Source organism: Dipodomys merriami, unplaced genomic scaffold (assembly GCF_024711535.1).
Source record: "Dipodomys merriami isolate MVZ:Mamm:240054 unplaced genomic scaffold, mDipMer1.0.p SCAF_63, whole genome shotgun sequence".
In the NCBI taxonomy this organism is placed as follows: Eukaryota; Metazoa; Chordata; class Mammalia; order Rodentia; family Heteromyidae; genus Dipodomys; species Dipodomys merriami.
In genome coordinates, this window is record NW_027206213.1 from 7,837,074 (window position 1) to 7,981,252 (window position 144,179).

General features: G+C 39.0%; 1 protein-coding gene and 2 pseudogenes across 6 annotated transcripts; 1 reads left to right on the plus strand and 2 right to left on the minus strand.

Annotated features, from left to right (window-relative positions):
* Positions 1–1,114: 1,114 nt before the first annotated feature.
* Positions 1,115–54,066, minus strand: LOC138815274 (poly(A) polymerase gamma). Of its 6 annotated transcripts, none has more exons than XR_011368241.1 (23): positions 53,845–54,066; positions 48,438–48,599; positions 46,125–46,191; positions 43,809–43,890; positions 43,370–43,479; positions 41,909–41,962; positions 38,696–38,807; positions 36,674–36,763; positions 33,410–33,548; positions 31,057–31,129; positions 30,204–30,324; positions 29,162–29,246; positions 27,165–27,218; positions 25,399–25,518; positions 24,882–24,991; positions 22,833–22,954; positions 22,410–22,582; positions 21,994–22,082; positions 21,695–21,915; positions 20,912–20,977; positions 20,446–20,502; positions 16,812–18,409; positions 1,115–1,741 (listed from the first exon to the last, which is right to left on the minus strand). XR_011368241.1 is itself a non-coding variant. In XM_070004582.1 (22 exons), exons 1-22 carry the CDS (start codon positions 53,859–53,861, stop codon positions 18,311–18,313), a joined length of 2,223 nt encoding a protein of 740 aa, XP_069860683.1. In that variant the 5' UTR covers positions 53,862–54,066; the 3' UTR covers positions 13,124–18,310. The 6 variants fall into 6 exon arrangements, 2 of the variants coding, with proteins under 2 accessions (XP_069860683.1, XP_069860684.1); XR_011368244.1 differs by lacking the exon at positions 1,115–1,741 and adding an exon at positions 7,040–8,556; XR_011368245.1 differs by lacking the exon at positions 1,115–1,741 and having other exon boundaries at positions 13,124–16,917; positions 18,216–18,409.
* Positions 27,631–29,013, minus strand: LOC138815203 (large ribosomal subunit protein uL4 pseudogene; annotated as a pseudogene).
* LOC138815201 (SKA complex subunit 2-like) lies at positions 39,460–39,921 on the plus strand (annotated as a pseudogene).
* Positions 54,067–144,179: the final 90,113 nt, after the last annotated feature.

Below are 144,179 nucleotides of genomic sequence, written 5' to 3' on the forward strand. Positions count from 1 at the left end.
CTGACCTTAGGAGTTCATAGTCTATAGGTAGACATAGATGCGATGATGTAATCAGCATGAAATAATCAGATGGTAATGAGGGCCAGCCAGGAGCGGTAAGTGAGGCTTGACCGACAGTGGATCAAGCTTTTCCGAACTTTAAGAAAATGCTGTGTTGGGAATATGGCTCAGCTCAGTGGTAGAGTTATTTGCCTAGCATGCATAAAGCCCTGGGTTCGATTCCTCAGTACTACCTAAACAGAAAAAGCTGGAAGTAGAGATATGGTTCAAGTGGTAGTGTGCTAGCCTTGAGCAAAAGAAGTTGGGGGGGGGGCTGGGAAGGTGGCTCAGTGGTTGAGCGCTTGCTTTGCATGCCTGAGGCCCTGGGTTCGATTCCTCAGCACCACACAAGCAAAAAGAAAAAAGCCGGAAGTGGCGCTGTAGCTCAAGTGCTAGCCTTGAGCTAAAGAGCTGAGGGACAGCACCCAGGCCCAGAGTTCAGGCCCCACGACTGGACCCAAAAAAAAAAAAAAAAAAAAAAGAAGCTCAGGGACTGTGCCCAGGCCCTGAATTCAAGCCCCAGGACTGGTGAAAAAAAAAGAAAGAAAAGAAAATGCTCTGGGCTGGGATGTTCATGCCTGTTCAGGATGCTAAGATCTGAGGTTCATGTTTCAAAACCAGCCTGGACAGGAAAGTCTATGAGACTCTTATCTTCAATTAACAACAACAACAACAACAAAAACCCACAGAGTACCAGCACACACACACACACATACACACACACACACACACATACACACACACACACACACACACACACACAAATACAAACACTGCTATTCATCTATATGATATATTTGTGGACCATTTTGACAAGTTACCTCTTGAGTCCAAGTAGAGCATAGTTCAGTGGTGTGTTAGAGCAGTATCCTTTTACTTGCAAGAGCTGAGTGTACACATCTCTCTATCTCTACCCCCTGTGATATCACATTTGTCAAGTAAGAGTGTATAGGTCACAGAAATCAGGAAACATTACAAATCAAGACTTTTCCCTTGGAGAGCTGACATTAAATATTTTCTAGCATGTTCCTGAGCACAGACCACTTCTCTAGTCCCAGAGAAAAGCATTGTGGGAGCATCACAAGTTTTCTTAAGAAGGTTGCTTTTACAAAATGATAGGATGGCCTTTGGGTCATACCTGGGACAGTAAAAAATGAGATACCACTGACCTACCTGCAATCCAGAATGGTTTCCTGTCACAGGATGCTTTTCAGAAGCAGAGCTCTGTAAACTGAAAGAGTTTGAGGTGATTGGACAGGGTAAATCAGGGATGTCCATCGTTTTATCCATGGTCAGATACTATTGTCTGGTCCTGGAGCAAAGAATAAAGGTATCCAAAATCTAATTCCCCTGTCCCCCCACAAAAACTAGCAGTTACTTAGCAATAGAAGACAGGTACAAATGAAAGGTATGGCAAAGCTTTGAAATAATGAGTGAATTAATCAGTGTACAAAGACCTTTCTCTAGTCAACACATGGACCACTTGGCCACGCGAGATAAAGTGTCTCTTAGACCTTTTGTTGAGGGAGGAAGTGATGTTGTGTCTCCACTGGCCTGGTCCTGTTGGGTGTCACTGAAGATCAAATCTTACTTGGAGGAAGTTAGGAACCACAATATAGCCGCCACACTCATGGCTTAGTCGCGCCTCCGACCATTGTTCTCCTTTAGCTCATGTGCATTGTTTCCGCCTCAGCAGATGTTCCTTGTGACAAATGGAAAGTAAAAAAATCTGGAAAGAATGAATACACTCAAGAGAGAGCAGGTAGCATGAAAGGAGATGGTGGGAGGCACGTACAACTCTGGATACTAGGCACAAAGGAGGCTTTGAGAGAAATCCCTGTGGTTCTCTGTAACCCAGGGCACCAGAGAGTGGTTGGCCAGCTCCCTTGTGAAGGCATGCAGCCCCATACAGCCTCAGGCACTACCTTCAGCTCTGAATCACTCATTTGGGCAGTGGAGTGCCTTGACCAAACCTACTTACCCTAGCCGGGCTCAAGCAAGCCTCATAAACCCTTTTTTTCTTTTTTTAGGTTTGATACCAGAATTTGAACTCAGAATCTGATGCTTTTGCTTATTGGCTAGCGCTCTACCACAAAGCATGAACCATGCTTCTAATCCCCCTCATGTACCTTCTTAAATGTTCTGCGTCTTGGACTCGCATCTGCAGAATAGGGGTGATATAATTGTACTTAACTCACAGTGTTATCAGGATTAATAGTATACATCAAGTGCTAAGACCTGAACATGGCCAATAGTACGCCTACGGGAGCCCTGCCTTTTATTACTACAAGTGACAAATGACACTTGGCCTCCAGCAGTTCCTGTTCTGAAGAGGGTACCACAGTCTCATTTCTTAGTCAACTGAAAGGCTGGCAATTATGCTTTTAATCATTTTGCTTGTTCCTCTTCAGATTTCAGGCAGGGATATTGCTGCCCCCTTGGGGTTGTTATTTCTGGTTTGCTCATTTCCTGTGCTCTAGAAGAGGGAGGTGGAGATATGCCTGTCTTGGGGGGAGGGTGGGGTGTGTAGCTGAGAGGAAAGTTTGATTGAACTCCTGATGACTCACGTATCGCTGGCTGGATGCTTGACTTGGCAGGCTGAAGTCACAGCACAGACAGCACACCAAGCTCAGGTTTCTTGGCCAAGAAATAGAGCTATGTCTACATGAGTGATGCTTCACAGCCTTAGAGGTAATTGGACTCTACACAGTACATTCCTCTGAACAAAAGAGGAATCTGATGATCCTACATGCAAACATGGGCAGAATTGCTTCATTTGGCTTCTGGGTATGGAGGCCCATCTTATTTGTTCCGTATTCAATTTCTCAAAGATCATATGGCTCCCTGAAAAGCCACAGAGTGAATTATTTTGAACAATCCAGGCTTAGTCCTCTAAGAGGCAGGCTCTGTGACAGAGATCTATGCAGAGGACGTTTGTTGGGGACTGTGGCTCAGGGCTGGCACCAGCATGGGAAGGGAAAGACACATGAGGGATAGAAGGAGAAGCCATATTCAAAGGCCATCAGAGCAAAGGCTAGTGGATCTCTGAAGGTAAGAAGTCTCTACCTATGGGAAAACCCACAGGCCCACTCCGTATCCCTGAATGGATGGTCAGATGTAGGTGTCCAGGAATTGAGAGAGGAAGCCAGTATAAGCCAGCTGACATCCCAGGCAGAGCTGGAGCAGGGAAGTTCTGGGCCAGGTCCCTCTGCAGAGCCTGTGGATGGCTCTTAGGTTTCCCTCCTGTTTCCTTGTGTCCTCTTCTTTTAGATCTGAGAGTATATGATTGAGGGTATGGCTTTGAAGTCTGACAGCTTGTGCTCCAATTCCACTTCCGTCATGTATTCAACATAATTTACATTTCAAATACTATTCAAGACACAGAGAGCACTGCAGTGGATAAAAGATGTCACCTCCTGCTCGGAGGCTTACACTCTGAGTGGCAGGGGACATAGACCATTAACAAAGAATGAGTCATTTTGTGCTTTGTAATAATGTGTTTATGATTATACCTGGAAAGAATAAGAGGGTTTGTGGAAGAGGGAGGGTGACAGTGGAGTGGTGCATTGTATGGAGGTCAGGGAGGAGGTGACATTTGGGTAGAAATGAAGAGGAGATGGCAACACAGATGTGGGAACAGCGGGTTTCTGGTGGAGGAAAGCAAGCAGGCTAGGAGCACTCAAGGCCCACAGGAGAAGGGAGGTATTTCAGGAACAGAGATACAATCAGAGAGGGTTATGGGAAATATTAACAACAGGAAAATCTGCAGAGCGAAGCAGGTGGCAACATGGGAGATTGCCCAGGGCTGGATTTGGGATGTGGGATTCTTTCCAAAATGATGAAAATGTAGAATTCACTGAGATGATGACTACATAGCTATACGAATGCAAAAACCTACACAACTGCATACTTTGAGTGAATTGTAGACATGTGAAGGATTTTTTTTTTTTTAATGCTGGTCCTGGGGCTTGAGCTCAGGATCTGGGTGCTATCCCTGACTTTTTTTTTTAAATTGTTATTACAAAGGTGATGTACATAGGGATTACAGTTATATAAATCAGGTAATGAGTACATTTTTCTTTTTGGATAACATCATCCCTACCCTCTCTTTAACATCACCACTACCCTCTCCCTCTCTCTCTCAGTTTTTCCCTCCCATCTTCACCTACAAGTTACAGAGTTAATTTTCAACATAGTGTCTAGTGAGTAACACTGCTGCATTTGTTTCACCTTTTGTCTCTAGACTTCTGTGCCTAACCCTGAGCTTTTATGCTCAAGGCTAACACTACAACTTGAGCCACACTTCTACTTCCAGCATTTTTGGTAATTAATTGGAAATAAGAGTCTCATGGACTTTTTTGCTTGGGCTAGCTTTGAACCATAATTCTCAGAACTCAGCCTCTTGAATAGCTAGGATCACAGGCATGAGCCACTAGTGCCTGGCTAAGAAGGATATCTTAATATAGCTCTTAAAATTCAGAGCAGTGATTGGTGGGGGATTGTATAGTCATTGTGAGAATTTATACTTTTATGCACTAGGTTTGCTTTCAGACAGAACAGTGAATGGCTGGATCTATATTGTGAAGGACTCTGGGGCTAGGGGGTGTGGTTCAAGTTGTTGAGTACTACCCTAGTACCACTATAAATACCCTAAACTTCATTTTTATTTATACACTTTATAATTAAGCCAGCATACAAGAGAGATATCTATACACATGCTTATTATAGCACTATTCACAATGACCAAGTCAAGAATCGGCCTAGATGCTTCACAACCAGAGGATTATTCAGCATATACACATAATGGAATTTTATTCAGCAATAAGAGGAGCAAAATCACATTATTTGCAGGAAAATAGATGAAACGGCAAATGATCATATTGAATAAATCAAGTTTAGAAAGACAAATATTGCATGTTCTCATTCAAAAGCAGAATCTAGTTGTAAAAATTTCAGCCAGGTGCCCATGACTCATGCCTATAATCCTAGCTACTCAGGAGGCTGAGATCTGAAGATCAAGATTCAAAGCAAGCCCAAGCAGGAAAGTCTGTATGACTCTTATCTTCAATTAACCACCGGAAAACCAGAAGTGATGCTGTGGCTCAAGAGATAGAGCTCTAGCCTTGAGCTGAAGAACTCAGGGACAGTGCCCAGGCCCACAACTGACAAAAAAATAAAAATAAAAATATAAAAATAAAAATTCACATGGTGGTTTTATATACACACCTGTATATCTATATCTATATCTATATCTAGTACATGGTGACAGATAAGGGTCCAATCTTCAGTATTTCCCAACACTATTTGTTGAAGAGACTATCTTCAACAAATATACTTCCAACATATACTTTTTATTCCCAGGTAAAGGGTGACATAGTCCAAAAGGAAATATACTCTTTGCCTGATTACTTATGTAACTATAACCTGTTTTGGTTTTTTTCCCCCGCATTTTCAAATAAAAATGTAAAAACAGCAGATGGCTGTAGGTATGAATTCATTTCCATATTTTCTAGTCTGTTCCGTTGGTCTTCAGATCTGTTTTGGCTAGTACCAAGCTGTGTTTATCTATGACTGTAATAGATTTTTGAGGTTTAGAGTTGTGATAACTCTAGCATTGCTCTTCCCCACCCTAGGATTGGCTTGGTTTGGCTATTTGAGGCCTTTTTTGATTCCATATGAATTTTTTGATAGTCCTTGGATTTGAACTCGACCTAGGCACTATCTCTGAGCTTCTTTTTGCTCAAGGCCAGCACTGTTACCACTTGAGCCACAGCTCCACTCCTGGCCTTTTCTGTTTATGTGGTACTGAGGAATTGAATCCAGGGCTTTATGTATTTTAGGTAAGCATTTTATCACTAAGCCACATTTCCAGCCAGCTTCCATATGAACTTTCAGATTGTTTTCTCTATTTCTATAAAGAATGACATTGATATTTTGAATGATAGTATATTGAATTTATAGATCACCTTTGGTAGTATTGTCATTTTCACATGATTAATTCTACTGATGGACATTTGTCACAGAGTTCCTCAAGTCATGTTATGGAAGCCCTACCTCTCATAGCTGAGTACTGGAAGGTGAATAATGGACAAAAAACTCAGTGGGTAGCTCTCTCCTCATGAATTTTTGTCTCCGGTTCTTCAGATAACAGTGAGTTGCCTGTTCAGTTCAATGTGGATCTTATGCTCTAGTATTATAATTTCTCTCCTTCATCTGGTCATGAGCACTGACAATAAGTCAAATAAACATCTTGATCCATACTTTCTACCCTCCAAGGATGCACTACCCAAGGAACAAACCAAGTTTTTGATAATATGTGGCAAACTCTTTAAGAATTAAACAGGAACAATCTCTGGCTAGGATTGAGTAGACATTAATTCAGATTTGGAGACATTTGTGAGGACCCAGCAAGGAACCAGAACATGGGCTTACCACCAAAAAGTGTGTTGGGTAGAGATGAAGGACAGAGCAGACAGGGGCAAGCAGGAGGGAAGGCAACTGGGCCTTTGTGACAGGAAAGACCTCTAGGAATCCTTTGTGGTTAAAGGGAGGGATGGTGTTTGTAGGAATGGGAAGAGGGATCTTAGACTGTATGAGTCTGTAGATGTAAGTGCATTGCTTAGTTTGGACCTGGTAATATGCCTCACAGGTCTCTGTGTTAAATGGCATCATTGAGAGATGGTAGAACCTTTGAGGGGTAGGCCTGAGTCCTTTGGTCAATTGGGGAGTGTTCTCCAAGCAGATTGTAGGACCCTGGTCCACTTTGCTACCTTGCTTTCTGGCCATGAAATGGTTTTGCTCTGCCATGTTCTCCCACCCTGATGTACAAGCAAGTGGGCCAACTGATCATGGGCTGTAATCTCCAAAACTGTGAGCCAAAGAAACCTCTTCTCCTTATTGGCCAATTATCTCAAGTATTTCCTTATAGTAACAGGAAGCTGACTAACACTGGCATTCCATTTTAACATCCTGTACAAATGGACACATCTTCAACTTGTCTGGTTACCCAGAGTTGCTCTCCTAGGGTGCAAGCAGCCTGGGGTCTTTTGGTTCCTCTTACCCGAGGTCTATCATATTAACTCACCAGCATCACTGAGCTAGCCATTTCCTGCCTATCCACTCATGGCCTCGTCTCCTTTTGGGCCTCTCCTGTGGTCTCATCCTCAATTGGTTTGCCTCTTTGGCTTTTTATCTTATTATTTTATAAAACCCTAATTCAGGATTAGTTCAATAGCTTCTCTCTCCCTATTTCAAGGTGTTGATGTAGCTGGACAATAATCCCTTAATTGTACGTTGTAGCAGTTTCAGCTGGGTTGTCACTAGTGTCACTTTGTGTCCATTCTCTTATACATCATTAACCACCTTAACTTCCCATTCATAACACAGGAAATGGCTTTGGAGTTCATGCATCCTCAATTGTATGTTTTCCCTGTATGTAAACTTGTCTATATACACTAGTTATCCATTCCTACATAACAAATTACCCCTACATTAGTAGCTGAAACCAACAAGCATTATCTTGTTATTATAGTCCTGCTCATCCACTTCATGAGGTTTTAGTTGGCTTTGAGCATTTTTTTTTGGTAAAATTGCAATCAAATGGCTGATATGCAATCATCTCCTCTTCATATCACTTGACATAGCTACCTTGAATGATCCAAGGGAAAAAGACAGTGTTTGAGATTGAAGCCACAGTCTTTTAATAACCTAAGATCAGAAGTGACATACTCTCATGTGTACAGTGTTCTTGTTCAGTGTTTTACTCATTAGAACTGAGTGAATAAGTTTGGCCCCCACTCAAGGGGAATACCCAATGGCAAGAATACCTGGAGGCACAGATCCTTGGGCTCATCTTGGAAACTGTGTGCCACAACTTCTTCCCTCCTTTCTATCTTCCTACTCCTCTTTAGGGCTGGTTCCTTACTATTTGCAAATGTTCTGTCTTTTGCCTCTAGTTCTTATAAAGTAACATCATTCCACTGGCTTCTTCCTTAACCTTAAAGCACGTTTGTGAATCTCCCAAGTTAAAGATAAACCTCTTCATCTTGATCTCTGATCTCTGATAGTCCCTTCCCTCCTCCCCTAGTCTTCTTGAGAATGTGACCTTTATTCCCTGCCTTCATGTCCACCTCCATGGCACAGCTCTGCCATAGTCATCAGTGACCTCATAAATGTCAGATCACATGGTTGCCTCTCAATCTTTATCTAAGTTGACTTCTGCAGCTCTTCTCCTCCCCTGCCTTTTGCTGTACTGAGTGAGGATTGAACCTGGAGCCTCACCCCTGCTAAGCAGGCACTAAACCAACAAGATACACCCTTAGCCCTTTCTGCGCTAGTGCTAACTCTTCTCTTCAGTTTCTCCTGTCTGGATAACTTCAGCCTCTTTTTTCTTCACTTACCCTTAAATCTGAGATTTGCCAAGGCTCTGCCAACTCTTCTTGGCTTCACTTCCTCTGAATCCTCATCCTCCACTAGTCTTTGCTCCTCAGTGTTTTGTTATAGAATCGTAGTTTCCACCTTTGATGTGAAGGAAATAACATACATCTTGGCCTTGTTTAAATCATCTTCAATCGGAAATTACTCTCCATAGTTATTGAATGACTGACTCCCTTCTGCTCAGGGATGTGCCAAGGCCAGCTCTTCCTGGGAGGAAGAGTTTTGTTGCTTACCGCAAAGACATTTCTGGCAAAGCGAATATTCCTAACCCTGGGAACCATCTTCCTGACTATACCAATCAATTGTTCTTTTTTTTTTTTTTTTTCTTGGTCACCAACTTGTAGAGCTTAGAGCAACACAAACTAATTTTCTGGAGAGCTTGGCAGTGAGTTTTTCTGTCTCATGAGTCTGTAAGAGGCTCACAGAGATTTTAAAAAAATTACTTAATGATACAGCTGATTGGGAACTGTGGCTTTGGATCTGCTCCAAGGGAATTTGCTCTGTAGAACAGCTCACCAGGCAAGACCTGGCAGGCTACTGAGCACAAGACCACAAGAGACTTTAAAGGAGAGCCTGAAGGGCAAGGCTGCACATCAGGTAAGCTGTAGGCAGTCTGCTGTAGGCAGGAGAGTACAGTTGATTGGAGAGTTCCTCCAGCCTGACAGCCCCTCTCATGGGGCTATAAAGCCAGATTCCTAACAGTGATTTGTAAAGTTGACTGGACTGCTGTGAAATTTCAGTTTACAGCTGGAGCTTCATCAGGGCATTTCTCTTGGCCTCTGTGCATCTCCACGTGGTAGACTTGAGGAAAAGCTCTGAATCTGAAGTCAGGACCATCTCCTGTCAGCCTCCTCTGGTGTTCTGAGTTGAATAGTGACAATACGATCTGCCTTTCAACCAAGAAAGGTATGCATGATCCTCCACTCTCTGCGCGCGCCCCTCCCTCCCCCGCCAAATTCTACTTGGTCCTGTCTACCTCTAAAACCTCTTGAAACATTGTTTCTTCATGTTGCTTTCGTTTCTTTCTTTCTCATCTCTTAGCTGGACCACGGCTGGGCCTTCTCATCATCTCTCTGCCTCTATGTCTTCCTCTGCTATCCATGAGAAATGAAACTGCTTAGATTGCCACCCAAATACACATAATACCTCCACACAGACTTATTGTAACATCCAATTTCCAGATCCTCCATTCTTTGCAGTAGTAATTTTCTCTATACTACTATCTACTCTTCCACCCTTCTCCATCTTTTATCTGGAAAACTCAGTGATCTTCCAACTTTCAATCTTATTATTATTCTTTTTCTAGCACCCTTTGTGCTCTGCTGACAACAGCAGAGCCTAATCTAGATGGCTTGTTAGCCAATATTCTACTAGAGAAAGGGTATTTCAGAGTAGGGACAAGGTTCTCATTTGTGGTTTGGGTGCCTAGCTCAATGCTCAGTGACCTCAGGGGCGTGATCAACATACATGGAATGAATAGCCTCATGGCTACTGCATCCCAATGGCCCTCAACAACATAACCTTGTCAAACTGGTCTCATCCCTCCATCACCTGGTGACATTGGTTGAAGATGTCACAGGGAATTTAATGGTGCTTTCCCTCTGGGGTGCTCAGCGGGAGGCAGGCAAAACAGGCATCTCTGAAAGCAATGAGTGGGCCTTGCTAGGGAGTGACTTCTTTGTGCAACCTCAGGCCCTCCTTCAAATCAGACTTGATCGCCTTCACTTCCTGTGTTCAAGGAGATTAGATACTGCCTAACCAAGGGTGATTTTTTTCTCTTAATATTTGAAACTACCAAGTACCAGTTGCTATCCAAGTGGGTGGCTTTCAGAAATCCCCTCTTTTCTGGTGTTTGACTTCTTGTGTTTCAAGAATCTATTTGGAAAGAACCTGTACTTACAAGCCTTTGAACTGCTGTTAATTCCTAACAAGAAGTGACTTAGGACCATGCTAATCCCTAGGAGAGATGGGAGGAGTGAGGTACAGGTGCATCTAGTATGGGTGACTATAAATCATTCCTGTAGCTCTTTACTCTGGTGGGTGCTTTACAGATCTTGCTGGATCTGTAATCAGGATGTCTGTTTACATTGTCTACTACAATCCAGTGGGATGGCACTAAATTCAAGTCTTGGGATGGCACAGAAAGGCTTGCTACTGAGCTTTCTCATCTCAGCCTCACTTGTTTTAATCTTTAAGTAGATGAAGAACAGTTAAGTGAAATTTCATAAGAACTCAATGAATCCTACACATTTCTCCATATAAACTGTTCTGAAGTGTACTTGAGAAGGACTTGGTGGTAATGCAAAGGCCATATATCTTTATATCATTGAGCAGGGAGGTGGAGATCTATAAGTCTGGCTATGAGACACACTGATGTCCTTACTCTAATGATATATTTCTAAGAAAGGAGATGTGCACATGAGTCAAGTACCACACATAGCACATGGCATATGCAAGTTCATAACATGCCACCCAGATTGATTGAATTCTACTATGTCAGGAATTTTTGGGTTACCTCTTTTTTTGCTTGTTTCTATTTTATTTTGCAATGCTAGGGGCCAAAGACCCAAAACCTTATACGTGCTAAGCAAAGACAACCAGTGAACGATCCTGAACGACACTGAGCCACTCCCTAAAGTTATTTGTAAACATTTAACAAGAATAAGAAATTGACCCATAAAGAGCTAACATTACTCAAATATAAGTATAAACAAAATGTTTAATAATGTTTATATAATGTTAGGAAAACAACGAATACATCAAAGAAGCATGGTTTTAGATTGCGGGGCCAATCACAATCATTTACAGAATGCTTCTTCCATGAACCTAGCTCTTAGCACATGAATGTTACCTTTGGTAGTATTTGTTAGTGTATTTTGAGTGATTATATTTTATTATGGATATCTCTTGTATACATTAGACATCTGATGGTGGTAGGACACTGAGATCTGAGGTTCATGTTTCAAAACCAGCCTGGACAGGAAAGTCTTTGAGCCTCTTATCTCCAATTAACCACAGAACAATAACATTTGTGGACCATTTTGACAAGTTAATTTTCAGGTCTGAGTAGAGCATGGTTCATGCATCAAGCAGAAATTATTTTTGTTCAAACCATCAGTTTTAGGACAGAAGCTAGTCAGAAGCAGCTTTCTTGGGGAGCTATGTGGATATACTGCTAATTAGTATCTGTTTTGACTTGCAACTAATTTTGCTCATTTCAATTTACTGTCCAGGATACTTTGGTTGCCATACAATAACTAGGTAAAACAGTGAGTTGTATTAGGAAGAATCACAGCATGGTTGTTTTGATTTTAGGACTAAAGAAATATCCCATTGCCATTTATATCACCTGACAAGTGGCCATAGACACAAAATGGTACTCAGAAGTGCAAAAGGCTATTTTCAATGTCTGTAAGAAACTGGCACCACTGGGTTACTTCCTTTAATCCAAGTGACTTTTAGAGATAGGTTCTGTTATTGAAGCACAGGGAGATTAAGTAACTTCTATGGCTCCTCAGTCAACAAGTAAGTTGCAGGGATGGAACTTGAGCCTAGGCAGCATGACTGCAGAGACTCAAACTCCGTTATGCTGCCTCTCCTACTAAACAGGTATAGCTAGTGCCATCATATAGATATGTTACAAAGAACCCAAGGAGAGCAAGCAACTTGCCCAGGATCTCACAAGTGGTGAAATATAGCCAAGGTATCTTCCTAGTATAACAATACCTATTTTTTGGAAGTCATCTTTCACTTCCTTCTTCCACAATCTTGATTTCTGCTCCCTAGAGGTAAACATTCTAAACATTTAAAAAACTTTTCCCCTATTATTCACTTATATAACTTTTTTTCTTTTTTCCCTTCCTTCCCTCCCTCCTTTTCTTGCAGTCTCTTAATATGTAGCCCAGGATGGCCTTTAACTCGTGATCCTCTTTCCTCTTCCTCCTCTTATATGCTGGGATTACAGGTGTGCCCATCATGTCCAATATCACTTTTACAATCTAAATATGCTTATCAGAATCTGTTTCACTAGGCACTGGTGGCTCACTCCTGTAATCCTAGCTACTCAAGAGGCTGAGATCTGTATTGCAGTTCAAAGCCAGCTGGGGCAGGAAAGAGTATGAGACTCTTATCTCCAATTAACTACCAGAAAACTGGAAGTGGTGCTGTGGCTCAAAGTGGTAGAGCACTAGCTTTGAGCAAAAGAGCTCAAGGACAGCACTCAGGCCCCGAGTTCAACTCCATGATTGACACCCCCCCACCTCCCCCCCAAAAAATGATTTTAGATTTCTCAGTTTTATGCAGTTTCTGCTTTTTACCTCTGAAGACAAGATTTCATTCTTTTACTCTGTCTTCCCTCACTCTGGAATCCTTCTGAACAGCTATAATTTTTTGTTAGCTCAATATTCTCTTACTTACATTAAGATTATGTGAGGAGCTGGGAACGTGGTTTAGTGGTAGAGTGCTTCCCTAGCATGCATTAAGCCCTAGGTTTGGTTCCTCAGTACCACATAAACAGAAAAAACCAGAAGTGGTGCTGTTGCTCAAGTGTTAAGAGTGCTAACCTTGAGCAAAAAGCAGCAGGCCCTGAGTTCAAGCCCCAGGACTGGCAAAAGAAAAAAAAAAAGACTATGTGAACATACATGGTTGAGTCACATGGTATACTGCAGTTACATATTTTTACTGGCTTAGAAGAACAATGCTGGCAATATCATAATACTTAATTTTTAAATATGCTACCAAACGACAGAACTGTACTACACGAGCATATACTACAGTAATAAAATCAACATGGTACCAGCATAAAACCAAGACTTGCAGACCAAAGAAACAGAAGACAGAAATAAGCCCAAGCAGGTATTGCCACTTGATTCTTAACAAAGGGAACAAAAGCATACAAGTGGTAGGAAAAATGTGTATCCATGTGTAGAAAATTTAAATTAGGTCTCTATCTCCCATCATATACAAAAATCAACTCAAAATTGGTGTAAGTCCATAATTTAAGACCTGAAACGTTTGAAACTAGAGAAAAACTTAAGGGAAACACTTGATCAATGCTAGGCAAGAATTTGAACAGGATTCTTCAATTGTTCAGGAAGAGCAAGAATTGAAAAATGCGACTGTATTCTGCTTCTGCAGAACAAAAGCAAACAGTCAACAGAGTGGACACAGCTGATAGAATGGGAGAAAATACTTGCTAGATCTCTGACAGATTAATATCTTGAATTTACAAAGAACTGAAAGATTAAACTGTAAAAATGCAAACACTTTAATATTGTTCTTAATTTCATTGCACACTTTTATTTTGTGAGGTAGGGTATTGCTTCCTGCCCTGGGCAGTAGCTGGACCATAATCCTATTTTTTGCTTATCATAGCTAGGATGACAACATGTGCTACCAAGAGGCATAATAATGTAACAGGTTCTGTGCTTCTAGGAATATTACCCTAGGCTTGATTGCTAAATGCACTTGTGTCCAGCCATTAAGTTTCTTGTAACTGGTTTTTTTTTTTTTTTTGGGTCGGTCGTGGGGGTTGAACTCTGGACCTGGGCGCTGTCCCTCAGCTCTTCAGCTCAAGGCGAGCGCTCTACCACTTGAGCTACAGCACCACTTCCCCATTAAGTTTCTTATTGGCTTAGGCTGGCAACAAAGTTGACAGAATTTTTCCTGTAATATTTGACACAGATGCCTCAAGTGACCTATTCATGAAAAGTGTGGTCAGATAATCTAAAAGGACATTGAGACTTCTTTAAACTTAAGAGCCAGGTATATAAACTGCTGTTACTACTTGCTATTAAATGTTTAATGAGAAATTCTGGGTAAGGCAAATAGTCTGACCTTTGCCATATTAGAAAGTTAGGAAATAACATTACCTAGCTAATTGGTTGTTGGAAAAATTTAATTGGTTGTTGGAAAAATTATGAAGACTTCTAGTACTTCTGAGTTACTCTCAATTATCACTCAACCATCACCTATTTATCAAAGCAAGTTTATTTGATTACTTATTCCAGATAAATAAGGCTTATGTGTACAACTAAGAAATAAGACAATTCAAATAAATGGCAGGAAAAATTACTGTGGACTATATAAACAGCTGTCTAGAAAGCAACAGCAGCTGCATTCATTTTACAGAATACTGTGGGATGATGTTGTATCATTTATAAAGATATCCTAAGTAGTTTATAAAATAATTGCATGGGTCTTTGCTACAATGTAGCAGTAGCTTAAAAATTACCATAAACTGAATAACTTTATATTCAACTAGTTTCAAAAGATTATGTAAAAATTATTCCAGAAAAAATATAGGGAATTTGAGAGGGAACCTTGTACAATTCTTTCAGAAAACCCTAAGGAAATAATTATCACTATTGAGACTGGCTTCCTTCCATCATCTATTTACATTATTTGTTCTGTTCACAACTGATTTAAATGATACATTTTGGACAATTTATTAGGTAGTTGTCTAGTTAAATACAATTTTATTTATATAAAAATAGATATTTAGAGCTAAAGAATTTGCATGTATTCATCTGTTCAGTCTGTTCTAGAATGAATAAACTTGGGGAGGACCAAGTGAGAACTTTAAAGCTATTAAGCTCAAAGGATTAGGATCTTCTATTTCCTACCACTTCTAATAATTACTCTAACGCATTCACTTGGCCCACCTTTCAGTTAAATTTATGACACTTGCTTTTGACCTTGTTAATGAACCTAAGTTAACATGAGAACACTTCTAAATCTAATGATAAACATTTTTCAATACACAGGCCACATTGCCTTTTCATCTGAAGTCTATAAAGAACCTTAGAAACACAATGTTTATGAAACTGTACCAGCCCCTTTTATTAGTTAGGAGCTACAGTACATTTTTAGAAATATACTGCAGTGAAATTAAATGGTGAAAACTGTTAATATTCTAGGACTGTTCAATTCTGGTGATTCCTACTCCTCCCCTTTTGGAGGTCATGAATCACTGATGAAAGTTATAACTTCCCTCTAGAATTGCATATAAATAAAAACATATATAATGATACAAAGGAATTCCTAAAGATTCATGATCCTCAAGTTAGGATTTCCTATTTCAAAACTGTAGAACGTAATGAAAAGTAACTTTAGCCCTTTTGACACTGCCATTTTCACTGTTACCATAGTAAGCATTTAAATAATATAATAAATGGCTGCCTTAAGGGAAAAAAGTCTTTTTTTAGCACCAATATAAACTTTGAAAGTTTGTTTTCCTGCCCCCGTTTTACAAGATGTTATCATAGTACCTTTGGTCTCAAATTGTTTTTGAAGTTTAAAGCAACATATAACTATTTTTTCCCTTTGATATATGCCATTTTCTAGAACCAGTCTTTTAAAAGTGAGCAGATTAATACTTTATGAAAACAACATGTGTCTATGTTGAAGAATGGGCTGAGTTCATAGAATATATTTCTTGTTATAGTTTCACACTTGAAACAAGTATGAAACACATGTAGTTAATACCTCTGAATGTAACATTTAATTCTACGCCCTATCTTCTCCTTTTACTTGGAACAAATCAAACAGGCCTCCCACTATGATAATGAAATGTAATGAAAGTCCTTTCTACTGGTCATTATAGGAAAACACTTCCTTTCAGAACAAACCTACCATCTCTAAAGCAGCTGATTAACTCAGAAGCTGCCAAGTAGGTTGAATAATAAATGTCTTTAATGATTCTGATATTCAATTATTGACGATGTCTGAATAGCATGGTGAATGAAACTTTAATCCAAGAGAAATGACTCTATGATAGTATAGGACTACACTTGTTTTATTCCTGAAGAAAAAACTCATCACTCCAAAACAGTATCCTTACGGATACATAAAGAATTCTTAAGAGACTGTAAAGGCTGATTTAAAAGCAGAGGATACGAAATATACAAATGTATATGTATCAAAAATATAAAATTTAATCAAATCCATTACCAAATAAATTTTCAGAATTCAAAGTTATATGACAATTATTAGGTCCTAGGTTTACTTTTGTTCAAATACAGTACTTATAGAACAAATTCAAAATATCTGAATTTAAGAAAGAGGTTGGCTAAACAGAAGCTGTATCTTTGTGATGAGATTTCATTCTTGTCTTTTGCTGCTGTGTAAAAAATGAATAGTAGAACAATCTCATTGCTTTTCTTTACTTCGTTTCTTTATGTTTCCTTTGTAAAAGTCAAAACGTAAGAATTTTCACATCAGAGACTTTGGGGTCAAGAAAAAGGAGTGGAAAAGAGATAATACTACACTCTGACAACCTGAATTCAAGAACTTAAACTCAAAGGTAAAGGGTTTGCAAGTAAAACAGATTTCTGTACCTGCATGAACTAGATGGCATCCCATGAGTCCAATAAAGAAAACATCCAGGTATTTCCCCCTCACAAAATGTACCACTTGTGTTTTTCTTGCTGGACCTACTAACTGCTGGATAAGAGATGAAGAAGTTAATATATTCTGGCACTCCTGACTGTGATTCTATAAATTTTCATTTTAAATATAATTCAAGTATAATGCACATTAAAAAATTAGACTAAAGATAGACAGTAAAGATTTTAAACGTTTCTCTTTGAAAAGATGTATCTTACAGTACATACAAAAATACTCTGAAAATACATACGACTTCATTTACAAAACACTGAATCAACATATTACAAGAATTACATGGTTATGGATTTTAATAAACAGCATGCATTCATGAAACTTAAAAAATATTAAGAAATGCACTGAAAAAAGCAGTGTAAAAAAGGACAACTCATAGTTAAATAAAAATTACAAAGGACCTGAGCCAATTGATGGTTGGTAACAGTGTCATCCAAAAATGCCTTTAGGTTTCAATAAATTCCATTGCTTATTTCTGCATGCCTAGTCTTTGAAGAAACTGTTGGTGGAGTTGTGGGGTAAGTTATGGTCAGTATTATCATGCTGAGTGAATTTTACACCTCAAAAAATACAAGTTGGCCATACTTAAGATATCTTACCATTGATGGTAAAATGAGTTGTTCCTCAATATAAAATACCAATTAACAAGAATGGCATGAAATAGGATATGGAATAATTTCACCATTCATATACTGACTTTCAGTATCCTGGTTACATTTTGATTTTTAATAAAGATGCATTTTTAGGGCCTCCATGGGAGGCAAAAAATAGAGAATTTATGGTGTCCAACTCTTTTGTAATCACTGGACTAATCTCCCTGGTAATGATGCAAATATTTGGACAGAAAAGTACAAAAAAATAAATATTCCATATGCCAATCTGGAAAATAATAATTTAAAACAACAGGACAATACATCTACACAAATGAAAAAAGCAAAAAAAAATTATCTCACATTCATTAATCTCAGGTTTCACAAATTGGCATCAATGTTAAAGTAAACACATTAATACTTAGAAAATTACAAGAGAATTTTTTGTTTTCTGCTTTTTCAGCATTATACAATGATTACAACATAAGACTTAAAAAAAAGATAAAAAGAAAAAATGGTTCAGGACTTTTTATAACACTGTCCAAGAGGCCAAGAACTGGCTCCCATAACAGAGAAACAAACAAAAAGTTAAGGCAGTAAAACCTCCAAATGCATGTTGTAGATGACAATCTGGTAGCAGGTGATCCTCAGAGGAGTGTGTGTAGCAATCAGTGAGGGAATGCTACAGCATCTGCAGGTCAAAGTGAGTTCAAAAACCACTTCAAGGTTGTTAGACTGAAGACTGTAACTCACCTATTTTATGGACGGCAGCCATTTCTACTTTGAAGAGTAGCTGCACCTATGCTACTATCTGACTGCATGTTCACATAAGTGAGGAGATACTGCTTTTACCGATTAAGGGTCAATCGAATGGAATTTTTGATAACACGTATGTTATTTGCTGGAACTGGAGATGATGAATCTGGTAGTTCTTTACTGGGTAGTCTCTATTAAAAAGAAACAGAAAAAAAAGGTTAACGAGTATTTATCTATCTACAAACACAAAATTAATCTAATAAATCAGCCACAGAATTATTCTTAAGGTGTTCTTCTTTTTTCTTTTGTATCTCTTAAGCTCCTAAATATTAAAGTGTGTTTTAAGTACTTCCTTCTGATGTTCACATTTCTTGCTTTTGAAACTTTTAAAATAGTTAAAAAGTTGAAAAGCAGGAACAGGGACAAGGGAAGCAGCATGGGTACGAATATAAACAGGAAAAAGCACTTTGTTAACTCAATCACCATTCCTGGATTTAAAAATGCATAAATAAACCTCCAGCGTTGCCACCTTTATGCTAGAGGATGGCATTGAGAAATAGGAAGCTCATGATGATAGAACAGGAAACTCATAGGCATGAAATGAAAAATTAGTGTTACAAGGGAAGGCTTAATAGCCAAGTTAATAGCCCTCAACTAGTGTCTATAATACATTCATGGAGAACACTAACCCAATTTTGAGATAACTTTCCTGAAGTCTGGCTAGGTGACTTTACTGTGTGAGAAATTCTGAGAACACTAAAATAATTATATAAGAAATCTAAGAAACTAATCTAAGAAACTGAGAAACAAAGACTCCTAAAAAATTAATTTTGTGCCAGGTGCCAATGGCTCATGCCTGTAATCCTAGCTGATACTCAGGAGGCTGAGATCTGAAGATAGCAGTTCAAAACCAGGCCAGGCAGGAAAATCTGTGAGACTCTTATCTCCAATTAACCAGAAAACTGGAAGTGGTGCTGTGGCTCAAGTGGCAAAGTGCCTGCCTTGAGCTGAAGAGCTCAGGGACAGCGCCCAGGCCCAGAGTTCAAGTCCCATGACTTGTGATAGATACTTACTCTTTATATTTGAAATACTTTAAAGCCCAAACATGATATTTCATCTTTATATTTTAATATGTACCTCAGTTTTTTCTTACATATAATTAGTATAGTTATATACCAACATTTTTTTTTGTCACTCAATCTTGTGTTTACAAATTCTGTAACTGATAGACGATGAGACTATTATTCTACTTTATAAGGGCCAATAATACATCCTGGGGAACCTGATAGGGTAACAGTTTCGCTCAAGGCTATTCCTCTACCATTTGGGCCACAGTTCTACTTCTGGCTTTTTAGTGGTTAAGAGTCTCATGCACTTTCTTGCCCAGGCTGGCTTTGAACTATGATCCTCTTATCTCCAGAACAGCTGGGCCTATGAATATGTGCTACCTGTCCAGCTTATGCTTTAAAATTTTTGCTTATTTACATTTTTTGTAGGTTGTGGGGCTTGAACCAGCCACCAGCTCCACAAGTTATCAGTGCCTGGCTTTTTGACATGCACCACTACATGTGGTTCCTCCAAACACTAATGTGTATGATTTCTAATATTCAAATGAAATAATGCTTCATTTGACAATAGTGTACAGAACAAAAGCTAAATTTTCATTTCTGTAAGAAACTCCTGTTCTTAGTTACCAAGTATTCCTCTACAGATAAATAAAAACAAGGTATGGGCTGGCACCAGTGGCTCATGTCTGTAATCCTGGCTATTCAGGAAGCTGAGATCCAAGGATCACCATTTGAAGCCAGCCTGGGCAAGAAAGTCCATAGACTCTTATCTCCAATTAAGCACCAAAAAAATTGGAAGTAGAGCTCAAGTGGTATAGTGCTAGTTTTGAGCAAAAAAGCTAAGGCATAGTCTAGGATCTCAGTTAAAGCAGGACCTGCACAAAAACAACAACAACAAAAAACCCCCCAAAAATTAGAAACAAAAAACAGGAATGAATATAAAGAAATCATTATGCCTTTTTAAGCAACTCTCCCTTTGATGTATGAATGTTCAAGACTATACAATTTGTTTGCTACCTCCAACCTTAAGGGTAAATATACTACTAGGACTTGAGAACAGGGACAAAGGTTTTTTGTTGTTATTGTTTTTTGTTTTCCCATGTTAGGCTCTTAATATGCCTTTTTTAATTCATTTTAACCTATGTAATAAGACTTATTACCTTTTTACGTGATGTATCAATAGTTGGAATAGGCATAGATTCTCCTCCAATAGTATCCTAAGAAAAGAATAATTATATACAAGTTTAAACTTTACTATATGCAACACACTGATACTTAAAACATAATGAAAACTTGACAGACCTGATCTGACTTGCTTTCTAAATAAAGTATTTTATTGTGTTAGTATTAGGGCTTGAACTCAGGGTATAGGTGTTGTCCCTTAGCTTTTTCACTAGAAGCTGACATTCTGCCCCTTGAGCCACAGTTCCACTTCTGGCCATTTGGTGGTTAACTAAAGATAAGAGGATCCCTGAGTGGGCTGGGTTCAAACTGTGATTCTCAGATCTCAGCCTTCCTGAGTAGCTAGGATTACTATTTAGTAAATCAGCCACTGGTGAAGAGTTAAAAGTGCTTTTCTAATCTTTAAAAGTAAATATTCTAAAAACATATTATTAATGTATTTACCACTGATTTTCCTGTTCTCTCTTCAGCAACACGGGGGTCCTTAAATGCTGATTCAAGTCGAATAAACTAAGATGATAAACATTAAAAGAAAGTTGCTATTATGTATCTGCAAAAATCATAGAAATATATGTAAACTGGGAAATTATAATCAAAAACTACTAAAATTTAATTTATTACAATTTAAATTAGAATGAATTTAACCACTGTTCTTAATTTTTACGTTTTAATTTAAAATTTTACATTTTAATTTTAAAATCAATTCAGTCTAAGGAAAAAAAAAAAGTTTTGCTACCCCCTACTGGAAATACCAAATATTCAAGAAATAACATAATTGGTTTACCAATAGTGACTTTTGTGTGAATTGAGGAGAAACTTAGATCAATCATTAAAATATTCAGCCAGTGCCAATGGCTCACAGTTGTAATCCTAGCTACCCAAGAGGCTGAGATCTGAGGACTGTGGGTGGAAGCCAATCAGGTTTAAAGTTTGTAAGACTCTTATCTCCAATTAACTACCAAAAAAGGAAAGTGGAATTGCGGCTCAAGTGGTAGAGCACTAGCCTTGAGCATAAAATCTCAGGAATAACACCTAAGCCTCTAAGTTCTCAGCATCCAGGATGGGCACCATAAACAAAATAAATAAAAATTCAGACCCATCAGTAATTTGAATTAAAGATAACAATAAATATTGTCCTCTAAAGTCAACTTCTTATGGAAAACTAAAATATGTACAGCAAATTTGAGTTTTTCTACTATTACTTTAACATAAAAAGTTTTAATTTACCTTTTCTATATCTTTCAACCTCTTAGAAGTTCCATCTATGGACGGAGAATGGGATCTTTTGGGTATAAGATTCTTAGCTATATTTGACATTCCATTTAGATGTGGTTGTCCCTGGGTAGGGTTGTGGGATGTTGTGATTCTAGGAATGACATTTCGTCCTACTACAGTAGGAATGGTACACACAGCTGGGGTTGATACAGCTTTTACCGTAGCGTCAACCTCTGAAAAGGAGAAAAACAATTTTAATAATTAAATATTTGTGAAATTAAATAATTAATAATGGAAGCTTAGATACCTACTTGCACCAATGACTGGAATAGATAGTCCTTGAGCTGGTGGGACATGCAGTGGCTTCTCCACAATTATACTAGCAGGCTCAGCACTAGTCCTAATGAAAGTGTCAAATGATAATCATTAAATGATTTAAATGTTCCTTATTTTTAAAAGCTTTAAACATAGAATTACTTCTTTCTAGTACTGTTATTTTATTCAATGAAGGAAAGGGAGAGAAAGGTAGAGGTCTCAATGAGGATTAGCAGAAAAAGCTAAGCACAAAATCTCTTTCTTCATACTTGATTCCTACATGCTCTGAACCTCATGTTCTCTCCCACAGCTCTACAACAGGTTGTCAAGTACTTAGCCAAGTTATGGAAAAGTCCCTATTATTCATAAATAACTGAACAGGAGACTGAAAGTAGTATTTTGATATACACACCTTTCTGTTTCTCCAGGAGGGCTATCTGGTTTGGAAGGTTTGTTTGTAGACAACGGAGAATTAAAAGGTGTTCCATTGTCAGTATCTCTGGAGCTATCCAGACAACTGCTATCCAGAGATAATCTTTTGGATTGACATCCACCTGAACTTCGACTGACATCAGAGAGACTTTGCTGAAAGAAAGAACAGTTATTAGAATTTCAAAAGGCATCTAAGAATAAAAAGTCTAGCTTTAATTCTAAAGTGCATTTAGGCAAATTATCTCTTGTGATTACTGAAGCTAAAGATTTTAGTCCTAAGACTGAATTGTCTACATCTTTTCTCTTTTTCTCAATAGATTTGGAAAATATATAACTTAAAATGTGGTCCCAGGATCATTTGCATGAGTGGAACTATGAGAGTGAGTTAAGATTATAAACTCACCTTTTTCTTCTTTTGAAGAATCTCTGCTGGAAGGTAGTGATGAAGTTGTTTTTTCTTTACATGAGTTGCTTCAATTTTCATTCCATCCTTCAGCATATTTATATTGTTTGCCTGTCTGTACACTGTAACAATGTAAATATATTAAATGGGAAACTTCTGAATCAAGAAGTTCTCTTTTTCTGGAGTGCATATACCTTTAGTATTTCCCCCAACACATATACAAATACAGATACATGTCTTACAAGTATTTCGAAAACACTTTCATCATGCCACAATCCTATTCAAGAATTGACTAGTTCTACCTGGTTCATCTTATTAAGACTTTCCCATAATCAAAGCTTGTTAACAAAATAAACAGAAGACAGTACTTTTCCCCCAAAAGCTTTCTCCAAATCTTGACTTATTAATTTTCCCCAAAGGGAAACTCTTCTAATTATTTGCCCAAGGCAAAGCTAATTCTCAGGAGAAGAGGGGGAAAATGCAGAAAAATCCAATATATATCCTACAAAATTAAGAGTAAGGGAAGAGATGGGTAGGGGAGTGATAGATAAGAATGTTGACAGTTGTGACTTTGACCAAGATACATTGTATTCATTTTGTTGCTTTGTTAAATGGCAAGCTCCTCTGTACAACTACTTAAAAGATACTTTAAAAAGGTATAAATTAAAAAACTAATTCTTATACCAAATATCCAAGACGCAAATAACAGCTCTCCCTCTTCCATGTTGTTTCTTTTACTTTTGTAGCTCACATCAATCACAGAATCTAAGATTCCAAAAACTTTATAGGTATATTTTTAGTATAGGTGGAAAAAGGTAATCAACAGGCCTGAACACCTTGCCTGGATCATAATACAATAGCTCTGAATTCTCATTCTATAGTGCTTCTTATAACTTGCTATGGGCCAGTTATATTAATTCTTACACAAATTAATATATTTTAACTGTGAATACTCAGAAAATAAGTGCTCTGAAAGCAGGGACGCTGAGGCTTGTTTTGCATAACAATTACTTGTAAAAATGGTCAATTATTTAATCCTTTACACCACAATTTTCCACATCTGCAACACAATGTTTTAGAATTCTATTGTAAATAGAGTATCTCAACCACCTTTTTGAAAAAACTGAGTTGTAATTAAAGTGGAAAAATGTATATCTATGTTTTTATTGTAGATTGCTTATAATGATCAGCAGTGTTTGTTCAAACTGCAGATACTCTGAGTTCTTCTTCCAAAGTATAATTTAGCAGTTTTAAGCTGAAGCTTAGGGAAATATATTATCATGATAAATATGAAGGCTAGTTCCAAAAAGGTTAGAAACTCAGATGGACGAATAATAACTGTCGGGGAGTATACTATTCCAGATTAATACAAGCCTAAATTTATAAATGATTAAAATGTTCTAGGGAGCTGTGATTGGGAGCTAGGTGAAAGATATTCTTATCATTGAAATGTATTCAAGTAAGACTATCTACTGATTTTTTTTCATATAAAAAAAACAAAAAATCAAGTCATCTTTATGACTGTGATTACAATCCCTGGCTGTGCACACATACAGAATCACCTGTGGAATTTGTTTTCTTTCTGCTTAAAACAGGTAATACAGTTAAATGGTACAAAACTCAAAAGAGTTTGAGTATTTACAGAAGTCTCCTCATCCCATTCCTTGGACACATTGGCTGGTTCCCTTACCTAGAAGCAACTGCCTTTGCCATGCTTTTTATTTTATTTTTTTAAATTAACTATCCTTTCTGAGGTGTTCTACACATTTTAAGTAAACATGTGTGTGTGTGTGTGTGTGTGTGTTTTTCCTTTAAATATATGGAAGCACACTAGACATATAGTTCTATAATTCCCTTAATATGTCTTAGCAATTGCATAATCATGCTTTTCATTATTTTAACAGCAGCACAGATCTCCACAATATGGATACACTGTTTCATTTAACCAATTGTGGGACTTGAAAATATATAGCCAGCTAGATCCTAGACAGATGATGCTGAGTTACAGCCAAAGTTGAGAATCACAGTTCTATGATGACAAAATCTTACCTGTATCAGTAAATGACTGTATATCATATGTCAAGTCTATGTTAACACTTTCTGCATTTTCTACTCTCCGAAAAATTATCCCGAGGAACCACATTGATACGTAATTGTTGCTATAAAGTAAAATTTAAGAATTTCCATTAATTGTTTTTATAATTTTACAGATGCTATTTGGTAATTAAAACTTAAGTTACTAATGTCTCTATCTCATTAATAGAGATTTCAGTGATTTGGCCATATTCTTCAAGATTACCATCCAGATCACTGATACTCTATATTGGTCTAACGAGGATTAAGTGGCCCTGAAAATGACTCTCTGAATATATTCTTATAGATGCTCTAAATATTGTAATGGAGGTGCTGGAGTCTATTGGCTATTTTCACCAGTGGTCACTTACACAAACATGTACTACATCCTCCCCTGTCAAGGCCTTTTTTAATGACAATCTCACAACTAATCTGAAATAATGCATATGCTTAATAACATTGTTTAAGAAACACCGTATTAAAATCAACTTACTCTTTATGGTGTTCCTTATTTCCTGGAAATGACTGGGGATTCACATGGGCAAGAGTAATAAATTCATTCCGTTCCAAGTTTCCAACAAGTACACGGATTTTAGACTCTACTAATCCAACCCTAAAACAAACAGGCAAGATTTTTCTTATGACCACATCAAAATTGGAAACCACATTGAAGTAAATCAAACAGCATATCAACTATGAAAATTTACATTTATTAAAAAAAACTAGCCCAATTATAGTAGGTACGCTTCAAAATACCAACCAAGTGATAAATTTAATAAGTTTTTGTGTGTTTTTAGAAAAATTGATCTACACAAAGCATGCGTCAATCTAAAATACCCTGTCTGTCTTGGTAAGACTATAAATCTTGATTGGGCATGAACAAAAATTTTGGTTAATTTGATCTTCAATCTTTTTTTCTATTTTGAAATTTTATGTTGCTAACAACTGGAACATAAATTTATGAAATCAGTATGTTTTGCACAAAATTCAAATCAGACATTGGAAAAAAATTTCATCAGATTGCTTCAATGTCATTTTCTACCTCACTTAAGTGTGACTGTCAAATTTACTAGTGATTTTATGAAGTAAAATAAGGTCAAGAACACTAAAATTTTCTCAACATTGTATGCTTCAACATGTATATAGTGACATATATACATATATTTATATACACATATATAAGCATATATATGTATATAAAAGCATATGTATATATCTGAGTTATTGTAGTGTTAGCTAAATGAAAATTGGCAATGTTTTTCTGTGAAGGGCCAAATACTGAGTATTTTAAGCTTGTCTCTGTTTTAACTATTCAACTTTGTTGTGAAGCATGGAAATAGTCAGACAACATATTATTGAACAAACATTCTTGGGTTCCACTAAAACTTGAGCCAACCTAGAAATATTAAATACTGTTTCAGTAAAAGAATTATTATCAATGAAACAGGATTAAATCTTTGGAGTAACAGTAAGACAGTATTATGCTTTTTTTTCCCTAAAGTCAGACCCAAGAAAAGTATAACTATCTCTGGTGGCTTAATAGCTGGTCCAGGTATGTGACTATATTAGAAGGAACAAGTTTAGATTTCACTAGAATGGATATGCTGCTTCTTGGTCCTAAACATGTCTTATCTGTTTTCTAATTCAACTGTCTCTTAAATTAAAAGGATTTATACAAGCCAGGTGCAGGTGGCTCATGGCTGTAATCTTACCTACTCAAGATGCTGAGATCTGGGAATCATGGTCTGAAGCCAAGCAAGGCAGGAAAGTCTACGGCAATCTTATCTCCAATTAACCACCATAAAGCTAGAAGTAGAGCTGTGGCTCAAGTGGTAGAATGCTTACCTTGAGCACAAAAGCTCAGGGACAGTGCCCAGGCCCTGAATTCAAGCCCAAAGAATGGCACAAAGAAAAAGAAAAAAAAAGGATATACAAAATGTCTTGAGTTTTGGACAAAACAATGATAAAATGAAGAAACTGGGTGTCAGGATCATTCAGACTACTTCAAAATTTTGCTTTCTCATTCTGAAAGCAATAAGCATGATCTGTACATATATAAAGATACCTCAGGTCCCACATGATTCTGAAATACAAATGTGATAACATTTTGTAGTCCCTGAATGCTCCACGGACATGTACATATCACCAATAAGATAAATAATATGAAAACCAACAAAAAACTGCTTTAAGTGATAAAGCACCATATAAATAAATTATTAATAACTAGGCACAGGCAGAGAATTTGAAATGTAAGCTTACCATTCTAGATGGTGTTCTTCTGTTGATGCACTGGCAGTCAATACTATATAATGTCTGTGAAGAATGTGCAGTAACAATCAGAAAAACAAAATAAACAACAGAAACAAACTATTAAGACTATTTTTCCATCATTCATATTTCCTTCTTTCCAATGAGAAGAGTATTACAAGCATGCAGTTTAAGAAAATGCAAGTATGTTCTAATTTTCACAAAATTTTGCACCTTATAATTAAGTAAAATCCTTAATACTGGAATCTACTTGTAGAATAAAGAAACTCTATTACCACTTAGGATTTCTATTATTCTCTACTTGCTTACAAAATGTAAGTAATAGCTGTCACCTATCATTTATTAACTCTAAATGTAGCCAAAAGTAGCCTTCTTCAAGGCTTGTGTACCATTTCAGGAAATAACTAGATTTTTTAAAAAAATGTTTCTCACTGCATCTTTGATCCGGTCTTTATTCAACTAAGCTGTTCCATACTATTTGGCCTTTATGTCATTAAATAGATTTTAACAGTTGATGTAGCAGGCTTCTTTTCTTCTGTGGTAAGTTTCTTTTCAGCTGTTGGTTTCTTGGTAGCAGCTGCCTTTTCCCCTAAGGCTGCTTCTGGTTTTTAACATCAGCAGCCTTCGTTCCTTTCTTACTCACCATAGGCTTCTTCTCTCAAGCTCCCTTTTCTGCAGCTGCCTTTTCATCTAATTTGGCTGTGAGTGCTGCTGCTTTCTTCAGTTAGATTTTGGGATTTCTTGTCTGGCAAAGAATGGTGTTCTGGAGGTCTTTGCATATGGGTTCAATTTCAACATGATTCTCAGGTTTTTCAGTAGATTCTTCTGCAATGAATCTTCTTGCATGATTCTGTAAGGGCTCTTCGGATCTCTGGACTTTGCAAGGTTCTGCTGAAATCTTTATTGATCATCTTGCACAGAGGGAGGTCACAGTTACTCTTGAAACAGCTTTATATCAAGTGCCATACAATTCATTCAAATTTCCAGAAAGCACTTTCAGTCCAAATGCAGAAACACCCCACATGGCCACTAGGAGCAAGTCTTAAAATGTTCTGTTTGCTTACATTAAGCAAAGTAATTCCAGGAATGTTCCTGAAGGCCTTGCGCTGGTTCTATTGACAGTTTCTCATTTGCCCTTGCCCACACTCATTTGCTGAGAGGTATAGACCTTTTTGATGTCATTCTAGGCTTTCAGTTTCTTAAGAAACAAAACAGTCTCTATGGTTTTCTTGTAACCTTCAACTTCATCTTTGACTACCAAAGGAAGTTCAGGAACTTCCTCAGTTTGATGACCTTTAGACATGACCAAAGCTGGTAACGCTGAGACAGCCAGGGCAGAACAGATGGCATACTGCTTCTGGGTTGCTAACAACACCAGGTTTTGGTTGGTGGAAATATGACCTCCTTGACACATATTTCCAAAGGCACCCCTGGCCCAAACAGTGGTTCCCACCACCTCACAATCTGGGAATATGAGCCATAGTTCTACCTGTATTCCTAGACTCAGCACTGGTCTGATGACCTGCTAACCCACTGACAGCATAGGGGTGCCTGCTGTTTTTATGCAAGTTCGTATGAACATAGTTTACAATATCTGGTCAAATGAGAGCCTTAAACATGGCAGGTAAAGTGACATTTTTGCCAGATGACTCCTCTTTTCCGAAGTACACTGGTAATGGGATGAGTACATGCCATGGAAAGGAGAGTAGAGAGTGATGTTCCTCTCATCCCTGTGGCTCCAACAGGAAAAGCTAGCTCTGGTATTTTTTTTATAAAAGCTTTGCATATTAAATAACAGTGTACTTCAGAAGAACTGAAAACCAGTAACTCTGGAATCCATTAGTTATAGTGCTTTTCAATAGGTAAAGTAAGGATTTTTTTGTTACTTGTAATTAAGAGTTCCTTAATTTGTGAGAAACATCTCTAAAAAGTATGTTTTGGCTTAAAATGCTCATACATGCATACACACAAGACAAAATTTCAAATACCTATATTTTTGAAAGAAATTTGGTGGCTCAAGTAGTTTGGACCAATCTGATTTCCCTTGAAGAATTTCATCTGTAACTGCAAGACCTAAACAAAAACATTAAGAGAAACATGTCCGATTTTTGAAAACTGAGCAACATGTGTATTACTCTATCCTAACCTCAACAGAAAATCACATACCTCCTACCACACTCCAGCAAAACTGGGGTTTGAATTCAGGGCTTCATATTAGCAGGAAATTACTCAACCAGTTGAGCCACATGCCCAGTCTTTTTTCTCTGGTTCTCTTTGAAATAGAATTTCAATTTTATGACTGTGCCAGCCTAGACTTGATCCTACTTACACTTCCACCTCTAGCTGGGATGATAGGGACTTAGAATATTTTTTCTAGCCGGGTGCCGGTGGCTCACGCCTATAATCCTAGCTACTCAGGAGGCTAAGATCTGAGGATCGCGGTTCAAAGCCAGCCTGGGCAGGAAAGACCATGAGACTCCTATCTCCAATAAACCACTAGAAAACCGGAAGTGGCGCTGTAGCTCAAGTGGTAGAGCGCTCACCTTGAGCTGAAGAGCTGAGGGACAGTGCCCAAGCCCAGAGTTCAAGCCCCATGACCGACAAAAAAAAAAAAAAAAGAATATTTTTTCTGTTGGGATGGGATGTCCCATGAATGTCTTTTCCCAAGTGGCCTGGAACCACAGTCCTCCTAATCTTAGTTTTCTGCACAGCTAGGATGATGAGTGTGTGTCATCATGCCTCATTACTAGTTAAGATGGGCTCTTTGAAATTTTTTGCCTGGACTGGCCTCCAACCTCAATCTTCCTGATGATCTCTGTCTCCCAAGTAGCTACATTATGAGCAGAAGCCAACAAGTTCTTGACTTACAAAATATAAATATGATACTTCTTAGGACACATAAATTAAGTTCAACCACACCAAACTGGCTTAAGTTAGAAATTCCAACTACCAATTTATAGTTGCAAAAGAAACTTGTTAACCAAAATCTTGTGGGAATATGTTAAAGGGTAATAAGGCCAATATGTTTACCTTGTTTAAATTCTTCTACCATTACTGTTCGAGTTGATGTGGATACATTATATGTAGAATTCTGTTGTGGGTAGGCAGGGGTGATTATGGGCATGAGATGGTATCTATCTGATGGATTTACCTGTGAAATTAGAAGAGGAATGATTAATATCTTATTTCAGATGTCCGTATTTCATTTCCCTAAAGGTTTGAAGAATGAAATATAAATCTAATAGTTTATGAACTCAATCTAAGAAGTATATTTTTCTTCACCCAACTACATTTCTTTCTTGTCAGATGGTCATAGTCAAAAGGATTGCACTTTGTTTTTCCTTGGAAAAGTTGTTAAAACTGATGGTGCATTATAAACAATGGTCTTTTAGAATCAAGAAAATATACTATCACTAACTACTAAAAGGATTATCTAGTTTTAGGGCACTCAATCTTTTCTCTGCACTACTTCAGTGATGGCTTTCCCTTGTCTATGAAGAGGAATGACCATTCACTCTACAACCAAATTAAATTCACTACATATATTAAGAATTATGCTATTTTGGAACTATGAATCTGCTTTAACCTTCATTGAAAAATAAAATTTTTATATATCTTAGTGTAAGTAATTATTAGGCAGTTTTTCTACAATGGATTATGATACTGTTGATGGTTTATCCCACTCATCTAGTCTTATATGATTTTTTTAGTGACGTAACATTTCATCAGCATTAGAGATCCAAGTCATCTGAACCCCAAAATATGGCAAATAAAGTATAATCGCCATACAGAACAAAGAGAAGGAATAAGAATCTTTAGATGGTGATGGGAGAAATGCCTTCTTCCTAAAAGATTTAATACAATTCCATAGTAAGTCACATACCCGAGGATCCCAGACAGGCAAATTCAAATTGCTTTCTTCTGGCTGTTTCAAGAGCACAGGATTTGGCCATTCCCTAACACAAATAAGACAAATTAGCTCATATACAGTCACATTTGACATGCTACCCAAAATACTAAAATCATTAGATAGTTCTAATCTTCATACATCAAAAAGAAAAAATGGGCACCAGAAAAAAGGACAAGGCTATTTTGAAGTAGTAATCTCTGAAAAGGCAAATATAGTACTTTGCTTATGTAATTCATATGCACCGGAATCTCTTCCTTCTCATTTACTTTCATGGATTTAATTCTGATAATTTAGTAGCAGCAAAACTAACATTTGTTGAAAAAACCAGCAAATCAATGTCATAGTTATGATTATCATTTCCACTCAAACAACTTCTACAAAGTTGATAAATGTGCGCAGTCAAATCTATAATAATTACTCAAACTAAAGCTCCACTATATTTTTAAAAATATTTTTTCCTTCTTTTTTAAAAATTAATTTTATTCATGTTTTGTCTGTATGGTACTGAAGAATTGAACCTAGGGCTTCATGCATGCTAGGCAAGCACTCTACCACTAAGCTACATTCCCAGCCCGAAAGTCCGTTGTATTTATAAGCCCTGGAAGTATCACACAACTTAGCTATTAAAAAAATGGGATGAAGCTGGGCTTGGTGACTCAGGCCTATTTAATTCAACTATTTTGGGACGTGGAGATAGGGGTATGGTGGTTCAAGGCAAACCTGGGCATAAAAATTCATGAGAGGCTAGGTGCCAGTGGTTCATGCTTGTAATCCTAGCTGTATTCAGGAAGCTGAGATCATGGTTCAAAGACAGACCAAGCAGGGAAGTCCATGAGACTCTTTAACTAGCTACCAAAAAACTAGAAGTGGAGCTGTGGTTCAAGTGTTATGAATGTTAGCCTTGAGAAAAAAAACAAAAAAAAAATAGGGAGAGTACCTAGGTCCGAAGTTCAAGCCCTAGGACTGGCACGTACAAGTGCACATGCTTACATATACCCACACCCAATTCATGAGTCAATCTTGACTAGGTACAGTGGTGTGTACCTATTTTCTTAGCTATGAAAACAGCACAATGGCTGGGTAAGCCTGTTATCCCCAGTGACACAGGGAAGTATAAATAGGCAGATCACAGACAAGCTGATCTGAGCAAAGGGAGACCTCCCTTGAAAATAATCAATGCAAAAAGGAGCTAGAGGTATTAGCTCAAGTGACAGAAGGCCTGCCTAGCAAGTGTAAGAACCTGAATGTGCTGGGCGCCAGTGGCTCATGCCTGTAATTTTAGCTACTCAGGAGGCTGAGATCTGAGGATTGAGGTTCAAAGCCAGCCTGGTCAAGAAAGTCCGTGAAACTCTTATCTCCAATAAACCACCAGAAGTGGCGCCATAGCTCAAGTGGTAGAGCACTAGCCTTGAGCAGAAGAGTTGAAAGACAGAGCTCAGGCCCAGAGTTCAAGCCCCATGACCAAAAGAAAAAAAAAAAAAAAGACCCTGAATGTAATTAATTCCTAGTATTCCTGTACCCCAAAAAGGAGAGGGGAGGAGACTAGAGCTTGTCTTTTGGGTCAATATGGATGAAACTAGAGGTCATTATATAAACTGGAATAGGGCAGACATAGAAGACAGAAACTACATGATCATATATTGTACTGATCTTATAGAAGGACAGAATATAATAGTAGTTGCCAAGGATGGGGTGGCAGACTATAGGTAATGTTGAATATACTGTCTACTTAATTTTAAAAAGCTGGATGCCAGTGGCTTACAGCTATAGTCCTAACTACTCAGAAGGTTCAGATATGAAGATCACGGTGCCAAGCCAAGTTGAATAGGAAAGTCTTTGAGACTTATTGCCAATTAACAACAAAAAGCTAAAAGTGAAATTGCAGTTCAAGTGGTAGAGCACTAGTTGTGAGCAAAAAAACCTCAGGGAGAGCACTCAGGAACCAAGTTCAAGCTCTAGGACCAGGAAAAAAAATTTTGTTTTTTTAAGATTTTGAACATTTTTACCATAAAAAAATATGTTTGAGGAGATTCATATGCCTACCCTGATTTGAATAACATCCAATGTCCATATGTATCAAAACATCATGGTACCTTACAAATGTACAATTTTTGTGTCAATTTTACAAAGAAAGAAAAAAAAAGAACATGCCATGTAGGTGTTCCATAATTGCCTCAAATTTAGTAAAATTTTAAACTTTTAACTTAAGGAATGTAAAAAACAGAAAGTTTATGTATAGCCTTTAAATTTCCAGATGAATTTACATATAGGCAGAAGTTAGTCAACAGTCAAAGTACATATATAGTACATATGTACATATACTTACCATTTGGAAAAAACTAAAAAAAACTTATGAACTAAAGTTGATGCTGCTGCATTTGGATACAATTGGCAAGTTCTGGCAACTAGCATGGCCCAGGAGACTCCACCAAGGAAACCCAGCATGTTGGAATAAATACCACGACCTACAAAATTAACATCTAATTACTGTTAGAATCTACTATTCTTGGCATTCTATAATAACTGCTTTCTTTTTTAAAAATTATTGTTACCATAAAGGTGATGCACAGAAGGTTACAGTTACATAAGTCAGGTAAAGAGTACATTTCTTTTAATAACTGCATTCTTAAGATTGTATTTAAGACTTTTTCCTCTCTGAAAACATTGAAACCAAAGGGCAAAAATTTCATTCTAGACTTATAATTGATTAGTAAACCAGTTTACTTGTAAACCACTTCTACTTTGCCCTCAGATACAGATATTTCAGTGACCTGCTTCGGAACAATAGATTTCCGAAATTACACTGAAATTCTCCTTTTAATGAGGGAAAAATAAAAGGAAGGCGGAACCATCAGGAGATCCTATGAGAAAAATAAACATTTGCTAGTAATCACAATCATGGTAGCAAGACCAAGTATAAAGGTGGTAACTAACTTCAGTGATTTACAGAATTTGGATACCTCTCATTGCAGTAGAATCTAGCACTGATATTAGAATCATTTTTCATAATTGTGGCTACTATAATCTATTAAAATTATTACAATATGTCACTAAATTTAAAATGCTCTCATTTATATAAAGTGACATTATTTTATGCCTCTGAAAAGACCACTGTAATTTCTTGACATGTTAAATGTGAAAAATATACATTTAAAAACTGACAAAACAGTATTTAACCTGTAAGAAAAGATGAATTGTTCAGGTTATCCTTTCACTGCAAGTCTCACGGACTTCCATGCTTGGGCTCATCTCTGAACTGCGATCTTCAGATCTCAACCTTCTGAGTAGTTATGACTACAAGTGTGAGCCACAGCAAACAGCTTTAATGAGATTCTTAAAAAGTTTGAAAAAAGAGACCTCTAGCAGTAAAAGGTGGTAGCTTAACCTCTTCCATCTTAGGAGCCACTCCACTATCTTAGGCCTTGATGTAAAAGCATGGCCTTTCTTAAAATCTGTGACACAGGCCCTTCCCTGAAATTAGCTGACTCAGGCCTTATCTTATCAGGGGACACAGGCAGCTACAACCATAAACCTTAGCCTAGCCACAACAAAATCCCCTGCTCTCATGCACCTCACAAATTCCATGTCTCACACAAACCAGACTGCAGAGTACCCTCCTGCCCCTGGTAAAATTCTCCACTCCAAGCCCCCTAGCCATATAACCCCTTGCTCAAGAACAAGTGCTGTCCCTGTATGGGAGGGTCAGCCTGTCAGCTTGTTGACAATAAACTTTGCTGTATGTGCCTTGGTGTCTGTGTGGTCATTGGTGCCTTAACTCAGATCTAGGCTCCCCTGGTAAGTTTTGCTCTTCCCCTTTGGGAATCTGAGCTGACCTGGGGACCTTGGGACCTGACAACCACCAAGGTGAATTCCTCCAGACCAAGTGCCTTTCCTGCATTCGACACCGATAATTCACCCCTCTTTCGTGGTGAGTGACAGTTCAGGGCTCAAAGCACAAGGGTAAAAGCTCAGCACTGAGTTCCAAGTCTAGCCCAGGAGGCCTAGGCTGCTCACTGGCTAGGATAGGCCAGGGATTGAACAACGGCAGGTGACGAATCCTCTTGCTGCTTGCTCCCTCAATCAGTTGACCAGAGTTCCTCTGGGGAGGCCCATGGAAGCTCTAGCATCAACTCCCCACACTCATCTAAATGGAGAGGAGCTCCATCTAAAAATTCTTCAGAATTCTCCTCTAGGCTGCATAATTTGGAGACTTTAAAGATCCTGCCTGACCTTAAGCCTCATAAGCTTATATGCTTATACAATCAAATTTGGCTCCAATATTCACTGGACAATTAGTCCATGTAGCCCCTTTTTGGGACACTGGACCCCAATATTTTACAGGACTTAACATAATTTCTATGAGTACTTGGGCAAATGGAGGGAAATCATCTATGTACAGGCTTTTCCTTTCTCTCTCTCTTTCTCCCTGCCCCCCTCTGCCTTTCTGCTTGTGTCTTTGAGGGTTGAGACACAGGCTGGGTCCCAAGGATCCTCCTCTAAGTTTCCTCTCAAGGCTAGATACCCTGACTTAAATTCCCGTAGCTAAAACCATCTCTCTATTTCTCCTTGAGTATACCCACATTGTTAACAGTGTTACCTTGCCTTTTTGTCTTTCTGCTTGCTTACCTAATAAAGTTTCACCAAGTCCTTCTCTGACCTCCACTACAGAGGCCCTCCACCATGTTCTCTTGCCGTGCTTAACAAGTCCTTCTCTGTCATAAGCCTCCCAGCCATCTCCTCAAGAAAGGTAACTTTCCTTGTCTTGTAGCAAGCTCCATCTCTCCCTCCCCCTTCTTTCTGTCTATTTCTTTCTCTGATAACCTCCAAACTGGAGATTATTTGCCATTAAATTGCCTCCATTCCAGCCAAAGTTTCTCCGATTAAATGGCCAGTGGTGGCCCTAAGCCTTTTTTCCATCCTTGTTAAAAAGCAAAACAACCTCTTTCCCTCATGTAAGTTTACCAAACTGACAGCTTTGCAGTTTATCACAAACTTTGCTGAAGTTCATTGACAACCTTGAGGTTTATCATCAGCAGTACTGAGCTGCTGTATTAGCCAGAAATCCTTGCTAACAAAGTTGTTAACGAGATAAGGAAGAAAACAAAGGGTGGGATGTAATGAGTTTTACAAGACAGAGCTTATAAAACAATATAAGGAAAGGCTTTGGAAAGAGAATTGAGGAAATAGAAAAATGGTTTCCTTTAGAAGGATTTTAGAAAGTAAGAATTGTCTTAAAATGTTTGCTCAGAAGGGAGAAATTAAGACAAACCACAGAATGTTCAAGTTAGGAGAAGATGGTGTGAGTATGTGTTGAGTTTTAGGACAGCTTATCTTTGTAGAACACCTAGTGGCATCTACAATGCTGTTAATCTTATTTAGTAAATGACTAAATTGTTAAATAAGTTGTTTCAAACTTCCAACATAACTACTCTCAAGTCTTTTGTCATTGCAGACTTAATCCTCTGTAGCATTCAAGTCAGACTCAGACAAAAGTGCCTGGCCAAATGCATAACAGCAATCTCTCAGCCTGCAACTCTTTCACTGGATAACATTAGAATTTTATGTCATATAAAAGACTTGTGATACTTGCGTTTTGCCCATAATTTGACTGCTCTGAGGGTGAGTCTAAATGTTTCTTTATTTGGCACTAAATGTAAAATCTCATCAGTAACTCTGCATCCTGAAAAAGATAAAACATTCATTTTTCACTATAAAATGAACTAGTTAATTCAAATGTCCCCCTCCCCCCTTAGCTCACACTAAAAAAATGAAAGAGTAATATGGCAGAATTTATTTTGTCTGAGTATTTGAAATTTAGTACTTCTGTATTAGAAAGTATTTTGTTCTTGAGAAGTTAAAAAATGGTCAATTAAATTCATATTAAATAGAGATTAATTGGAATACCATTTTGGTTTTCTTCCACATCTGACGTTGTTAATCAAATGTCTCAAAGTTAAAAGACTATTAACTGTTCAAAACAAACTTCATCCATAAATAGTATGATTTACTGTTATATTCTGGAAGTACAGGAAGGTCTATGATCAACCAAAAGATATTCCAAAGCAGTGGTTCCTCAAACCCTGAGGATCTGTGAGGTTGCACCTATTTTATGTAAAAAAAACTAATACAGCCTTGTCTTTTTCACTATGTTAACATCTGCATTGATGGTGCAAAAGCAATGGTGGATATAAGTGCTATTACTTTAACTGTGAATTAAGACATTGGTAACAAACTATACAATATACAAGACAGCTTCCAGTAGACAAGAATATGTGTTATTATTTGGGTTGTTAGCTAGACCTTTTTTTTTTAATGGAACATCAATTTTACTTAAAAGTATGATTGAAAAAGATGGAAATTCAGTTAAGCACTCATCAGATATTCTATAATATATGAACTAAGTGAGCAACTCCAAGAAAAGTAAATGATATCATTTATTGTAAATAGTAAATTTAAGCTTTCAAGTTCCATAGAATTTTGGATGAAAACTCTTATCTGCCATTGTGAACTTGAAAACTTTCTAATAAATACTTTCCTGAAAAAACTGGTGGTGACATTAATGAATGCAACAATTATAATACTAATAATAATAATAACAATTTGTTGTTGTTGTTGTTGGTCATGGGGCCTGAACTCTGGGCCTTGACACTGTCCCTCAGCTCTTCAGCTCAAGGCTGGCATTCTACCACTTGAACCACAGCACCACTTCCAGCTTTTTCTGCTTATTTGGTGCTGAGGAATCGAACCCAGGGCTTCATGAATGCAAGGCAGGCACTCTACCACTGAGCCACCTTCACAGCCCTAAACAATTATTTTATAATGAAATGTGCGTTAAAATTTGGAAGATCTAAATAGCTTTGTGAACCAATATTTTCCAAATAGCTATGCACTGGTAAAAGTTCTATTTAAAAGACCAGACAGCCTATTTAATGTGATTGAATAGAAAATTTCCATACATGGTTTTTAGAATCCATATTCTAAAAAGAGAAAAAGGCTTGGTGGTAGAGTACCTGTCTAGCAAACATAAGGCCCAGAGTCCAAAATATAATTACTAATATGCATGAAGCTCACAAACATTACATTAAGTGGAAGATGAAAGGCAAAAGTGGGCTGGGAAGGTGGCTCAGTGGTAGAGCGCCTGCCTTGCATGCATGAGGCCCTGGGTTCGATTCCTCAGCACCACATAAGCAAAAAGAAAAAAGCCAGAAGTGGCGCTGTGGCTCAAGTGGTAGAGCGCTAGCCTTGAACTGAAGAGCTGAGGGACAGCACCCAGGCCCAGAGTTCAGGCCCCACAACCAGACCCCCCAAAAAAAGAAAAAAGAAAGGCAAAAGTGACCACATATTTATATGGAATGTCTAGAAAATGCAAATTTATATAAAGGCAGAGACTGAGGACTGTAAAGAAAAGAAAAACGTACCAAGAAAAATGTATCTTTTTATTTCTGAGAATTAAACACAAGCTCTCTCTTATTCCACCACTGAACTACGTATGCAGCCAACATCATTTTTTGAGTTAATTCCCCCCAAAAGTCCATTAATAGTTTTGCAAAAAGAGTCCTACTTGTCTAATTCTTTTCAAGGAGATACCTAATATTTCATTTTAGAAGCTTACCATTTAAGCTGCGAATACACCTTATATCAAGGCTTCTGAGGCGAGAGTCATCTCTTAGATCTAAATTATCTGATATAGTTTGTATTGCCAGTCTTGCAAAGACGAGATCAATCTTTGGAGTAGGTTAAAAAAAAGAAAAAAAAAGAAAAGAATTACATTTTCTCCTTCTAGTCAATCTTCCCCAATTCTATCTCAAAAATATGAAAAGTTCTAATTGATTTGAGAAGAACTAAAAACTGCAAAAGGACTGTCTGAAGGCAATTACATGTGGGAAAGCCAGTAAAATGTTTTAAGGTAATTTTCAAATTAAGGAAAACATTTTGATTTTAGTATATATGCCCCTCCAAACTAAACAAAAAGCAAAACCATCAAAGCCTTATTTTTTTAATGTTAAATTTTCAGAATGTTTATTTGAAATGTGCCTAATCTGAAACCATAATTGTCATATAACTGTTCTCCAAGGTATCAAAACCTTATATTTCTAGAATATGAAAAATTCAACATACATTAACATTCACTCTCTTGAAACCCAACTAAAATACCAGGAATATTTTGGAATTTTTTTGGTTCTGCTTTACTTTGCCTTGAAGGTAAAGTGATATAATGAGACAACAGCTAAAGTTATCAAAGCTTCAAAGTAGATAGGACAAGAGATTACAACAGACCCAGCAGACCTAAGAGGTTTAAAAAAATATCTTATTCAGGAAGGACAGCAGCTATGAATAAATAAGAAGAATCATTTAAAAAAGAATTCATCACTGAGGAATGTGAACTATTCAACATGGAGGCGGAGGTCGATAAGCTGGAACTCATGTTCCAGAAAGCTGATTCTGACCTGGATTACATTCAGTACAGGCTGGAATATGAAATCAAGGCTAATCACCCTGATTCAGCAGGCAAGAAAAATCCAGTTACACTTTAAAGGAATTGACAGCCTTAAAGTCTCGATATCAAACCTTGTATGCACGTTTTAAGCCAGTCATTGTTGAGCAGAAAGAGACTAAGAGCCACATTTGTACTACTTTGAATAAGACCATGACCATGATACAAGAACTACAAAAGCATACAGACCTGGAGTTGTCACCATTGACTGAAGAACAGAAAACTGTGACAGAGCAATTAAAACCTCACATGCCAGATTTATGATGAACTGAAATTTTAAAAGAGAACTCTAATGAAGAAGATAAAATTCCACAGCAAAATGACAACTGGAGGTGGGGTATTAGTAAAGGAATGGAAGTTTGGCTTGAGTGACAGGAAGGTTTCATAATAAGAGGGGAAGATAAAAAAGGCAAAATAATATATTAATGTATTTCAGCCAAAAGTATTGAATGGGGAAAAATATAAATGTAAACACACACACACACAAAAAAAAGAATTCGTCAGAAATTAAAAATGATAACATAAACGAAAAAACCAAACTATGTAAGACCAAAGTGCATCACAAAACTATAAAGATAATGCTTAATAAGTAGGATGAAATTTAAAACAAGCAAAGCAAAAAGACTATTTTCTGGAGACCCAACACACAAATGTTGTATTTCTAGGGGAAAAAAAGAGAGAAAGAAAACAAAGGCAGGAAATCAAATAGAACTCAATCATAAGTTCCAACAACTGAGGGACAAACTAGCACACTCACTGACTGGACTGATATATATCCAATATATTATTATCATGAATTTTATAACTATGAAGACAAAAATATTGAGTAAGCCCTCAGAGACAAAATTTTTCATAAAGAATGAGAAATCAAAATGGCATCATGCTTTCTCAGTGCAACACAGAAACGAAATGCCAATGAAAGGCCTTTAAGTTCTGAGAAAAATCATTTCTACCTAGAATGTCATTCTCAGCCAAATTACAAATTTTGTGTAAGACCAAAATAAGACTCTTGTAAACATGCCAGATTTTAAAAAGGAAAGGAAAGAAAAGAAAAAAAGAGAGAAAAGAGCCAGTTTTCAGGGACTCAGTGCATGAGCTCACAAAAATTTAAAAATTTTAAGCAAGTAAATTAAGAAGAAAATTCTAGAGAGAAGGAAAAAAAAATTCCAAGATGATAGTCAATGAAGATGTTAAAATGACAGGTATATACACCATGATCAGCTTGGACTGAAACAGAGATTCAGTAATGTTTTTTTTCCAAGATGATAATGATATAATTTAGCTATGAATCTAAACATATAAAAACCAAACAAATATGCTAGACACCAATGGCTTCTAGCTGCTTGGGAGACTAAATTTTGAGAATTGGGTTCAAAGCGACCACATAGGAAGCTCTGAGAGACTCATCTCCAGTTAACAGTTAAAAAAAAAAAATCAGAGTTGGGGCTGGGAAGGTGGTGGCTCAGTGGTAGAGTGCTTGCCTTGCATGTTTGAGGCCCTGGGTTCGATTCCTCAGCACCACATAAACAGGGGAAAAAAACCCGGAAGTGGCATTGTGGTTCAAGTGGTAGAGCGCTAGCCTTGAGCTGATGAGCTGAGGGACAGCTCCCAGGCCCAGAGTTCAGGCCCCAGGACTGGGCCCCCCAAATAAAAATCAGAGTGGAACTGTGGCTCAAGTGGCAGAGCACCAACCTTGAACAAAAATACTAAGGGACAGTGCCTAGGATCTGAGTTCAAGGCTCCAGTACTGGCATATACACACACACACACACACACACAAAAACAAAATTGCAGAAAACAAAATATTAATTTCCAAGGAAACAATGTCACATAGCAAAAAATGATTATTATACTTAGTGCTCAGCTTTTAATACTACTTAATATGGTCCATTACTCCAATAAAAATACTATTTATAAGACCATAATACTGTAAATATAAAATATTACTCCAATAAAAAGTACTTTTAGGAGATCATGGAAATGAGAAAGGTACAGATAAAAATCATGAAGGGAAGGATGAGATGGTTCATTTTTCATGGTAAAACATTCACAGAAATAAGAAAAGAGAAGATGAAAGACTATTTACAGATTACTATTTAATTCTTTAAATTATGTGCCTAGCACTGGGCAAGGTGTTACAAGCCTATTCCAGCACTCAGGAGGCTGAGGCAAGAGAATTGAGTTCAAGAAAACATAATGAGACCACATATGAAGAATATTACAACACCAGCACCAACCAAAAGAAAATCCTATGTTAAAGCTAGTTTAAATTGAAAATAACTTACAGATCTATTATTTTAACTGTAAAGTCAGAAAAATATTAGCACTTACTTCAATACCATCAAATTCAAATTTTATAACAGGTACAAAAGCATCTTCAACAGCCTGTGAAAGAGGGAAACAATTATTACAATTATTGCCTAACTACAAACAATGTGAATATACTTGTTCCAGTATATATTTTAACTCAATAAAAAGTGAAAATGTCAACATTTTTAGGATAAGGCGCTTAATTTTGTAATCTTAATTAGTCAAAAAATACAAAGTAACTACGACAGTAGTTATCTTGACATCCTAAAATATTTTGTTGGAAACTGGAAGGCAGAATTGCTATCATCTAGGTACATAAAACTGATATCACAATTAACATGGGTATAAAAATTAAAGACAATAGTACTCATGACTAATCTATCAAAAAATATTTGAAAAACTAAGTTCACTACTCAACAAATTATTGATACTGAAATTTTATCTAATGAATGGAGGGATACATACATATATGTATATATATGTGTATGTGTATAGATATGTATGTGTGCATATATGTATACACACAAACTATATATATATATATATATATGTATATATAGTATTCACAAGTTGATACATATTAGCAATTCAGATTAAAAAAATTTTTTTTTTTTTTGTTGGTTGTGGGACTTGAACTCTGGGCCTGAACGCTGTCCCTCAGCTCTTCAGCTCAAGGCTAGAGCTCTACCACTTAAGCCACAGCACCACTTCCGCCTTTTTCTGTTTATGTGGTGCTGAGGAATTGAACCCAGGGCCTCATGCATGCAAGGCAAGCACTTTACCACTGAGCCACCTTCCCAGCCCCCAGATTAAAATTTTTTTAAAACCTTAAAGAAATTATCACCACACTTCTAGTTATAGATAAGGAAACTGAGTCTGAGAGAGACAGGTAAAAAGGATTAAGACTAAAAGTATAGATTTTTAGCTCATGTAACTGTAACCCCTCCTCTGTACAGTATTCTCACAATAAAAAACTTATTTAAAAAAAAAAGTATAGATTTTAAGGCTTGACTCAGAGCCTGGGCACTATCCCTTCGCTTTTTAACTCAAGGCTAATGCTCTACCATGTGATCCAGTTTCCATATCGTTTTTTGTGTTGGTTATTTTTGAGATAGAATCTTGTTTTATGCCCAGGCTAGATGATGAGGCTCCTATATATGCTTCCTTTTGTTGCTAGGATCACAGATGAGTGCCATTGTGACCAGCCACTGTGCTTCTCCGTGGCTTGGCACATATGACAGGCACATATTATCCATACTCAATCACTGGTTGGGAAGAAGTCTTAAAAACTTTCATACTTAGTTGACTGAATCTTGATGCTTTCTCTGATCTCTGCCTCCCTAATAGCTAGGTGACAGACATGCTTAAGCTAATGCATCTGGATGATATAGCTTCTTAAGAGGTATTTCAATAATCTCAAGCCCTAGCTTCTAGAGTTATTTGTTACAAAGTTCAAAATATTAAATGCTTAAGGATACTTACTCTTAGGTTTCTAATCCCATCTTGATGCTTCAGTTTTTCAAAAAAAGACTGAAAAAAATCAGATCTTTCCACATGTCTTGGAGCTACACACAGTGCATCAATGTCAGCTCCTACAAATCAAACTATATCTCATTAAAAGAGTATTATGTATCATATTTCATCAAAGTTTACTTTAAACACAAATAGAACAAAATATGAAAGGTAAGTATAAGAAAATGTTAACAATGATTAGCTCTTAATAGAAAGATAATGATTATGAAAGATTATAGAATGATTATGATAATTATTATGAATAATTATAGAAAGATAATTATTACAGATAATGATTAGCTTTTAACAGAAAGATAATGGGGTTTTCTCCCCTATATTTTCTAACTGTGAACAACATTATGAGTTTATTGGAAATTCTAATTACTAAACATAATAGAATAGCAGTTACCTTTGGTGTGTACTCCCAGTCTGTAGGATCCAAATGTGAAAATTTTACCACCCACAGTGGCTACAACAGAAGGTGGAAGATTCTAAAAAAAAAGTTAGGCAAAAGTTAATTATTCAAGTTATCTTGTGTGAAAAGCACCTAATGCTAACTGAATTTTGTTACATAATTTGTGGCACACTTGTTAATCTTGATGAGATTTATAAAAGTACTTTAAGGCTCTTTCAGTTGCGACTTGAAATAAAGAGGCTGTTTCTAGAGGGAAGATAAAACAAACTCATGCCCATGATACATGCCCACCTCTCTATCTTCAAGCATTTTTTTAAAAATCACTTGGTCCAACTTTTAGTCTATCTTTTGTTTTATTGCCTTGAAGTGTAACTGAGGAACTCTAACTACAAAACCAGTGAGCTTTCAACTTAGTTTCTAAAACAAAACTCTCATTACTGAATTATTCTATTATACAGCTACTCTTTTCAAAACTTGACAGTTCATCCTCAACCCCACATGACAAAAGAACATACTTTATTAAAATCAAACCCATAAAAGTAAGGATTATACTTACCAGGGTTCATTAAAAAACAAACTATATGGATAGTATGAATTTGGGGGCTTACTATTGAAAAAAATCTGAAGCTCAAACCACCAATTTTTCATAATCCAATTTCCTTTCCATTGCATTTTCTGTGTGTCTGCTTCAAACATTTGTTCATTCTCATTGTAATATTATCCATTTTCCAAAATTCACTTTAAGTTCAGGCTCTTCCATCAAACCACCTCTGATTATTCTTACTTTGTAGCTCTTTTTCCTGTCCTCTTCTACCATTATAATCTTTAAATTCTTTTTCCTGTCCTCTTCTACCATTATAATCTTTAAATTCTTTTACGCTACATGTATACCTACATTTTAAACTATGTTGCAGTTCTTCAACCTATTTAAATTGCTCAAAGGTAAGAAATTTATCTCCTATTACTCTCTATTTCCCTATAATACCCAAAAAAAAGTTCTGCAGAATAACTGATGATTAATGGGAATAAACCATGCTACTTTTGTCTAATGAATATTAATGTTTCAGGAGTAACAAATTTTATAGGCAGAAAAGAGAAAATTTACTGATGATTAACATAAACAAAAAGCAGGAGCTAGGGCCTTAAAAAAAACAACTCTTGGCTTTCATTCTATTTTGAAAGATATGATCCTTGCAAGATGTATTTTAAAGTAATATGCTGAATCACAGGATATAATAATATAATAATAACAGGTTCTACGTGATAGTTAACAAAAATGATTTTTACCATGTCAGAGAGAATTGAGAGTGGTGGGGGCTATATGAGGCACAGGAGGGCATTCAAACTTCTTTCTGCTGTGTACAAAAGCAAACCTAATGTTGCCAGATCAGATACTTCATAAGAAGTGTGAAATCTGGCTTTGCAACTAAAATATCTTAGTATTTAACATTTTAACTTTACTACATATAGGACAAAGAAGACTTTTATATGGATTTGCAGCTATAATTGGCTATGCCTGGAGTAAATCTTTATCTATTTAGATATTAAATTGTTTGAAACAGTTCATTCCTAAATATATCAGAGAACTGAGGAGTTGTTTGTATTGGTTCAATGTTCTTTATTATAAAATTTTTTATTTATTATAAAACTAACAGACAGCCATGAAATTATAGCTCAAAATAAGTAACTTAAAGGAACTACAGATCCTGACAATAGGTATCAAAATCAAAATCAAAATCAAAATCAAGCTAGGTGCTAGTGGCTCACATTTGTAATCCTAGCTACTCAGGAATCTGAGATCTGAGGATCACGGTATCAAGCCAGCCCGTTATCAAGCCAGCCCCGGCAGGAAAGTCCATGAGACTCTTATCTTCAATAAACTACTCAGAAAAAGCCAAAGTGGCACTGTTGCTGAAGTGCTAACCTTGAGAAAAAGTTGTTCAGGCACAGAGCTCAGGCCCAGAATTCAAGCCCCAGTACCAGCACCGAAAAAAATAAATAAGTAAAATAAAAAATAAATCTAAGGATTGAACCTATATATTTCATTTGGTAACCAAGCTGTACACCCTATTATTCTGCAAAAAAGGTAAGTGCATCAAGAAAATGAATAACACCCTTTTGTAAACATGAATAAAAGCATTCCACCAAAGAAGTAAATATGAATACAGATATATATATGCATGAAGTGTTAACTTGATAAACACATATCCAGAGTTGAGTTTTAAGGTATTTCAGATAATCGTCCATTCTTATAACTTGTTGCTTAGATGAATACAAGAAAACACAAAATTTCATGTAGTTCAGTCTTACCTTACTCTCACTGACATCAGAAATCCATTCTTTTACTAAGTTATTCAATTTACCAAGAACAACAAGCCTATAATTAAAAAAAAGTAAAACTTTAGATTTAAACTTAAATATGCAGACAGTACCTTTATATTGGTGCTGGGATAAAAGCATATTATATATGTGCTAATGATATCTGTTGATACACAGCAACATCTTTGACATCCTTTGGCACCTTAAGAGTGTAGAGGATGGTAAACAAGATGATACTACTATGATCTTAAAGCTATTTTCACAACTTAAGAAATTTAATACAAGTTACAATACATGAAGTTACTTTCAATGGGACTGTAAATGCCAAGTGAATTGTCAACTTTTTTACTACACAATTTTTTCAATTCAATGTGGTGTTAAGGCTAGCATTTTCTTATTGATAGTCATAGGTTTTTGGATAATTAAAATGGGTAAATTATTGGTTAATTTTTATTAAATATTACTTAACTAGTTCAGAATTCTGTATTATTACAACATATTGCAATTCACTGTATAAAGAATCACATTAAAAACAAACAACAACAATGATGATGATGATGATGAAAGTGACGATGATGAAACCCAGCTGGGTGCTGGTGGCTCATGCCTGTAATGTCAGTAAACTGAGATCAGAGGATCACAGTACAAAACCAACTGGGGCAGGAAAGTCCACTCAGACTCCAATCTCCAATTTACCACTAAAAAGCCCAAAGTAGAACTTAGGCAAAAATGGTAGTATGCCAGCTTTGCGCAAGAAAAAGCTCAGCCTCAGTGCCCAGGTTCTGAGTTCAAGCCTCGTACTCACACAGACAAGAAAAAAAAAAAAAATATGGTTTAGGTAGCTCAAAAACAGCATGCACAATTGAACTTCTTTCTAAACTTAGTTCTCTTCCATCTTTCCCAGAAAATGGAATTCCATCTTTCAAAAGTGATGTGATTAAATGCTTAGTATCACCTTCCCCAATTTTTTTTTCTTACATTTCTAGTAAGAAACACACTACCTCTAAAACATACCTAGATCATACCTTCTGAACAACCCTACCATTAAAACATATCTGGAATTTACTACCACTTATCACCTTCATTGCCTTTCTCCAGGTTCCAGACACCATCATTTCCTCCTTGGGTCATTATAGTAGTTTTTCTTACAGACTATTCCCAATACAGGAGCCACAGTTACTATGTTGAAACATAAGTCAGATCTTGTCAATCTTTTATTCAAACCCCTAATAACAACTTTTTTTCCAAAACTTCTATGATGTCTTACAAAGTCCTAAGTGCCCTTGTGCCAAGCTCCTTCTGACCTCACTAAGCCCAAATTGCCCTCACTTGCTCTGCTTCAGACAACCAAGATATCTTCCTATATACTCAATCATACCAATTACACTCTCCCTCAGGCTTACGGAACAGAAAATTCTTTAAATATCCACACAATTTCATCACTCACCTTAAATGTCTCTTTTGGGTGTATGCGTGTGTGTGCGCAATTTTATCACTCACCTTAAATGTCTCTTTTGGGTGTGTGTGTGTGTTTCAGTACAAGGGTTTGAATTCAGAGCCTCATGTTTGCTAGGCAGGTCCACTACTGCTAAGCCATGCCTCCTACCATTTTTGTACAGCTAAGGATCTGGACTGAGATATTTCTATTTTAGAATTCCATTGTCCTCAGGATGACAGGCATACAACAACATGCCTTCCATTGAAACGAAGTCTTGCAGACTTTTCTGCCTGGGCTGGCCTGGAATCTCCCACTCCCTCTAGCTTAGCATGACAGACATATACCATCATTGCCCAACTATAGATTGAAGTCTTGTGAACTCTTATGTTCAGGCCATTCTCAAACTGATTCTCCTATTCTCAGTCTCCCAAATTGCAAGGATTATAATCCTAACTAGTATGAGCCACTGGTGCCCAGCAAATGTCATTTTCTTTTCTTTTTCCTTTTTGATTCAGGGCCTGGGTGTTGTTCCTGAGCTTTTAAACTCAAGGCCAGCACTCTACTACTTGAGTCACAGCTCCACTTCCAGCTTTTTGCTGGTTAACTGGAGGCAAGAATCTCACTTTTCTGCCTAGACTGGCTTCGAACTGCCATCCTTGATCTCAGCCTTCTGAGTAGCTAGGATTATAGGTGTAAACCCCTGGTACCCAAATAAACGTTATTTTTATATGAGACCTTTTTTGAAGAACTCTTTTTGTCACTGCTGCATTCTAGACAGGGACACAGTGGGCTCGCAATACACACACACACAAGCGCGTGTGTGTATTGAATTAATGTTCAACAGTTGACAGTTTTCAATGACTTACCTGTGGTTCAATTCTTCCTCATCTTCAAACACTCCAAATGGTTTCATGGCATCAATTAATTTCTGTGTGTAAATATGGTCAATTTCTTTAGGACATGCCAAACTTATTGGAGAAGTTATTCCATAATGCTTTTGTTGACGCTGGCTGTCCAGCATGGTATTTCTGTCCAAGAAAAAGAGAACAGCAGAAAAAGAAGTATTATATCATACTAATGTATTGCTCTCTCATTCTATTCATTTTATCTGAACTACTTTGTTGTACTAACAGGCAAGACAGGCACTTCAAAAAAAAAAAAAAGAAAACTAAGTATTCTGTATCTATGTTTATGAAGAGGTATTCATCTTATCTCTAGTTTTCATGTTTAGGATGTCTTTTCAAGCCCAAAGCAGCATATGTTGGCATCAAGCTAACTGTACCAATACTACTCAATACTACTCATTCAAAAGCACTAACACTACTCAGTTCAAATGTTCAGAGCCTGAATGGGATTTGTGACAGGGTAACCCCAGTATACCCTGCAGACTTAAGATGTTAAAATCTTTGGAAAGCAGTTAAAAACCTGAACAAAACTTATGTAAAAACAATGCTTTCTTTTCTCCCAATAAAGGAACAAACATCCATCAAAAAGCCCTTGTTATATAATTTGGCTTTTAAAAAGTAAACACAAACTAGATTATGTCTTTGGGAAACCTATATTAACACCTTTTGTTTGAGAAGAATGTCTAGTCCTATTTCTTTTTGCTGGTCTGTGACTTAAGACTCTGTCTCCAAGCTTTTTTGTGCTCAAGACTAGTGCTCTACCATTTAAGCTCCACTTCCTACTTTTGTGTGTGTGGTTAGCTGGAGATACCAGTCTCCTGGACCTTTCTGCCCAGGCTAGATTCAAATTATGATCCTCCTGAGTAGCTAGAATTACAGGTGTGAGCCACTGGCATCCCGTTAGTCCTAATATATATATATATATATATATATATATATATATATATATATATATATATATATTTTTTTTTTTTTTTTTTGGGTCCGGTCGTGGGGCCTGAACTCTAGGCCTGGGCGCTGTCCCTCAGCTCTTCAGCTCAAGGCTAGCACTCTACCACTTGAGCCACAGTGCCACTTCCGGCTTTTTTCTTATGTGGTGCTGAGGAATCGAACCCAGGACCTTGAGCATGCAAGGCAAGTGCTCTACCACTGAGCCACCTTCCCAGCCTCTAGTCCTAATATTTTGTGGTTCTACTTAATTGTTCTCTTCATTTTAGACCTATACTCATACATAATTTTCAAAATGAATAATTACATTTTTTAAACTCTAAATGGCAACCTTTTACAGGATACAAGTGACCTACCTGCTACAGTCCCTAGACAGCAGTCTTGAATAATGTGCAACAAAATTTCTGAGCCTTGGGGTTTATATAGATAATCATTTCAAAGTAAATTTTGGGAACAAGATCTGGTAAAATTTTATTTTGCTATGCAAGTACAGTTAAAACAAGCATATACACTAACCTACAAACTCTACTATATATCTTAGTAATATTTTTATGAAGGGCCTTTAACACCAGCAGTATTAAGATATTGAAATGCAGTCTTTTAACTTGAATAAATTAGCCTTATTTTTTAAAAGTGCAGAGAGATGGAGACAGGAAGGTTAAAAGGCCAGGCATGGCAGTCATGCCCATAATCCCAGCCACTTAGGAGGTTGATGTTAAGAGAATCCAGAGGGTCAAGGGTAGCCTTGGTTACACAGTGAGATCCTATCTCATTTGAAAACAAACAAGTTAATTGGTGAAGGGGTGAGATTGGAGGACTAACTTATATTTTATTCTATAGCAGTCTAATTGTAATTGTCAAAAACTGTGTACTTCAAAATAGTGAAGATGCTGAGTGTTCCCAACAAATGTCTGAGGTTTTGTTTTTGGTTTTTTTTTGGAGGGGGGGGCAGTCATGGGGCTTGAATTCTGGGCCTGGACATTGTCCCTCAGCTCTTTAGCTCAAGGCTAGCACTCTACCACTTCAGCCACAGCACCACTTCACTTCTGGTTTTCTGAGTGGTTTATTGGAGATAAGAGTCTCAATGTCTTTCCTGCCAGGACTAGCTTTGAACCTTGATCCTCAGATCTCAGCCTCCTGAATAGCTAGGATTACACGATTACAGGCCTGAGCCGCCTGCCTGGCTGAGTTTTTTTTTTTGTCAGTCATGGGGCTTGAACTCTGGGCCTGAACACTGTCTTTCAGCTCAAAGCTAGCACTCTACCACTTGAGCCATTGCATAAAGAGTTTCATGGACTTTCCTGCCCAGGCTGGCTTTGAATGGTGATCCTCAGATCTCAGCCTCCTGAGTAGCTAGGATTACAGGTATGAGCCACCAGTGCCAGACTGAGATTTTTAACTTGTCAAAAGCACTGGGAGCTGAGGATATCGTTCAGTGGCATATGGTTTGCCTAGCATGTTTCTCTTTTTTGTTGTTTTTTTTTGTTTTTGTTGTTGTTGTAGTTGGTCATGGGAGCTGAACTCTGGGCCTGAGTGCTGTCCCTCAGCTCTTCAGCTCAAGGCTAGCACCCTACCACTTGAGCCACAGTGCCACTTCTGGCCTTTTTCTGCTTATGTGTTAACTGAGGAATGGAACCCAGGTCTTCGTGCATGTGAGGCAAGCACTCTACCACTAAGCCAACTTCCCGGCCCCACATTTTTGATTCTTAGTACCAAAAAACCTTAAATCTCACACTAGCTTTTGCATTACTAAGTTCACAAACTAAGACATTTTAGTTAATCATTAGGTAAGGACAGAGACTCAAAGAGAAGATAAAATAACCTTATGTCTTCTAAAACGATTCAAAGAAACAAAAGGAGAAAGAGTATCAGGAATAGTTATTTTCTCTCCAATATTTATTTTGCTGTGGAACAAACAAAACTTCAATTAGTCATTTTAAGTTGTATTTTTCTTAAAGATGTGGCTTTACGCTGTACGGTATTTTCACACACACACACACACACACACACAAAGGTAAACAGAAAAAAAGAAAAAGATGTGGCTTTATATTCCTGAGTATTGTTTGTCCATGTGCATGTCCATACATGATATAAAATCATTCAATTGATTACATAAAAATCTCAAAAAAAAAAAAAGCCCAATGAGAGATAAATTCTCAACTGCTAGTTATGCTACAGGTAAGAACCTGAGAAAAAGCCCAATTTGGAACTCTAAAACCTCTTCCCACTAGTCCAACTATTTCAGTTCTGACAAGCCTTGTCTCAATTTCTTCTCTCAGAAAGTTGGCTATCTGTAAGTCCTTGCTGGTCCTCAAATCTAGGGTTCTGAACATTATCATCTACTTGGGGCGGAGGGGGAGCAAACAACATATCCCCCTTTCCCTTCAACCCACCAATTTCACTAATAGAGAAAATCTATCGAGTAGTGCTATAAAAGAATGTTCACTGTCAAGTGCTAAAACTAAACATTTTGAAGTAAATAAATAAATAAGATAGTCATGTAACAACCACCCGGGCCCTGTAGACCCGGCTACTAGAGGGGGTGAGGCACCAAGCCCCACACGGTGAGCTGTCAAGAAGTGATTGGACAGTGGACAGCTTGGGGGAGGGGCATGAATGGCGGTTGAAAACCGTTAGGCAGTTGACCCGTTAGAGTGGGGGAAGGGCACAGCTTATATATAAGGGAGTGTGTAGAGAGGGGGTGGTGGTGGGGAGAGAGAGAGAGACAGCAGGAGGGGAAAGTCAGGAGTGACTGGAGCAGAGCAGGGCAGGTCTATGGTGAGGTCTCTAGAGAAGCCTGTGGAGAGGCACCTACTGGAGCACAGCAGGGAAGGCCTGTGGAGAGGCCGGAAGAGGAAGGAAAGAAAAGGAAAACCCTTCCTCTTTGGAGGTTTGGAGCTTTGGAGGTCTGAGGTTTGGAGGTTTGCAGACTAATAAAGGTCGGGGCTGTCCATTAGAGGCTTGGAGGTTTGGTAGTTGAGGCTGCTTTTGGTTCTGGGTATCTAGCCCAGGACAAGGTAGTCACAGGCCCCCTTTCTGGTGTAGGGTGAATAAATTTGTTATCTTTAACCGTGCCTCGATGGATTGTCTCATTCTTTGGAGGTCATAATTGTCACTAATAGTTAAGCTACTAAATTGGAGTGTATATCTACAATGGGATACAACCTATTAGTTAATATGAATTATATTTGAAAACATCTCCATGGACATAGCTCAGAGATGTATGTTGTCTCTGCTTGCTTGCATGTAATACTAGATATGCAAGAGTCTGAGATCTGAGGATCATGGTTTCCTGCCCCAGCAGGAAAGTCCATTAAGACTCATCCAATTTACCACCAAAAGTTGGTAGTGTAACTGTGGCTCAAGTGGTATAGCACCAGCCTTGAATGAAAAAGCGTAGGGACGCGCCGAGGCCCTGAATTCAACTCCCAGTACTGGGGGGTGTGTATGCGCGCGCGCGCGCACCCGCACATACAATTTAGGAATAAGTGATTACGACTTAGAGAAAGTTTAAAAACAAGCACACAGATGACAGTTGTGGACAGAGGCACATATGATAGCCTAAAACACCCACAGCAACAATACAAATCAAATTCAGGGCTGTGGGGACCTCTGGATGGGGCCAATGAACGAGACCACAGGAGAGAGATGTATTTGGAACACGGACACCACGTTATCCTTGGGCAGAAATGGGTGGTGGCTACACAAACGGCAATATCTGTCATTCTCCGCATTTTTCTGTAGGTTTAAATGATTTCTTAATAATACACCGGAACGCTGGGCTCGAACAAATTCTCAGCGAGCACGGAAACTGTTCCGGACTTATCCAAGTGTGAGCGGGGGGGGGGGGGGGGGGTGTTAGGGAGAACGGTAGCGATTGGGGGGGGGTAGACGGGCGGGAGGGGGGGGGAGGCTGAGATGCGCGAGGAAGACCTTGGGCTTGATCACCGAGCAGCCATCCAGCCGTGGGCTGGGCAGGGTCCTTTCCCTCCCGGGAGACGCGACCCCAGCGGGGTCGGGCGGGCATGGAGGAGAGGAGGCCCGGGGGGGGGGTAAGAGGGGGGATGGTGTTTGCGCCAATGCAGGCAAACGGGAGCCGGGAGTGACCGACAGTTGCTCCCTGCGCCCCCTCTCCCTCCCCGTCCGGGTCGGAGGTCGGCCCGGGACTCCCGCATCCCCCGGGCGGGTCCGGACCCGCGGCCAGGTGAGGCGCCGGCTGCAGGGAGGGCGCCCGGGCGGAGCGGTCCGAGCCGGGACGGAGAGCCGGGACGGAGAGCGCCGGGGCGCGGAGCGGCGGGCGGGCGGGCGGGGCTCGAGGGGCAGGGCCCAGCACGCGCCGCTGCCCCCGCCCCGCCGGCCCGGCCGCCCCCCCAGCCCACCTCTCCCTCCGCACCGCCAACCGCCGCCCCCCGCCACTTACGCAGACATTTCTTTCATCGCTTCCTGCGTCTCCCTGTCTTTGGCGGTGGAGTCCGAGTCCCTGTTCTTCCTTTCTCCCTCTGTCGGCTTTCCTCCCGTCGCTCCGAGCTCGCTCCGCGCTCTCACTTCCGCGCTCACTACTGCTGAGGCACCCAACCGAGCAGTGAAAACACCACAAAACCGGCTCTATTTATGACAATACAGCGCGGCCGACGCCAATATGGCGGCCCTCTCCCAGCCTGCCTCTCGTCTCCCGTGGCCCCGCCTCCGCCGGCCTGAGCCCGCCCTCGGCCGCGCCTTTTCAGCCTGGGGCGGGGGCGGGGCGGGCTCAGGTGGCCCCGCCCACCGCGGCGGAGCGCTTGCCTCTGGCACGCTGGCCGAGACGCTCGCTGCGCGCGCCTCTCGCACACGCTGCTCCGGAACCGCGCTGGGTGCGCGCCTCTGACGGGTCGCCTGTCAGTCAAGGTAAAACGCTCGGAAAGTAGTTTGCAAACACGTTTTTTTTTTTTTTTTTTTTTTTTTACTGAAAGCATGTATATATACATATATATGTATATATATGTATATATATATGTAAAAGACCATAGCCTTTCCCGATTTTACCACTAATTTGAAACTCTCCCACTCTCCCACAGTCAGCGCTAATCAGCCCCGTTCTTGTCACCAGAGGGTCAGACTGCAGGAGGGCGAGACTTGGGCACACGTTATTCTAAGGAGTCTTCACTGTCACTGCGATCGTTAAGTGCCACTTCCCTCCCCCGTTCACAACCTTCTGGCACTTAGCTTGAGGGGGATTGAAAGGAATGCTACCAGTTTACCATAAGAGAAATCAGAGACGGAATCAAACTCTCACACTTTGGAATGGTGGAAATCATAGTCCATGCGGGGAAGGAAACCGTGGGCAAACGACCAGCTTAACGATGTTAGAGGTTAGGAGTACTGTCAAATACGAAATCCTTCCCAGGGAACGGGTGCCAAAAGCTGCTTATTCTTGGAATGTGAGTCAGAGGCACAGTAAATGCAGATTGCTTACTGAATTATTCATTTGTTCATTCACAAGTTATGTATCGGAAACCTGGTCTGTGCCAGGGACTGTGTTAGGCTTCAGGGATTTACTGGTGCGTAAAACCAGATGCACTTTTTGACCTTATCAAGTTCATAGCTTAGTGGAGCAAGCAATCAGATATCAGTGGTATTCTGTTGTAGAGCTTTGTGCTGGGTACCGCAGAAACTTAATTCTTGCCCTCAAGAGTCCACTGTCTGTTAGAAGAGATGTTATACACAAATCATAAAGTATGATGGGTGATATGGATGAGATCAGTAATGACAAGGGAGGCACAGAGGGCCACCTAATCTGGGGGTGTGGGATAATGGTGGTTTCCTAGAAGAGAGGGTGCTGCTGAAATTAAAGATTTGGGAATAGAGATCAGATGAGAAGGCAAAGCCTATTCCAGGAGGCATAACATGGGCTTCAGTACAAAGGCAGACAAATTTGAATTCTAGTTTTCCTGTTTACTAGTGTGATCTCAAGAACCTAAAAATAAGCTTTTTTTTTTTTTTTTGGAGCAAACTGGGGTTTTATCACAAGTCTTCACCTCTGCCAGATAGGCAATCTACCATTCGATTTGTTTTTATATTTGTTTTTAGATTTGTTTTTATATTAACCTTAAGAAAACTTTTTCCTTGGATGTTATTTCCCTGCTGAAATGGAAAGACACAGATGGCTTTGCCTTTTATCCATTCAGCATCTTATCCTTGCCTGAGAATCAGACCTGATACTTGGAGTACAGCAGCCAACTTGTAATCGTGAGGACAAAGCCAGTGGTAAGGGTGGTGAACCCAGGGGATCCAGATGAAGCTGAGGTCTTTGAGGACATCATAGAATCACTGCATACCAGCTTTGGACTACTTGCCCCTACTTAGTTAAATCCCGCTTTTACCTGCAACCAAACACAACCCTAATGAACACTCATGTTTATCATCTTATTGATTTATTGCCATAAATGTTACAATTTCAACATTTGTTAGAATATTAACCAATTTTGCAACAGCAAAGAAAATACTCATCTGCCAAACAAAGAGAATTATAAGAGAAGTAAAGAAAGTATGGATAGCCCACAGGAATCTGAATTCAAGAATTCAGACATGTAAGAAGTAGTGCTTTATTTTCAGAACTTTAATTTTTATTTTAATCTCCACATTGCAATAGAAGACAGATAATCTTAATTTTCTACCCACTCTTCCCTCATTCTTGGGATGGTGCTTAAGGACTTTCAGAGATAGGACAGATGGTACATTTCTGATTCATGGTCACCTTCCTGTCTTCTTTGCATCTAAGTCTGGAGGGTCTCAGCTGCATTTGAGTCAGCCTGGGACTTAGTGAAAGGGCATGTGATTAGCTTAGAGAACCACAGAACTACAGTTTTTGTTTTGTTTTAATATTTTGCAGTGCTAGGGCCAGCCTGGGCTTTATAGAGTTTATCTTAAAAAATTATTGCAAGTGACTGAGGAAAAACCTCTTCACAAATTATTCATTTATCATATTAAGATCTATTAGGCTGTTTACTTGTTTGTAGGACAGGGGCTGTATCAGTCTTGTGTTCTAGTTCATTTTCAGAACTTAGCATAAGTACTCAATAAATATTTGTTGAATGGATTTATTTTTAACTCATTTCTTTTCTAAATATTTTTCTTTATCTCTTCATCTACTTTTTGCCCCTTTTTACTAACTTAATATTTGGTGAGTCTGAATGTTATACAGTTATTTCATTGAAGCCTTTTCATCTCTAGACAACATTTCATTAGCTAGAAAATTCCTTTTTTTTTTTTGCAGATGTATCATGGTGTTGTTTTTTATAGCATGATGTTGTTCATACCCATTTTCAGTAGGTCATTATGGTGGTCATGACTACAATGCATGTGTGTGTGTATTGTTACTAGGGCTTGAAATCAGGGCCTGAGCGATGTCCCTGAGCTTTTTCACTCAAGATTCACTCTATACCACTTGAGCCACAGCTTCAGTTCTGGCTTTTTGTTGTCTGGTTTAGAACTGAAATCTTCAGATGTCAGGTTCCTGAGTAGTTAGGATTATAGGCATGAGCCACTAGCACCTGTTAACACTTTTTAAAGAATGAATAGGGCTCAGTGGTAGAGCACTTGCCTAATAAGTGAGGCTATGGCTTCTATCCCTAGCACTGTAAAAATACAACAAGCAAAAAAAAAAAAAAAAAAAAAAAGAATACTAAAGAATGAATGGAAAAAATGTAATACCTTAGGTAGGATCAAAAACTGAAACTAAATCCAAAACATGGAAACCTAATGCTGGGGTTGCCTACAGATTGTGCCTGCTGGGACTAAGGTTTTTCCTTCTATCAGCAGGAAGGATAGTTCTCAAACTTAGCTTCCTACATGATGGCTTTTTTGTTTGTTTGTTTTTATCCCTAGCAAAAAGGGGCTACAAATGCCTAAATATCCTCAGGTTCTGGGAAACTAGCTTTTCTAGACAAGTCCTATAAAAGCTGGAACCTAAGCTCAGTCACCTTGACTCTAAATAGTTTCTTTGTCCACACACTGATAAATATTTTCTAAAATTTTACTTTAAGAATTTATCTTATAGGGAGTGGAAGCATGTCTCTTCACTTTAACAACTATGAAAGATTCCTTCCTAACTTTGAATAACAACAAATAAGAAAAATATATGATTGAATTCAGTCTCAATGGACACATATCTAGTTTTGCTCAATTGATTTTGAGCAAACAAGAGCTTGGTTGGATGTTGACAAAAATGGATTTGGACCCCTCCCCTCAAAAAACCATATTGTTTTTTGTGGTACTGGGGCTTGAACTCAGGACCTTGCACTTACTAGGTGGGTGCTTTACCACTGAGCCATGCCTCCTCCAACCATATATTTGATAGAAGGATCCAGAAGTAAGGAAGGGGGAAAAAAAGCTGGCAGTAATGACATACCAGCAATGAAGTTAAAATTATGGAGGAGAATGAGAATGTAATGAAGGAGTTGGAGTCATAGTTGAAGCTCTAATGTGAATAGATTTTGGGGCAAAGGACCCTACTCTTTCAGGTTTTATTCGGTCGTGGTGCCTGAACTCTGGGCCTGGGCGATGTCCCTCAGTTCTTCAGCTCAAGGCTAGCACTCTACCACTTGACCCACAGCACCACTTCCGGCTTTTCTGCTTATGTGGTGCTGAGGAATGGAACCCAGGGCCTCATGCATGCAAGGTAAGCACTCTACCACTGAGCCACCTTCCCAGCCCCTTAGGTTTTATTCTTGAATGGCTAATTTGTGCTTTATTGAAACCTCAGCTCAGTATTCAGGATGTATGTCAGAAGAGGGAGGGAAACCCAAGCCTTGCAATTTCCTAAAAAGCCTCACAATACCTTCTTTTCTTTTTGATAATATTGGGGTTTGAATTCAGGCCTCCTATTCACTTAGCATTTTTTAACTATACATTCATCCCTACCTTTTTGTAGTGGTTTTGGGGTGTGGTTTTTTTTTGGGGGGGGGAGGTGTGAGATAGAGTCTCACAGACTTTTCAGCCTAAGCTGGCTTCAGTTTACAATCCTCTAGATCTCAGCTGTATTATAAGGCATATATTCACTAGTATTATAAAGCAGAGGCACGAGCACCCAGCTCAACCCACTTTCTTTTAACCCACTGTCATATTAGCATCCACCACTTTGCATTATGAATCTCTAGCACCTTCTAGCTTTGCACCCGTAACTTGTCTTCTCTCAGAAGTTTGCCTTCCATGGTTTATTTTTATTTTGCTAAGTTCCTTCAGCATTGAATTTTAATACAAATGTTTCAGTGTTTCTAATGTGAAATTTTTGTTGCTGATGTAGTTATAGTCAATCCTCCATGTCCATAGATTTTACATCTGTGGATTCAACCAACCTGAGATTGAAAATATTCAGTTTGCACTGAACATGTATGGACTCTTTCCTTTGTTGCTATTCCTTACTATTCACATAGCATTGACATGGTACTAGAAGTTATAAATGATCCTCACATTTTTTAATTATATGGGAGGATGTACATAGATGATGTGGGAATTCTATGCCATTTTATAAAAAGGACTGCAACATCTTTTTTTATAATTTTGTCAGCTGTGGAGGAGGGGTTTCTGATACCAATCTCTCAATAATGGGGGGGGACTATTTTATCTGTATGATTTAAAAGGTACAAAGAAGGGGCAAGCTAGGTGCCTGTTCATTTTCCTATATGTAGAACACTGTGTAAAGCTCTGGACATACTCTGAGTCCATTGTTTAGGAGATTTTTTTTTTCTTAACAAGGTTTTCTTTTTTTTTTTTTTTTTTTGGTCGGTCGTGGGGCCAGGCCTGAACTCTGGGCCTGGGCGCTGTTCCTCAGCTCTTCAGTTGAAGGCTAACGCTCTACCACTTGAGCCATAGCACCACTTCCGGCTTTATTTTTCTGCTTATGTGGTGCTGAGGAATCGAACCCAGGGCCTCGTGCATACAAGGCAAGCACTCTACCACTGAGCCACCTTCCCAGCCCAACAAGGTTTTCATTTTTAAGTGTCTGTTTTCATGGTTTATGCTTGTGGATTGAAGCTCCTGGGTTCCTCAGAGTATTTTCTTGAATTACAAAATCTGCTAGCTTCTTGGAAAGAGCCTTTAAATCAAGCACTATAGCAATCAACAGCTTTCCTGTGAGGCACCTTAACTGCTTGAAGTGAGAGGACTCAGAATTCCCTCCCAACTGCTTGTTCTCCACACATTTGAAAGGGCAGAAAAAGTCTTTATGCCAATTTGAAAACTTTCCCCCAGAACTCAGGGGGTTCACATATAAACTCAGTACACAAGGAGGTAGGTTTCTTGCTTTCCTCCAAAATGAGACCAAGAGTAATTATGGGATTCACCTGTTCCTGAAACTGGCTGGGTAATGGATCCTAGCTGTGCACTCTCAGAAACAGCACTGATCCCACAGTTCTTAACAGATTCACTTGCTTTGATCAAACCATTTCTCCCTCAGCAGGCAAAACCGTAGCCAATGGACACAGTGCTTAGTTTACAATCATGTTAATTTTGCTTTTTGTTTCTCTTTGGCAGCTGGAGATTAATGGCTAAAGAGGGTATTTAAATTTTCAACCAGTTCTCTTCTAATCACTTCGTGGTCTTGTCACTGGCAGTTTTATTCCTTTGATTTCCTTAATCAGATATAGTTTCTTTGTCCAACATATTGGGTTATGGTGCAGGAAGATAGTCCTAAATATATTAGCACCTTTGTAGCACTTTTCTTTTTTCTTTTTCTTTTTGTTGGTCATGGGGCCTGAACTCTGGGCCTGGGCACTGTCCCTCAGCTCTTCAGCGCAAGGTGAGTGCTCTACCACTTGAGCCACAGCTCCACTTCCAGCTTTTTCTGTTTAAGTGGTGCTAAGGAATCGAACTCAGGGCCTCATGCATGCAAGGCAAGCACTCTACCACTGAGCCACCTTCCCAGCCCCTTTGTAGCATTTTTCATGCCATTTTGTTTCTGAATGTGTGCATCGCTGGCATTTAAAACAAATTCAGACATTTCTGAAGCATTTACAAAAGCTGTACGCTTATGTCCATTTTCATAGCCGGGAATCAATATGCATACCTATTGGAATGGTGAAATTTAATTGAAAGTATGAAGTAAATTCCTTAAAAGCATGAACTTTTCTAGGCTACAGTGGCTTGTTCCTGTAATCCTAACTACTTGGAGGATTGAAATTCGAGGCTAGTCCTGAAAAACAGGATTTCCCATCTCAACTTAAAATGCTGGCGTGATGGTTCATACCTGTCATCCCAGCTACAGTAGGTAATCAGGAGGATTGCAATCCAGGTCTCTTTGAGGAAAACAGTGAAAAATAATCAGAACATTTCAGGAGAGGAGGAAATGGCATTTGGTAAAATTATGTCCATGACTAAAAGCAAAAGGTCAAGTGTCAAGGGTTAGAAAATATTCCTTTCTGGTTTGATAAATGGTCCTATAAAATAGCTATATAGCAAATATCTTAACTAATAAAATATAAAAATCTTTTCCCCCTTAAGGTTGGAAATAAGACAAGGATGTCTACTACCATATCAATTTACTATGCTAGCAAGTATGAAAATAAAACTACAAAGTAAGATGTGTAACTCTTGAAAAAGAAGGTAAAAACTATCATTACATAGAATTAGCTACTCATATACTTAAAATTTTTAAATAACCTAAAGGTAGAAAACAAAGAATTTAAAAATAATTGAGCTGAGAGTTGGTGGCTCATGTCTGTAATCCTAGCTTCTCAGGAGATTGAGACCTGAGAATTATCATTTGAAGCCAGCCAATGCAATAAAGTCCATGCATCTCTTATCTCCAATTAACCACCAAAAAATTGAAAGTGGAGCTGTGGCTCAAATGGTAAAGCCCTTAGCTTGAGCAAAAAAAGCTTAGGGATAGTACTTAGGCCCTATGAGTGTAAGCCCCTGAAGTGGCACACACAAAAATTGAAAAAAAAAAAAAAAAGTAAAAATTTGAAGGACCAAACTTTATAGAGAAATTAGAATCTACTAAGATTGTAGACACCAGGTTAATATACTATATCAATTAAGTTTTCATGTATCATTAATAATTAGACAACAAGATTTAAAATACACTATGAGGTTGAACTGAAACCTCTTTGTACAACTATTTAAAGATAATAAAAAAAAATACTATTAAACATAGCATCATCCCTACCCCAGAACACAAATCAGGTAAATAGATAAAATTATAGCTGAGATGGATGGACTTTAACCAAGTTATCAAGATTATGAAGCTTAGTGGTGCATATCTTTAATCCCAGCACTCAGAAGGCTGAAATAGGAGGATCTCAAGTTCTAGGCCAACCTAGATTACATAGGAAGACCCAATCTAAATTTTTTTTTAAAGTTAACATTGTTATTATATGGACAATTGACATTATCTATCTCCTTATATTTTGTACCAAGAAAGATACAATGTCACTTCTGTGTTATTTTTTCCTGCTCAAAACACATAACCTTAGATTTACTCATGAGCAAATATCAGATAAACCCAAATCAAGGTTATAAATAAATTGCTTGTATTTTTATAAAAATGCCAAGACAAAGAAAGGCTGAGGAACTATTCTAAAGAACACTAAAAAGTCATAATGTGGTAAAACATGGAAGATTTTTTTTTAACTTTTTTTTTCTTTCTATAGAGGTCCTGAAGCCTTTGAATTTTCTTCAGTGATTGATGTCTCTTTTGTTATTAAGTGACCTCTTTCAGATCCCATAGGATTTTATGCTCTATGACTAGAAGCTGGTCCCCTAGATAGACTCAGCGCTAGTATCTGGGGGAAAAAAAAGTTGAACCACTAGATAGACTCTGTGCTAGTAACTGGAAAAAAATAAATGATTAGGAAATGAAAGGTTTGACATTTCATCTTCATCCAACAACTTCCTGGAAGGGGCTGGGTTGAAGATCAAGCTTTATAAAAACTGTCAAGATTTGATGAGCTCTGGCTTGTTCAGAGTGTGGAGGTTCAGGAAGATAGAGGGCCCACAGAGGACATGAAAGCTCTGCCTGTGCTGGGCACTGGTGGCTCACCACTGTAATTCTAGCTACTTAGGAGGCTGAGATCTGAGGATCACAGTTCAAAGCCAGCCAGGGCAGGAAAGTCCGTGAGACTCTTATCTCCAATTAACCAGCAGAAAATTGGAAGTGGAGCTGTGGCTCAGAGTGGGAGAGTGCTCACCTTGAGCAAAAGAGCTCAGGGATAGCATTGAGGCTCTGATTTCAAGCCCCACAAACTGACAAAAAAAAAAAAAACTCTGCCTGTGCTGCTCTTTCATATTTTTTATCTGACCATTCATCTGTATCCTTTAAGATGTCCTTATAATAAAGTGACAGATGTAGCTAACTTTCCCTGAGTGCTGTGAGGTATACTATACCCAGTGAGGAAGCTGCAGAAATCAGGTTGTATCAGTCAGCCAAAAGTACCAGTCAGGGGCTGGGAAGGTGGCTCAGTGGTAGAGCGCTTGCCTTGCATGCCTGAGGCCCTGGGTTCGACTCCCAGCACCACATAAGCAAAAAGAAAAAAGCCGGAAGTGGCACTGTGGCTCAAGTGGTAGAACACTAGCCTTGAGCTGAAGAGCTGAGGGACAGTGCCCAGGCCCAGAGTTCAGGCCCCATGACCGGACCCAAAAAAAAAAAAAAAGTACCAGTCACCAGAAGTCTGGTTGTCCAGGCTTATGATTGGCATCTGAAGTGAGGCAATTGTGTCTGGTCTCAACCTGTGAGATCAGATATCATTTCTAAATAGACTGCATAAGAGTTAAACTGAAACTGTAGGACACTACTGGGGAATTCACTGAAGGATTGCTTGGTAGGAGAAATCACATATTTTGGTGACTAGGACTCTCAGAAATATTGATGTTGATTGTGAAATTAGAGAGAAAAATAGGTGGCTCGTGTGCCTGATAGTGTCTCGCATTATTCTAGAGAAATGCAAAGTGATATATATATATATATGTATATATATATATATATATATATACTAAAACCTGTACACGAGTGTTAGTACATGAGTGTTACAGCAGCTTTATTCATAAGTGCCTTCTTACCAAACATGAGGCCCTGATTTCAAACTCCCCCTCCCCAAAGTGTTAAACTACACTAGATCATTGCTTTCCCATGCAAATTTTATATTAAGATTGCCTATGTATTAAACAATTCTAGAATTATTAGAGAAATTTCATAAAACCTATATGGGGAAAATTGATATCTGTGTTATATTAAGTATTCCAGTCTGTAAACATTATATACCTCTCCATTTATTTAGATTTTTAATTTCTTTTATTAGCGGTTTGTATTTTTCAGCATAGAGATCGCCCATGTGTGCTTTACAATTTATCTCTGAGTATTTAATTTTCTTTGTGATGATCTTATATATTATTGTGCTTTAACTTTTTTTTTTTTTTTTTTGCCAGTCGTGGGGCTTGAACTCTGGGCTTGGGCGCTGTCCCTCAGCTCTTTAGTTTGAAGCTAGCGCTTTACCACTTGAGCCATAGCACCACTTCTGGCTTTTTCTGCTTATGTGGTGCTGAGGAATCGAACACAGGGCCTCATGCATGCAAGGCAAGCACTCTACCACTGAGCCAACTTCCCAGTCCTGTGCTTTAACTTTTTATTTTCACATGTTCATTGTTACCATAGAAATGCAATTGATCTTGATGTGTTAAACTTGTATCTGTGACCTCTCTGAACTTAGTATTCCTAGAAGTTTTTTGGTAGCTTCCTTGGAATTATGTACATAGATACCCCTGTTATACTTACAAATTAGAATTTTTATTGTTTTTGCTTCCTGATCCATATTTTTTTTCTTTTCTTTCTTTTTTATGGCACAAAGTAGAAATTTTAAGACTATGTGAAATGAAAATGATAAGAGAACATTCTTAGAGAAAAAAAGTTTGATGTGAGACATAGACTTTCAGTATGTGCTATCTCTCAAGTTGGGGAAATTCTTTCTATCTTTAGTTTGCTAAGAGTTTCTTTTGAACAAGTATTATATTTTGCTGAATGTATTTTTAGCAGTTGATATCACTATATTTTTCCCCCTTTGGCTTGTGGATATATGGATTCCTTTTTATTTTTATTTTTTTCAAAAATGTCAATAGATGTGGAATAGATCCCATTTGGTTACAATTATACACCAAAATCCATTTAGTATGTAATTCTTTGGCTATACTGTTGGATTAGGTGTGTTAACATTTTTGTTGAAGATTTTTGTAGTCTGAGTGATATATTGGCTTGTACTTTCTTTTTTCATTTTGCCTTTTGCTTTAGACTCATAAAATGAATTGAGTAACATTTCCTTATTTATTTATTTATTTTTTGTCGGTTGTGGAGCCTGAACTCTGGGCCTGGGTGCTGTCCCTCAGCTCTTCGGCTGTAGACCAGCGCTCTACCACTTGAGCCTTACCCCCACTTCCGGCTTTTTCTGCTTATGTGGTGCTGAGGAATCGAACCGAGGGCCTCATGCGTGCAAGGCAAGCACTCTACCACTGAGCCACCTTCCCAGCCCCTCCTTTTTGATTTTTTTTGGAGAAGATTGAGTAAAATTGGTATTAATTTAATTTAGGTTGAATTCATCAATGGACTGCTTTGTAATTGATCCCTACCCCCAAATTTTTAAAAAGGGGGGGGGGGCGTAAGATTACTACAGTTGTCTCTTTCTTCTTGGTTGAGTTGTGGTGATTATTTTCTGAGATGTCAAATTTACAATGTTAACTGGTATTATTCTAATATTTTAATTTTAGTTGTAGACTATGCAGTGGTATTCCTTGTTTCATGCCTGATATATCACACATACACAATTGGGGACTTTCTTCCCCAAGACTTCTTTTTTTTCTCTCCCAATGTAGCATTTAATATTTGAATTTTCTTATTTAACTACAGTTAGATAAATTCTACATACTGTGATACGTTTTCTCTCTTTTTACTATTTAGTATTTTGTTTGTTTGTTTAGTACTGGGGATTGAATTCAAGGCCTCCAACTTGCTAGGTAAGCACTCTACTATTTCAGCCAGGCCTCTTGTCCTTTTGTTTTCTTCACACTTTTGCTTAGGTAAGCCCTGGACCCTGGTTTTCCTACCTTTAACTCTTCATTAGCTGGGATTGCAAACATATACCACAACATCCAGCCCTCCATTTTCCTTAAGAGTTTCTATTTTATCCATGCATTGTTTAGAAGTGTATTGTTTATTTCTCAGTGTTTGAAGATTGTCCTGTTATCTTTTGGTATTCATTTCTAGTTTGACTTCATTATACCATAGTGCATATCTAGGATATGTTCTGTATGCTTTCAGCAACTTTGTTGAAGTTTATTTGGTGGCTTAATTCTAAGTGTTTAACAGAAATGTACATTGTGCTGTCGGGTATTTTATATATTAGATCCTGTTGTTTTGATTTTGTTGTTGAGTTCTTTGCAGGTTTTTAAAATTGAGTTTTCATTTATGTAGATTCTGTTAGTTGTTGAGAATGGAGTGTTGAATTCTTCACTTGTAATTTATTTCTGTTGTCAGTGTTTGCTTCATGGATTTTTTGGTTCATGTGTTTCATATGCTTAAGATGTTTTTAAAATCTATCCTGTCAATCTCTTTTAGTTGGCTTATTTAGTCCACTTACATTTAAGGTTATTATCGTTATTTATTTATGATTATTATTTTGTGTTGGTTCTGGGGCTTGAACGCAGGTGGTGTCCCTGAGTTTTTGTGCTCAAGGCTACTGCTCTACCACTTGAGCCACAGCTCCATTTCTGGCTTTGTTTGGGTTGTTCGTTGAGATAAGAGTCTCACAGACTTTCCTATCCCAGCTGACCCATTGACCTTCATATCTCAGCCCCTTGAGCAGCTAGGATTACAGGCATGAGTCACTCATACCTTGCAGTTCACTAATTATTAATATGTTTTGCCTTTTATGAATTATTTTCTGCTTACTTTCTCTCTTATTTGAACATTTAAAAATTCTTGATTGTTTTATAGTGTTTTGGAGTACATTTTCTTAGTAGTTGCTTTAGGTATTCTAGCATACATGAATAATTAAGGTTAAAGATTTGAGTGCTTTTCATCCATTTTATGGAATCAGTCCCTCAATCTGAAGCTCTGTGCAAATCTTAAAAGGATGGCTTTTGGACATTTTTCATAGATACCAGATTTTTGTTTTTCCTTATATTTCTTACCTGTAATATTGTAGCATTTTGTTTCTGTTTTGCACAATTGCTTGAAAAAAATGGAACAAAGGAGGAGTATAGTTGGCTTCTTACAGTAAGCAAATGTTATATAATTTTTATCTATGCCTCAGCTATAATTGTGTGTGTACCAACATCAGCTTATTTCTGAAGCAGAAAGGAGACTGTCTGCAACAGGTATTATGTAGGAAAGGCAAGACTTGAATTTATAAATCATGTCAGTTAGTTATTTCTTCATCAGGTTCCAGGCAATTAAGTACTTTCTGTGTAGGTATCTTTTGACCTATTACCTAGCCTTGCTTCATTGGGATGGTTTTCTGTGACATAAATTAATAAGACTTTTCTTTTGTTCAGGTGACTTTAAAGCATATAATAGCTGCTGTTCCATTATATTTGAGCATCTTTCATAGTAAGTAAAAGATAAGAAAGCTCTTGGATCTTTTATCTGCTCCATAATTTGCTTTTAGCTGAAGAATGATGGGAGAGACTCACCATTATTTAACCCATAGCCAGTAATCCTGTTACATTAGTCTGCATTCTAATAACTTCATTGAACACAAAGCTAAAGGAAGTGGACATCAAAGGCTTGCAATTCCTAAGTTATTGTTACCCTTGATCATGCTTGTTCCATGCAATGACAATTGCATGATACTTAACTGATTTTTCATTCTATTACTATTTTATCAATAGGATTCACTGTGCTGTTGACTTCAGAAAGATCAAAAAATATCTCAGTCACCAAGGCAAGCACATTTAGACATTATCCACAGAGCTGATTTTCTTGACATGGTTCTGTGTACATAAACCATTTGAAACAACACATTCAACAAAGACACTACATTTGGTGCATGGCAAATGAAATTCTGAAAGGTTTTTCAGGATGCTCTTGAAAGAGCTTTGTACCTAGGATTCATAACTGGGGAAATCTCAAAAGATGTTTTTTTACTTTACTTATGGTAAATGGTAGAAGTGCAGTGAAATAAAAATGTGTTCAGGGTAGTTTTTCTCTCTCTAAAACTTCTCTCCTTTAAAATGTTATATATAAGCATATATATATATATATATATATATATATATATACGTAGATACTATATATAGTATTACAGTGTATATACATATACTATATACTATCTATCTGTCTATCTATCTATATGGTAGCACTGGAGTTTGAACTCAGAGCCTTGATTTGCAGATGCCCCACCACTTGAGCCAATGCACCTACTACTTTTGTGCTTTTTTTTCCCCCACAAACCAGAGGGTGTTTATTGTGGCCAAATTCATGCTACTTTTGTGCTTTATGTTTTAGATAGGATCTCATGCTTTTGCCTGGGGCCAGCCTTGAACTAAGATCCTCTTACTAGAATCAGAGCTGGGATGACAAGTTCCAGCCACCTTGCCCACTTTATTGAACCAACAAGGAGTAATACTTTTTATCTAACCTCTGTTCTTGAAATGTGATTCCCCCCAATTTCTGCCTCCTAAATAGCTGGGATTACAGGGATGTGCTACTGTACCTAGTTTAAATTCTTAAAATTATTTTTGTTGTTATTATAAAGGTGGTATGCAATAACAGGGGTTACTGTTTATAAGACAGGTAATTAGTACATTATTTTTTAGACAATGTTGCGCCTTCCTTTGTTCTTTCCTAGTTTTTCCCTCCCATTCCCACCCACAAGTTGTATTGTCCGTTTTCAACATGGTTTCTGCTGAGTACCACTGCTGCATTTATTTACTCTGTCCCTCCATTTTTGTGTTCTCCTTGTCCCCCCCGCCCCGAGACACAAAAATGAACAGATAAGACAAAAAGGAAAAGAAAAAGAGGTTGGGAATATGGCTTAGTGGTAGAGTGCTTGCCTAGCATGCATGAAGCCCTGTGTTCAATTCCTCAGACCACATAAACAGAAAAAGCCAGAAGTGGCGCTGTGGCTCAATTGGAAGAGTGCTCACCTTCAGCTGAAGAGTGTAGGGATAGCACCCAAGCCCAGAGTTTAAGCCCTATGACCGAGAAAAAAAAAAAGAAAAAAGAAAAACGTTTTGTTTCCATTTCCTGGAGTTTATTTTGATAAATAGTATTTTGTATGATCAGAGGCAGAGAAGCATTGAACCTCTGTGTTCCTCTCCCAAGAGTGTCCTCCTTTGGTCTCACTGTGTGTGAATGCCTAGAGTCTTGTATAGTTATCATGTTCAGTTATATTTTAGATCTAACTTCCACATGTGAGAGAAAATGTACTGTTTGTCTGAGCTTGGCTTACCTCACTTAATATGATTTGTTCTAGGTCCATCCATTTCCCTACAAATGACATAATTTTAATCTTTTTAATGGATGAGTATAATTCCATTATATATAGTCACCACATTTTTTTTCCTCATCTATTGTAGGGCATCTCGGCTGTTTCCATTATTTGGCTATTGTGAATAGTGCAGCAGTGAACATGTTTTTACAGGTATCTTTATCCAGGCTTGTGATTTACTGAGTAAATGCCCAGGAATGGTATGGCTGGGTCCTAGGGAAGATCCATGTTTAGTTTCTTGATGAACCTCCAGACTGCAGTCCAAAGTGGTTGTATTAGTTTACATTCTCACCACCAACACAATAGGGTTCCTCAACATTCCTGCCAACATTTGATATTGTTCCAATTCACGATGTTGACTAATCTAACGGGTGAGCATGGTATCTCAGAGGTGTTTAGATTTCTATTTCCTTTATGGCCAGGGATGTTGAGCATTTCCTCATATGTTTCTTTGTCATTCTTACCTTTTCTGAGAAGTCTCTTCTTACTTCCTTTGCCCATTTAGTGTTGGCTTATTAGCTTTGGGATTTGGTTTATTAGCTCTTGAGCTCCTTGTGTATTTTGGATATTAGGCTTTTGTCAGATGTATTGCTGGTGAAAATCTTCTCCTAGGCTGTTGGCTGTCTTCCTGGTTTAGTAACTATGTCCTTTGCTGTGCAGGAACTTTTAATGTTGGTATAATCTCATTTTTCAAGTCTCTCTCTTATCTGCTGTGCCTCTGTGACTCTTCAAAAAGTGTCTACCTATAAGTTCTAATGTTTCTCCTACTCCCTTTTGCAGCAATTTCAAAGTTTCATGTCTAATATTGAGGTCTTCGATCTACTTTGAGTTGATATTAGTGCATGGTTGTCAACGTCTAGTGCGTTGGGGTTCCTGGGTAAGGGTCACGAAATCACCAGGACACAGGGGATGCAGCATGCAAACAGCAATTACCACTGCATGCTGTGCTTTATTGTTAGTGGGTATTTAAAGACAAGCAAGCATAATCTTTGCCAAGATTTGGTCAGAAAACATTCACACAAAAATTTTAACAGATACATTTTTACTTAACCTATGAGACAATGTCTAGGTATATTATTATCTAAACTATTTTAGAGCAAGCTCAAACCACTTCTCCAATCTCAGGAAAATGCTTGACCAGCTGTTCATCTATGCTTAAGCAAGCAGAAGAGCTACTTCCTCAGCTCCCAGGAGTCTGTGACATGTGTTTTGAGATAGGGAGAGAGAACATTTTCCCACTCTAGCCTGGCTTTCCAAGAGCTTTCCTAATCCCAAACACAGTCCTCAGATAATCCTGAGGCTGGAGCCTGCATCATTCTGCCCCCTCAACATAGACCCTGAGTCTTCACACATGGTGACAAACAGGGGTCCACTTTTAGTTTTCTGCATATGGATGCCAAGTTTTCCCAACACCAATTTTTGAAGAGGCTAATCTTCTTTCCACTGTATGTCTTTTGCTCCCTTATTAAATATCAGATAACTGTAAGTGTATGATTTCATTTTTGGGTCTTCTAGTCCATTCCATGGGCCTTTAGGTTTATTTTTGTGCCAATACCAAGCTGTTTTTGTTATTGTAGCTCTGTAGTGAAGCTTGAGATCTGGGATTATGATACCACCTGTGTTACAGTTTTTGCCTAGAATTGCTTTGCCTATTCCATGTCGTTTGTTGTTCCATATAAATTTTTGGATTGTCTTCTCTATCTTGGTAAAGAACATCAGTAGGATTTTGATGGAGATTGTGTTAACTTTGTAGATTATTTTTGGCAGTATGGCCATTTTTACAGTATTAATTCTACCTATCCATGAACATATAAGGTCTTTCCATTTCCTGATGTCATCTTTGATTTTTTCTTCAAGTTTTTATACTTTTAGCTACAAAGTTCCTTAGCTTCCTTGGTTAGGTTTATTCCTAGATATTTTTTGAGGCTATATTCCTCTCTGTTTTTCCTATATTCCCTCTCTGTTTGGACATTGTTGGTATACAGAAAGGCTACTAATTTTTGTGGGTTAATTTTGTATCCTGCTACTTTGTGAAAGTTATGGATTAGCTCTAGGAGCTTGGGGATGGAGTCCTTTGGGTGCTTTAGATATAAGATCATGCCATCTGCAAATAAGGATAGTTTGACTTCTTTTCCTACATGAAACTCTTTTATGTCTCTTACCTTATTGCTCTGGCTAGGAATTCCAGAACTTATATTGAAAAGGAGTGGAGAGAGGGGACATCCTTGCCTTGTTCCTGATTTTAGAGAAAAAATTTTTAGTTTTTCACCATTCAGTATGATACTGGCTATTGGTCTGTCATATATAGCCTTGATTATTTTGAGGTGTTTCCCTTCTATTCCTAGCATCTCCAGAGCTTTTAACAAGAATGGATATTGAATTTTGTCAAAGACTTTTTCTACATCTCTTGGGATGATCATGTGGTTCTTGTCTTCAGCTATTTTAATGTAATATATTATGTTTATTGATTTATATATGTTAAATGAACCTGCATCTCTGGGATAAAAACCCACTTGATCACCCATCTGTATTCATCAAAGATATTGGTCTATAGTTCCCTTTTTTCATTGGATTTCTACCTGTTGGATGAATGTGATGCTGGCTTCATAAAATAAGTTTGGAATTGGTCCTTCTATTTCTATGTCATGGAAAAGTTTGAGGAGTAATGGTATTAGTTCAACTTTAAAAAATCTTACAGAATTCAGCCGTGACTCCATTGGGACCTGTGCTTTTCCTTGTTGGAAGATTCCTGATTACTTCCTCAATCTCATTGCATGGTTTATATCTTCTTGGTTCAGTTTAGGCAGTTTGTATGTCTCTAGGAATTTATCCATTACTTCTAGATTTTTCCATCTTATTTGAGTACAGGTTTTGAAAGTAGAGCTTCATTTTTTAATTTATTTTTATTTTTTTGTGTGAACATACTGTACAGAGGGGTTACAATTACATGGGCAGGATAATGCGTACATTTCTTATCAAACATTGTAGCCTCCTCCTTTGTTTACCCTTCACATCCCTTCCCAGCCTCCCCCCCCCCCAATCCTCCCCTCCCTCTCCCTGGCAATAACATTGTAAAGCTCCTTTTCAACATGACAACTTGTACTTCTCATTGTTGCAACAGGTCCACCTGTATCCTTAAACGACTTGTTTTTCCCCATCTCCTCCACAAGTTATACTGACATCAAATATAGTGAAAGCAGGGGTTATACTGTGGGGGAGGGACATACAAAACAACAAAGAGATAATCTTATAAATGCGTTAGAAACGAATGCATGAAAGAAAAAAACATTAAAATACATGTCTAAGGGTTCATTTTCCTAACATCACATTATCTGACCTTTTCTGCTTGACTCATACATATACTAGATATTGCAAATAAGGGAAACCATGGGACCTATGTTTCTTTGGGCCTGGCTTACTTCACTTAATATAATTTTTTCCAAGTTTTTCCATTTCCTAACAAATGGGGCAATGTCATTCTTTCTGATGGAGGCATAAAATTCCAATGTGTATATATACCACATTTTCTTGATCCATTCATCTACTGAGGGGCTTCTGGGTTGGTTCCATATCTTAGCTATGGTAAATAATGCTGCAATAAACATAGTTGTGCTGGTAGCTTTAGTGTGGTCTTGTTTGTAAACATTTGGGTAAATGCCCAAAAGTGGGATTGCTGGGTCATAGGGGAGCTCTATGTGAAGTCTTTTGAGGAACCTCCATACTACTTTCCAAAGTGGTTGAACAAGTTTACATTCCCACCAACAATGAAGTAAGGTTCCCTTCTGTCCACATCCCCTCCAGCATCTGTTGTTAGAGTTCTTGATTTTTGCCATTCTAACTGGAGTGAGGTGGTATCTCAATGTTGTTTTGATTTGCATTTCTTTTATGGCTAGGGATGGGGATGTTGAGCATTTCTTCATGTGTCTATTGGCCATCCTTCTTTCTTCTTCAGAGAAGTTTCTCTTTAAGTCTTTAGCCCACTTATTTATTGGGCAGTTGTTTCTTTGAGGATTTAAGTTTTTGAGTTCCAAGTATATTTTAGATATGAGACCCTTGTCTGTTGTATGGCTAGTGAAGATCTTCTCCCAATCCGTGGGCTTTCTATTGATCTTGCTAGCTATGTCCTTTGCCATGCAGAAGCTCTGCAACTTCATGCAATCCCATTTGTCCAACCTTTCTTTGATTTGTTGTGTTTCCGGGTCTCTATTCAGAAAGTTTTGGCCTGAGCCAAGGAGACCTAGGGTTTCTCCTATTCCATCCTGTAGTGTTTTCAGAGTGTCTGCTTTGACTTCGAGGTCTTTGATCCATTTGAAGTTGATTCTGGTGCAGGGTGATATATAAGGATCTAGCTTTAGTTTTCTACAAGTAGTTAACCAATTTTGCCAGCACCATTTACTGAAGAGGCTGTCTTTGTTCCATTCTATTGTTTTAGCTCCCTTATCGAAGATTAGATGGCTATAGGTCTGTAGGTTCATTCTGGGTTTTCAATTCTATTCCATTGGTCTTGAGGTCTGTTCTTATGCCAATAGCAAGCTGTTTTGATTACTATGGCTTTATAGTAGAGTTTGAAATTTGGTATTGATATTCCTCCAGCAGTGTTCTTTCCGTCGAGGAGCGTTTTTGCTATTCGGGGTCTTTTATTGTTCCATATGAATTTTTGGATTGCCTCTTCTATTTCCTTGAAGGATGAGGCTGGAATTTTGATAGGTATCGCGTTGAATTTGTAGATAGCCTTGGGAAGTATTGCCATTTTCATGATGTTAATCTTTCCAATTCAGGAGCATGGGAGGTTTTGCCATTTTCTAAGTTCTGTTTTGATTTCCTTTTTCAAGATTTTAAAGTTTTCATCACTTCTTTGGTTAAGTTAATTCCTAGGTATTTTATTTTTTGTGGGGCTATTACAAATGGAGTTGCTTTCCTAATTTCAGCCACACTTTTCTCATTGTTGGCATACAGAAAAGCCATTGATTTTGGGGGGTTAATTTTATACCCTGCTGCTTTGCCAAAGTTTTGAATCAGCTTGAGTAATTTGGGAGTGGAGTCTATGGGATTCTTTAAATACAAGATCATGTTCGTCTGTAAAGAGGGAGAGTTTTATTTCTTCTTTCCCTATTTGGATCCCCTTTATGTTTGCATCTTGTCTTATTGCTGTAGCTAGGCATTCTAATACTAGATTGAAGAGAAGTGGAGAGAGTGGGCATCCTTGTCTTGTTCCTGAGTTAAGAGGAAATGGCTTTAGTTTTTCACCATTAAGTATAATGCTGGCTGTAGGTTTGTCATATACAGCCTTTATTGTATTGAGGAATGTTCCATGGATTCCTAATTTTTCCAAAACCTTCATCATAAAGGGGTGTTGGATCTTGTCGAATGCTTTTTCTGCATCTATTGAGATAACCATGTGGTTCTTATTCTGGCTTCTGTTGATGTGATGAATAATATTAATTGATTTGCATATATTGAACCAGCTTTGCATCCCTGAAATGAATCCTGTTTGATTGTGGTGTATGAGTTTTTGGATGAATTGTTGAAGTCGATTGGCCAAAATTTTGTTGAGAAGTTTTGCATCAATGTTCATCAAAGAAACGGGTCTATAGTTCTCTTTCTTTGATGAGTCCCTGCCTGGTTTTGGGGTGAGGGTTATGATGGCTTCATAGAATGTGTTCGGCAGTGAACTTTCTCTTTCAATTTCATTGAAGAGTTGGAGGAGTATTGGTGTGAGCTCTGCTTTGAAGGCCTTGTAAAATTCCACTGTAAAACCATCTGGTCCTGGACTTTTTTTTAGCTGGGAGGTCTCTTATTGCTGTTTCTATTTCAATGCTTGATATGGGCCTGTTAAGATGGTTTAACTCATCTTGGTTTAGTTTTGGCATGTCAATATTTGCTAGGAAAAGGTCCATTTCTGTCAAGTTCTCAAACTTATTAGCATAAAGTTTTGAGAAGTATTCCCTTATAATGTTCTGAATCTTGGTTGTTTCCATGGTGATGTTTCCATTCTCATCTCTGAGTTTATTTTTTTGGGTGTGTTTCTTCTTTTTCTGATAAGATTTGCTAAGGGTCTTTCAATTTTGTTAATTTTTTTGAAGAACCAACTCTTTGTTTTGTTGATTCTTTCTATCGTTTTTTTGGATTCTAATTCATTTAATTCTGATTTAATTTTGATTATTTCTTTCCGTCTATTGGATTGGGGTTTATCTTGCTGCTCTTTTTCAAGGAGGTTTAGATGTGTCATTAAATTGTTGGTTTCAGATCTCTCCAATTCGTTGATGTAGGAGCTCAGAGCTATAAACCTGCCTCTGAGTACTGCCTTTGCTGTGTCCCAGAGGAGCTGGTAATTTGTGTGCTCATTTTTGTTGAATAGCATGAACATTTTAATTTCCTTTCTAATCTCTTCCATGACCCACTCGTGATTCAGCAGTGTTTTGTTCAGCCTCCATGTGATACCGGACTTTCTTTGGTGGCTTTTGTTGTTGAGTTCTAATTTTATTCCCTTGTGGTCAGAGAGAATGCAAGGTATAACTTCAATGTTTCTGAATTTAGACAAGTTTGCTTTGTGGCCTAAAATGTGGTCTATTTTAGAAGATGTTCCATGTGCTGCTGAGAAAAACGTGTATTCTGATGCTGCTGGGTGAAATGTTCGGTAGATGTCTGTTAAATCTAGTTGATCTATGCAGCTGTTTAGATCTGTGGTTTCTCTGTTGTGTTTTTGCCGAGTTGATCTATCTAGTGGGGAGAGTGGTGTGTTAAAATCCCCAACAATTAATGTCTTTGGAGCTATATGGCATTTGAGGGAAAGTAGTGTTTCTTGGATTAATTTGGGTGCTCCATTGTTTGGCGAATAGATATTTAGAATTGGAATATCCTCCTGAAGGAGAGATCCCTTAATTAGTATGTGGCAACCTTCTTTATCTCTTCTCACGAATTTTAATTGAAGTCTATTTTATCTGATATTAGGATTGCAACTCCCGCCTGTTTATGGGGGCCATTTGCTTGGTAGATTTTGTTCCAGCCTTTAACATTGAAAATGTGTTTGTTTTTATGGGTAAGATGTGACTCCTGAAGGCAGCAGATAGAAGGGTCTTGTTTTTTAATCCAACTAGACAGTCTATGTCGCTTAATTGGAAAGTTAAGTCCGTTAACGTTAAGAGATAGGACTGAGAGGTATTTGGGAGTTCCTGCCATGTTATTCACCTTCTTGGGGGCTGAGAAAACTGGGTTCTTCCTATGGTTCTTGGATTCTCAGTCTGGATGCAGTTTCTTGGCCTTTATTGTGGTCTTGTTGGTTTTCTATGTGTAGGACATCTTTAAGAATCTTTTGTAGGGCTGGTTTGGTGGAGATGTATTGTTTCACTTTTTCTTTGCTATGGAAGGTTTTTATTTGGCCTTTGGTTATAAAGGAGAGTTTAGCTGGGTATTGTATTCTTGGTTGATAGTTGTTTGTTTTTAGGGCATGGCATACATCATTCCAGGCACTTCTTGCTTTGATTGTCTCTGCTGAGAAATCTGAGGTGATTCTAATTGGTTTCCCTTTATAGGTGATTAATCTTTTTCTCCTTGACAGCTTTAAGGATCTTTTCCTTGGTCTGAGTTGATCCTGTGTGGATTATAATGTGACAGTGGGATGTCCTGTTCTGGTCTGGTCTATTTGGGTTCTAAAAGCTTCTTGTATCTGAATAGGCCTATCTTTTTGTATGTTTGGGAAGTTCTCTGCTAGGATCCTGTTAAACAAATTTCCTAGACCATTAACTTCTGTTTCTAGGTGCTCCTCTACACCCATTATCCTTAGATTAGGCCTTCTGATGGTGTCTTCCAAGTATTGGATAGATCTATCATATTTCTTGGACTTGTCTTGGATGGTTGTATGTTCTTTCTCTATAATATCTAGGCTGTCTTCAATCCCTGAGATTCGATCTTCTGCATGGTCTAACCTGCTGTCTACTTTGTTTTTTATCTCTTTTCCTTCTAATTGGTCAGCTTTGATGGCTTCAAATTCTTTGTTGAAGCTTTGTTTTAGATCTTGTATGAACTTCTTTACTTCCTTAATTTGGTATTCAGTGTTTATTTTCAAATCACTTAGTTGATTGGTTATGGTTTCCTTGGACTCCCATTCCTTCTGTTGGGTTTCATTCAGCATTCCCTTTGTGGTCTCCCTGACTTCCTTCAGCTCTTTGTTAATGGATTACATGAATGCCTTTAGTGATCTTTGTGTATTCTCTTCCTGCTCTCTCAATTCCTGTATTACTCTTTGATTAGCTTCCTCCTGTTCGTGGGATTCCTGTAGTTCTCTTTGAGTGTTCTCAGCCTGCTCATGCCATTCCTGCCTTTCTCTTTGAGTATTCTCAAGCTGCTCACGCAAGTCCTGTATCAGTTTTTGCATAGCTTCCTCACGCTTATGATATTCCTGTATAAACTTTTGGATTGCCTCCTCTCTCTCCCTATCACGCTCATACAGAGTCCTTTGTATGTTTTCAATCTTTTCATTTATCATGTTTGCCAGCAGTGTTTGTAGAACTATTTGGGAACTCTCCTCTGGATTATTCATTATCTGTTCTGTCCCCTGATTATCAAGATTGGGAATTGAGATACCTGGATTTGCCATTTTTCTTGTGTTTTTCTAGCTTACTCTGCCCATTTGAGATGAAAATAGCACCAGTTTTGTGCTAGAACACTATCTTAAGGCAAGCATCAACCAAAGTCTGAATTTGCATAGTCAATAGTCTACAGATACAATCTAGTTCAACAGATACATCTATTCAACATCAAACAACTATATGTTAATGGGCTACGAACCACAAAGAAGAATTTGGAAAACCAGAAATTATTAGGGTTAGGGAGGGATGTGGGTAAAAAATAGGAATAGATTGATGTGGGGAGGCACAGGGAGAGTTAACTAAGTTCTAATCTCAAAGCAGGAAATAGGTTGGGTAGAATGAAAATAGAGAGAGAAAAAAAGAAGAAAGGGAAAGGGAAAAGAAAAGAGACCAGAAAAATTAGAAAAGTAAAAATTAATTATATTATGCAGAATCGAAAACAATCTATTTAGAGAAGAACGTGAATATATTGAGAGAAGGGAAGGGATATAAAGGAGATGTGAAAAACTTAAAAATAAAAATGCTTAAAATATTATATAGGTATAAAGAGGTAGTACTGCAATTAAGGAATTTAAATCTCAGGGGTTTTGAATTGAGTAATAAATTTGTGGATTAAGTGTGTACACAATGGGGGATAGGGTCTAATAGTCAACTACGGGTTTATCTGAGGATGTGCAGGACAAGATTTAAGTCACATAAAGAAGAATAAAGGGAGGAAAAGGTGAAAAGGATAAGAAAGGAAGAAAAAAGATCAGAAGTTCAGTAGAGCTAAACAAAAAACAAAAAGATAATTAAAAAAAAAAGAGAAAGAAAACAAAAAAAGAAAGAAAAACACACACTCACGTATCCCTAAAATAAAAATTATAAGAGGAAAAAAAAGTTACTGGAAAACATTTTTTTTTCAAAAAAGGCAAAAATTAAAGATTAAAAAAAGTTTTAGAAAAGAAAAAAATTTTTTTATATAAGGAAGAAGAAGAAGAAGAAGAAGAAGAAGAAGAAGAAGAAGAAGAAGAAGAAGAAGAAGAAGAAGAAGAAGAAGAAGAAGAAAGAGAAGAAGAAGAAGAAGAAGAAGAAGAAGAAGAAGAAGAAGAAGAAGAAGAAGAAGAAGAAGAAGAAGGAGAAGGAGAAGAAGAAGAAGAAGAAGAAGAAGAAGAAGAAGAAGAAGAAGAAGAAGAAGAAGAAGAAGAAGAAGAAGAAGAAGAAAAGTTCTTTAATTTTTTTGGGAGGGGTGGGAAAAATCCTGTATCTCCCTTGTGTCTGTAACCAGCCTCTTGTTGGAGTCTCTGGTCTGCTTGTGGTCCTGTGGCTTGGTTGGTTTCTTAAGTCAGTTTGTTCGAACAGGCAGAAAAATGCTCTGCTTTACCCAGGATTTTGTGATCCTCCTCCCAGGCTAGTTCAATGGGAGGCGGATCTGCTTTGAGAATCACAAAAGAGGGGGATGCAGTGATGAGGCTAGGTTCTGGGTAGAGTTGAGGCCTTTCAACAAACAGTAGCTTTTCCCAGGGGCTAGTTAGTGAAAAACTCACAGAGCCCAGCCTGGAGCCATTCTCAGGGTTTCTGTTTACTGATTTTCAATTGATTGTCGAAGCTGCTAGAGGGAGGGGCAGCCTCTGGCTGTGATTACCCAGTGAAGAAAGCTACTCCTAGGGCTGGCGCAGGAGCTGGGTGACTTTTCCCTGGGTGGAGCTGAGTCTGGCAGGTCACGCCGCCATCAAGTTCTTGTGACCTGCTAAATGACTCGTTTTATTCCAAGGCTTGAGTTGGAGCTAGCAGCTCCACCGAGCTTTGTAGGTATCCAAGATGGAGATCTCTGGTAGGAGGGGAGGGGTGGCCTTCCCTCCTCTGCTCCCGGAGAAGGAGTGAGGACGTCAGGCTTCTACTCACGCCGAGTCTTGGTTCCTGGGTTGTCTCTGGTCTGCGAACTGCAGGATGAAGATGTCCGCTCCTTGTCAGTTCTTGCTGGTGTTGAGTAGAATCCGCTCACCCGCTGCATCTGGCTCCTTCATCCTGGACTCTCTGTGGCTCAGGTATGGCCGTGGCCGCCACTGCCACCACTGCCGCTGCCGCGGTGGCTGCTGGCAAGAGCTCAGATCTGTCTCCTTGCCTGGATTTTCCCTCTCTGGCCTGACTCTCTGTCCTGTGATGGCACACTTGGTGTGATTCTCTGGCTTAGGACTGTTCACTGGAACTCTAAAACTGCTTTCTATGCAAGAGCTTGTTTAGACTCCAGCTTCTCCTCCGCCATCTTCCCGGAATCCCCTTTTTTTGATTTCTTGAATGTTTGTTCTAATGTTTTCTTTGGCATCTCTAATCTTATTGATTTGAGAGTCTTCATCAATTTAGCTAATAGGCTGTCAATTTTATTGATTTTTTTCAAAGAACCATTTTTGTTTTATTGATTTTATGTATAGTTTAAATCCCTATTTCATTGATTTCTGCCTTAATCTTTACTATATCTCTCTGTCTAGTAATTTGGGGTTTAGTTTGTTCCTGTTTGTCTATCAATTTCAGTTGAATAATGAAATCATTTACTTGAGCTGTTATAACTTAGAGCTCTGAACTTTCCTCTCAACATTGCTTTTGTTGTATTTCAGGGGTTCTATCCTATGTGTTTTCAGAACTTTCTGATTTCCTCCTTTATTTCTTCAGTGACCAACATATTTTTCAGCTATACGTTCTTCCATTTCTATGTGTTTGAGTATTTTCTGCAGTATATTTTGTTACTGAGAATGGTTAAACTTCATATGATGAGATAGGATTCAAGTAGTTATCTCAATCCTTTTGTATTTGCTCAGGTTTATTGTGTGTCCTAGAATATGATCAGTTTTGGAGAATGTTTCGTGGACTGCTGAGAAGAATGTGAACATGTGTTTGTTGGGTAGAATATTGTGAAGATGTCTATTAAGTCCATTTGAGTTATTGTGTCATTTAATTAGAAGCTTCTTTTCTGATCTTTTGTTTGGTTGACTTGTCTTTTGGTGAGAGTGGAATATTAAAGTTTCCCATTATTGTTGTGTTGGGATCTATCATGTTATGTAAGTCTAAGAGTCTTTGTTTAATATATTTAGGTGCTCTATTGTTTGGTTCATAAATATTAACCATGCTGCTTTTTTTTTCCTGGATTGCTCCCTGTAATGACTTTCCTTGTCTCTTCATAATGATTTTAATGAGAAATCTATTTATTGGATATCAGTATGACTATTCCTGCTGTCTTGCAGGTTGCATTTGCTTGAAAGATTTTTTTCATCCCTTCACATGGAATTTGTGTCTATTTTTGACTGTGAGATGTGTTTCTTGGAGACAACAGATGGTTGGATCTTGCTTTTTGATCCAAATTGCTGCTCTACATCTTTTGGTTGGGGAGTTGAGTTCATTAATGCTTACCGTTACTATGGAGAAATATGTCGTTTCCTAATATTTTGTTGTTTTTCCTACAGCTTGCTTTCTTCCTCTTCTTGTGTTTACTATACTAGTCTTCTAGTGGCTTTTACTTGAAGTTGTATTTCCTTGGCTTTGATTGTCTTCTCCAGATAGTTTAATTCTCTTTAGTGTCCTTTGTAGTGCTGGTTTAGTGTTCATGAATTCCTCTAGTTTTTGTTTGTTGTGCAAAGTTTTAGTTTCTCTATCAATTGTGAATATTTGTTTTGCTGAGTACACTGGCTTAGGATGGCTGTTGTTCAGAGCTTGATTGATACCACTCCAGACTCTCCTTGCATTCAGAGTTTGTGTGAAGAAATCTGCCATAATTCTAGCCTTTCTTTCAATGTAATAAAGTTTCTTCTTTGATTTTGCTGCGTTTAAATTTAATTCCTTATTTGTTAAACCTAAAATGTTCGTAACGATGTGTCTAGAAGTATTTCTTCTTGGGTCTTGTCTGCTAGGGGTTCTGTCTGCCTCTGCCTGGTGGATGAGATTCTCTTGAGATTGGAGAAGTTTTCTGTTACTATTTTATTGAATAGGTTTTCAATGTGTTTGGTTTTGAATTCTTCTCCCTCATCTATCCAAATTATGCATAGATTTGACCGCATCTACCAATTCTTGAATGTTCCTTTCGTATTTTCTGAGTGTTTTTCCATTCCTGTGATTTTTTTTTTTTTTTTTTTTTTTGGTTCTAATTCCTCTGCTTTATCTTCAACTCTGGACACCTGTTTTCTACTTCACATAATATACTGCCTATGCTTTCAACTGTGCTTTACAGCAGAGAGATAGAACCTTTCATGTTTACAAGCTCTTTAATGATGCCAGTTCTTAGGGTGCTAGTTTTGTCCTTCATTTCCTTCATTGAGTTTTTTTTCCTTCATTGAGTTTCCTTCATTGTGTTTTTTTTTCTATCCTCTTATCCATATTGTCTTGGATGTTCTGCATTTTCTTCAACATTTCCCTCCTATATGTTTCTAGTTGATAGTGGGTCTACTTTTTATTTGAACTGCAAATTCCCTCATTATTGCTTTAATTATTTTGTTGTTGTTGTTGGTCATGGGGCTTGAACTCAGGGCCTGGGCGCTGACCTTGAGTTCTGTTGCTCAAAGATAGCTTTCTACCACTTTGAGCCACAGCTCCACTTCCAGTTTTCTGGTGGTTATTTGAGTTAAAAATCTCACCAACGTGGGGTGCTTGTGGCTCATACCTGTAATCCTAGCTATTCAGGAGGCTGAGATCTGAGAATTGGAGTTCAAAGCCAGCCCAGGCAGGAAAGTCCATGAAACTCTTATCTCCAGTAAACCACCAGAAAACCGGAAGTGGAGCTATAGCTCAAGTGGTAGAGTGCTAGCCTTGAGCTGAAGAGTTGAGGGACATGGGGCTGGGAAGGTGACTCAGTGGTAGAGTGCTTACCTTGCATGCATGAGGCCCTGGTTCAATTCCTCAGCACTACATAAGCAGAAAAAGCCGGAAGTAGCACTGCTCTGTCTTAAGTGGTAGAGTACTAGCCTTGAGCTGAAGAGCTGAGGGACAGTGCCCAGGCCCTGAGTTCAGGCCCCACGACCGACAAAAAAAAAAAAAAAAAAAAAAAAAAGAGTTGAGGGACAGCGCTCAGGTCCAGAGTTCAAGCCGCATGACCAAAATAAAATAAAAATAAATAAATAAATAAATCTCACCAACTTTCTTGCCCAGGCTGGCTTTGAATTGTGATTCTTAGGTCTCAGCTTCCTCAGTAGCTAGAATTACAGTCATGAGGCACCAGTGCCCGGTATTTAATTTTTTTCTTCCTGTGTTTATCTTCACTCTCAATAAATTAATCACCTTGGTAGTTTTTTTGAAGGTAGCATATGTCTTTACTGTTCATGAAATTTGCAGTCTTTTACTGTGATTTACATATTTGGGTTCAGGTTCAGGGACTGTAGGGAATCATTCAGTTTTTGTATTCAGTTCAGTCAAGGTGGGATGTGGTTCACTAGGTGGATCCTTGTCAGACGTTAAGCTTGGCAGCTTTTTGCACAAAGTGGCACAGGCAGTGTAATGGGTCCCTGTTAGATGTTAGGACCCTGTGCAGGTTCCTGTGAGGTTGGGCACAGTGGTTTGGCATCCTGGTCTGGGTTCAGGCCAGCAGTGGGTTCTGAAGGGTGGGGCACATATATTCTTTTTTTATGTCTGAATTAAAGACAGATTAGCTGTCATAAATATTAATTAGGAATAAAAGATTTAAGTGTCAAAATTGTATTCTGCAGTTAATTTTGATTGTGAATTTGACTGACTTGAGAGATGCCTAGGGGAATAATAAAGCACACCTCTGGGTTATCTCTGAAAGATGATTTGGTCTTCTGATCTAATCAATGATTTAATCCATTGATGTATTCAAAATAGAATAGATTGTTGGGAGGTGGTGTAACTGGTGGAAGGTAGGGCCTAGTTGGAGGAAGTAGGAACTGAGAACCTGACTTTGAAAGACATGTCTTGTCTCTGGCCCCATTCCCCTCTTCCTTCTCTCTTCCTCCTTCCCTCTCCTCCCACTCTGCCTCTCCTCTTTTTTCCTCTCCCTAACTGCCATGATGTGAGCAGCTCTGCTCTACCCCATCCTTCTTCCATGATGCTCTGCCTCATCACAGGCCCAGAAACAATGGAGCTAGTCAACCATGCTCTAAAACCTCTCAAACTGTGAGCCAAAGCAAAACTTCTGAATTTGAATTAGTTTCTTTTGATGTTTGACAATAGTAACAGTAGCCTGAAAAACATACTGTGACTTCATATTCAGAAGATGTAAAAAAATGACCAAATAAAATATTTTTCTTGAAAGCCTCATGGTCAAAATGCAGCTAAATAATTAAAACTTTGATATAGTTCTTCTAGACTATGTGTTATGAAGGCAGACCAAGTACATCTACAAATAATAGAATGATATTTTAATATTAAAATTATATTAGATTCCTTTAATTCTATATTATGTTATTAAAGTTTTAAGTATATGGGCTCATGAATAATGTAAAGTTTTCCATGCAGTTATTAAACAACTGCATTCTTTAAAAGTTTTGTATTTACTTCCAATCTACTTTCTATTAATTTAAATTTTTGAGAGTTTTAAACTGATTTTTTTTGGGGGGAGGGTCAGTCATAGGGCTTGAACTCTGAGTTTGGGCACTGTCCCTGAGATCTTCAGCTCAAGGCAAGTGCTCTACCACTTGAGCCACATTTCCACTTCCAGTTTTCTGTTGATTAAATTGGAGATAAGACTTTGCTGCCCGGGCTGGCTTTGAACCATGATCCTCAGATCTCAGCTTTCTGAGTAGCTAAGAGTAGCTAAGTAGTAGCTAAGTAGTTACAGACTTGAGCCACTGGTGCCCTGCTAAACTGATTTTTGTTTTACTTTTTGTTCTAGAGATTATACCTGGAGCATCACACATGCTAAAACTGAATTTCTATGTGAGATTGCTAGCTTCAGAGTTAATCTGGATTATTATAACATTTTGTTCAGTAATATAAATGCACATTTGTATTTTGTCTAATTGCCAGAATTTCCAGTTATGAGGTACATAAGGAAAATCTGCTCCAAATTACATCTAGAATACTCACCCATTTTGGAAAATAAATATGCTGATACCAGTTGTGCAGATGGGCATAAAACCTGATGGGAAGGGCAGAGAGAGGGCCAGAAGTACATACATGATACCCAGCACAATATATAACTGAAAGCCCTTCCAATCCTCCCTGGCTCCTTCTCAAGGTACTCAGTCTTGAGGTTTCACAAATGGAACTTAAAAAATGATTTATCATAAAGTAAGGAAAAATGCTAAAAATCTTTACTCTGAGTCTTTTACATCTGAGAGGACTATTGTTAGCTAATATATCATGGCTGTTTGGCTGAAGTGGAGGGGAATTCTATAATGTAGGTGATTAGCAAAATATCACAAACTCCAGAGCCTCAGGGGGCAGCTAGATGCAGTTGCAGACAACCAGTTGGTGATCTCTGACTTGCTTTCCTGGAGATAGTCTCATTCATCAGGCTTTAGTGAGTAGTGATGAGCAACCAATGTTGGATAATCATTTTCTGTTGCAGGGCAGGACTGATATAAGGCAATCTGTTCATGCCCTTTAAAAAGACCAGTCCCTTCAATAACTATGGATGGAGAACATCTGGAGGCCATCTATATACAAATATTTTTCTAAATGCTTCACCATAATTAGCATTCGTAATCCTTTCCATGTTCCTATAAGAGAGGTGTTACGATCATCGTTTTGTTCATGAGGCAATGAGGCACAGAGACGTTAATGAGGAGCCAAGCTATCTGTTACATCTTTCCTGAAGTTTCTTCTGAGGAGGTCTATACAGCTTGCAAAAGGCAAAGGGGTTATTTATTAATTTTGAATTTTTAAAGATCTTATTTGGATTAAGAATGATTGAAGTGTTTAAAATGCTTAACCCTTGGCAAATCTGGATAGTAATAAGACTTACATTTAAAAGTGTTAGACATTTGAATAGTTATAATCACTGTGGCATTACCCTCTTGGGACAGGAAGTCACAGCAGACCTTTATTCATTTGCTTGAACATGGGCCTGTGACTCTTGGACCTGTAGTTACACCCTGAATTCTAGGTTCGGGTAAGTGAGCTTTGCACTCTTTTTTTTTTTTTTTTTGGTCTGGTCGTGGAGCCTGAACTCTGGGCCTGGGCACTGTCCCTCAGCATTTCAGCTCAAGGCTAGCACTCTACCACTTGAGCCACAGCGCCACTTCCGGCTTTTTTCTTTTTGCTTATGTGGTGCTGAGGAATTGAACCCAGGGCCTCATGCATGCAAGGCAAGTGCTCTACCACTGAGCCACCTTCCCAGCCCTTTGCACTCTATCTTAATCCACCACCTTCAGCTTCTCTCTGTTTGGGCAAATTGAAAAGTATATGCATTAGCCACATTCAATATAAAACAATATAAGAGAAATCATCATCTGAAGAGTTGTAGCACTAGGCTGAATCAGAGTGGTGACATATTGCCTTTCTCCATGAAGAATTCTTTCACCAAGAATAATATAAGCTGTAGGCTTATAGATAGCATTTATAAGGTTAAGGACTACAGGTGGGAATCACTGGCACTGGGACTGCATCATAATTTTTAATCTACTCTGAAAAACTTGATTCTATAGTTGGTATATTATATTGGTGTGTTAGGGATTAAGTCTTCCATTTTATTTTATTTTATTTTCCTGTGGTTAATTTCTCTGGTTATTTATTTGTTATTTTTTGTGCTGTACCTGGGGCTTGAACCTAGGGCCTGGGTGCTATCCCTGAGCTATTTTTGCTCAAGGCTAGTGCACGACTACTTGAGCTACAGCCCCACTTCTGGTCTTTTGTGGTTAATTGTACATAAGGGTCTCATGGACTTTTCTTGCCCAGCTGGCTTTGAACCTGATCCTCAGATTTCAGCCTCAAACTGCAGTCCTCAGATCTCAGCCTCCTAAGTGTGAGCCATTGGTGTCTGGCTTATATTCATTGTTTTTTTTTTTTTTATTACACACAAAGATTGAGACAGATACTGGGGACAAAAGTGGACAAATTGGCCACAGCCCTTCTTTAGAGAAATTTATAGTTGGAAAACAGATTATCTGCACAAGAAAATCATGAAGATTAATAACTATTATATTCTTACTTAAGAATTGGTTTCAAGCCAGGTGCCAGTGGCTCATGCCTGCAATCCTTTCTACTTAGAAGGCTGAAATTTGAGGATTGTGGTTTGAAGCCAGCTCAGGCAGAAAACTCTGTGAGACTCTGATCTCCAATAAGAGATCAATACTCAGGAAAAGCTGGAAATGCTGCTGTAGCAGAGCACAAAGAGGCTCAGCGATAGTATCTAGACCCTGAGTTCAAGTACCAGGACTGGCAAAAAAAAAAAAAGGAAAAGAAAAAAAGAATTGGTTTTATTTAGTAATACTTGTAAGTTTTATATAATATGTAGTTATATAGAAATAGAAATAAGAAAAAATTTACCCATACCCTTTTTATTGTTGGTATGTTTATTAATGTATCTTAATTGTATATCATAATGGATTTTATTATCACATTTGCATACACATGTTTATAATGTGCTTTTTTTCATACTCATCTACCCAGTACTCTTGTTCCCACACTCTAATTTATATATATTTTTAGGAAATCTGATTACACTAAATCATCTGGCATACTAGCTATATGGCCTTGGAAATTTACTTATTCCATCTGGTACTTAGTTATGTAATTTGCCTTATGTGGATGATAATAGTGCTCCCTCATAAAGCTGCCAATAATACTTGGTATTGTTATCCTCACTAAGTAATGTTTAGTGGGGAGCAGAAAAAACAAGAATTGGATTCATCCAGTTGTGATTTTAGCCTTGCAGAGTTGAGGAAGAAAAGTAAGTGGCTAAGAATTTAAGAATGTCAGAAATAAAAGTGTGAATATATGTTGGATAGGAAAGGAGTGGTGGGAAGCAAATGCACATACAGCTTAATAAGTGAAGGACAAGAATGGGCGAAAGAGAAGCAATTACTAGGGTAAATTTGAGGTTCATCATATGGAATGAAGGTGTGAGTAGAGTGAAGGGATTGGGAAATGGATACATTTTCCACATGGCTGCTGAATTCTCATTGAACAAGGTGGTGACAGACGGGTATACCAGAAAACCTGAAGTCTTCTATCCCTGTTTGACCAGCAGATGAACAGGTGACAATGAATTAGCAGGATGGCTATATTTCAAGATACAAGTAGGGCTTTGAGAGTGTTATTGGCATCTGGGTGAATACCTACCCTGCACATAATGTTAAGGCTCTGGGTTAACCATCTTTACTGGAGACAGGTGCAGTGGGCCCAGAACTTCCTTCGGAGAGCTATCTTCCTGCAATGTCAAGAAGGCAGGGGAGTCTCCAAGGGTAGGAAGGAACTGACAATGTTGGGGATTGTTTTCTGTGAGAGCAGTAGGATAGTGGATTAACTGAGAAAAGACACAGGGACTTTCCATCTGGAGCAGCAGCCAAGGGTGAATATTGTGTGAGGCATGCTGGGATTGGCTGGCTGAAAGATTCCAAACAATATTCTAGATGAGACTCAGATTAGAGCACAACGTGGTATTGCTTTTTTAATGATTTTAGGCCAGAAGGAGGGCAATGAGAGGCAGTTACAAATGGGACAATTAGAAAACTTTATAAAATATCATTGCTGCCCTGCTGTGGAATAGTCTGTACCACAGTGTGGGGACTTCTCCATCATAATTTATGTTTGTTTTAGAAGAAGCTGGATGTGCATTTGTCAGAGTAACTGAGAGGAAGGTTGGGTATCAGGACTTCAAAATTTTTAACTGAAAAGCTTTGGATTTTAGGGTATAGTATTTGGCTATGGCCCCCTCTAGTGGTCATTATGCAGAAATAACCAGGATACAAATGTTCAGAAAGGAATTCAAACTCTCAAACCCAAGGAAGGGTTAGAGTTTGTCGCTACATTGCCTGAATTTTTGCTATGTGGCTAATTATTTCTGGAATATAGCTGTGTATCTTAGCACTTACTGGTTGAGTTTTTTGAGAGATTTTTCTAGGTAGCTACATCTAGAAAATGCCATTGGCTGGGTTGTTAGCAGCCCACCAGGGGTGGGGTTGGAGGCAGGGCAAGATTAGATTCCTGTTCTCTTCATGATTATCTTGTAGTGTGAGAGAATGGATCACCAATAACCAATAAGTAAGACAGTTGTGACTCTGGTTAAGAAAGAAAGAAGTTGATTATAGTGATAGTGACTATCTTGGACAGAGGTAGTCAGGGACAGCTTCTCTGAAGAGGATATAGTTAAATGAAAAAAAGTAGGAGGATGCTTCAGGCAGGGAAAACAGTAAGTGCGTGGGAAGTAGCTTGCCCTGCTCCAGAGTTGACAGAAGACTGGTGGAAGACACTTAGCAGGTAGCAAAAGCCATGGGTCAAGACTTAAACATAGCAGAGACAGAGCCTCCCTGTCCTTGCCAGCTTGGGAAACCTCCAAATCTATGGGAAATTCAGTAAAAGCTGCTGTTGTACTGTCTCAACAGGCTGCTTTTCTTTTTTCTTTTTTTTTTTTGTCGGTCGCAGGGCTTGAACTCTGGGCCTGGGCGCTGTCCCTCAGCTCTTCAGCTCAAGGCTAGCTCTCTACCACTTGAGCCACAGCGCCACCTCTAGTTTTCTGAGTGGTTTATTGGAGATAAGAGTCTTATGAACTTTTCTTGCCCAGGCTGGCTATGAACTGTGATCCTCAGATCTCAGCCTCTTGAGTAGCTAGGATTATAGGCGTGAGCCACCAGTGCCCAGCTGCTGTATATCTATCTATCTATCTATCTATCTATCTATCTATCTATCTATCTATCTATCTATCTATCTATCTATCTATCTATCTATCTATCTACTCATGTAACTTACATGAGTAGGGTAATGAGTACATTTCCTATCAAGTATTGTTACCTTTGGGCTGGGAAGGTTGCTCAGTGGTAGAGCACTTGCCTTGCATGCATGAGGCCCTGGGTTCGATTCCTCAGCACCACATAAGCAGAAAAAAAAGCTGGAAGTGGTGCTGTGGCTCAAGTGGTAGAGTGCTAGCCTTGAGCTGAAGAGCTGAGGGACAGTGCCCAGGCCCCACGACCGGACCCCCCCCCAAAAAAAATGTATTGTTACCTCCTCCTTTGTTTTTCCCCTACCATCCCTTCCCTCCCCACCTCCCCAACTCCTGCTTCCCCCCCCCCGCCCCAAAATTGTAAAGTTCGTTTTCAACATAGTGTCTTGTACAGCTCACTGTTACAATAGGTCAACCTGTATCCTTATTTAAGTATTTTGTTATATCTCTTCCCCTCCCCAAATTATAAAAATGTATATACAAGATGCAGGACACTGGAATCAGATAGAGTGAAAACAGGGGTTGTACTGTGGGGGAAGAACATACAAAAGAAACCCAAAAAAATCACATAGTGCATTATAAGCATGTTAAAACAATAGCAAGAAGAAAAACCACTTTTGTACCTGTCTTGAGGTTCATTTCACTTAACATCATCTTATATGGTCATATGTACATAGCTTTTGACCTTTTTTGCTTGTCCAAGACATGAACTAGTTATTGCAAATAAGGGAAACCATGAGACCTGTGTTTCTTTGGGCCTGGCTTACTTCACTTAGTATAATTTTTTCCAAATCTTTCCATTTCCTAACAAATGAGGTGATGTCATTCTTTCTGATGGAGGCATAGAATTCCATTGTGTATGTGTGTGTATATACATATATATCACATTTGTATATATATATATATATATATATATATATATATATATATATATATAATTTTCTTGATCCATTCATCATCTACTGAGAGGCATCTGAGTTGGTTCCATGTCTTAGCTATGGTAAATAACGCTGCGATAAACATGGTTGGGCTGGTAGCTTTGGTATGACCTTGTTTGTGATCCTTTGGACAAATGCCCAAACGAGGGATTGCTGGGTCATAGGGGAACTCTATGTGGAGTCTTTTGAGGACCATCCATACTGCTCTCCAAAGTGGTTGAACAAATTTACACTCCCACAAACAACGCAGTAGTGTTCCCTTTTGGCCACATCCCCTCCAGCATCTGTTGTTACTAGATTTCTTGATTATAGCCATTCTAACTGGGGTGAGGTAGAACCTCAATATTGTCTTGATTTGGCTGTTTTTATTTTGAAAATTAATTTTGTTGAAGTGATCTATACTCTGCATCTAAACAAATGAAAAGAAATACCTTTTAAAAGTCAGACCTGGTGTCCTAGTGACTCATACTTATAATCCTAACTACTTAGGAGGCTGCCACCATGAGCAGTGAGACTCATCTCCAGTTAACAAGCAAAAAGCTAGAAGTAGAGTTGTGGCTCAAGAAGTAGAGTGCCAGCCTTGAGCAAAAATACTAGGGGACAATGCCCATGCTGAATTCAAGCCCCTGTATTGGCACACACACAAAAATCTCCCTCAAATCTGTTCTCACCCTGCTTTGGTTGTTGGTTTTTCTTGTGTGCTATACTTTCTTCTGGGTCCACTTTTCTTTGTGCTGAGAAGACTTTCTTTGGTGCAAATCCTGGGGCTTGAACTCAGGGCCTGAGCACTATCTCTGTGCTTTTCACTCAAGGCTAGTTCTCTACCATTTGAGCTGAAGCTCCCTCTTGGCATTTTTGGTGGTAATTGGAGATAAGAGTCTCATGGACTTTCCTGCCTATGATGTCTTCAAAATAAGTTCCTCAGATCTCAGCCTCCCGAATAGCTAGGATTATAGGTGTGAGGCACCACTGCCTGGCTGAGGGAAGACTTTTTATTTGGGGGTGGGGGAGAAGCTTGGTACCGAGGATTGATTCCAGTTTAGCCCTCTACCACTTCAGCTATGTACATAGCCCTTTTGTTTATCTGTGTGTCTATCTATGTGTCTATGTTTCTTTTTTTTTGGGAGGGGGTTCCGGTCATGGGGCCTGAACTCTGGGCCTGGGTGCTGTCCCTCAGCTCTTCAGCTCAAGGCTAGCGCTCTACTACTTGAGCCATAGTGCCACTTCTGGCTTTTTTTCTTTTTGCTTATGTGGTGCTGAGGAATCGAACCCAGGGCCTCATGCATGCAAGGCAAGCACTCTACCACTGAGCCACCTTCCCAGCCTGTGACTATGTTTCTATCTACCTATATACCTATTTGAATATCTCTGTCCATCCATCCATCCATCCATCCATCCATCCATCCATCCATCCATCCATCCATCCATCCAGTTATCTATCTATCAACAGATAGGATCTCACTAACTTTCCCTTGTGCTGACCTTGAACTCACAATCATCCTGACTTTGCTTCCTTAGTAGTGGTGATTATAGATATATACCACTCTACCCAGCTCTAAGAATTTCTTGGGGGGTGAGGATCTGTGACATTTATTACACTTGGTTTTGTGTTAGAGTTTGGCTTGGAATGTAATTCTTCATTGATGATTTTTGTCTTAGCACTTTCACATTATTCCTATGCTCCTGGAATATATCATTATTCACAATTTAATTTGCCATCCTGTTATAGGTAATGCCTCTTCCACATTTCTCTGACTGATTTTAAGGTATTTTTCTTTATCTCTGATGCCCTGTAATAACAACATATATATTGTTTAGATTCATTTTAATATATTCTCGTTGGCATTTGGGATGCACTGTCATTGAGTATATACATCATTTCTCAATTCTAAAACTTTAAAAATTATTCTCCTGCCAAATATTGTTTCAATATAATTCCTTCCATTCTCATCATCTGGAACTCTTGTTTGGTAAACCTGAAGTTCCCCAAATCCATCCTTCACATGGTTAACTGATGGTTCATCTTTTTCTTTATATTGGGTTTGTAATAAGTTCCTTAGCACTCATTTCTCAATTTACTAATATTCTAGCTTATCCAATTTCCAATTTATAGTTTGTTTCAACTATTGACATTTCTTTGAAGAATTGTTTTTATTTCTGTTATCCTTTAGTTTTCCCTTTGAAGCTGTGACATTCAAGTTCAATAGTCGGATTTAGGGTATTCCTGGCAGCGAGAACAGCTGTGGAAAATGATGTTGTAGGTTTTCTCCCCTCAAACTAAGACTACATACAATACTATAGTGGTGGATGCATGTCATCATTATACATTTTGTCCAAATCTGTGCAACACACTATACTAAGAATGCATCCTAATGTGAACTGTGGACTATGAGTGATAATGATGTATGTAAGTTTGTCAGTTGTAACAACTGTACCTGGTGAGGGATGTTGATAAATGGAGGCAGCTATGCTTGTGTGGGGGTGTGGAGCTTGTGTGGGGGTGTGGGGCTTGTGTGGGGGTGTGGGGCTTGTGTGGGGGTACAGGGGTGTGTACTTGCAATTTTGCTGAGAACCCAAAACTGAGTTCAAGCCCAGGTGTGGGCACATACACACACACATGCACACACGCACACACACACACACACACACACACACACACACACACACACACACACACACACACACCCCATAATAAAAAACTGAACAATAACAACAAAACCCAACATTTCCCAAAGATTACCACAGAACCCCATAACATCCCCCAATATCCTGCACTGCTTGCTGGGGGCTTGAACTCAGGGCCTGGGCATTATCCCTGAGCTCTTTAGCTCAAAGCTAGTGCTCTGCCACAATGCCAATTCTCTGAAACTACTCATTAATAAAGTTTTAGGGTGGGTGATGTAGCTCAGTGTAAAGTAGTGCTCTAGAATGCAGCAGACCCCCTAGCACCACTGAGGATCAAATATTCTAAAAAAATTTTTCCCTTGGGTATAGATTTCCAAGTGAGCAGATAAATCTATTGTTGTATGGCTTTTATTGCTTCTGTTGAGAAGTCAACTGTCAGTATTATTGTTGTCACTTGAAAATATGTTTTTCTCCACAAATTCTTTGGGTTAGGTTCAATCCTTTCTTTTTGTTTATTTTTCAACAATTCTACACTTTTCTTTTGTGATACTGGGATTTGAACTCTGGACTTTGCGCTTGTTAGGCAGATAGTTTATTTGCTTGAGAGATGTCTGTAGGCCTTTTGTTCTGAGTAATTTCTGGGATAGAACCTCACTTTTCTACAGGCTGGTCTGGACCATGGGTCTCATATTTACACTTCTACCATAGCTGGCTGACAAGCGTGTGCCATCACATTCAGCTTATCTGTTGAGATGAGGTCTTAGGAATTTTTTTCTAGAGCATTCATTGTTCATATATATTGGTTAGACCTGTGACAGTAGCTGGGCTTACAAATATTTTATCTTTCTCTAGATTCTCCTTCAATATCTCAACAGCAGGTTCACGTGTATAGGATACCCACATTCCTAAGAGAAGTAAAAATTGACAGAGGCTCTATCTAATCTGACTCCATGATTTCAGTACATGCTGGTGGATTCTAGCTTGCTGTATCCTATTTTATATTCATCTTTCCTTCCCAGACACTTGTCTTTTGTCCTTCAAGTTCTAGCATCAGACATAAACACAACAGCTTTCCAAGACTATTTAGCCAACTTCCCCAATGTATAAATAAATTGCGGGGGAGAATGATGGAAGGGGTGACATTAGTCAAGATGTATTGTGCTCATCAGTAACTCACGGAATTGACAACTCATTGTACAACTACTTAATAAAAATAATAATAATAAAATAACTTGAGTGTCACAGTTGAATATAGAGAATGGTAGTAAGGTAACTAGAAAAGGGGAAGGAAATCATGTTATTTGTGCCTGTCAGCTGTTTCACCAAGTTAATCTAGTGCCTGTTTTCAACAAATAAACATTCAAAACTGGTGTGGTACATTCCTGTAATCTCAGCATTTTGGAGGCAAAAGCAGGAAGACTGTGAGTTTAAGGCCAGTGTGGGCTATATAGTAATTGTCTTATCTTTAAAACGACCACCACCAACTATATTTGAAATTCCTTTAAAAAAATCTTTAAGTTGCCTATCCCATTTTTGCATAAGAATAAAAGTTGCCCTTTGTTTCTACTGCTTTAAATAGTGAGATTTGAGGCCTATATTTATAAAAGTTTTACACGTCAAGGAGGCAAAGTCAGGCAAAAAGCAAACCTACATGGTGGGATGGTCAATTTTATGTATCAACTGCCTGGGCTAAGGATACACAGATAGTTTGTAAAACATTCTTTCTGGGCTGGGAAGGTGGCTCAGTGGTAGAGTGCTTGCCTTGCATGCCTGAGGCCCTGGGTTCGATTCCCCAGCACCACATAAGCAAAAGCCGGAAGTGGCGCTGTGGCTCAAGTGGTAGAGTGCTAGCCTTTAGCTGAAGAGCTGAGGTACAGTGCCCAGGCCCAGAGTTCAGGCCCCACAACTGGACCAAAAAAACAAACAAACCCCAAAACCCTAAAACATTCTTTCTAGGTGTACTTGTAAAGGTACTTTCGTAAGAAATAAGTATTTGTGTCAGAAAAGAAGATAGATATATCCTCTCCAAAGCTGGTAGATAGCTATTTATCCTATCAGTTGAATATCTGAATAAAATGAAGCAAGGAAAGAAGAGTCTTTCTGTCTGTCTGTCTGTCTGTCTATCTCTTTCTCTCCCTCCCCCCCTCTCACCCACACACATATATACACACACACACAACTTAAATAATGAAAGATTTATTTTAGTTCACAATTTCAAAGGGTTCAGTCTGTTGTCATTGGGCCCCATTTAGAGATGTGCTACCTTTGACAGAATCTACATGATGCTGGTTATATACAGGGAAAAGGAAAGTAAAAGGAGGCAGGGAAAGAGAGCTAGAAAGAGAAGAAAAGGGAAAGGGAGAAAGAGGAAGAGATATTGAGAGAAAGAGAGGGGGAAGAACAGGGAGGAGGAGAAGAAGGAAGGAAAAGGAAGGATGGAAGGAAGGAAGGAAGAAAGAAAGGAATGGAGGGAGGGAGGGAGGGAGAAAGAAAGGAAGAAAGGAAGGAAGGAAGAAAGAAGGAAGGAAGGAAGGAAGGAAGGAAAGAAGGAAAGAAAGTTACCATGGAGCAGGTATGATTTTCATACCAGTGACCCACTTCCACCAGCTAGGCCTTACTTTCCAAAGTTTCTACCTCCTCCAAAAATAGCACCACCAGCTGGGGACCAAGCATTCAACACATGAGTCTAGGATGGGGGACAATTTATATTCAAACCATAACAGGCTGGAACTATGCCACCAACTTTCCTTTACTCATTTCAGCTTGCAGACTACAGAACTTAAGATTCTCAGCCTCCACAATCAAGAGAGCCAATCTCTCATAATAAACCTGCTTCTATATATTTATAGTTTATTGGTTATATTTCTCATGAACCCTAATACAGAGCTTCTCTCTCTAGAACCATCCTTAGGCAAATACTATAAAGAGAAAAAAGGTGGAGAATCTGGAGAAAGATAAAATGTTTGCAAGCCCAGCTCTTGTCACAGGTCTAAAGGATGAGCCAACAATATATATGAACTATGAATACTGTTCCCACCTTTAAAGCATACAATTAAAAATGACTTTCATTTCACTTCTCCCTTCCAAATCTTGTCTCCAGAGGCTACAGGCTGACCATGACTAGGGACATGCATGGAAAGAAATTCTGAGAAATGTAGATAAGGTTAGTTAAGTTGACACATTCTAGAAGAACTATTATATGGTATCCATAAGAAAACACATCACATACACTAACCTCCGGAAATAGCTAACCTTTGCTTAAGGATGCAAAACAGACTCTCTTGGAGTTCTCAGTAAATCCCTGAGGTAATTGAGCACATTGAACATAGTGAATATTTAAAGAAAGGATCTCGTTGGAGCTTTTATAAAATAAAATATTCTCTAAGTTAAAGAGTTTCCTCACCTCTCAGCTTCTTAATAATGAAAATGTTGGCCAGGGAGCAGCTCTGGGCATCCTCAAAGCTAGAAAAAGACTGACCAGTGCATGTGAATCCTCTGCAATCGTGTTCTTATACCTCACTCTTTAAAAAAATTATTCAGTCTTTATTGGGGAACTATAAAACATATACTTCATTTCAGAACTGCTCACTCTGCCAATTTAGTCAGAAATGGTAACTGTTTCTTACTGAAGAACGGAGGGCTCCTTATATCTGTATTTACAGAAAAAAGATCCTTCGTTTTTACAAGAAATATATGAATAATATGATGAATTTTGAATTTATGAATTTTGCAAAAAATATAAGAATGATTTGGTGCTGGGCACTAGTAGTTCATGCTAGTGATCCTAGCTACTCTGGAGGCTGAGATCTAAGGATCATGGTTTAAAGCTAGACTGGGAAGCAAAATGTGAGACTCTTATCTCCAATTTACTTCCTGAAAACCAGAAACAGAGCTGTGGCTCAAAGTTGTGGAGTTCTAGCTTTGAGCAAAGGAGCTCAGGGACAGTGTCCAGACCCTGCGTATAAGCCCCATGATTGACTAAATAAACAAACAAACATGATTTGAGTATGATTTTAAAATGAGAAAAATGGGCTGGGAATGTGGCTCAGTGGTGGAGCATTTGCTTCCCAACCATGAGGCCGTGGGTTCAATTCCTTGGCACCACATACACAGAAAAAGCTGGAAGTGGTGTTGTGATTCAAGTGGTAGAGTGCTCAGGGACAGTGCCCGGGCCCTGAGTTCAAGCTCTAGGACTGGCAATAAAATAAAATAAAATGAGAAAAATGTTGAAAAGAAAAAATAACTCATCCTAATCATCTTGCTGGAATCTCCTCTCTCTTCTTCCTTTTCCTTTTCCACCCCCTTTCCCTCCCTGTCTCCTTTTTCCTCCTCCTCTCTCTCTCTCCCATTCCCCTCTCTTTCTCTTTCTCTTCCTTTCTTTCTCTCTTTCCTTCTCAGTCACTGTCTTTGGGCTGTACTGCAGTTTGAATTCAGGGCCTTTTGATTGCTAGGTAGGTGCTCTACCATTTGGGCCACATCTCTATCCCTTAATTTTTTTGTGGGATCAGGGTCTCTTGAAATCATGATCCTTCTGCCTTTGCCTTCTGTTTGCTGAGATTATAGGTATGACTCACAACACTCAGCTTTACTCTTTTCATTTTTTAATGTTGCCTATTAGTTCTTCTTTAAATATATACATGTTTTGGCATAGTTACTCGAGTTTGTTTGTTTGTTTGTTTTTTGGGTCCAGTCATGGGGCCTGAACTCTGGGCCTGGGTGCTGTTCCTCAGCTCTTCAACTCAAGGCTAGCACTCTACCACTTGAGCCACAGCACCACTTCCAGCTTTTTTCTTTTTGCTTATGTGGTACTGAGGAATCGAACCCAGGGCCTCATGCATGCAAGGCGAGCGCTCTACCACTGAGCAACCTTCCCAGCCCTAGTTACTTGAGTTATTTATAACAAAAGTCAACTTAATTTATGTATGTTTAATTTTTATGGCAGTGCCTGGCAAAGTAAGCACTCCATAAATGCTAGTGTATTATTATTACCAAATAAGAGCCATGTGCCAAACAGGAGACTTTAAGGGATGGAATTTTTCTTAAAAAATGTATGCTAATATATTTTAAACTATTTTCATCATATATTAACTATCATCTTGTTTCATTAGAAGAAATCTATGTTCTGGTAATAGACATTTGCTTTTGTGGGTCATTCCTAATTTTTGTAGAGAATATCAGACATTATAACCATCCCTTTTTAAATATAAAATGGCATGTAAACAAACATTCAGTTAAACTAAAAGCTATAGCCACCTATTAAAGTGTAAGAGTAGCTTAGTGATAGCACATTTGCCATGCATACATGAGGTACTGGGTTGATTCTTAGAACCTAATCCCCAAATGAGAAGATTAAAACTATAGCCCCATTTCCTACTACTTTGCTTATGCTCTAATCTGTCATAAGAGAATGATTGCACACAATGGCATTGACTACCTCACCACAGTGTTGATATTGGAGGAAACTCTGCTTGGTTATGTTGTCTGTTATCTCTTAGATGATAGCTCTCTATAAGAGCAATCAGTGAAAACTTTAAACTGCATTACAGTGTGTGTATGTGTGTGTGTATGTGTGTGTGTGTGATGTTTAATCTGTAAGGTTAACAAACACATACCAGGTACAAAACCATACATTAGGATACAGATGAAAGGAGTATTAGAGAAAACCTTCACTTGTTAGTGGTCCATCTGTCTACTCAGGACACTTGACAATGACTCCAATCTTTGGCTCAGGAGAGTTGTGACAACATTGCCCAGACAAATACATTGTTGGAAGATGCAATAATGGCAGAGACGTGGCTATATTCACTCAAAACCTGTCAAAACTGTATTTTGGCTAATATTATCTCTCATCAACTCACTTCCTAACTGGGTAGATAGAATCCTGTGGGAAGATACAGGATGGAGATGCACCTCTAACTTCTGGAGCACATTTCTCTCTCTTGCTCACCTGTTTGGATATCTACTACCTCTATCATACTCCTTTCTTCTTCAGCTTCAGGAAGAATGGTACACATCTTTTATCCTTTTTCTCTCAGATCTCTTCTTTAAGGTGGAGGAGCATAGCAGATATTTAGAGAACCACAAACCTCTGTCTTTGTTTATTGCTGGCTACAACTCTGGTTAGCCTGTAAATAAAATGGAAAATACCTGCCTGGGCAGAGCTGGAACCACAATCCTCCCAATGTCAGGCTCTCACATAGTTTGGCATAACAGGCACACACCACTGTCCCCAGCTATGGGTTGAGAAGGACTCTCATGAACTTTTCTTCCTGGCTAGCCTTCAACTGTGATCCCCTTATCTCATCCTCCCAAGGACTGCTGCCAAGCTTGAAAATGAATTTTTAATTCCCCCCTACTCAGTTTTTGAGATAGGGGAAAGCAAGAAAATGTGGATTAAGGTGGTAAGTGATTTACTTAGTGAATCTACCTACAGTATCCACCATAGCATACAAAAAAAAAATCAAGAGAATAAACCCAGAACTGAGATCCCACACTCCACAGCAAGGGAATATAGATAAGAATTGATTTATGATGATACCTATAATGTTGTTGATATTCTATAGATTCAAATTCAATGCTGTCCTTTTTTACCTGGATCTAACTTTGGATGATTTTATGACTTATGAGAACTCATCTAGTTTCGGTGGGAATTTAAATAAATCTGCTTTTGTTAGGTAATTATCCATGGTTTGGTTTATATAAAATAGGCTTTCCAACAGAAGGGGGGCACTCAACTGTAGATAAAGATAATTAAATGGTCATTAAATTTGTGTGGTTTAGCAATAACAATACAAGTGAGGAAGGGCAAGATGGCATCTTATAAAGAAAATCGTTCCCATTGGTATACTCAGAACTGAACGTGTCTAGTTCTGTTTAAAGGTTACTATTTACAGATCATTGTTCAATTACTCCAATATCTGCTGTGTGACTTACCTGAAGGCATTCATTTATCATCATAAGTTTGGGAATAAGATCCATCCATTGGATTTATAGATACTAAGTATTCAAAAGAAGACTCTCCTTATCTTTGACATAAATTTTAAATTCTCAAATACTAAGAAAGAACTCATTAAGATTGTCGTCAATGATGACAATCAATGATGGACTCAAAAATAGAATAATGGCTCTGCTAGACAGGGAAGTGGTTCCTTGGTCCATTTATTTGCCATTCCAAGCAGAAAGATTGAAGTATCAGAGAGGGTAAAAAATGGTGTATCTCTTATCTCTAAGGGTATTTTCAGAAATCATATCTCCTTGTGCCTAAAATTTAGACATATACCTCAACCAGCTGCAAGAGAGTCCAAGAAATATGCAGTAGGTCCTTGTTATTCATGAGTATATAATTCCAGTCAGATCACTTCTGAGGAAAACCTGTGGATGCTCAGGAAACATATCGTTCAGTATTGACTGTGGATTCTTTGTTTTTTTTAAAAATTTTTTATTGTAAACATACTGCACAGAGGGGTTCAGTTACATGAGTGAGGCAGTGAGTACATTTCTTATTGAGCATTGTTACCCTCCTTTGTTTTTCCCCTACTATCAGTTTCCTCTCCACCTCCCCAACACCTGCCCTCCCCCCAAAGTTGTAAAGTTTGTTTTCAACATAGTGTCTTGTATGTCTCATTGTTACAATGGATCAACCTGTATCCTTGTTTCAGCATTTGTTATTTCCCTTCCCTCCCCAAATTAGAAAAATGTATGTGCAAAATACAGGGCCATGAGGGAAGAACATACAAAAGAAACAAAAAAAATCACATACTACATTAAAAACAACAGTGACAAAGAAAAAAAAACCACTGTGCCCCTATCTTGGGGTTCATTTTGCTTAGCATCATCTTATATGGTCATATGTGCATAGCTTTTGACCTTTTCTGCTTGTCTGGTAAGATTATCCTAAATGTATACTAGTTATTGCAAATAAGGAAAACTATAGGACCTATGTTTCTTTGGGTTTGGCTTACTTCACTTAATATAATTTTTCCAAGTCTTTCCATTTCCTAACAAATGGGGTAATGTCATTCTTTCTGATAGAAGCATAGAATTCCATTGTATGTATGTATGTATGTATGTTTGTATGTATGTATGTATGTATGTATATATATATTTCACATTTTCTTTTTTTAATTTTTATTTTTTTTATTGTGAAAATACTGTACCGAGGGGTTACAATTACATGGGCAAGATAATGAGTACATTTTCTATCAAGCATTGTAGCCTCCTCCTCTGTTTCCCCTTCCCATCCCTTCCCATCCTCCCCTCACCCCCCCCTACCAAAGTTGTAAAGTTCTTTTTCAACATAACGACTTGCACTTCTCATTGTTGCAATGGGTCCACCTGTATCCCTATTAAAACAACTTGTTTTTCCCCTTCCCCTCCATAAATTATACCGACATCAAATACAGTGAAAGCAGGGGTTATGCTGTGGGGGAGGGACATACAAAGCAACAAAGAAATAATCTTATAAATGTGTTAAAAACAATCACATGAAAGAAAAAAAAATTGAATACATATCTTAGGGTTCATTTCCCTAACATCACCTTATCTGACCTTTTCTGCTTGACTCAGACATATACTAGATATTGCAAATAAGGGAAACCATGGGACCTATGTTTCTTTGGGCCTGGCTTACTTTGCTTAATATAATTTTTTCCAAGCCTTTCCATTTCCTAACAAATAGGGCAATGTCATTCTTTCTGATGGAGGCATAGAATTCCATTGTGTATATATACAACATTTTCTTGATCCATTCATCTACTGAGGGGCATCTGGGTTGGTTCCATATCTTAGCTGTGGTGAATAATGCTTTGACTGCGGATTCTTAATTCCGTTTTTCTATAATACCACTAATTTCTACTACAGACATGCTACCGTTCAACAAATCTAAAACTTTAGTCACCTAAATTAAATATCCTTTCTTCCTACCTTTCTTTCTTTTGGTACTGAGAACTTCTTCATGTCATTTGAACTGTATAATGTGTATAGGAATTAAAATCTTTGTTTTTCAAAATTTCTTTCGATTTACAAATTTATTATTTTTTGACTGCATGTGGTCAAATGATGTATAATACAATTTGTGAATAAGGTTTTTATGCAGGTAAATGTGTCCTGTTAAAAATTGGCATTATTATTTTAAAAGAAAAATGAATTTTCAGATACAAGGAAAAGTCTTCGTGAGAATAAAACTGTTGCTATTATAGAAAATAGAGCAATTACTGTAAAGCAAATTTAGAGCTTTTAAGCCAAGAACAGAACCAGCCATTGCCCTGTGTATTACCATGCTACCAAGGAAGGCAGGGTGCCAGAGAATTAGTATCATAGGAGACACACAGAGAACAAGGCTCTCCCTCTGACTGTGTACTATTGCCCACTGGACTAGTTCACAACTATCTACAACTGCCAGTTATTTCCTGTGAGGAGAATGGTGGTCACATCTTTCCCCTGTGGGTTTTACTTGGAACCCCTCATGACCTGATACACAGAAAAACAGTCAACAGAAAAAATGAGACAAAACTATGGTGCTGTGGGAAGGGCTATAGGGAATGGAGCCAGTGAGTTTGGTGGAGAAAACAGTTTTTTTTTTTTTTTTTTACTGGCCCACTTAAAGGAGTTAGGGAAGAAGGGGGCCAGAAGAAAATAAAAATGAAGTGCTTCCTTCTCCCTAGTGAAAGTGAGCTAGATCTCACATATTAGAGAGATCAAAGCAGGAACACATTCAGGTGTCAGACTACCAACCTAACTTAAAGGTGACCCAATAGGAAGACAGAAATTGGGATGATGCTAGAAAATTAATTACTGAAAAAAGCAGTGGGAAGGAGTGTTCTCCTCTTTTATGTGGTACTGGGATTTGAACTCATGGTTGCATATTTGCTAGGTACATGTTTTACCCTTTGAACCATGTTCATCTATTTTTTATATAGTGCCTCAAGTTTTTGTCTGGTTCCAATCTGAGACCATGATCCTCCTATCTATAGCCTCCCACATAGCTGGGCCCCCTGCTGTGCGCCTCCATTACCTGTCTTATTGATTGAGATAAGGCGTTGCTAACTTTCTGCTTAGGCTGTTCTTGATTATGATTCTCCCGTTCTGAAGGTAGAATATGTATGGGGGCGGGGAAGAATATGTATAGGGGGAAGGATATGCCAATCAGAAAAGTTCCCATAAATGACTATGCTAGTCAGCTTTCTGTTACCCTGATAAAATACCTGGGATAATCAACTTAATAAGGGAAAAGGCATATTTTAGTTCATAATTTCAGAAGTTTCAGTCACGTGGCCCCATTGCTTTTGGGGCCTGTGGTAAGGAAGTATACTATGGTGGGGTAAACATGGTGGAGGAAGCTGCTCCTGTTTTGGCAGATGGGAAGCAAGAAGAGCAAGTAGGGGCAGGGGTCCAATATCTCCATTTCTTCAATGAACCTAACTTCTTCTAAGAAGGCCCTACCTCTGAAAGGTTTTTACCACGTCCCAGTACGGTCACAGGCTGGCAACCAAGCCTCTAACAACTGTGGGCCTTCGGGGACATTTCAGACACATACTAACATTGATTTTGGGTAAAGTTGGTAGAAGGACAGATCTTAAGGCTGAGATTGACTAGTGAGTGATTCAGTTCCACTGTAGTCAGCATTGAAGAACTTGGACCCTGGCTGAGTTCACTCAGATACCAGTTAGTAGTAGAAAGAGAAATTTCTGCCATGATTTTCTTTGGAGTTTTGATAAGCAGCCAGGATTTCTCCAAGAACTTATCTTCAGGAATCAGTTAGATCCCTAGGCACAATCTGATTATGAAGGCTGTCAGGACCCTCCCTGGAGGCCTTAGTTTGCCACCCAGTCACCTGTCAGCCTTGGGACTGAGAAGTACCTTAGGTAGTGGGAGTCTAGCCTCTGGGGCATCTCCCCTTGCAAACTTGCAGGGAGCTCATGCCAAGAATTAAGGGGAAATGATAGTCGAGACCACCCAACAGCAAGAGGTTTCTTCCTAGTCTTTGAAACCGAGGAAGACTCTTTGGCTGGGCGTGTGTGTGTATATGGGAAGGTTGGCTTCTTACTCTTAGAAACACAGACTTCAGGTTGTATATGAATTTCACAGGTAGTTTTCACTTCCTAGTGAGAACTGAAGCTACTGTGACAGGAATCTTGAGAAATAGAAAAGTACAAGACCTTAGTCTCCGCCCAGTCTCCTTGAGCCAAGTGTCAGGGTGAACAGTGCATTCTTACAACTTGGTTTCTCCTGGCAGAAGTATAAGAGGCACAGAGCAGGGAACCTCGGAAGCTGGATCACTCCCCAGGTGAGTTGCTGATGCTCTGTGTGACATGATGGCATTTGCTGAGCCACTCAGCAAATTTTTCCCCTGATGGAACTGCCTCAGCTCAACAGTCTGTCAGCCACATTTATTGGGAGCCCGCTAGCAATGTGAATTGGTAGGCGAGCCAAGCATTGAAGTAGCAGTTCCCAGGAGTTGAGGTCTAAGTTAGCTATCTATCAAATCCTGTCTCTCTGCTGACATCTGGAAAAAACAGGTGACACCCGCACACCTGAGGCCTGGACAGCAGCCCAATTAAAGGTTGTACTTTTTCTTTAGTTACTTTCTGACCTTGGAGTTTGAGAATGTGAGTATTCTGAACAAACTGCAGAAATGTCTCAAGATCTACGACTCTAGAAATTAACATAGGTACATGTGCATGTAGGTGTATCCCATGTTATACTGGGTCACTTTTGGTAGGACCTAGATTGGCCCCTGGACAGTGACCGATCACTGAGCACTCACTTATTTCCACAGGCAGAAGAAACCTGTCCAGAAAAAAAATCTCTGCACATGCCACTGGATAAAGGTTTAAATGGGCTTTCTGCCAATGCATTGCATTTGATAGTTGCGTGGGTGCAGCCCATGGCAGGAATCCACACAGCTCACAGGAGATCTGTGGGGCCCTGGGGTGTTGCAATGTCACTCTGTCTGGGTAAGTGACAGCCAGGATGTGGGATTTGGTGATTATTTTTGGTTGGATTTGTTTCTAGTTCAGAAGAAAGACTATATATAACATTGAGAGAGGCATAACTTCCAGATTGTCAAGGTTAGTGCTAATAGTGAATGATATACTAATATATGTTACATAGAACCACAAGCTTGCAAGAGCAATGCTCACGCACTAGATGAAAGGATAAATCTTCTGTTGTGTAATGGGAAAAGAAAGCTGGCAATGTAAATGCAGTCTTAATATTTTTTTCCAGCATTGCATGTGTAATTAGGCATTTCAGTGACTTCCTCATCTAAGGAAATTTGACTTTAATGGGAGCTATGTAGCTAACTATCGAAGGAGTCTTTTGAAGATGCAGGGGTGAGGATGGGAAGGTATTAACTGTGAAGATGTATTATATCTTTGGCCTTCAAACAAAAGAATACAAACAACTCCACCACTATCAATCATTTCAGCATGTAAGCTATGTAGATAGATGTTAGATTCATATTGTGAGCCCTTGGAAATTAAGCCAGAAACAGAATGGTCAGATAATTTCCATCTCCTAATGTGTATGTTTTGATCATTTAAGACTTCCCCCCTCCCCCAAAAGGGCTCTGTTTAATGAATGCAATTTCTTTGGCATCTGGAAATTGCACACTTTATGATGTAGTCTCAGGATGTCTTGGGAAATTAAGGCATAACCTTGGATGAATCTAAAGTTCACTGTTAAGAAGGGGATGTTTCAAATGTGGCATTTAACCAAAATAGATACAAAACAATCCCTTCCCATACACTAACTCCCACTCCCAAACTTCCAGACCATCCCAGGGAGCAGCTAGGAGTAGTAACAGTCTGAGCGAGGGTGAATGCCAGATCTGATGGCATTATGTGTTTGTTGGGAACCAAGAGAGGAGAGAGTTAACAAAATTAAAGACAGAAGCTGAGAGTTTATAGATTGGAGACTATGAATGGGTTTCAAAGGCAGCCACTTGTTTCCCAAGCCCATCTCTCTCTAATGGCACATTGGGACCACTTCAGAGGACCACTTCAGAGGTGGGTCTGACTCACGCTCCCTCCTATCTTCAACATAAATGGCCAGGATTCCTGAGTGATTTCCACACATGGGTCCAAACAATTGGTTTGTTAGTGAAAGTAATTCCTTGTAATCCATAGTGACTGAAAAATTGTTTTAGAAGAGAATCTACCTACTATTCTTTTCTCTACATTTTACAGAGAATATTTTGAGTTGTCAAAAGGGGGCATCCTTGCTTTTCCAGACAAAAGAAATCACAGTTTGAGTTTGCTCTTAACAACAGCCTTGGTAGGAGTGGTAGGCAGCAGCAGAGCTCTTAGTGATTCTACATAGAGCAGGTATCCTGTTAAGGCTACTCCTAGGTGTGTAGGCCCTGCCTGTCTGCATTTGGGCTGTAGCCACAGGCCTGCAGCCTGGGTATCACCTGCATGCCTGTTACACGTCTGGGTTCTCAGGCCCCACACCAGACCTATTGGATAAAAATCTGCATTTCACACTGTCTCAAGTGGGCTATGATCATCTTTATGTTGGAGAAATGGAACTTCAAAGCCCCATTTCCCAAAATTTGCTGGGAGCTGGGTTTCTGTGCTTCCAAACTTCTCTGAGTGATGCTATTTACCGAAATGGTTTCCAAAATAGAGGCCTGATAATCTGTATCTTCACAAATGTTCCAGGGAATACCAGTCAGGTGTGAAGAATGAGGACTAAGACAATATACCTTAATATTTTATTGGAAGTAGTGGGGACCCTGAGCCATCCTTATACATTTTATTTCCTGGTGGAAATACATAGCATTCCCCTCCACCCCCAACCCCCACAAACAGGGTCTTACTTTGTAGCCCAGGCTAGCCAGGCTTATGGTCCATCTGTCTTAACCTCCTGAACTCTGAGATTATAGGTGTGTGCCTAGATAGAGTGTATATATAGAGTGATCATAAAAGGAAACTGCTTTCTCCAGACACCTTTTTTTCCTTTGGTCGTGGGGCTTGAACTCTGGGCCTGGGTGCTGTTCCTCAGCTCTTCACCTCAGGCCTAGTGCTCTACCACTTGAGCTTCAGTGCCACTTCCTGTTTTCTGGTGGTTTTTTGGGAATAAAAGCCTCACAGACTTTCCTGCCAGGGCTGGCTTTGAACCATGATCCTCAAATCTCAGCCTCCTGAGTAGCTAGAATTATAATAGGTGTGAGGCACCGGTGCTCGGCCCAGAATGCATTTTTGAAAACACACAGTCTCTCTTTTCCTTGTCACTGCTACTGTTCAAAATAAGATATGAAGGATAGGGAAGTGGGAAGAAGAGATGCCTAAGTATAGTGGTGGTGGGTCTCAGGATGTAACTTCAGGAAGGGTAGCATTTGGGGCTCTGTGGGAGCCTGGTTGCAGCCAGCAGAGGGCAGCAAAGCTCTCCCTGCTTTGAGGACTTGCATCTGGCATGTCTGGGCAAGAGAAAGATTGTGAAGGAGGATGTCTGCTGCCTGCTTCTGGGAATCTCTGGAGCTGTTTGTGGATCTCAAGTCTGGCAGGACTGGCATGTTGGCCAGATTTATGAGGGTCACATTAGACGCTGGCCAGCTCTGAATGGGAGCCAGGTATGGCTGAGCAGGTATGTCCAAAAGGAAGAGTGTGACCATTCTATTCAGAAAAGTTATTTCAACTTTTCTAAAAGCTGCGTTTTAAAAGGAAACGGATGGAATTAATTTTACTAATATATTCTTTTTTTCCTCCCCCCACCCCCACACCCAATTCTCCCCACTAATATATTCTTATTTACCCTAACTTATCTAAAATACAATCATTTCAACATGTAATCAATATAAACATTTTTAAAAGAATTATGTTCCAGCCGGGCATTGGTGGCTCACGCCTGTAATCCTAGCTACTCAGGAAGCTGAGATCTGAGGATCAAGGTTCAAAGCCAGCCCACGCAAGAAAGTCTGTGAGACTCTTATCTCCAACAAATCACTCAGAAAACCAGAAGTGGTGCTGTGACTCAAGTGGAAGAGCACTAGCCTTGAGCTGATGGGCTGAGGGATAGTGCCCAGGCCGAGTTCCCACGACTGGAAAAAAAAGAAAAGTTCCCTTTTCCTATTTCTTTCACTCCACTTGAACTAACCACATTTCAAACACTCAGTGGCCACAAGTGGCTAGTGGTGACCATATTGGGCATCTCAAGCCTGAGGGGAAATGTTGAGGGTGGGAGGAGGAGGTTAGGACTAAAATCAGGGAAGGATTCACATTTGACCTATGGACAGATTCTACTTCCATATATGAGCAAATATTTACTGAGGTGCTGCACTTCATTTCATTATTGAATATCTTTTGGATTCTTGGAGCTGGACTATAGTCTGGAAATACACAAATCTTAACATGGTTCTTGGCAGGAGGTCCTTGTTCCAGAGTAGCTGGGAGATAACCTGGTAACAGACTCTTTGCCATCCGCGGTCTCTCATTGCAGTAGCAGTACCAGAGGATCTAGTGTCTGACAGCCTGGGAAGAGGCGTTATGAATGATAACTAAGTTAGAAATTTGTTTGCTTGCTTTTTCCCTTTTCAAGTAATTTCTTGGTTTACTCAAGAGCGGTTTGGAACACACTTGCTTTGTTCTAGAGAAATAAAATCTGGTAGAGGTGAAAATCCTTAAGCTGGCTCTAAGGTTTCCTAACAGGAATGGTAAGTGCATCATCAGTTAACTGTGGCACAAGAATCCCTTCCAGGGCATCTCTTTAACCTTTTATCAAAGGTGGGACACTCCACATTCAAGATCTTTTCTGCCCGCAGCAGTACTGTTCTAGGTTAATGCTATTTTGAGACTGCAGTTCTTCATTTTAGTGTGAATTTCCTCATCTTTCTGCACAAATTGAGTGAAATCCTTAGTGCCCTTATTTTTTCTTAGATGGATGGCAACTAAAAGAGAATGGAAGGCCTCCAGCTGTTTGAGGCTCTGTCCTCAACGACAATCAAAATTCTCCATCTTTTCTTGTTCTTGGCACTTTCTGATTGAAATAAGATTCCAGCATTTATCTGCACCTGCAATTTTGACAAGAAAGGAAAATTTAAAAGACAAGTGAAAGAATTCTCCGAGGGAAGTCAATGAGTCGACAGTAGTCAGACGCCTGTGAATTTCTTTTTGCATTCCTCCGTCAATTAAGCCACAGTCACATATTGGAGAGGGGAACTTAAGTCTGTGAGCAGAAATGCAAACATGTGTGTCGATCAGTAGTTGGAACCTTCCTCTGGAGCAAATATTACTTGGTGAGCAGTTGATGATCCATTTGGCATTGAAATGGAGAGGATTTTGAGTCAAAGAGACCACTTTAAATTATAGATTTGAGTTTAGTTGAAGGTCAGACTTATTTTGCATGAATAAAATCTTCAGAGATTTTGGGAATATACTCAGAAAATGCAGTCTATCGTTAGCACATAAGCATTTCCTTCAGGGGACAAAAGCAGTTTAGTATTATTGCCCTCTGCCTACTTATCGATTGTATTAGCATAGGATAAACCAAAAAGGAAGGTAGATTAACAATCTGATGAACACCTTGATTTTTAACAGCTGACTGGAAGTTGTTAGAAATTATTAAGTGAAGTTACTAGTGATTTCATTTTGGCTTAACAAATGGCAAACAATGTCTCACTTGGGGAAAAAATGTATTATTTAGTTAGAGATTTCCATCTCTAGAAGTTTGGGAATCATCTATAGAATCATAATGTTGATACATATCTAACTTGATCCAAAGCTTTCTGGTAGCCAAGAAGAAGAGAGAAATATAATGAGTTACAACTCATCAATGGAGATGGACAAATGTACTCAGTTCTCAGAGAAACTGGAACATACACAAAGAAGATCCTAAATATGAAAAATAACTGATTCATGACTGTTCATTCTTTCCCAAAGCTACTGGTTCATATTAAAGATTAATGATTAGGATTTAAGAAAGTATAAATGCACTTGAGAGGTTTTTGAACCTGTTAATAGGAATTAACTTCTTGCCCAAATTCCTCCCCCCAATGCTAATCTAAAGCCTGTGTTTCTTTTCCCCCACGGCTTACTGGGTTAATTGGATTACAGAGATAATCCCTCTCCCACAAAAAGTAATCTCTACAGGTTTTGGAATCTACATTGTGCTGGGTTTTGTAGGATTATCTGTCAAAGACAACAGATTAGAAGCACTGGTTGGTGAAAATAAACTGCTGATGGTGCTGTAATCCCTTCCAGTGAGGATGGGACTGAATGAAGGAAAAGAACATTCCAAGAACAGTTCACCAGGGTCCTAATCTAAGTATTGCTACTCAGTAGCCCTATCATTTATGCCACTACTTTTCTGAGACTTAGTTTCCTGTGTAAAAGGAGGTGAAATATTAGATCCATATTTCTCAAAGTTAAGTATAAGGAAAATTGGTTCCTCAAATATAAATAGTCCATGAATGAAATCAAGTACATTTGGGGAAATCTATACATTATCATTTTTTGGAGGATCATTAGGCACATTACCATATCACAAGGTTCAGTCCAGAAGTACCTTTGTGTGTGTGTGTGTGTGTGTGTGTGTGTGTGTGTATGTGTGTGTGCATATGTGTGTGTAAAGTGTATGATATATATAACATCTTTTTTTTTGTCCATCGTAGGACTTGAACTCTAGGTTTGGTTGCTGTCCCTGTGCTCTTCAGCTCAAGGCAAGCGCTCTACCGCTTGAGCCACAGCGTCACTTCAGGTTTTCTAGTGGTTTATTGTAGATAAGAGTTTCACAGACATTTCTGCCCTAGCTACTCAGCCTCCTGAGTAGCTAGGATTACAGGCGTGAGCCACCAGTGCCAGGCATGTATAACATCTTTATATTCAGTTTTCAAACTCATTTTGACTGTATTTTAAAGGAAATACTAACTTCTAGAATATGATTGGTAAGTGTTGAATTAGATCAAGTATTCTCAAGGTTTTATTTAGTATTTTTACACTACTAAGGTTTGAGATCAGGGCCTTGTGCTTGCTAGGCAGGGGCTTTACCACTTAAGCCACAGCTCTAGTCTTCAGACTTAATTTTCCAGACTCATACAAAAATTAGTGAAGATTCCAAGGATCTTTTAATTTATGTGAGATGTTGTTTATCATATTAGACATCAGAAAGATAGATTTAAAACACTTATGCACTAAGTAAATAATAATAAACATTATGTATTAATATAAATATAAATGTTTTCAAACCATAACTATATTAAAAAGTTATTGAGAATAGTAGTGTTTTATATGTTTTCAAATATAATGTCTATTTTTTGTGTGTATGCGTGCATGTGTGCTTGTGTGTGTGTGTGTGTGTGTGTGTGTGTGTGTGTGTGTCCTAGGACTTGAACTGTGGACCTGGGTGCTGGCCCTGAGCTCTTTTGCTGAATGCTAGCAATCTACCACTTGAACCATAGTACCACTTCTGGTTTTCTGGTGGTTAATTGGAGATAAGAGTCTCATGGTGTAGTTGTGGAGATGGGAGGGAAGGGATGGTAGGGGAAAACAAAGGAGAAGGCAACAATGCTTGATAAGAAATGTACTCATTACCTTGCTCATGTAACTGTAACCCCTCTGTACAGTATTTTCACAATAAAAAACTTATATAGAAAAAAAGAGTCTCATGGACTTTCCTGTCTGAACTGGCTTCAAACCCCAATCCTTAGGTCTCAGCCTCCTGAGTAGCTAAGAATGCAGGCATGAGCTTCCAACACGTGGCTAATGTCTAGTTTTGTAGAAGATATCTGGATTCTTATATCTGATTTCTGTTTTGCTGAGGTATATACAGAAAATTCAGCTTTACAGAAATATGAAATTAGAAAAGGGAGAATTCAAATATCTTTTTAATATAATTGTAAATTTTTTGATACTCCATGAAAATTTACAAATATGTGATATGGAATATGAAATCATATCAGTAGACTTTTCAACTTGTTTCACTAAAATCCAGCCTGTCTTACACTTTGTGTTTTTCTTCTTATTTTTGTGCTGCTACTGGGGCTTAACCTCAGAGCCTGGGCACCATCTGGCTTTTTGGCGGGTAGTTGGAGATAAGAGTCTCATGGACTTTCCTGCTCAGGCTGGCTTGGAACCACCATCCTAAGGCCTCTGCCTCTTGGGTAGCTAGGATTTCAGGCATGAGTCACAAGTGCCTGGTTTTGTCTTACAGTTTGAATGGATAAAATGACATGCTTTTATAACACCATATGTTCATCATTTGGAAAATATTGGTTCACTGAGTAGTGCAGAACTTCCAATTGTGGAAGCATTCTGCTGCACAATCTCAAGTATATAGTACCAAGAATATAATATCTTCAGATTACATTGGTTCATATCTCCACGAATCTTATCTGAGTAGTATTGGGAAGAAGTCAAACTCACAGCAGCATTTACAACTTTCCAAACTTCAAAATGGTATTTGAAAGCTGGAAATTTCTTTTTATCATTGGTAACAAATATTGTCGATTGTTTTCCTTGAGGTAATGTGGAAAGTTATTTGGGAGAAAGTTTCTGTCTCATATCTGAGTCTGAAGAACTATGTCAATTGTTCTTTCAAATAAAAATGATGTTTCTTGAAAAAAGTGCTGGTTCAGTTTACAGCTCAACAATTGTGTGGTGCTATTGTTTAGGATCCTTGTATTTGAATACAACCAATGTCCTGGGTGCATACTTCCTATTTCCTCTCATTTCATCAAAGGTTCAGACTTCATAAAAACTATAATTTTATTACTTCATCAAGGACCTTCTTGTGGGATACTAGTAGACTTTTTTCTTGTTTTCTCTTTTCTTTATTTTATTTTTTGCAATGTTAGGAATGAAACCCAAAGCCTTTTGCATACAAGATGATTGCTCTTCATCCCAAGCACTATGACCTTTTCTCTCTAGCTTCTTATGGTGGTAAAAAATCCAGTGCCTGTTAGTAAAGTTTGGGGCATCAGGGTGGGGACAGAGCTAAGGGTGGAGCAGTTTTGCCCACTATGACTTTTGTATCATTGGCACAGATATTATCACAGTGAAAAATACAAAACCTTAACATTATTATAAAATAAACTTTCATTTTCCCAATGCTTCTAAAAAGGTATTGGAGATCTGCAGGGATGTGTAGACTGCACTTTGAGAGCATCTGGACTTGATCTTCTTGTAGGACTTATCTGGCAATAAGCATCTAAGATATAGACAAATGTAGATTCACTTATACTTCCACCTGCAGTTGTCTGAGCCCATGAAGTAACACGGTACCAGATGATGAAGGATATGAACTCTGGAGCCAAAATGCTTAGTTTTAAATCTTGGCCCCATTATTACTTGGCATATGTCAACTGGGGCAAATTACTGAACCTTTCAATGCATTGGTTTTCTTATCTCTAAAGTGGACACAAATCAGAACTCTCTGTGTCATAGGTTGATATGGAAATTCAGTGATCTAATAACACATGAAGCAATTAGAAAGTGCCAGTACATAGCTTAGTCTCATTAAACAGTACCTGTCATTAATTGTCCATGAGAGGCTACATCTCTCTGGCTTCCTAAGAGTGTCTGATGGAGACTGTCTTTCCCTGCCCTGAGAACTGCCAAGGACCCATAGGTGAGATGATCAGCCAGCCCCTGTTTTTGCCTTAAAGGCAGCTAGGGACACAGAATTTCTATTTCTAACTCCCAAAAGGGCCTTCATGGGTGTGCTATAGAATGTGATAATGTGGGTCTAGAATGTGGCCTGGCTGATTTGTTCTTTTAATCTATCAAGACTTTCCTCCATCCATTGAAACAAATCCTAGAGCCTCTAGTCTCACATTAACACCTTGTGGTTTGATTTCTGGTCAGTTATATACAACTATAAGATCCACTGAGCTCTGTGGCCAAGACTGTCTAGTTGGCTAATTAGATAGGGGACTTCTAAGAAGATCATGTCTGTTTTCAAGTGCTGCAAGGTTGAGGGTCTCATGCTGGACAGAGATATAATCAATTCTAGTCCTGAGGTTTTTTTCAAGGCCCAGTAGCTGACTTTTCTTGGACAAACCCCATAACCTTTCTGCTCACACATCTTTGTAGTACAATCAATGTGCAATTAAGATACATGTGTGGATGTCTATCTTCAGTGGTTCAAGCAAGAATTCTACCAGTTCTATGGACTAACCATCTGGTTTTTAAGTAAAACCTTTAATTGCTATTGATGGATCTGACATTCTCAGCATGGGCCTGTAGTCATTTATTTGGCTGCTTTGACTTGGGAGGGTGAAAAATGCACTTAGAAATGGATGGTGTTTGACCCCGTTAGGGGATTCAGTGGCCTGGAACTTTTAACTCAGGCAATTTTGAATGTATCTTTTCTGTTTTTTGCCCTACTTTCCAAGCTGGCACAGGAAGGCACATTTACCATGCCTATGATAGATGGGAGGGGAGAGGACCATCCAGGAAGTAGGTGACAGGCATGCATAAGGGGGAAAAGACACATATGGAAGCAAGTCTTCCTATCTCCCTAGTGTTTTCATTTTTAAAACAGTACTGGATAGCAAACATGACAAATAAGCCACTGCCCACATGGAGTTTATATTCAGAAACATGGATAAGTTAGTTACTAATCTTCTGATGAGGGCACCTAACTGGTTGCATAGCTGGACAATGGTTATTGGTGCTGGGCTACAACAGGCCACCATAGATAGAGGGTGGAAGGAGACAGATAATGATAAAATTTATGCCTCTAAGGACCCCATGTTTTAGGGAGCCTGCAGTAATCTCCTATTTTGCTGTAGTCCATGATGGGGGCTACAGAGAGAAGATAAACCTTGACCTTAAAGGAAAGATTGGACATGGGACTGTGACCTCAAGTCTGTCCAAGGTTAAGAGGAAGAGTTGGAAGGAAGGTAAGTTAACAGGGAATTTGGAGTCAGAAGTTGAAGGGGCAAGGGAAACTGATCAGAAGCTCAGTGATGGACAGAGGGCCTGACAGGGCCCTGTGATAGTGGAATCTAGAGCACTCTTTTATTTCCATCTCAGCAGACTCTGTTGTTGTTTACACTTTAAAATATTATGAGGTGCAGCAGAGAGAGGGAAACGGCATGAGATGCAGCAGAAGTTTGACAGTAACAAATATAACTAGGCGGCAAAATGAAAACAAGAAGGTAAGAATAGATTAGGATATTAAGAAAAACAAGGTATTTCTTTTTTTAAAAAATGAGGAAGAGAAACTGAAGTTAAAAGAGGACTTTGAAGATGAATTTTGTTACAGGGCTGGGAGTTGGAACCATTACTGTTCACGGGGGTAGGGGGGACAGGGGGCATGGGTGGGGAGAGCTAGGTTAGAGATGTCTGAAGCTTAAGCAGTTTGGGGAGGGGGGTTTCTAAGAGCAAGACTGTGAAATTATGGGTACACAATTAGAAATGGGCCTTGGAAGGGGCCTGTACCAGTGGTGGGCCTTGTGGATTTAGTTGTACCATAGAGTAGGTGATCAGTTATAGATCAGTGATACATAGATCAGTGATCTGTCTCTCCTCCAGTATCCAAATTCCACTACCACCAGTATAATTTGTAGGAGGACCCGTTGGCATAGATGAGGCTCTGCCCACAAGCTAGCCTGTTTCCTCTCCTTCCCTTTCACACTTTATAGCTTGCTGATGCCCTATAACCTGTCACTCTCTCAAGACTCTGGCACTACCAAATAATTATTCTATTGCCTCTAACTGCAATCTCCACCCCCCCTCCATTCGCCCCTGTACCTCCCCTTCCCCCAATTCTCTTATCCGGGGGAGGTTGCCTGTCTGGTCTCATGCTCTCCTCCTTGAATACTTTCATCCTAAGGCTTTCTGTATGCTATTGCATTTGCCTGTTATTCCCTGCTGACTGCATCCTACCACTAGGTAGTTAAGAAAATGGGTACTAGATCTGACTGCAACCTTGAGCAAGTAGCTTTACCTCTGTGGTACTTCCTCAGGGATAAGAGGGGAAGAATGATAGAGTATACTTCAAAGAGTTGTTTTAATATAAGGTCAAAGGAAGTAACCCATGTAAAGTAATTTGCTTTGCACATGGACAGTAGCCTGTAGTGCTTAGCTGACAGGTGTGAAGAGTAGGGACTGCTGAGTCTGTTTTGTGTCAGTGTGCCTAGCACAGTGCCTTGTGTTTAGGGGACACTGTTGAATTGAGCCAAGAAAGAAATTTTGAATTAACCTAGGGTATGGTCAATTTAAATGAATGAGAAGTAAAAAATATAAAACGATTCTTTCCTTCAACCATAAAAGTAACTATTTTAAGTAACTAAAAAAGTAACTAAGAAGTGATGCTAATATGTAAAAAGAATTACAAGAACAGTGCAAAAAAGCACCAATATATAGGGTGACTCTATAATTTGTCATACGAGCAAGAACACTGTTTTCAGATAAGTCTTATTATATAGCCTAGACTGGCCTCAAATTTGCTACATAGCACAGACTGGAATTGAACTTGACACCTCAGCCTCCGTCTCCTCACTGCTGGAGATTGCAGGTGTGAGGCACCCTGCTTTGCTCGAGTGCTTTTAAAATTAGGCTCTCCCTGGCAAGTGCAGACATATGGTCATGCCATTGATGAGCGCTGCTCCCAGAAGTGGCTGCAGTGAACATTTTTGTTACTTGGTCTTCGATTATTTTTAATATTTGTTCTGTGGTATTTTCTAGTCTATTTCCTTTTACTTAACAATTCGCTATGAAATCCTTTCATGTCAATAAATAAAATCCTTACCATTATTTTTAATGAGTATATGCCACTTACTTAGTTACACTTTAATGCACTGAACTAATTCTGTATTGACAGATTAAAGGATTAAAGGTTATATACTTATATAATTATAGAGGATAATTAAGTTTTCAATTTTTGAGAATGGTAAAATATTTATAAAGAAATTTCCAGTTGCTTGTTACCACTTTGTGGATTTGAATTTTGCAGGGACAATATTCAGATGGCCAATTATTTTCTCTAAGGCACTGTGCCCTCCACAGTGGCTTATGTCTGTCACCTCTAGAGACTTAGTTACAATCTTGTGGACTAGCTAGCTTTTTTTCCCTGTGGGCATTTACAGAGAAATGTTAGTGCACTTTCCCTGTCAATTAAATACTATTAAAAAGTAGAGCTATTTTATTAAAACAACTAAGCAGAAATAGTAACTAATATTACTGGCATTTGTATTTGATTTGGTGACACAATTTTGTCAAGAGGTAAAGGAACAAAAATGTTGATGTTTAATTAAATACCATTCTTACTGGATCTTCATGCTATTGCTACTTGTAAAATGTGTAGTCTATTCATTCATGCATACATTTCATTGAAAAACAACTAATCCTGCACTTGTGCAGATCATAAAGTTTTTACAACTGAAATCAAATACATTAAAACCTCATTTATACAGATTTCACTGACTCTACCACTTAAGCCACAGATTCACTTCTGGCTTTTTGATGGCTTCAAATTGCGATCCTCAGATTTCAGCCTCCCCAGTCGCTAGGATTACAAGCATGAACCAGTAGCCCCCAGCAAAAACTTCTACTGTACTTGTGAGTGATGTCATTCATTTAAATGTCATTTTAATTGAAAATATTGCCTACTATTTTTTTAAACCAATAATGCTATCCTGTATGCAACTCCAGTATACCAACTTCTTGATATCCTGAAGGGGCATAGCCAAGAGAACTTTGAAGCCTCCAAATCTGAGAATTTCAGAAAAGCACTTTTTGGAGGGTGTTGTGGAGATGAAGATAAGTAGAGTAAAACAAAGTGGAGTGAGGGGTAAATGCTGGGCCATCAAGCAGGGAAACTAGCTCATTACAGTGGCATGAGTGGCTGAGGATTTCTGAGTGGACTCAGTATTTACCAAGGGTTCAAAGCAGGATGATGGGCCAAGACCTGACATATTAGTCATGACAGTTCAAAGCTAAAAAAGGGAGAGATATGTAAAAAGCATTTTGCAGAAAAGGCTAAAAATGACCAAGATAAATAAAAACTGGCTTACTTTAGACCTTATCCTAAAATGGGCATGATAGGATGAAGCCCCAGCATGAGTGCTCTTTAAGGTTTGAGGTGATGGTGATGGTGGTGGATTTCTGTGCATGAAACTAAATTCTCAAAGTCATATGTTGATAGTATTGGGGTCTTTGGGAAGTAATTAGGATTAGGCAAGGTCATACCCACAGTAGCATTAGAGGCTATAGATAGGAAGAAGCTAAAGCAGGAGGACTGAGGTCAGCCTGAGCTATATAGCGAGACTGTGACTCCAAGAAGAAGGTGATGGGGGGAAGAAGGAGGAGGAAGAGGAGGAGAAGGAAGAGAAGGAGGAGAAAACTCATGTATCATATTTCAGCTGTCTTGCCATGTGCTGCAACCCACTATTTTGTGATCAGCAAGAAGGCTCTCACCAGCTTCAACACTAGCTCTTGGATTTTCCACCTTCCAAAACGCTAAAAAAAATTGTAAGGAAATTTCTTTCTTTCTTTTTTAAAATTTGTTTTGTTTGAACTCTGAGCCTGGGCGCTGTCCCTCAGCTCTTCAGCTCAAGGCTAGTGCTTTACCACTTGAGCCACAGCACCACTTCTGGGTTTCTGGTGGTTTATTGGAGATCAGAGTCTCATGGACTTTCCTGCCTAGCTAAGCTGGCTTTGAACAGAGATCCTCAGATCTCAGCCTCCTGTGTAGCTAGGATTATAGGGATGAGCCACTGGCACCCAGCTGCTTCTTCTTCTTCTTCTTCTTCTTTTTTTTTTTTTTTTTAAATATGTATTACCTGGTGTTTTGTCCTAAGGAGAATATGGACTAAGGCAATGAATGTTCCATTTTCTAGTGCTTTGTAACAAATTATCCTGAGCTTTTAATACAATCCTACTATCACAGATCCTGTTGGTGTGAAGCCTGGGTCCTCAGTGTGTCTATACAACTGGAATCAAGGCTGGGCTCTTATCTGGACCTTGGAGTGCCCTTCCCCTCTCATTCAATATATATTTTATTTATTTATTTATTATTTATTTTTTTATTTTTTGGGTCTGGTCGTGGGGCCTGAACTCTGGGCCTGGGCGCTGTCCCTCAGCTCTTCAGCTCAAGGCTAGCACTCTACCACTTGAGCCACAGCGCCACTTCCGGCTTTTTTCTTTTTGCTTATGTGGTGCTGAGGAATCAAACCCAGGGCCTCAGGCATGCAAGGCAAGCGCTCTACCACTGAGCCACCTTCCCAGCCCCTCAATATATTTTTTTTTTGTTGGTCCTGGGGCTTCAACCCTGGGCCTGGGCACTGTCCCTCAGCTTTTCAGCTCAAGGCAAGTGCTTTACCACTTGAGCCACAGCGCCACTTCTGGTTTTCTGGTGGTTTATTGGAGATAAGAGTCTCACAGGCTTTCCTGGCCGGACTGGCTTTTTTTTTTTTTTTTTTTAATTGTAAAGATACTGGACAGAGGGGTTACAGTTACATGAGTAAGATAATGAGTACATTTCTTATTGAGCATTGTTACCCCTTCCTTTGTTTTTCCTCTACCATCCCTTCCCTCCCTACCTCCCCAACTCTTCCTCCCTCCTGCCCCTCTCCTCCCAGCCCTGAATTTATAAAGTTCATTTTCAACATAGTGTCTTCTACATCTCATTGTTAAAATGGGTCAACTTGTATCCTTGTTTCAGCATTTTGTTATTTCCCTTCCAGGCTATCTTTGACCGGTAATCTTCAGATCTCAGCCTCTAGAGAGGCTAGAATTACAGGCAAGAGCCACTGGTGCCGGCTCAATCAATCTTTTTGTAGAATTAAGTTCCTTGTGGTTGTAGAACTAATCCCCATTCTCTTCTCTTACTGGTTATTGACAGAGGATGCTCTTAGCATGTAAGGCTGCTCTCAGGTCCTAGCTACAGGGCTTCTTCCACAGGCAGCTCACAACATGGCTGTTTGCTTTCTTTTAGGTCAACAAGACAGTGTCTTTTGCTCTTCTTTTCCCTTTTTAAAGGCTCATGTGGTTAGGTTAGGTGAATTCAATTCAAAGCTGATTGATTAAGGACGGACCCAGTCATATACACAAAATCCTTTGTGAGATATATATATATATATATATATATATATATATATATATATATATATAGTCACAAAAATAAGATATCATTACACTCATAGGACCTACCTGCACCCCAAAGAGGGTGTTATACGAGACCTGTATCCTATGGGATGGAAATCTTGAAGAATTCTGCCTGCCACATTACTATATACAAAATAAACACATTTTTTTGTTACAGCCTTAAAGTCTCTTTGGTTCAACATCAGGAATGCATTAAACAATGCCTACTAGGGTGAATGTTCCATTTTATAACAACCCTTCAAACTGCAGAAGGAAAAATCTCAAGAAACATGCCATTCTCTTCGTTAAAGCCCCAGTTGAGAGAGCAGTACAGGCTCAAGCATGGAAGAAGTCCAGTGAGGGCAGAATTCCAGTTATTTCTGCTGGGGTTCAGAGAGCCCCATTTTGCCCAGGCTACTTGTTTAGTACTGAGGGACAACATAGATTAAAGACTGCTGGCATTGCCCAATCCCTAATAGATCATCAGACAATATTCTCTTAGCAAAAGGTGGCAGAATAGTTTGTAGTTCGGGGGCCTGCTGGTATGTGTTGTGTAGGTGGCAATGGTGGGTGGATAGGCTAAAGTTGACTTTCACGTCAATACCCTGAAGGGGTGTTGATGTTTAACCTCTACATTTATACCTTTCCCCCTGCTTATTTATTTATTTATTTATTTATTTATTTATTTATTTATTTATTTATTTATTTAAAGACAAAGTCTCACTATATGTCTCAGGATGGCTGGCAACTTGCCATCTTCCTGCCTCAGCTTCCTGAGTTGTTAAGATTGCAGGAGGATGACACCATACCTGTTTGTTTGTTTATATGATTATTATTATTATTATTGTTAAGGAATTGTTCAAAGGGGTTACAATTCCATAAGTCAAGTAATGAGTACAATGCTTCTTGAACTATGTCATCCCTTTCTTTGCTTTCCCCATCCATAGTCACTTGGTTCTGGGGCTTGAATTCAGGGCCTGGGCACTGTCCCTGAGCCTCTTTGTGTTCAAGGCTAGTGTCCTACCACTTGAGCCAGCATCACTCCAACTTTTTCTGAGTAATTTATTGGAGATAAGAGTCTCATAGACTTTCCTGCCCAGGTTGGCCGTGAACTGAAATCCTCAGATCTCAGCCTCCTGCTAGGATTACACATATGAGCCACTGGCACATCATGCCTCCATATTTGCACTCTCTCTTTTTTTTTGTTGGTCATGGGCCTTGAACTCTGGGCCTGGGCCCTCACCCTGAGCTCTTCAGTTCTAGGCAAGTGCTCTACCACATGAGCCACAGTGCTGCTTCTGGTTTTTTGGTGGCTAATGGGAGATAAGAGTCTCACAGACATTCCTGCCTGGGCTGGCTTTGAACTCTGATTCTCAGATCTCAGCCTCTTGAGTAGCTAGGATTACAGGCATGAGCCACTGGAGCCTGGCTGTGTATATATATATACTATATGTGTATATATATACTATATATATATACTATATATACATATAGTATATAGTATATATATACACACATATAGTATATGTGTATATACATATATATGTATATATAGTAATATATTTGTATATTTATACACATAGTATACATATACACAGATAGTATATATATACATAAATATAATATATACATCTATATACTATATATATGTATATATATGTATATAGATATATGTATACATCTATATACATAGTAAAAATATTATACAGAGGGATTACAATTACATGAGTAGGGTAATGAGCACATTTCTTATCGAGCATTGTTACCTCCTCCTTTGTTTTTCCCCTACCATCCCTTCCCTCCCCACCTCCCCAACTTTCCCCTCTCCCCCCACCCCCATATTTACTCTTAATGGTTAAACATTCAGGATGTTGTGAGGCTACTTTGTCCCAGATTTTCTCTATCTTCTCCTACCCACCAGGGGCTCTCCTCCTTTGGAGGAATCCTTATTTATTGGTCTATATCTTACATAGGGCTCTTCTTTTACCTCACAAATGTCAAGCTGTTCATGCTCCATCACCACAGGTATCAATGTTGATTCAGTGATAAAAATAGGGAGAAGGTAAAATTACGGGGATAGGGGGTCAAGGCCTTCCATTCCAGAAGACCTATTCAACCAGCCAGAATCCTTCAGGGGAGATATGAAGAGAGGACATCCAAATTTTTGTCATCATAGGAATCAATTATATAAATTCAGATAAGGAGATCTCAGTTCTGAGTTAAGCACATTTGAGACCTTTGTGTGTGCAGCTCTTGTCCCTAAGGTTAAGAATTTGTCCTGTGCTGTAGGTCAAACAAGCTCAATCTGTGTTTGCGAAACTATGGGCTACATCTGCATTTGCAACTATTGAAAACTGTCAATATCAGAGAAAGGTTAGGTAGAACTAAACAGGAAAACTCTGAAACATCAGAGTCTTAGGACCTTACTTGGAAACTTAAAAGACAAGGAGGAGGGGAGATGCCTGGTGGGGGTACAGCCTAATGCTGGACATGTGGTTAGATTGGTAGATACTAATGCTGGGCAGATGGCTAGGCTCACCCACTGGTGAAGTGAAGCAATACCCAGTATCCTTGCTGGTCTCCATATTTAAATAAATATCTTAGCAGACCAAGAGCTTGAGGTGATGGCTTATGAGTGGTTTAGGAAGAGTTGGACATTTTTGGTGAGCATTGAAAGTCACCACTTTTTTCTGCATAGAGGTCCGGGCTGAAAAACTAGAAGGAAGAAGGGATCCAAACCTCAGGCCTGGCTTTTGTGTCTCACTATCTGCCAGGAATTATTCTAGGTGATTTATTTTGGAATGGTTATACCATTTTTTTAACAAATAGGGAAACTGAGGCATAGAGGTCACAAGAATAACACATGGCAGGATGAGGGATTTGAACTGGGACTTGGAATCAGAGCAGAGCCAAAGTCTTCATGTGTAGGGACCAGCCATTATGGATTCATATGTGGCTGATATGCTTTATCTAACCAGAACAAAACACCCACAGAAATTTATCCTCTTTATCAAGACATGTAATGCCCACGAAATAGGTAAAAATGTCTAGTGTACAATGCCAGTAAAGGGAGACCTGGGTTTGCTGGTTGTAATGGTGGTCTAAGGAGGTGGCCTTCTCTCTCCAGTGCACACTGCCTGCAGGATTAATTACTGATTACAGCATTACAGAAATGCCACTTCCCTCTTTGGGGCAATTGGTACTTGCAGCACCAGATGGCTGTCCTCAGGGTTCACCGCAGCTAAGCATAAATATAAAACCCACCATTTCTGAAGAGGTGCCTGATGATACCCAGGTGTGTGGTTCCAGAGCCATTTTACCTCGAGTAAATCAGTAGGTCCATATTAGGAGACACCTGTTAATTTATTACAGCAAGATTTTATGTCTTTGTCAGTCATTAGCAAAAAATTTGTACCAGAGATTCTTTCCTCTTTAATCTTGGTGGGATTGGCATTACACATAACATGACGATTAAGACAAGAATATCTTGCAGATAGGGAGGTTGTTAATCTAAAGGGTTTTTGCAGTGTGAAATGCAAATGCTCAGTGACAGGTATGTCGCGATCCCCTAAAGCCTTCTTTATCTGCCATAAAGGGATCCAAGGAAAAGTTTGATTATTTTGTTAACACAAATAAGACGTCCTTTTGCAGCTTAGCTCTCTGTGCAGCTCCAGTTCCTTTACCATTTGTTCAGATAAACTTCCCAGCCCCTGGAGGGTCAGCTCATCAACAGCTACTTTCTCTCTATGTTCTCAATGACAGACCTGGGATTTGGAGTCCATATGCACAGAAGGTGAGGGTAAAGCAATTTTTCTCTCTCTCTCTCTTTCTCTCTCTCTCTCCCTCTCTGCCTGTCTGCTTGCCTGTCTGCCTGCCTCTCCGGCTGCCCTATAGTCCTCTCTGTGACCAGCTTTTTCTTGTGGATCCTCTGGGGTGCATTTTTCCATGTTCCTATTCACTTTTTGTTTTTGCGCCTATGGCGTCATTGCAAAGTTCTGGGAGATGAGCAATTCTGTTGTACCAGTCAGTCTTGTACCAAGCTGTGGTCTGGGAGGCTCCAATTTTAACTCAGTTTTGCTATGGTATTTGTGTGGCCTTGGGCACTTAATTTCTATGGGCTCAGTTTCCCCAACTACCATTAATTATCATTAAAGTCCTTTCCATTTGAAATATTATAACCCTATGAACTCTGCTTCATAATATGCTGGCCCAGAGGCCCTCAGTAAAGGATCTCAAAATTAGCTCACTTTTTTTTTAGAATGTTTTGTCTCATAACATTTGTTAAACTAGCCTAGACAATGATATCACAGACAGAGAGCAAGTGTTCAAAGGGGGCTCTCTGGTGTTTGACTTCTAGTTCAAATGCTGACACTGAGAGACCTTGGGAAAATTTTGTAATCTGTCTGTCTTCGTTCTTTTGTCTAAAAATGGACATGACGATAATAGCATGAACCCCATAGATGCTTTGTGAGAATCATATAAACTAAAAATACTTAACACAATTCTTGGTCTATATTAACTATTAAATGTTAGTTGTATCATTAATTTTATTATCCTTTATACATTTATACATTTCTTTTACAAATGTAAGTACTAGGAAAGTCTTTATTTAGAGATTGGTGTAGAAAGATGACCACCCCCCACTTCTTCCCATAGCCATTTTTATGAGGCTAACCATTTAACTTGGGAGGGAAAGATGAGGACAGGAACTTTCCTGGGGTTCTGTAGCAGGCTTCCCTAGGACTGGACTATGCTGTGCTTCATTCTTGCTTTTCTAGAATCCCAATACCCCACACTCTCAACCCAAGCACCCTGCCTGTGTGTAGCCTTCTGGCTCACCCGCTCTTAAAACCTATGGAGCCCTTATAAAAATTTCCGGGGATTTGTGGCAGCAAGGGTTCAGCTTTCTTTCCCTATCACCATTTTCTCTCCTTCCTCCTTGGCTTTTCTCTCCCTTTTTCCTCCCTAGGGAGCCCCTCTGGTTTTCTCTCCATCTTTTCCTCATCCCCAGAGTTCTCCTGGGGCTCATCTACCATGGTCTCGGCTTAGTGCTTTGCAAAGAAAATTCTGTCCCTCTGCACCTTTCAGCAAAACTATCAGCCCAAAAAGTTTAGGAAAAAAATTCATTATCTTTAATGGGATTTCTTTAGCAGTCCTGGCCAGGAGGGACCCAAGTTCCCAGGAAATCTAAATTAATGAGTGCCCTACCATGGGGTGTGGAGGGGATGTGGGGAGGCCAACCGAACTGAGCTATAATTTCTTTTTGAGCTCTGAAAGGAAGGGTAAGAATCTTAAACAGAAAACCTAAAAGATTGTCTAGCTAGGAAATAGGATTTAAAGCATCTCCGAGAACCCCAAGACTGTTTGGAATCCATTCTGAGCCAAGTGGAAATATTTGGATGAGTGAAATGGCTGCTCTCTTTTAATTGGCATCTGGTTGATCAGGGACTGCTATGTATGACCATGAGAGGGTTGTCAGGAAAATCAGCATATAGAACATTTCACTAACCAATTCCTAATTTCATCTGTGCCAGCCACAAAACTTATTGTACTCATTTTGGCTCTCAAATGAAAATGCAACTAGCGGGTGCCTTTGGGGTCTCAGAAGGAGACTTAGAGAGGTTTGTTAGTCTATTAGAAAGCTGGGAGAGCAGGTCTTCCCTTCAGCTGTAAACTCCAGAGAAGTCTATTAGAAACCCTCCATGTAGTGCTCCAATATCTTTCCCCTTTGATTCAATCACCCCGAGTCATTAGGTTGGTTGAGCACCTCTTTAGACTGTGTGCTATAAATAATTAAAACACAGAAACATGTGCGGTCACCTGATGCAGCCCCCAGGGAAAGTGGCAACACAGAGGATGACTGACTTTGTGTTGTGTTTCTTGCTGATGGTGTTTTTTCTTTTTTAAACTGCATCTCTAATTCAAGTTCAGTCTTCTCAGCAACAGCCTTGCCTTCTAAACTTGCCTGTTTTTGGTGTTTGCTGTGTCTACACACACAGCAGAGATCAACCTGGAATCAGAATCTGTCCCTTTCTACTAGCTCTTCCTCTTCATGTTTTGTTTCAAGACTCTCTCTCCATTCATCATATCACTAAGTGTGGCAGGTGGCATTCTGCAAACAAGGCCATGTATTAGTTCGAGGGCTGCTATAACCAATTACCACAAACCTGATGGTTTAAAACAAAATGCATGCCTGGTGTGAACCCTGGGTTCATGGTTCGGGAGGCAAGCTGGCTGAAAATTGTGGCTGTGTTGGCAAGTCTGGGCTCCCTTTGAAACATATTTTTGTTTTTCTTCAGGCTCCTGACATTCTTTGGCTTATGGCAATATTTCTTCAGTGTCTCCCTGTATGTGTCTCAAGCCTTCCTTTTATAATGATATCAGTTATTGAACTTAGCCACTGCCTTCAGTTCAGTATGGCCTCCGATTAATATAATTATGTATGCAAAGACCCTCTTTTTTTCCCCAATAAGGTCACCTTCTGGAGTCTCAGGTAGACATGCATTTGTGAGTGAGAGAACACTATTCAGCTTATTACAGGCACAATAATTGTGCCTCTCCTTTGTGACTTCTCCAGAACCTTTTACTCTCCAATTAAAAGCAGTCAACTGTAATCCTACCTACTCAGGAGGCTAAGATCTGAGGATTGTGGTTTGAAGCCAGCCTGGGAAGGAAAGTCCATGAGATTCTTATTGCCAATCACCAGGAAGCTGGAAGTGGAGCTGCGGCTAAAGTGGTAAAGCACTAGCATGTGCATGTGTGTGTGTACACACCCTACACACAAGCAGTCTATACCCAATGCCCTTGATGTGTATAAACCTTTGTGACCACTTGAACTAAAAGAGCCTGGTGGAAGTGATGGTAAATGACTTTCAAGGGTAGATTACAGAAGATGACTGGCTTTTGCCTGCCCCTCTGTCTTGGAATTCTTACCCTTGGGATGTGGCACCCTATTGTAAGGAAGCCCAGCCCAATGGAGATAAATGGAGGGGCTTCAGTTGTTGTTAGCAATGGCAAACACCAAGGTTCCAGCCATGTGAGTGAGCTATTAAGGAAGAGAACTCTCACCCTCCATTAGCTCCTTTGGCTTAGGCTGTGTGGAATGGATCTCCAAGATGCATGAACTGGGTCACTGACTCTTGTATTCTTAATACGTACTTCACAGAGAGAGCTATGTAAATATTTGTTGAATGACTCTGTATTGTACATGAGGGCTCCACTAGAAAAGTCTCAAAGGTCTTTGTGTGTGTGTGTGTGTGTGTGTGTGTGTGTGTGTGTGTGTGTGTGTGTGTGTGTGTGTTGGCCTTGGGGCTTGAAGTCAGGGCCTGATTGTTAGTCCTGAGCTTCTTTTGCTCAAGGCCAGCATTCTACTACTTGAGCCATAGTATCACATCTGGAAAAAGTCTCATGGACTTTTCCTGCCCAGGTTGGTTTTAAACCACAATCCTCCAATCTCAGCTGCTTAAGTAGCTAGGATTTCAGGCATGAGTCACCAGTGCCCAGCTTAAAGATCTTTTGACATGGTTAGAAAAAATATGGACAAGAGCCATTGTTTAACTATTAAAGATTCATGGTTGTATTTCAGGCTGCTTGAGTTCATTTTTGAGCTCAGCTCCAGGTAAAAGAATAGGTTTATCTATAGGGAGAGGCCTGAAACCATGAACAATATCCAGCCTTAAACATTATAAAATTTTCCCATTATACATTCATATCTAGGATGAGGTTTAATTTGTAAATTAGCACAGTAACATTATAAAGTGGGAAAATTATAATAAATATAGTAATGAAACAGAGTAATGGACTCTTTCAAAATATAATATTGTACTGTACTAAAATCTTAGAAAGCAAAACTACGCAGAGGAGACTTGTACATACCCTTTGTGAACCTGAAAACTGTATGTTGGTAATAAAGAAACATTTCAATAGAAGACATTCGATTTGCTGGATATGGTGGTGCACACCTGTCACCTCAGCACTTCTGGGACACTCTGGATTACATGGGAGAAAAGAAAAATAAGGGGGAAAAAGTGGTAGAAGACATTTGATTTCGCATTTTGCTAGTGGTCCTTCGTTTTTAGTGTAGAAGTCTTTTTTTTTTTTTTTTTGGAGGTCCGGTCGTGGGGCCTGAACTCTGGGCCTGGGCGCTGTCCCTCAGCTCTTCAGCTCAAGGCTAGCGCTCTACCACTTGAGCCAGAGCGCCACTTCTGGCTTTTTTTTTCTTTTTGCTTATGTGGTGCTGGGGAATTGAACCCAGGGCCTCATGCATTGCAAGGCAAGCACTCTACCACTGAGCCATCTTCCCAGCCCTAGTGTAGAAGTCTTATCTATTCAATCAAACAATTAACTTTTCAAGGCTAGGAATTGCATATTTTATTTCTTCTGTTTTTGCAATTCTGAAGTACAACTAGAATTTGAAAACTGCTGCAAATATGCTATTTTATGAATAGTATAAAAATAATTATTGTTAGGCAAACTCCTAAAAGTTCTAATCTCAGAATGGTTTTTTTTGTTGGTGTTAAATGTTTGTTTTTGCCCCAATTTATCATACCCTACAATAGATTTATACCAGTAATCTTTAACCCTAGCTGGAGAATTTTAGTTTGGACATTTTTAATTGACAAAATTCTAAGTCAGAAAAAAACCAAACTTCTAAGTCAGGCATAGTGGCTAATGCCTGTAATCCTTCCTACTCAGGAAGACTATGCTTTAAGACCAGAGAGTTCACAAAACCCCATCTCAACCAACAAAAAGCTGAACAATGTGCTGTGCCTGTCACCCTACGTAAGTGAAAAGTGTAAATAGAAGATTCTCAATCCAGGTGGACTTGGGAAAAAATTGAGGCCCTATTTGAAAAATAACAAGAACAAAAAGAGCTGGAGAAATAACTCAAGTGGTGGAGTACTTGCCTAGCATGCATGAGGCATTAAGTTCAAACTCCAGTGCAACCAAATATAATTATTACTTATTGTATACATTTTTTTTGGGGGGTCCAGTCATGGGGCCTGAATTCTGGGCCTGAGCGCTGTCCCTCAGCTCTTCAGCTCAAGGCTAGCACTCTACCACTTGAGCCACAGCATCATTTCTGGCTTTTTTCTTTTTGCTTATGTGGTACTGAGGAATGGAGCCCAGGGCCTCAGGCATGCAAGGCAAGCGCTCTACCACTGAGCCACCTTCCCAGCCCTACATTTTGTTTTAAAATATAATTATTCCTTGGTATCCTTAGGGTATTGGTTCTAGACCCAATGCACATATCAAAATCTACATATGCTTAAGTGCCTTTTCTAAAATGATATAATGTTTGCATATAACCTATGCATATCTTTCTATATTGTTTACATCATCTTTAGATTATGTGTTGTGCCAAATGCAATGTAAATGTTATGCAACCGATTGCTAGGCTATATTATTTAAGGAATGATGACAAGAAATACATGTACATGTCAGTGAGTGTACAAATACTTTTTCCTAATATTTTTTAAAATCTGAGATTGGCTGAATCCTTCACTGCAGAACCTGAGAATAGGAAGGACCAACTGGGTATATATGTAGTAGAGATATGACTTTAGTCAGCTAACTAGCATATACATCATGTCACATGCCTATCCTTTTTTTTTTGGTGTAGAGAATACTTGTAATCTATTCTTTCAGTAATTTTTCAAGAATACAACACAATGTTATTAACTATCATCACCATTTTTGTGCAATTGCATATTCTGTTTCTTTTGATTCTCCCACAGCCCTAACTTTATTTTTATATAAGAGCCCCTCAGTATTCAGCAGATTTTCATGGGGAGATGTAAGTAATCCCCCAAATTACTGTCAGTTTTCTTTGTAAATCACTCTTTTAATGTGTACTACTCTAGAAGCTGCCTCCTTCTGTGAATGGATGAGAAGCTCTGAGACTTGTTGAACTATTGGAATAAGTGAATTCTAAAGAGACTTGCATTCTGGGAGGAATTTCTCATCTCATACTCTATAACTATCTTTCCTTTGGGGGATAGAATTGTAAACCCCGAGTTTCCTCGTATGCTATTATACATGCTGGGATTTAATCATGCAAGACTCCCCACCCCCTCCCCTAAAGGATCACTAGGGACCATGAAGACATTACCGTGGGAGAGAGGTAGGTTCTTAGAGAAAGCCAAGGTTTGAGCTACAGTTCATTGACCTTTCCTAGGCTGTAATATTAAATCCATGACTCTTGAGAGCATTTGCTGAGGGAATCTATCATCCTTTTATTTTGTATTTCCCGGGTCTTACTCAATATTATGACCCTGGGAGACAGGGAGGGAGAGAGATACTGTGACAATGGTACTTGAAATTCTGGCATCTATAGTATCTTGAGTTAATGTTACTTGCAGTTCTATCCAGGAACAATTCTGCTATGAAATACTCAGCTATAAAAGAAACGAGATGACTGAGAAGGATTCTTTTGAGTGTCTCTGGCATGCAGAGAGGTGATGGGGATCTTCATGTGTACGTGTGGGAAAGTGAGAGGGGGATGATAAATAGCGTGCTACCGCTCCTTTAAGAGCACGTCCTTTTATTTCTGACACTTAAAAAGACACTGTCAGAAAGATGTTTTACTGATTTGACTTTCTGTGCAGGAGAACGTGCAACAGTTACCTAGTAAGTGGTTTTATAGGGAGTTTCACCCACACGTTATAATAAACTGAGCCTGAAGATAACATATCTTTTGTGCTTTTACAGTGCTTGGATGATAACTGTGAAAAATTATCTAGTGGAGGTTAGCAAACTGTACCTGTGGTCTTTTTCTCATGACCTCTGTATGATAAAGTTTACTATCTTGGGAGCATGATGCATTGACAAATAATAGGTTTGCTTGTCTGGCCAACAAGAAGTAATTGAGGAGTGTTATAGTTTTACAATTGTGTTTCAATGACTCTGTTGCTTTTGAGTTGTTAGACCTGAACAAAATGGGTCAATGTTGAAAGAATAAAGGTTTTTTTTCTCTCTCCCCTTCCCCATCTCCTATCTTCCTTCATTCCAGTCTCTGAGGTTTTCTTTTTTCTTTTGAAAGAATAGAATGGGTATAGGCCTTGACTATCATAATTCTTTGCTTAGAAATCCCAGGCTCAGTTGGAACATGAAGTACAGATTTGATTCGGTTTAATGATTGAGAACAAATTTGGATTTGACTTAACCAGCATTTTACCAAGTGTTTCATGTAAAGCTAGTTCTGTGAGATGCTTCATGATGAAGTGAGTTTGGGAAATAATGCAGAACCTTATTTAGGTGCCTATTAAAAGCTTAGACAAGCCCAACAGAAGAGAAACATCAAACTAGCAATTCCTTGCTGGACACCAGTGACTTAGTCCTGTAATCCTAGCTACTAAGGAAGCTGAGATTTTAAGATCATAGATCAAAACCAGCCTGGGTAGGAAAGTCTGTGAAACTCTTGTAGCCAGTTACACACACACACACACACACACACACACACACACACACACACACACACACACACACACACACACACACACACACACACACACAGAGCCAGAGTGGAGCTGTGACTCAAGTAGTAGAACACATTTTATCCCTAGAGCAAAAAAAACTAAAGGACAGCACCCAGGTCAGACCCTGAGTTCAAGCCCCGGTATGGGCACACAAACACACACACATAAAAAACCCCACAACAATGAAAAACCCCAACAATAACAACAAAACCTTGCATTCCCAAAGCTGACCACAGAACCCCACAGTATCCCTAACATCTTGCACAGATTACATAAATGTAATTGGGGGAATTTTGAAAAATTCTGAGTTTTGTGCTTAATAAATATAGCAATAATTCTTTCTATAAAGAAGCCAGCAAGAGATCAATCACTGCTTAGCAATCCCCTCAAAGACACATAGACATATACAATTATCTCCAGAATAATTTCTTAAAAACTAGAACAATCGGAATTAAACTTGAGAGCTTCCCCGTGTGCATATTTTACTGTTATGGAGTTGAAATAGATTTTTAGGTAAATAAACAAGATAGATGACTAAGGTTTATATTTGTGCAAGGATGTTTTATGGACTGCTTTGTGTTTGGTGCTGAGTGAGGGTTACTAAAAATGAAAGAAGTGACTATTGGATCCAAGGACAAAGTGTTTGTTGTGAATGGCCACTGAGTAGTAGGACTGTAGGGGCCAAAAGGGAGTGATGAACCAGGGTGCCCCTTGGTGGTAGAATGCTTATCTGCCGTTCAGAAGGTATTAGATTTGTTTTCCTAGCACTATAAAAAACAGTCACAACATCTTATGGTTTCTATATAACTATAATTGGCTATGAGCCTTTGCGACTCATATGTTAAAGACCTAGTTACCAGCCAATAGGCTTTTGGGAAGTGATTGGATTATGACCATTCTAACTTCAGTAGTAGAGTAATCCATTCATAGCTTCATAATTTAATGCCATTATTGGGAAGTGGTGGGAACTAGAAGATGGGGCCTATTTGGAGGAAGCCGGTCACGGGGACCATACCCGTGAAGGGTTCATCTTCCCTGGATCCTTTCTGCTTCCTAGCTGACATTATTTGAGCAGCTTTGATCTACCATACCCTTCTACCATGATGTCTCTACCTGCAGCAGTGGAGTCAGCCATCTATGGATTAAAACCTCAGAACTGTGACCACTCCTTTTAACTGTTTCTCTTGCAGCAATGAAAAACTACCTAACGCACAATAACAGTAACAATAAAAGAAAATGAAAAGAGGCTGTTGGTTCTTTGCTGGTGTGCTGGCTGCTACTTGAATGCGGTAGCAAGGCTGTGTGCAAGTAAACATGAGGATGATTACAAGATAATCAAGCATTTGGTGAAAATGTCAGGGTTCCAGGGAGTGTGATTCAGCCACCAAGAAGTGAGGAATGATAGAAACTTGGGATTGGAGGTGAGCACTGGCAGATGCATGGTATGTGGGAACCATACATTGTGGATGCTGTCTCTCACGCCAGTGGGTCAGGAACTTCAGAGCAGATCATAGGGCAAATAGAAGGATGCCCATGGACATCCTTCCTACTACTCAAGTAATTACCCTCTCAGACAATGAGTTTAACTTGTTGCAGAGAGAAGAAACAAGTACTTCAGAGAGTGACACTGGCCCATGATATTAGGTCCCAATGGATGGTTTTGTTATCTATTTCTGCATAACGAGTCACCCAGCGCTTAGTGGCCTAAAACAATATAAACCTTTATTATCTGACACAGGAGGGCAGAAATTCAGGTGCAGCTTAGCTGAGTGATTCTATCTCAGTCTCTTATGAGGTCAAAATGAAGATGTCACCAGGGCTCAAGTCATCTAACTGGAGCTGAGTATGTTGTGGAGAATACTCTGAGAAGAAGCAAGGCACTTGGAAAATTGGGGAGCTCGAGTTTATTCTACCTAAAGGCCCAAGGAGCTCCTACTCCAAAGTCGGAGCCTCCACGGACAGGAGTGCAAGCCTCATATATTCCAGGTTTTAGTACTGGGTAGAGCACAGGCATTTTGAGTTTCAGTTTACCCGAACAGTTACAGTTTAAAAAAAAATATATATATATATTGTTATTGTAAAGGTGATTTACAGAGGGGTTACACTTACATAAGTCAGGTAATGAGTACATTTCCTTTTGGACAATGTCACCCCTTAGTTACAGTTTTTTGAAAATTACTTGAAGCATGAAGGTCAAGCTAGTTCTGGCCAAGCTGGTTCTGGCAACAGCAGGCTTTTCCTTACCAGGTTGAGCTAGTTCTGATAATGGCAGGTTTTCCCCATCACGTACCCACTTCTAACATGGCAAACCGCATGGCTGGGGAAAAACATCTTAGTTCCCTGCTGGGTATGGTAGGAGGTCTCGCTTCCTTCCATGTGGACCTCTCCATAGTTCTATGACATGGCAGCTGGCTTCCTCCAGAACAAGTGATCCTTTTATAACCAACACTTAAATATTTCCCTCCGATATATTCTCTTTGTTAGAAGCTTAACTTGAAGCTCAGCCCACATGGAAGAGGAAGGGAATTAAGCTCTACATTTTGAAGAGAAAAGTGTCAAAGACAGTGAATCTATTTTAAGTCCACTACAATGATGGTTCACTTGTACTTAATCACTTCAAGAAGCTAAAGGGTTAACAGGAGTGTCAGGGAACATATGAGGGAAAGGTATGGATAAATTTGCTGGCCTGCCTAGAGGTGAAATCTATTATGAGCCACAGAAAATCTTTTTTTTTTAATTTATTTTGAAATCAAAAGATGAGATCCAGACAGGACTGCTTGTTAAATTGGATGAAATTAAAAATAGCTTAAATGTTTGGGAAGGGGGGGGAGATGATTAGCTTTCAGGATATATTAAATGTCCTCGCATGAGAAGGGAGTTTTAGCTATTGGGAAGGGCTGCTTTGGAAAACATATGCTGTGTCAAACTCCGCCAGCAGATGCAGAATCTGCTGCTAAAGTTAGCTCCCGAGACAGAGCTGGATGGGCTGCCATCACAGATGTCTCTGGAGCCAGCACCCGAGACAAATATAATTCTTACCCCTGGAAAGCCAGGCTCTGCGCAAGAGCCTTCTCACCCTGGTGGAGGGGTTACAGGGAGGTGTGAAAGCAGATTTAGGACCCCAAATGCTGACTTTTCTGTAGTTCCTGAGAATAGTGGCTGGTTTTGAAGCTACAAGGTATGCTGTTATTTTGCATTTCTAAATTTGAGAACTCCTCATAAGGTGAATTCTCGTTGCTTTAGTAAAAACCTATGCGGTGCAAAACCCAGGGCCTGATTGGAAAGCTTTCGAAATATGTATTTTGAGATTTATAGTCTGAAATGTTAGGAGATGAGATAAGTGTTCAAAATGCCTAAAACAGTCAAAGAGAAGTTAGAAAACCATAATGAGAAATGGTTTAAGTGATTTATTCAGTGCAGAAATTGAACCATTTTCCTAAATGCAAAGGAGATCCAGTTTCATGGTGACATACCGATGATGTGCATGTGCTAAGCAAACCAACAGTATGGACCAGAGTTTTCCCAAGTGAGTTTCCCAGAATTTAGTCCACAAGGATGTCTTGTGAAAGAACTATATGACGACCATACCTGAGCAAGGGTGTGGCATGGTTTTCCTGCTGCAGAGCTGGGGATAACTCATGTTTTCACAGCCCTACAAGCTCTGATAGGAAGAAACCTGTTGAATTCCATTTAGCTCCTTAGTTCTCAAACAGATGAACATGGATTTGTTGATCTGCAGCTCCCTTTTTCTGGGTCCTTCAGCATGGTAGCCTAGTGAGAACAGATCTTCCTTTGTTCATAACTTACAATCTTATAACCCAGAGCAGTGCTGGACCCAATAGACAAAATATGTGAAGTGATGGAGCTTAAGTTTCAGGGCCATTTTGTTGCATAAGACCTCTTGAAAGTTCTATTCCTAATTTCGTATTCACCATTGTGTATTCTTTCTCTTAAGACCTTCCTGTCAGTTTCAGGACCAGTAAAACTTCAATCTTCTACGAGCAGGAACATACCATGTGCTCAGCAAGTAATTATTGAATGAATGAATGGATGGATGGATGGATGGAAACTGTGAAACTAGTGTTTCCTGAAATATGCATTTTGGGAAATACCATCCTATTGACAGGAGACTCTAGACAGGGAGGCACAATGGATAATGTTCACAGTAGATTGAGGAGATATGAGAGAAGAATCAAATTTCATCTGAGAAAGAAAAGAACTTCAAAATGTTAGAGAGCATCAAATAAAATCCAATTGTTTTATGACTGACTATTTGGTCTTAAAGCAGTTTTGTGTTCTCACCAGGTAAGATTTATCTGATAAAATGAGGGAGAATCTTATTATGAGGAGAGGGCAAACAAAAATTACAATACATTATCAGTCATCTCACCTAGACACAAAATTGCCTGAGAAGGAAAGTCCAGTGTCCTGAACAGAGAAGGCTCCACATGGCTGGGTTGTCTATGACTGCCTGGCCAGCATAGGATCTCTCCTAGACACAGCAAATAAGATCTGACAGGGTAGGCTGATCAACTGAGTGCCATAAAACCCAGGGCTGTCTGGTTCTGATCCTTCCCACTAGTTTTTCCCCCTCTCACTTCTAAATGTGGGTTTGACCCTTTAGTAATGAGGCAGATTTTTAATAGTCCCAAGCAGTCCTCACGCATCCAGATGAACATTGTCTTTTAAAGATGGTGCTGGCTCCAATACAGCTGTTACTTATAAAAATGTTTGTGGCCCTCTTTTGGAATTGCCTATTGTGTCAATTATGAGGTGCCTGAGACAAATCCATCCTTTTGGCCATATGTTCTTTTTGACCAAAAATGGTCTTTCCCAGCTTATCCTGCAGAATGGTCTAGCATATCCAGTGAGCTGGATTTGGGAATCACTTCAGGATTTTTGTCCAATGTCAAATCCACTGTTAAAAGACAAAAATGTGTGTTCTAAAATATATATCATGTAATCTGGAAGAAACTTTCCAACAAGAGACCAAAGCCATTTTGTGCAAGGGCATATCTCTGCAGAGAGCATAGAGACTGCTGGGAGGGCTGCCTTCAAGAAATGGTCAGTGTCTGCATCTGTCAAGTTTAAAAAGGGTTTTGAAAACTGATTCTGAGTCCTGACTCCACATCAGAGTTGCCTAGGTAGCTGGTGAAACTCCATGATTAGACCTTCTCCCCAGTTGACTTGGGGTAGGATGTGTGTGTGTGTGTGTGTGTGTGTGTGTGTGTTGTGTGTGTGTGTGTGTGTGTGTGTGTGTGTGTGTGAGTGTATGTGTGTGTGTGTGTGTGAATTAATATGAAGCTAAGATTGACCTCTATGTTATTAACTTTAGTCACAGTTGCTCCCATTTAATTTTTCTGTTGAGATAAAAATCTGTTGTGACTAGGCCAAGAGGCACTACTAAAGGTTAATCAAACACAGATGGGGAAAATGGTTTTGGGGGTTGGATGATCATTAGTATAAACTGGTTTGGTATGCTATGACCACTAGGGGGCAGACTCTAATACTTATTAATAGGTGTGCAAAGAAATTAGATTTCAAGAAAATGTAATCACAGGAATTAAAAGAGAAACCGATAGGAGGCTTTTACTTGTAATCAATTCTTTCTTTTTGCTAGGGCTTCTAAGCTCCACAGTGTCTTCTCAGGACAGGTTGCTGATGTGTTTCGAGTATCTTGGAATGTCAGGTACTGTGTTGCCTGTGCTGTGCTAACTAACTAGTCTCTCACCTCATTCAATCCTTCAGCAACCCTGTAAAGCAGCAGCTAATCACCTTTTTACAGATGAGATAACTGAAAAATTCCTTGCACAATGTCATACAGCTAGTAGGTCAGAGTTTCAAATACCTTGCTGTGGGAAAATGCTGTGTTTGTGTATGTTTCATCTTTGTTTTTGTTATCACACGTGCACCAATGACTTGGCACTATCATTGTCTTTCTTATAAGTGACATATACCTCAACTGCAGGTGTACCATCTTCTATAAATGTGCAGACCTAGATTCTGTGTCTACATACCAGCTTTTAAAGATGTAGAGGAAAGAGGTCAGGGCATGGCATCCATGTGGAAGGTCCCTTTGCTGCCTATGTCACCTGAAGAATAAAAGCTCTGTGGGGTAAGGCCCTGTCTGTGTCAGTGATAATGGTTTTGATACATCACAGAGTCTCAGAAATATTTGTCAAATACTCTAGTTGAAGAATGAATGCATACATGAAAGTTGGCGTCATAAATGAAATCCTTGGCTCTGAAGCTCATTAACTATATCATCTTGTCTAACTCCTCTCTCCTCTCTGCATGCAGCTTCCTTGCTAATAAGTTGATGTGTTGGTTCTAGGTGATACCTAAGATGCCTTCAGATCCAATACTTTCAGATTCAGCTTTCTCCATCATTGGGTGGATGGATGTGAGAAAGGATTCTGAGCCCCAGCTGTAGGGACAGAGAAGGGTGGGAGAGACTCTCAGAGCCTGATGTGGTTGTTAGCCTCACCAAGGCTGAAGAAATCCATAAAAGGATAGGAGCCGGAGATGACTAGAAGGAAGTATGAGATGTTCATTCGTAGCTGTGAGTTCTAGGGGATAAAAAAGGGGAGAAGGGTTGTGGCTCTAGAGAGCCAACTCTTTCTTGAATTGAACATAATTATAGACTCTCCCATCATCTCAGGAAGAGGACACTGATCGTTTTTTGCCTTACACATGAGGACACGATGAGTGACAGAGTGAAGTTTCTGTCGTGCTTACTTTCCTGAGCTCAGGACCGACCTAGCGATCCACATGGGACTGTTGGTGAGGTGGACTCGGGAGAGGGGAATGGAAGGACACTGTTTATTGTCACTGGCTTAGGATAATGCATTTGCCAAATTTTAGGCACCTTCCTCAGCCTCCAGAATGCTAATATCATCAGTATGCCACACATACACTGTGCTCTCATTACTGTGTGAGCACGCATCAATTGCCAATGGATATTTGAAAGGTTATTTCCTGTGTTTCTGGACTTTGAGGTTTATCTCCAGACATATCAAACTCAGCTATTTCTGTTAATGCACACAATTCCAAAGCATATGGAATGTGGGTGGTCAGAAGAGGACCACCTAGGGGTGGTTCAGAGCCCATATCTTTAGATGTAATAGAGAAGATGCATTGGCCACTTTTTTCCCCTTGTCTGTGGAGAAGTTCAAGATCAGCTTCCAAATCCATCTCTCATTTCTACTACAATTCTCTTGACCTTCATTCTCTCAAACTGAGTAGTAGAGCTATCTCAAAGTTATTCCCAGCTGGCAATATACCAGGCTTGTTCTAAGAATTTACTAATTTAACCCTCAAGACAATTTTACATGACAGGTACTATTAGTGTCCTCATTTTGTGGATGAAGATATAGGAGAAAGAGAAGTCAAGTAACTTGTATATCTGAGTGTTTTTGTGTGTGTTGTACTTTAAATCCCTATATAACAGCCACTCTTAGAACACATTTAGTAAGCATCTCTGTACACTGACCAGGACCCTTTCACTATTTTACTGTTTCTATTATTGTCACCACTGGTAGCTGAACTTAATCATAATTAATGCTGACCTTTGTAGAAATCAGTAGAAATGAACCTCTTGTCTTCACAACTTTGGGAGCAGATGAACCCAGATGAGTTCTGAATAGAATCTAAGGATAATCAGAATGACTGACCAGAGTGGGTTTATGGATGCTCAGAGTCGGTAGGGACTTACAACAGAAGGCCTGAGAGGATTTTGTGCTCATTATATGTATTCTTTTTCTTCACTAGCATACTCTAGGCTCTACGAAATCTTAACCTAGCTGAGTTCTGGCACACGCTGATGTTTTTGTCTTGATTTGAAAAGGTATGACCTAAAGACACACCAGGACATCTCCAGAAGAAGACTCTTGCCTTATTTCAGGAATCAACTTATGTCTATTTCTCCTCTGAATAATGGTTCTCAGGATCCACCCATTTACTGTCTTATTCTCAGCAGAGTATTATTGGACAGTTGGCCTTGGAATCAGAGACATTCAAGTATCTGCAAAATGTTGACTAAGTAACTCTTGGCCTTTAGACTTTTTATCTGTAATGAGAGGATGATCACACTAGCTTTAAGTGGTTAGCAAGAGGATTAAATTAGATCAAATACATGTAATTGCTTTATTGGTGAAGTATGATAAAGTTAAATGTATTATGATTGCTAGTATCCCAGCCCTTATCCCCAAGAGATGTGCTTTCCTTTCAGCTGTAATGCAGATACTGGCTGATTTGTCCCTCCTAATACTCACTTACTACCTGTTGTATATTGTTCATTAAGTGTTTTGTGTGTGTCAGAGTTCACTTTCCCAAATGATTGGTAAGTCTTCAAAGGCAAGGACCATATTTTATAACCTTCAGCACCTAGAACAGGGCTGGGTACATGGAGGGCATTTTGGGTATCAAAGACAGCAGCAGATAGGCACAGAATCATTACCAAATCAAAGGTAATTTGTTGGTAAATGTGCCATGTCTTTGCCATGTCATTGAATGGAGCTGATTGGACTTGAGGGGACAGACTAGCATCACTCAAGTTCACAGGAGTCTAATGTATAGCAGACAGATGTCAGTTTATTAGGTTAGAGTGGGGAACTGTGTTCTGTTTGCTGGAATGCTCATACTTCATGCTTAGCTCCTCCTATGTACTGGTATGCCTATAAAGCCAGATTTGAGAAGGTTGTATAGTGGGCCTGACCCTGGCATAGAGAAGTGGATTGCAAAGAAGAATATATTTAGTCTTGCTACCAGTGGCTTCCTAAGCCATCCTATCCCCAATAAGATAGAAGGTTACAATCCCTGGACTTAAGTGCTTCCACTTGAACACCAATGAATAAACGGGCTTACTTCCCACCCTTCACATTCCTCTTTCTATGTTCCAGCCTTTCTCCTAATATGGAATCCCAATTGATTTGGGATCTGCTTACTAAATTATAATCACATTCAATTTTTTCTCCCAAGATAATACTGATTATATAATTGTATCAATTGGTGCTTACTCTATTTATCATCTATCTATCTATATCTGTCTATCTACCTTCTATCTCCATTATATAGTTATTTTGTAGAGTATTTGTATTTTTCATCCTAGTTATGCCAAAGGCCTGGCTGATACGTGGTTTATTTTCTCTTTTGCAGACTTGTGGGGCTTCCTCAGGTTTTGAGGGAAGTTATTAATTTAAGGGACCATCATCTGGGGTTGGAAATTCCCAGACTTCCCAAAGAGCTCCTAGGCTGTCACATCAATGGGGTGATTTTTAATTTTATAACTGCTGTAACTCTTACAGAGAAATCTAGATGTTAGGTTTTGAGAACACCTCATTGCCGATCCATCCATAATCAGGGGTTTGGGAACTCCCTGTGCATTAAATAAATGAAAAAAATGGTTTGTGGTATTAATTGTGAGAACTTATCCTTCATCTTCTGGCCTTACAGGCAAGGACTTGTTGATCCTTCTTGCCACCTGTTTCAGCCCACCTGAAATGGATCATCTGCAAATGTATGGCTCTATCACCAGGCCCTAAGCCATAATCCAACACAGTTAAAAGGCACTTTCTCTCCTGCTGAGAAATTAACACCTTCTCCTTTGTCCCAACTTTCTGGGATCATTTCCAATAGGTCTTGGCTGGGAGTTAATTAAATCTGTGTTGACACATACTCAATTGCAAGTGGCTCTGCACATACAGGAAACCTGTTGAGATTTTCCCTTTTGGGTCCCAAACCACTATCTATCTCTTTACTCCAGATTTCAGGATAGGTTTTCTACTTGCCAGGAAAGGAGGGAATTTAAAGTAGAAAATTTATGGGATTCCCTACTCTAAGAAAATCGTTGTCTGCCACTTTCCCATAAAGCTTTCTAAATTTCAAGGCCTGTCTTTTGCACAAAACTTGGTCTTTTCCATTAAATCCACTGAATTTGTGATTACAGGAAGCTCTCAAAGTCAGGGCAGACACAAATACCAAGTGAGGTCAGAATTCTCAGTCAGCAGCAGCTGGTTCAAAAACACAGTGCTCAAAAACAGAGTCAGAAGATATAAATGTAGGTCAAGTAATTTTTAATTCTGGTTGGATATTTCATATGCACAGCCAGGAGCGGTTTTTTTTCTTCCCATTTTTCCTTTTTTTTATTTTTCATCAAGAGTTTGAGATTTGGGTAGGTGAGAAGAAAAGTTATTAGTAGCAACATCTAGCATTTTCTAGGCTCACGCTAACAGCACCTACCAGCCTCATTTGATGCTATGTGCTTAATTTCAGTAATCAGATCCCTGCTTGTATATGGGGGGAGGACACCCCTTCTGAGCTGATTTGTGAACTTGACATTGGAAACTCTGCTTAAGTTGGTCACCTACCCCTGGGTCTGTTTGGGCTATTCATAATGCCCTGGGTTAGAGGTTACAAACTGGCTTGGTAGAGCCTTTATTATGTACAAGTTTTTATTCCTTTGTTGTTTGTTTTGTATGCCAACTGCAAAACAAATTCGAATGGTTTGTATAAAAATCTGGGTTTTGTATTATTCTTGAAAACTGGTGGAGCCTTAGCAACACTGCTTGGTGACAGTAGGCTAAGCTGTGATGCTAACCCTTTTTAAGGTGAGATATGTTAGTCTACCTTGCAAATTTTCAAGTAGTACCCTACACTTCTGCCATAATCAAGTACTAGCCATTCTATGCTAAGAAATGTCCTGCACAAACTGCCTGATCCTCTTCAACAGCATGAGAGAGATGCACTTGGCCTCTAAAGAAGAAGAAAGGAGTACTGTATTCTTAGTTATTTATATGTGAGTGTCAGAAAGCAAGTTGGGGGCCAGATTGCTTGGTTTGTGTCAGGTGTGGAAATGGGGAATGAAGACAGTGATCTGGGATGAGGATAAGAAAGACAGGGGTGACTCTGTGTCTCTGTGGATTGTGGTACAGAAGGGAGATCGACATTTTTGCAAAGAGGACTCAAAAAGGGTTGGGTTGCCTGAGATTTTCCTAGGGCTATCATGGTCATGGCATATTATGTATGCTTATTGACTTAGTTCATTCTCCTTAGGCAACCTTGCTCTCTGAAGTACAGAACCATGGGCAGAGACCGTCTTTATTTATGTCTGTGTTTCCTGTGTTGGCATAGTACTTGGTTCACACTTGAAGCTGGTGACTGTCTGTGAAATGGGGCTAAACCAAGTGTCTGTGCAGTGTGTGTGTTTTGTGAATACACATGACATTTTTGAGTGTGGAAAGGGGCAGGTGGAAAAGTGAATGAAAGGTAGACACTAACAGAGCAAAGAGGGAAAGGTCTTAAAACTATACAAAGAAATACTGGGTTTTGTCATCAGATGACAATGGCTCATTTAGAAATATTTTCCCTCCCTTCCCAAAGACAAGGAGTAGTGATGGGTAGTGGATTGCATTCTTGCCCCCAAGGCCTAAGAATCCACAGTGGCAGCTGTGAGAAATGAAAGCTGGGGTGAGCCGCCTCATTTGGTGAATCATTGAATTCTCACCAACCTTCCTCTGACATCCATTCTCTTTATGTCTGTCTCTGTTTTCTAAATCAGAATATACACGACATGTCACAAGCATGGATGGGGAAGGGAAAGTCAATGCAACAGTGGAAAAACAGGCAGTCAAACAGACCCCTCTGTCTGTCCCTGCTTAGCTGTGTGACTAAAAGCAAGCTGTGTAGTCATCCTGAGCTTAGACTTCTTTGCTGAAATGGAGAATCATCACCATATTCAGCTTGTAGGGCTTCTGTGCAGAGTAAACAGTGCTCCGCATTTGGTAAGTGGTATAATGTGATCTATTATTATCCCAAAGTTCCAAGTTAGGACTTCTCAATTTGTTCCTTTCCTCAAAGGCTGGTTTCTTAATACTATGTTCTTCACTGTGACAAGACGATCAGCCTGAATGTTTTCAGATGAAGTATAGTACTTGGTTCTCAAACAGTGCAATTATTTTTTGTAGGGGGCGGGGGAGGGAAGGGGGAAGGGGACATGAATGGTCACCCAAAGGAATATGACAGAATGGATTTTTGTTTTTGTGCTGTGACCCTCTTTGTTTTGGAGTAAAGAGTAATCTGGCTCTGGCCCCTGCTGGGCCACACCAACTCTCAGATCACTTACTATTGTTAAGAAGTGCCATCTGCCTTGGTTGTTGTGCAGAAGTCCTTCCTGACTCTCATTAGGGCATCCTAGGGAGCTTCCTGACCACCCAACTCAACCTCCACTACCCTGGCTGTCCCCATCACAGCAGGAGGGCTTGGCTCAAAACCTCACACCAATTTTCCCCTCTTCCCCCTTTGGAAACCTAAAACTTCTCCCAAATGTAGACAGATGCCCACTTTGGGCTAGAGAAAATTCCTTATATAGTCCATCATGTGAAATTGAAGACTTTCTTCCTTCTCCTCTCTCTCCTTTCCAGTCATGGAAAGGGGAGATAAAATGTAGCCTTAGCCCTTGTTCATCTAGCCCAGCTTGTCGGATGAGCATGTCAGGCGGGATACTGTAGCTAAACATAAATGAACAGTTATTAATGATGGTCATAATGTTTTCTAGCAGTTAGCTGGCTGGGATTCTAGGAATTTTTTTTCCACTGTGTTTTGAAGGGTTAGGTTATTTAAACTTACCATCAAATAGAATCAAATCAAAGTGAGCTAATTTTTCTTAAACACTAATCATTTTAAGGCTATTGAACTAAATATAGAGGCAGTTCATTAAATCATTAAAACAGCCTGCAATAATGCTCACAAAGTCATTATGGAGCTATTCCCTAGCCAGAGAGGTAGTGTTGCCTTAAGCACAGTTTAATCAAATTAGATGGTGGGCTATGTCATGGGGTTTCTCCTATTGATATTC

Coding starts and splice junctions, on each gene's coding strand:
- LOC138815274 (XM_070004582.1), bottom strand. Junction 22,583..22,832: donor TTCTTCAAAAGAAGAAAAAG/GTGAGTTTATAA, acceptor TCTTTCTTTCAG/CAAAGTCTCTCTGATGTCAG. Junction 22,083..22,409: donor CCTCCTGGAGAAACAGAAAG/GTGTGTATATCA, acceptor CACTTTCATTAG/GACTAGTGCTGAGCCTGCTA.